Below are 128,145 nucleotides of genomic sequence, written 5' to 3' on the forward strand. Positions count from 1 at the left end.
GTACAATTGCAGAGTCCTTCAGTGTTATAAGTCCCAGGAATATAAACACACTCAAAAAGAATGCAGAGCTAAAGAGTCAGTCAGTCGGTTTGAGGTGCTCAGAGAAACACCAATCAGATCAGTGCCCATTGAAAACAATAGAAAACCAAGTGGCTCTGTGAAATTGGACTGGTTTCTGTGCCGACACAACAAACTCAATGATGGGATGTCATAATTCGGTAGCAAAGCTGATCAGTGACAATTATCCGTGGGTGGTATTTGTCAAGTGTAGTTACCACTCCATTCATCTTTGCGCTTCGTATGCCTGCAAGAAGCTTAGCAAAACTCTGGAAGACTTATGTTGCCACGTTTATAGTCATTTCTCTATGAGCACTAAGCGAGTTGCAGTACTTAAAGAATTTCAAGATTTCTCGGCTACACCAGATCACAAAATTCTAGCCCCTGGACAAACCCGGTGGCTGTCCCTCCATGCATGTGTGCGAAGAATTCTTGAACAGTGGAGCGCATTGTCCCTCTATTTCACTAGTGCCAATTTTGATGACCCCACCCATGGCAACGAACTTGGCCTTAGTGCTCTGAAAAATCCTTTTATGAAGGTTCTAATGATGTTTGTTGATTACGCTCTAGGCCCTTTGAACGGCTTTAATGTATTATTTCAATCGAAATCACTAATTTTCTATAAGCTGAAGACGGAAATGCTTAAGCTTATTGCAACCTTGGCTATAAACTATATGGATGGAACCTACGTCAGAAACTGTACTGATCTTTTGGCTCTTGACGTAACAGACGAGAGCCATTATGTTGACGTTCAGAAGGTCTATCTCGGGTATACTGCAGAAGAGGAGTTGGCATCCTTGGTCTCGTCTAGTCCAGATATCTCACAGTTGGAGGTGAGGAAGGTCTACATAACAGCAAGAGACTTTTACAAGGAGGCCATTATCCAGATACAGAGACGCTTTGCGTTTGAATGTGACGTTTATGAGTTCACAAGTCTACTTGATCCTGTCAATGCTCTAAACTTGAACCCACCTACCTTAGCAAATTTTCTAAGAAGTCGTGGGTTGCCTTCGTAGAACAAGGCTCTAATTGACTGGGAATGGCGCGAACAGAGCACTGTTTCTTTGGCGGGTTTAGACATATATACGATATCCGTGGAGAAGTATTGGAAGTTTATCTGTAAGCAGACATACCCATGTGGAAAGCCGAGGTTTGAAAACCTAAGAAAGGTTTTAGATTACTGATTTTAGTACTGATTACTAGATTATTGACTATAGTACTAGATTACTAATGAGCTCTTGTTGCGTGCAAAAAGTAACCAGTTATTTTTTCCTATTGAATGTGTCTGGACTTCTAAATTAGCATAATGTGATAGAAAGACTTGTACATAATGCTTTGCTAAGTTATTTATCGCGAGCGTTCCAAGCAAATAAGACTGATGAAATTTGCGAAAAGGCAGTGGTATTATATGACAAGGATACGATTATAAAAGCTAAGGATACACTTTGGCACTATTCAAATACTTCGAGTCGCAACGTTGCTCGCCAAAATATTGCCGATAATGTGTTAGATATGCTGAAACTGATCCAGTTATGTGAGACTAACCGGATCAAATTGCCGAAATTCGTAATTTTTGATCCTACGGAGGTCCCAACTACGCCTGGTGAATTGGATGCTATTGTTCCTCAAAAAGTGACAGAAATCTCCAATAATTTGAAGGACTTTATTGAAAGTGAGAAAAAGCCCGTGCAGCTGAGAAACTTGCTACATCCATGAATCAATTAGTCACTCCCCCGGCTAAGCCTTCCTATGCAGTTCTTCTCAAGAAGCCCCCCTTAGACCTTAAAAAGCCTGACTGCCGTAAAGCTTATCTGGAGCATGTTTGTGGAGAAGCTAGTGGGAATATAATCGAGCTTCGTCCCAGTAGAGACGCCTGGAAAGAAGTCACAAAGGATAAAAGTGGTGCCGAATCTATTATGTCACGCATAACCGGGAATAACCCTGAAGTCGAGCCTAAACTCCAATGCCCCTCCCTTTTTGGTATTATCCGTTATGTTTCTGAAGATCTGCATTAAAATAGCCTATGTGATCTGATTGCCAACTGTTTGAAAGCAACTCAAATCCGAAACAGCCCGTTCGTTTAAGTTTCTTTTTGAGTCTAAAGACGACCTTGAGTCTTTTATTCGCTTTCCACCCATCATAGGGTACGAAAGACTCCTCATTAGTATATTTCAACGCTTGCCACCCCAATGCTTTTCTTGCCAGTCATATGGTCATTTTACGTCTGCGTGGCCAGGTACCCAAAAATGTTCCGGGTGTGGTGAGGCTGGCCACTCCACAACCAAAGATAATCCTTGTACCAAGGCACTTAAGTGTGCTCTTTGCAATTCCTCCGACCACCCATGTTACACTTTTAAATGTCCTGTCGCTCAGTCTCTTCTAAAGAATTCCAATGCCTGAAGAAACCTTAAAAATTGGATCGTGGAACATCAATGGGAAAGTTCTACCGAAACATCACCTACTTTCTGAACTTTGCTTGCGGTTTGACGTGGTGGGTCTTCAGGAACACTTCTTGTCAAGTGATAGTCGTCAACTGTTGGAGTTCACGTCTTCTCATAATCTGTTTTTCCACCATGCTAAGTCCACTTGCGGTAGGCCTTCAGGTGGCTTGGCCCTGATGATACGGAAAGAGCTACTTGGTAATCTAGTTGCTAAGTCTGACAGTTTCCTTGTGGTTGAAGTTTCGAATGTGGTCATAATCGTCGTTTATTTTCTTACTAATTACTGTAATGATATGTCTGAGAGGAAGTTCTCTCTCACATGTACATCTATTGCCAAACTAGTATCAAAATATGAACATGAAGGCCTAAGTTTTCTCCTGTTTGGTGACTTGAACTGTGAACTGTCTGACGCTGAAAACAACAGATCTCAGATCTTGCTCCTTGCTTGTCCAAGTCTCACCTATGTTGGAAATGATCGTGATTTTACGTACATCCATCAATCTGGCTCCGTGTCTCAGTTGGACTATTTCTATTGCTCTTCTATGATTAAACCCACCTCTAATACTACGGTTCTTTTTGATTACTCCACATCCGACCACATGCCTATCTGTAATTCTTTTCAAATAAAGCCCTTGCCGCAAATTTCACCCACAAATTCCCCACCTAAATGGTTGTTCAGCCTCAACTGGGAAGCTGCTAACATTGATTCGCACCAGAGTTCATGTGACTACATACTGTCGAAGATCCGAATTCCTTTCGCACTTCTCTGTTGTCCGAACATGACAGTAGACTCAGAAAAAAAATCCTACTAAATATCTACTGTTCTGAGATAACGCATGCTATCCATACAGCTGAGAAAACTGCAGTTTCAGTCCGCAAAATTCGCCACGGCACGGAAGTGCGTAACTGGCGGAATAATCCTAATCTCCTGGCCGCATGTGATTCAGCGAAATTCTGGCTACAATTATGGGCAGATTGTGGGAAGCCGTGCTCCGGAGTAGTCCACGCTGTTCGTATTTACACGAAACGTAAATTTTCAAAAGCCATCGCACAGCATAAGGATAACGAAATTGCCCGTACCAGCGAGATTGTCGATAATTCGCCTCCTGCTTTATGGCATCTTCGAGCTAAGAACAAATCTTCCAATGGCCCGCCCTGCATGCCAGAAAAAGACTGGTGCGACTGCTTCAGAGACCAATTTTCAGCCCCTAATTCCTACCTAGATAACACCTTTTGCCAGGCCCTCGATAAGGAGCTTCAGTTTACAGTTAAGGATATTGGTGTCCTGGTTACTCCGTCCTTGATGCGTTCCCAAATTGATAAGTTAAAAAAAAAGAAATCTAAGGGCATCGATGGTATATCTGGTACTCATTTAAGCTTTGCCAGCAATCTTCTCCTAGAGCACCTTTCTCTGCTATTTCGAATGATTTTCGCTACTGGCATCGTTCCAGACTGCTTTGGTGTTGGATTGGTTCATCCTATTCTCAAAACAGGTAAACCAGCTGACCAGTGCGCTTCATATTGTCCGATCACAGTTTCAACTGTTTTTTGTAAGCTATTTGAATATCCTTATTTTTGATGAAATTGCACTTCGAAGCACTACTCCGGACGACCAGTTTGGGTTCAAAAAACACTCAGGACGGGAACACGTTCACAGCGTTCTTGCAAATCTTCTTATGTATGCAGATAAAAATGGTGATCTTCTCGTCTTTGGAGGACTTGATGTTAGTAGAGCCTTCTATTCTGGCATCCATGGCCATATCCTGTTTCCTCTTGCATCCTTTCCCCTGTTTACAGTATGTACAACAAGCTCTCGGCTGTCATTCTGATCCCCTCTCCGTCCGGCATTTTTCCTTCTAAAAAAACGCTGAGTGTCAAGAGAGGCGTACGTCAAGGTGGCAAAACTTCTCCATCACTGTTTAATAACGCTATTATCGAAGCACAGCAAGTAATAAAGTCGTCGTGCCTTTTCCGTGGGATTAATCTTTCGCTGCTGAACTTTGCTGATGACATTCTTCATGTTCTCGTTCGATATCTTTATTTCAACAAAATTACGACTCACTTGCAGCGGCATACAAGCAGATTGGACTTGAATTCAACGAATGTAAAACAGAACTTCTTTTCTTCAATGGTTCAAAAAATGAGTTTTCTATTAACCTCTCCGTTAAAATTGGCAAAACTCTGATTAAGCCTTGTAAGTCCCTTACGTATCTTGGCCTTCCTATTTCTTCTACATTGAAGGAAACACGCTCAGCACTGACAAACCACCTCTGTTCCCGTCTACGAGCGTCTTACGGATTACTTGTTGCCATTAAGTATCGTTTCAACCGTCCTCTCCTTGCCCGGCTATGCAATGCTTTTACTACTCCTCATCTGCTTGCTCTGGTTCCCTTCTGGAAAATATTCACAGCTACCGAAAAGAAAGCCATTTGCAGCGCATTTTACAGATATGCTAAGTTTCTCCTGCGTCTCCCTTTGTGGCACAGCAATGGCGACATCTCCAGGAAATATAAGGTCACCAACCCTTCCATGGCCATAGAGAGAAGAATCTCAAAATTCAGTACCAATGTTTTAAGAGCCAACCACCCTGGACTAGTGCTATTTTATAATATGTGTAGTGGAAGTGTATTTAAATTTTTGTGCTTTTCTTTCCTTTTCATTTATATACTCCGTCTTTTCCGTTTTTGAAAGGTAATAAATTAAGAATAATAATAATTACACGTGTACACTGCCATTTTCTAACGCTACAGCAGAACACTTGTTCAGTGCCCTCAAAGATTTGAAAACAGATAAACAAACTTTTTGGCGACAATATCGATTGCGTGTAGTCTTCAGACCTAAATGGGAATGTAGAGACTCATTCTCAGTTCCTCTTCTCTTGTCCTTGACCGTGAAATGACAAAGCTTCTGTCAAATGTTAAGGCTTCTACAACTGCTGAAGAAGCAGCTACGCTTATTTCTGGTTTTGTGGCTCCCTAGGTCGTAGGTAGTGTGCTTGGTTTAGCTGATATTGAGCCTCTTCGTGGCAATTTTCAATGACATATTTTTTTTTTTATAATTGAAACTTTATTTTTTCCTGCACAATATAGTACAAACAATGTTTGTTGCAAATACATGTTAGATCATTCGAAAAATTCTTTTGGCTTTCCCATCCCAAAATACTGCCCTTTTGGTGCAGAAGAAATTGAAAAAGCTGATTTCCACTCTAGGATTTAAGCAGGCCTAAGTGTTTGAAGCTAGGTAGAACCGCCGGACCGAAAAGGCTTTTGAAACACCAGTCAAGAAAATAAAACCTGTATATATTTTCAACCAATCGAAGAAAAAAACGGATTTGCCAGGATTCCTAAACAAAGTTCTTTTTATTTATTGTAAGTTTATCTTTGTAAACCGAATCATACGCGTGGAGACCTTTATGGTATTTGTCCGGGATAAATTTTTAACGGTATTGAATTGTCTAGACGATTTTTCTGGGATGAGGAATAATTTTTCTGTGGAGATGGAGCTGGATTTCCTGGCATTTTTAAAAAACTGTTTGAAATAAAATAAGATTTTTTCCGTAATGAAAGTACGCCCAAGGAGCAACATTAAAATGAACAAAAAATATTATATATTTGAAGGGGATAGCCCCCTTTTTCTTTATGCTTAAGTTCATATTTAGTCCCGACTCTGTAAGAACAACTTCCAAAACAATTGAAAAATGAGAAGCTTAACTACAAAAAAATTTCAGCATGAATAGTTGGGCGTTTAGAAGGGGACAGTCCTCTTACTATGTTATCGTTTCTATTCGTTTTAATTTTTAATTATGTTCATTGCTTTCAGGTGATTTTTTAAAATTAAATTTCTGGTGTAAGTTCATGTTTGCTTGCCGAAGAATATTCATTTATTTCGAGAAATCATTGCACATGTTATTGCTTTGTATGGGATAATTGCCTTTCTACAGGCTACTTTATTTTCGTCGTCTTTCTGAAAATAAATGACATAAAAATCTCGTGTTCGGGCTATGGGAATAAAGCAGCAAAGGTAATATAGAACCTAAGGCAACAAAGTTCCAGAGTGTCATTCAGCCTATTTTTTTTAATTTATTTAAAAATAGTTCTGAGGTTTCGTCTGCAATGCCAACAAAAATCGTTTTTAGCTATGGGGTCCAATCCTGTACTCTAGCTCTAGAACCTACTCTGCTAAAAACTTGATTTAGTACGCGGATCCAAGCCCTACTTGAGCCTGAAAAAGAAGCTGTAACCAATTTTGGCTCCCAAATTTGGTAATAAAATTCCATTTTGAACTTGCCCCCGAAAATTCCCCGAATCTTGAAGACTTGTCCCCGAAAACTCCCCGAATTTTTGAAACTTGTCCCCGAATTTTGAGATTCGAGAGTGGAAGCCCTGTCTTCACTGGCCGTTATACTAGTAGATGTAGTTGTAGAAGAGGAAGTAGTAATATCATGCATATATTGCCTTGTGTTTAGTTTAACATTCCCCGCAATAATAGCCTTTTAAGTTTTGACCATTACCCCACCAGGATTCGAGGATAAAGCTATAAAATATAGTAAAGTTGTAGAGAAAGATATCACTTTTTAATTACTAATATCTTCTCCAATACTATCTGTTATCACGTTTGAACATGAACTATGAAAATGAACAAATTTGGCTTATCTGTACATATAAAAAAGAAGGATGCCTTGATGTGAGACCCAGTATGAATTGGGCCAATCCACTGTATCACTCCCACAATTGAAGTCACAATTCCTATAAATTATGAATCAATAGCCTAGGAATCAATGGCGCAACCCCATGTGATAACTTGTACAGAATTGTAGTCCAAGTCAACTTGTTTTTCTCTTACGATTTTGTTCCTTTGACAACGATAGCTTAGCTTGTAATTTAATATCATACTATAGGCAAATATTAACAAAAAGGATTGGCGTCATTTATCTGAGAAAAAGGGGCATAGGCAAAAACCCTACCCTCGTAAGAGGGGAGGGTTTTAACAGTATAAAAACCTAAACGTCAGCTTTACAGTCTCCAGTAGCTTGCTATCTTTGACCAATGTCTGTGCTAATACCTCTACAGGTTGGCTCATTATCTGTGGCATCTATCATGTCATGTCATCCATCAGAACAACAACGGTGTAGATTGTATGGGTCGTAGAATGAGGTTTGAGGTTTCGAAAGATTGAAGTCTACAGGATCAATAGAAAATATTTGTGCTAACCTAGTTGTGCAATTTTTGCCCTAGCCAGAGTGAAATCATATTCACCAGTCCTACAGCACTATGGAAAAGCTGAAAGAGATGCGAGTCATATAGGATTTGGGACAGCTTTAATTTGAGGTTTGCAGCACGATCTGCAAGCAATACTCTCTTACTCTCTGCACAAGCCTTACTCTCTGCAATTTGCATTTAGGAGTTGCAAATAATCAGCTTCTGGTATATGCGACGATGCCATAAGACAAAAAGATTGGCTGAAATAGCCTTTCAACCTCCAGCGATGAAATAAATCGACGTTTGAATTGAAATATGACTTGTTCCGTGGCATATCTTAAGATTGTTCGTGATCAAAAATAAAAGGGTCCACGAGAATGATTGTAGTAGAGGAACATCAGGTACAAATCGGAGCGAACCATGAATCAGTTTTTTCTGAGTCCCATCATCTAAGAATACTAGAATGAAGAATGAGCGTTGACACTATGAGTGATTGGAGGAATTTACTATTGATTCCCATGGAGTAAGAATAAAAAACGAGGTAATTGGGTACAGATTTGGCTGAAATATGAGCTGACTGGTAATGGGATGTAGTATCTCCTCGAGACCAAAGATAGGAAAGGCAGAGACTCAGTTAAGGAATCTCAACCGGTCCACCTGTCTAACGTTGAGGAAACCAGCTATCAATAATAGCTCCCCTAATGGGTACTTCACCCTCCCCGAAAAGACACCTAACTTCCCTTAGGGCTGATAGGGCCAATTCTAGATTCCTTCCCAAGTCTTTCCACTTCAACCCAGAATCAAATACCTTCCAATCTTTCCACTACCCATTGTAATTCACCCAATTCTAACCTTTGATAATTCCTGGTTATTTCATATGAGTATTGAATCTATTTGTCCCCTCCCCATGCTTTTTTCTTCATAATCAGGACATGCGTTTAGTATTCAAATTATCTGTCACCCATCTTAATTTTATTTCGAAGTCGCATTCTTCTAGACACAAGATCCACCGTGCCAGTTGTTGTTTATTTTTCCCATCATTTACTTATTTTCTTTTCCACCTTAAGTACTCCATTTCATATTATTTCCAATTGATTGTTCCTGTCTGGCAACAATATGAGGGCTTAATCCCCTTCCATGAATTCGCGCACGCTGGCTGATTTATTATACTGTATTTTGTCCCCTCCCCATATTCTTCCTGGGCCTGCTGGGCAAGCTCTCGGTCAGCAACAGGAATATAAGAAGTTGTAAGAAGAAAATGCTGTCTGTTAGTCAGTCTGTCATCCCCAAATTTAGTACAACACTCTCTTGACATTCTCTTAAAGATTCTCTGAATGTCCTTTGTATTTTTGACCATTAAACATGGCCACTTCTCTCAATAACAAATACTACATGTAAGCAATAGGCAAATTGCACATGTTCTAGTCCAGACCTCGAGGGTTTTGGGGAGGAGGATGGATTAATATCCCCAGAGACATAGTTAATGGACATTTCAGCCTTGCTGTACAAAATGGCTATCTCAAAGTTCTGATTCGATGTGTTTGAGGAACTGATGGACGTGGGGTTGTCCTAAAATCTTTTTTACTCTTAAAAGAAGCGCTAAAATCTTTGATTTCCTATCAAATGAGCTCCTTCTGAGATTTTTATTATAAGTACTTCTATGCGAAGTGCCTTGGTGAAAAAAAATAATACATTGTGCCTACATCACTCTTTACTAAGGCATAGCTATTACGCTGTCTATCATTAATCAGCAATTGATCATAAAGACAAGAGGTAGCATGATATTACGTACCAGCGAGATACTGAGTATTTGTGGTTAACATCTGCCTTTATAGTCTCATAACTGAGAACATGTTTCCAGGTCTTCAATATCAATATGATGGAATTTGTTAAGAGATAGAGGCATGGTTCTAAACAACTTTTTCTGGGTAACAGTAATGAGAGTTATTAGAATGATGGACAAGTGAGTATCAGAGGAGAAAACAGTCCAAAATTCAAAAATAGTTTGAGTAGAGTACATTACTATATGATTATAATATATTGATATAGTACATTACTATACAACCTATAATCAAAAGACTATTGTTGGCATGTTCTCTAATGCATCTAATCCTGTATACTACCTAGTACAAAGTGTATACAGTTTTATTTGGTCATATTTTAATTATTATTATTATTACCACAATATAGAAAATTTTGATTAATTATAAATCTCTTTGCTATTATTTATGATTAACAACAACAGGAAAATATTCATTAAGGGACATTAGTTGCAGTAAGTTAGGTTTCTATTAGTTTTTCTCTTTATTTTTGAACTTTTCTATTAAGTTTTTTCATTTTTTTATTTTTTTTATTCGAAATAATTCAAATAAATAGACAGAGAAAGAGATAATTGCATGGTATACAGTCGGGAAATTAGCAAATAGATTAATTTCAATTAGTACCTAACACTTTCGTATAGCAACAAATCTTAAAAACCTAGCTCTATAAGAAATCTGGTTTTAAAAAAATACTTAGTTGAAACACAATCCTACAAAAAGACGAACTTATAGACGACAAAAGATGAAAAGATAAAAAGATAAAAGAGAAAAATTAAAACTAAGTGAAAACAAATTTGAAAATGAGCTATAATTGAAATAATATGACATATATAAACAAAATTTGAAAAAACAAAATGAACAAGAATACGCCTTCTAAGATCATTTTAGTCAACAAAACTTAAGGAATGGTAAAATTTACCAGTAAAAACTCATCTTCATTTAAAATTTTCTAAAAAAAAAGTCATAAAAGTAAATTTTTTCGAAAAAAAATTAAAAATAAAGTTACAGAAAATTGGAAAAATATGAAATTAAAAGAACAAAGACTAAAAAAGCAACATCTGGAAAAAATAAAAATCATTATGATTAAAATAGCAAAAATGTTAATAAAATTAACAAAATAAATACATGCAAAAGTTAAAATACGATCTCTCCGACAAATAAAAAGAGTCGTAAAATTAGTCTGATCAGTTAGCTTGTTAAAAGAATGCAAATAATTAATGAGAATTTAATAAGCAAAATGTGATGAGAGTTATACATGTCTTTCTTTATCTTTCTTTAAGCCTTGGTGACTAAGTGGTAGTATTTTCATTCTTTTGTCTACCACATGCGCTTCTTTGGCAACACTGCATGCTGCAATTTCCCCTGTTTCCGTATTATATAGTTTAAACTTTATTGACGTGACTGTATTTATTTGGAAGTTTCTTCTAGGTACTTAAGCTTCCTAATATGTCAAAAGTTCTTTCCTACCACAAGATATGGTACAAGAATAGGCAATAAATCTTACTTTATAGTTTTCCCTTGAACAATTTCACCTTTCTTTGTAATTTATACTCTAAGCTGACGGGCAAGGGTGTTCTCTTCATAATAATATAATAATGTAACTATGTCAGTATGGTTAATTTTTGCTTTTGACTTAAGTTTTCTATACACAAGTTAGATTGCTATAAGAGATTAGCAATTTCCACCAAACTTTCATTTAAATTTTGGGTATCTTATGTGAATGCAAACGCTTAAATACTATTATTATTATTTACCATAGCTGAAGTCGAGGTTTTTAGCTCTTCAATCATATTTATCTGGGGAATATCTGATATTCCACCTCGAATTAGGGGGCTCCATTTACATTTTACATATTACATGGTTTTTTCAAATCGCTTTAAATTTTACTTGATTAATTATCAGAATTTGTGTTCAGTTTAGCCTTTATTTATCTATTTACAGTCATTTGTGTTATTTTAAGCTTGAACTATTACTTGACTTCGTTTCTACTTGTCTTTGGTTGTCAATACATTTGATCTATACTAAGTGTTTGTACGTGCGGATCTTAGTATTTCTTTGAAACTTCTTTTACTGAAATTTTAAAAATTTATTTAAATGAAAAATGTTAGATGGTAGTGTATCTATAGACAATCAGTGACAAGTGGAATCGATAGCCAACATGTTTGAGCATTGGTCTCAGATGAGAAGAAGAGAACATATATGAAGTTTGATACTGTGATTTTTGAAGTCTATTTTTTTTTTCTTTAGTTTTGATTAGCATCGATGCTGCAATGGCCATTTATCTTATTAAACTTATTTTTGAATTCTGCTTTGAAATTGATGCTTGTTTATCTTGTTTTTATGTCATTTTTATATTAATAAGCACAATCACTGGAAATCATTTTGGTAAAGTTAGGTTCATGATTTTAGAGTGTGTTATTAACATTGGCGAACTGAATAAGGGTCCAATTCATGTCACCCTTCTCTTGAAGGTCACGTCTGTTTGGTCCTATGAAAAAAAACAATTTTCTTCGATATTTTTTAGTTTGTCTCAATTCTACTGTTATAGATATACATAAAAATTAGTGTTTATTTTCTTAAATATTGTAAGAGTTGCTATCCCTTAGCCTGAGTTTGGTTGAAAGACTGTCGACACCCCCCCCCCTTAGAATGTTACCCTTGCACATAATACCGATGCTTGGTAAAGGCTGAACCACAGTCCCATACTAACCGAGACTTGAAAAACGCGTTTTTATAAAGTTGTCTAGTAAAAATTCAGAAATAGTAACTATTATAGAAATTTAAGAAATTAACAGGAAAACGAATTTTTTAAATCAACAAAATGCATTAACCCTCTTAAAAATGACGTCAAATCAAAACAAAATAGCCATTGTCGACGTCTGTTGATTGCAGGTTTACAGGTCTCTATCTTGAAAAAACAAGAAGAATTACTTTCTGGCATGGGTAGCAGTGATATATATCCCATTTTTCTTTGCCAGAGCTAGCTGTTTGCTGAAAGATCCTTGAAAAATGGTTAAAGGGTGATTTGAAAGCTATTACATTTATATGTATGTGCATTTCATATGTTTGTTGATTATTTCTCTGAAATGAACACTATTTATAATAATTTGATTTTGTGAGTTTCTTCCGGTGTTGTCAGTGTTTCAGCCAGAGCATGGTGGTCCCCAAGTTTGGGGACTAAAACCACTAATAGGTTGCGGCCTTCTAACCTGATCTACCAATGAGCAGTTACAAACTAAAGATGCTAACATGTAACAATAGTCCAAAATCAAGTTCTTTTAGTTATTTTTTTAAAGGTGGGCTATCGTTATTAGTACTGTAACACTTTTTACTGCCATTGAAAACTGCTCATTGGGGCAATAAATAAATTTCTGCATTAATTGTGGTATAAAAGTTTGTCTTCTCTGACAACTCATGTATTTTTCATACCTTGTACACTTAATAATTCCTGCTAATTTATGTTAGAAATCTTGTCTAAAGCAGGGATTTAGATTGTAAGAAGCCATCCTAGAATACTATTGAGGACAGAGACCATTTAAGTTAGTATGATAAAACATTATCATAGTAAGTGGAAGACAAACTTACTGTTTTTCCTCCCAAATTTATAGATTTGTCCAGATTACTTTGTGCGTAATTAAAGTTCCTATCGAGCTCATCCTTTGAGAATGGTCCTGGAAATTGGAAAGGTCCTGCACCTCCAGTAATATTCACTATCCCTTGTAGCTGATATCCCATACCTCCATTAAAAAAGGACGATTCTTGACCGATTACTTTAATCCTGTTTTCTAATGCTAAAGATAAAATGTGGGGTTCTAAATAACCATTACGATAATCAGTACCAGAATAGCCAATGACATACAATATTGCACCAGCAGGAGCACCGTATTCGGCTATTGCTCGAATTGCTCTGTCAATAGGATATGAAAATGTTGAAGTAATGTCATTTCTTTGAGTCACAGTACTTAAAGCTCTCTCAACTTCATTACAATCTTCCAAGTAATGAATCGGAAGACATACATCAAATTTAATAGCTCCGGCACTAGAATATGTAGCAAAACCAAAATGTCTTCCAACAAAGGATTGTGAGGCACTAAGCAGATGACTTTTCATAATTTCAACATCTGTGTTTAGTGATCTTTGTCCAACATCAAAAATTGTGAATATTACAGGTAATGAAAGCCTTTTAACAATTTTAAATGTTGTTGGCCTAGCAACAGTGCCAGTGTCTAGAAAGTCTTCATTATTCTTCATCATAGTCTCCCAGATTGATTGATAATTACAGAGCTGGTTTTGCTTTGAGGGAACAGATTTTCGGTGATAAGCTAAATCGTCAAATTGTAGGGCCTAAAAGAAAAATAAAATGGTAAAAGTATTTGTGTATTCTATAATACTTTATACTCAAGTGCTATATACCACTGGTTTTTCATATTACCACTGACGGAGTAGACGAGGATTTACCACAGCTACCTCCTAGGACTTGTCACCGCAGGTAACCTAGCCCTATTTTGTGAAGGCTGAACTTTAATTCAAAATTATTTTTGAAACCAAAATCTTACTAGGTAATAATCACTCGCAGAGAAATTTCAGCTCTTTTTGTAATTCCTTATTCCTTTTTATTCCATTTAGTTTTAATTCTTTAGTTTATTGCATCAATAAGCCTAAACTTTTTGAAATTGTCTACTTTATAATGTTGTTACCAGACGCTATACATTTAGTGACGCTTGTATTTGCTTATTTTATTATTCACTTATTTGGGTATTTAATTAAATCCTGTTTATCCATTCATTTAATTCTATTTAATAGATACCTTCCTATGTTACATTACCGAAGAATAATTTGTCTAAATAGAAGTTCGAATAGTGTCAATACTTTGTTGATTTAGCTGTTGACTTACTTTCACTAAGGAAGCACAACAGCTCCCTAACGAAGAGGGTAGACCGGAGATTTGCTCTTAAGAAGACCAGAAATTTTCAATTATTTACTATTTTTGAAAAATATAATACATCGTGTTACAATGTACTACTCACTTAAACCTAAGTCCTTCCCCCTCAAAATAATTTTTATTGTATTCATAACGTAAATAATTTCTGAAACCACAATGGCTAAGCATGACAGCATAAAAAAAATATAACGAAGAAAAAAGAAAATAAAACCACCCATTGAGGTCTACTGCTCAGTATGGACATCCCCAAGGCCAATCAGAACCTCTTGAGTCGGTGGATAGGGAAACACCCTACAAATATGTAGAGTATTTCCGTAGAAGGCGTGGACTAAGGTTGGTCCTAGTCGCTGGTGGTCCATAATTTAAACTGGGGTACCCTCACCCGGAGACTATAAATACAGGCAGAGGAGAAATTAAGCTCCTCAAATAAACACTTGGTAGGGCCCACCAACGTATAGACACATCCTGCTAGTTACATACCTTTTTCAATCAATGGGCTAAATAGCAGGGTGATGCATTACACCATCGTCAAAATATCCTATATTAGAGGACAGATGCTGTTGGGTATAAGATCCAGATATATGGACAACAGCCTCTCCAAAGGGCTCCTTTGACCCCTTCAGGGTTCCAAGACTAGCTCAGTAGGGACCTCCCAGGCCAATCAGCACCTCTAGAGTCGGTGGATAAGGGAACACCCTACAAATATGTAGAGTATTTCCGTAAGAGGCGTGGACCAAGGTTGGTTCAAGTCGCTGGTGGTCCATAATTTAAACTGGTGCACCCTCACCCGGAGACTATAAATACAGGCAGAGGAGAAATTAAGCTCCTCAAATAAACACTTGACAGGGCTGCTAGTTACATACCTTCTTCAATCAATGGGCTAAATAGCATTGTGACGCATTACACCATCGTCAAAGTATCCCATATAAGAGGACAGGTGCTGTTGGGTATAAGATCCAGATATATGGACAACAGCCTCTCCAAAGGGCTCATTTAACCCCTTCAGGGTTCCAAGACTGCTCAGTACGGACCTCCCCAGGGCAATCATCACCTCTCGAGTCGGTGGATAAGGGAACACACTACAAATATGTAGAGTATTTCCGTAGGAGGCGTGGACCAAGGCTGGTCCTAGTCGCTGATGGTCCATAGTTTAAACTGGGGTACCCTCACCCAGAGACTATAAATACAGGCAGAGGAGAAATTAAGCTCCTCAAATAAACACTTGGCAGGGCCCACCAACGTATAGACACATCCTGCTAGTTACATATCTTCTTCAATCAATGGGCTAAATTGCAGGGTGATGCATTACACCATCGTCAAAGTATCCTATATTAGAGGACAGGTGCTGTTGGGTATAAGATCCAGATATATGGACAACAGCCTCTCCAAAGGGCTTATTTGACCCCTTCAGGGTTCCAAGACTAGGTACCTTGTGGTTAACTTTATTCCCACTTCAGAAGCGGCATCCCTCAAGGACATTATAGCCTAGAAAACGCCATAGCTTTTGCCCGCAATTCAGATTAATGGATAATTGTTCTGGGTGTGGTCTGTTTGGGTGGACATTTCATGAACGAAAAACCTTTTCCAAGCTATTTTATCTGCTATGGGTTGCCTCCCCGTAGCATCATAATATTTGTAGGTATAAATATATAATAAACAATAGGTAATAATCTTAAGATTGTCTTTGCAAAGTTTTGACTCTTGTTGATATGAGAGCATCGCTCAGTGGAGAAAACCAGGTTGTGATTAAGATGGACCAAGGATTGCACAAAGCCTCTGTTCAACTGGATGCTTACCAGGGACTTCCTGCTCGCCGGCTCTAAGCTGGCTTAAATGTTTCAGGTTAGACATTCTAATAAATAGAGAGGGATTGGTCAATCCAGACTTGTCTCAGTTAAAATAGGAACGGACCACAATTAATGACAAGGGCTGAGTTAGAACAGAGAAGGTTTTGAAAATTTGATAAACTGGGATCGAATTACAGGAGAATATAGAAAGAAAAATGAAAATTTTTGTCAAACCTTGGATCAGAAAGAAGACATATTTTCAGAAGAAGAATTAGTGTATTCTTGGTGTATTCCTTGAAAAAATAAAACGGGTAAGGAAATTATTAATGCTTTGATGGATTTATTTAAAAAAAAAGTCCATTACAAACAGATAAAGGTAAAGAATTTACTATGAAAAACGCTGAAGTATTTATTAAGAGTCATGAATCTCATTTTCCATCTGGAAGAGAATTGAAAGCTCAAATTGTTGAAAGGTTTAATAAAACAAACAAAAAGAAATTATGAAAACATTTTATTCGTAACAACACATGACGTTGGATAAATGTACTACCCTCTTTCGTTGACAATTATAACAATTCTTATCATCAATCCTTCAAAATATCCAAGTTCCATCCATAGAGAACTTTAATGTTGGTGATTTGGGTAGAATTAATAAAAGTAAGGGTGTTTTTAATAAGAGTTACCTAACAAATTATATAAAGAAAGTGTTTCAAATATCTGCATTGAAACATACAATACCTATAACGTATGAAGTGTCGGATAAAGCTGATGAATTCCTTATTGGTTGTTTTCACGAAAAAAAAATTCTCGAAAGCTATTAAATAGAAACTTTCATGTTATAAATGGATTCTATAAGGTTCAATAAATTATTAGCGAGCATAGTAAAAAGTAGAGAAATACTAAGAAATATGGTTCAAGCCTGTGCCTTAGAGCAAGCTGGATTTCGTAACTATGCTGAATAGTCTGGTGCTCCAATTGTTGAAGCTGAAGATAAAAAAACAAATAAGATTACCTATGTATTACATAAACATAACACTAACTTAAGAAAATGATTTCATCGACTGGATCAATCTTTAAGAAACGCAGCAAGTTTTCAAGCAAGAAATAAAGCTCACACAAGTCAAGCTATTCTGCTCCAAAATAAGCCAAATTTCATTGCTAATGTCGATTCTGTGGCAGATGAAGAACATTTGAGAAAAATCAATAAGGGCTATGATCCTAAGGAATTCTATTTTGAAATGTTTAGTTTTTATATAGACGATTATCAATATTTGAAAGCCACAATAGATGGATCAGGAACACTTAATCAAAGATGCAGAGGAAATATGAAAGGTGTGAGATCTAGCGAATAAAAAAAAGTCACAATTTGGAAAAATCTACCTATGAAGAGTAAAAGCTAGTAAAGATGTTTTGATGTTATACAATCTAAGCAAGGAACTGCGATTCACATCAATGCAACAGATATGATTTGAAAATTATATAGTATGCTAAGTAGCAGAACTGCTGGATATATATATCTGATGAAAAGAGAAATGAAGCTATTGACCTGCTCGATTCATTATTCAAAATAAAATTATTAATAAAAATGACTATAATACTAATCAGAACAACTATATCAGAATTTCAATTGTATGAAAAAATATACTTTTTAACGAATAGTTTTGACTATTATCAGTGGCAACAAAAGTGAAATCGGACAGTTTCATATAGGTAGTCCCATCAGGTTGGATCAAAACACTGATTAGCAAATATCTGTAACTCAATGTACACTATGGTACTCATGATATAATATTAGTTATAAATTTAAAAATAATACGTTTGAATACAAGGAAATAAATAAGGATGAATGGGTTACGTCTGCTATACCCAGTGGGATGTATGGTGAAGAATGTCTTATTTATATCTTAACTTGCTATTTGAATTCATCCCTAGATCAATGCCCAATCAGTATATCATCCAATCTAGCAACAATAAAAGTTTTAATTATTTTGAAAGAGAAATACAAATTTCAGTTTAATAGTGATTTATGTTTAATTTTTGATTTGAAAATGAAGCTGAGCTAAGTAGTAAATATAATGAAGGTAATAAAGTTCTTAGCATTACAAGAAATGTTGATAAAATATATATTCACTACTCATTAATGGATAGTTTTGCTCCAAAAACATAATCTGGAACGCTTCTCTTTGATATCCCTATAGAAAGGTAATATCTTCCAATCAATACAAAACGAATATATCAACTCGCTATAAATGATTATAACTGATCAATTAGGTAAATTAATTGATCTGAATGGAGAGAATATTGAATATTTTTTTGATTTGGAAAAAGTTTAATAAAGTTATTTAATAAATTTATCTATAATAAATGTTGACTGATCAGAAATTATTACTGTGTAGAATATTTTATATTATTAGGATTATTAGATCCTTTTGAATAATTGCCAATTCTCAATTATTCAAGAAGTCCATAAAAAATTTAAAAGATGAAGCTCGTTTCATGTATGACACTATGATTAAACCTTGACTGGAACTATTTAAAAATAGAGCGATTGAATATGGAAAAAACTAGATAAATTACCGTCAAAGAGAGATAAAAAGAGAAATAAAAGAACGATGTGAGATCTCTAAGATATATAGTTTCAAACAATTAGAGATATTCCAATAAACATTTTGACGAATAGAGGAAAGGCTTATTGGATATAATAATTTTAGGGAAAGGGCTTTAACTACATCTCTGGTGATGTTCTTGTTGACACCCTCAGTGACAATCGAAGATCCTACTCTACTATTTGAAAATCTTTTAAAGTTTATCTAATAATTTTCTTATATATAAATGGCAGTGAATCAAGTTGTTGCTCCTTATTGAGAAATATTTGAAAAGCCTAATATCGATGATTCTAAAACAAAATATAAATATACAGAAATTATAGAAAACGATGGAATACATCTCAAAAATTAAATTTTAGTTTCATTTTAAAATATATGGAATCTTGGATTCTTCCAAGTGATAATTACCTTTGTGCAAAAGTTAAAATAACACGATTAGATGGAATAAATATACCAAAAAATAATGAAGCTACCTTAACAAATAATAGATTTAATTTGTTCTAAAATACTAAATATAATATCAATGGAAAAACTTATGACGGTGTTGACTATGTTTATTATAATGACCACTGTCAAAAATTTATTAAAATTTTCAGATGACGGTGGTCAAAGCGCAGCTCCTAATAGGTTTCAGTATGAAGATAAAATCCGATCTGTTGATTTCTTTAAAACAAAAATGAGTTTGAAAGCACTTTTACACATGCTGCAGCAGGTGGTAGAACAAATACAATAAAACAAACTAACGCTTTTAATAGCGGTATATTTAAAAGATTGAGCAATACCAATAAAATTTACGTTGTTATTATGTATATACGTTGTTATTATGTTGTTTACGTTGTTATTAATTTACGTTGTTATTAATTACGTTGTTATTATGTTTACGTTGTTATTTACGTCATAATTACGTTTTTATTATGTATATACCAATAAAAGTTACGTTGTTATTATGTATTTACCATTATCACGAACATTTGGATTTTGTTTTAGATATTAATCTAATTTATCCGAATGAACGATTTATCCGATATGATTATAAAATCTGGTTCTCAGAATTTTTAAGTAGATGTAATGCATTTATCATGGATGTTACAAGTATTACAACCCAGTTTACCCATAGCGACTCTATTAGAAGCTGAATTAAGGAAGAAGGTGGAATAATTAAAAGCTTGATTAGGAAGGGGCAGCTTATTAAAGAATTAACATAGAGGATAGTCGTTGAACGCTATAATACAGCCAAAATTGTTGCTGTGTTACAGAAATTTGAAACAGATAAGAGTTATACGCAAAAAAATATGGTATTTGACCCTAAGAGCACTGATAAAATTAAAATGAGAGTAAATGAATATAAATATTCACAAGAAGATTTGAAATGTAATTTCAGTAATGCTAATGAAGATAATTCTAACGCTTATTAACGCTTTTTACAGTTTGGATATGAACAGAAAAATGTTGGTAGTGGAACAATTGTAATTAACAATGATTTTAAAACAGTATATCCTTTTTTTGTTTTATTTTTCAAAGCATGAATCGAATATCTATCGAAGTGGATCAACTGCTGATATAGAAATTAAACTTTTATTAGATCAAGTACCTGCCAATCCATATAACATTTACTGCGTTATATTTTCAGAAAGAAAAGCAACCATGGAGGTCATTGATAGTAAATTATATGTTAAATATGTAAATCATTTTCCTTTTTCGAAATTTCTTTAATAAAATTAGCAGCTAATAAATGGATAAACTTTTAAGCAAAAAAAAAGTAGAAAATAAATATAATTGAACTATTAGGAAATAAGATTTAGACACTGAAATAGATTACACAATTAAAGGAATGAAATGTGTTAAAACCAAATATGGAGATAAACTCGTTATCATTATTAATTTTAAAGGTGAAATGGTGGATCTATTTGTAAATAAGTATTTCGGTTCTAAAGCAGTTGACATTGAATAAAAAATTAAGAAATTAAATAAAGGGAAGATTTTATATACGCTATTGAAAGAAAAGATAAATTATTTAGATATGAATATCGAACTAGCCACTAAATATTAAATTATTAAGTTTTATCGGTAGTATTGGAAAAATTGAATATAAATAAACTCTTATCTCACAAATTAATCAAATTCTTATTTCACAAGACCTGTTTTGACCTTATAACTCATGATAGGAAATCGTTAAAAATTTCGAAAATCTTCATTTAAAATGTGTGAACTCAATTAAAAATTGGGTAAATTGATAGGGTGATTTAGGTGGGGTCTTGAATCCGTGTTCACATTATCAAAAGTAGAGAAATGAGACTAAATTGGATTTCCAAGGACCTATTTTCATTTCAAATGTAGGGATAGAAAATTGTAAAACTCTTGGTACTTTCGTTAAAAAGAGTTCAAATTCGATTGAAATGGGGGTTAGTTTAATTGATTTTATGTGTGGTCCAGAACATACATTTGATATACTACAACTACTTCTACTGAAATGTAGAAATAAAACTGAAAAAGTAAGCAAGAACTATAAACTAAAAGTGAACTATGTACTTCTACTTCTACAGATATCTAATTGGATATGGGATTTGTAATATAATTCTTATTCAAAAAAGAGCTTATTCAAAATAATGCAATGGTTTTCATTCTTTTACGGCCAACGGAGGAGAAGTAGCAGTAGCTAAACTCCTGTTTGCAGTGAGTTCTTTTGCTTTAAGTTTGATTTAATTATATAACTAAATTTTTACTTATACTAAGATTTGATTTTTCATTTATATTAATACGTGTTATCTAAATGCTTGCTATAACTTTTTACTTACTTTCTTTTTGTTTTAGGTTTCATTTATTCTTTAAAAGTAATTTGTGGCTGCTTTGAGTTTGAATTTATTCAAGAATTCATTTCTTATAGTCTCAATTTTTATATGCCTCTTTACTTTTATTTAAGAAACATCTTTTCAGAAATACTTTCAATTAATTACAACAAATAGAACTAAAAATCACCAAAACGACAGTAAAGTCCTTACGGTTTCTTTTGGTTTAGAGTAAAAGCTCCCTCCGCATTCCCTAAAGTTTCACTTTAGTATCCTTGGCACACCCAGGATAAAAATTCCCTTTTTCCTATTGATAATCCTGTATTAACAATGGGCACATTGCATAATTTATAGGATTTTTCCTCTGGCTATGGGGGTATTAAATTCCAGAGGCATGGCTGTAAGATCTGTTGACTAATTTGAATAGTTAGTATTTTGTTATTCTCACCAGTGTCAAGAAGGTTCTTAAAAGAACAAGGACCGCCATTTATTCTCCGAGCACTGCTCAACATGCCTTTAAATTTTCATCTTTATGGCTCCGGCTGTTTCTTAGATATTGCTGTAGTGTCCTTTAGACAAGCCTTCAGCATATAGTGATTTCTGATTTTGTTGGACACCACTCTCAAAATTTTCAAAAAGTTTTTCCTTAATACCCTTAGCCTTTTTCGAGACTAAAAATAAAATATGCCCATTTTCTCAATAAACAACCTTATATATAAGCAATAGGCAAATCATATAACTTACTAAAGATTAGCCCCTGACGCTGTGGGGAGGTATTTCATCTCCGGGGGCATTTTTATCAGATTTTTCAACTTTTTTTAACAGGATCGCTATTCAAAAATTTTGATTATTTATTTTTAGGGAAAGGATAGCTAATACAGGAATTAGAAAGGGACTGGTTGCCCTCCAACTTCTTTTTAACATCCCCCTCAAGAAGCCCTAAAAGTTTAAACTTAGTACTCTGAGCCATGCTTGAGAAATTGCAGATATTCCTTTGTGACAAATTGAATACACATGGTATATTTTGATTTAATTGAATATGCCCCACAGCAATCCCCAAAATTTAACCTTAGCACCCTTAGCCTTTCTGAACACATCCAGAATCAAGCTACAAAAATAAGCAAACTGCATAATTTGTAATTATTGCCCTAGGTGCTTTTGAGGGCATTGCATGCCTGGAGGTATAGTTACTAGACCTTTGTATTATATTGAACCCAAATCGCTATTCAAAAATTGAATTAGAGATTAGAAAAAGGAGCATTTATAAAGAAGATGGAGAGGGACTGGTTGCCCTTCACTAGTTCATTCTAATTCCCCTCAAGATACTGTGAAAGTTTCAACTTAATACCCTTAGTCCTTCCTTAGATCTTGCTGATTCTTTTTTTTGACAGCCAGCAAGTACGAAATTCTATATTTCATATGAAGTGCCTCTGGTAATAAGAAACGAATAAATAATAATAATACACTGATTGACCCTTTTCACCGCTAGTGTATTGCCTCTGATAAAATATGTGATTAGAAATAAAATTATATTCTATTCTATATTCTACCACCTTGACTACGCCAACTAACACAACTAAAAGTACTTAAAATTAATGTTTTGGGGAATATTAAAGGGAAGTCAAACCGTACCCAAACACATTATATGCAGACGTGTAGTCAAAAGGGCGTATCGGTAATATCTTAGGGACAGCTTAGAGTAATAAGTTAAAGCTTACAGGGCACCTTGTGGGGGATTTCAAACTAGTCAAAAGTTACTATGTGGATGATAATACTACTTTGTCTAATGCCTCTGCTACTACTACTGCTAATGCTACTACTTCTGTTACTACTTTTATTAAAACTACTGCAAAAGATAAGGGTATTAACAGGGAATTCTCAGGTAATTTGGGAGAGATATTAAACTCAATCAGAACAGTAGATGCATGCAGGTTGTCTGAAGGCCGTGTCAACTGTGTCAGGGGAACTGCTTAGGGTGTCAAGTTGAAAATTTCAGGACATGTTGAGAGTGATGTTGAAAAATCTAAACAGTGATCTGTGCTTACTCTTAATTAAATAAAAAAAACTAGTTTTTTTAACTGAAAGTAAGGAGCGACATTAAAACTTAAAACGAACAGAAATTACTCCGTATATGAAATGGGTTGTCCCCTCCGCAGTCCCTCGCTCTTTACGCTAAAGTTTGACTCTTTGCCACAATCCTACTTTTTAAAACAACTAAAAACTTTAGCGTAAAGAGCGCGGGACTGCGGAGGGGACAACCCATTTCATATACGGAGTAATTTCTGTTCGTTTTAAGTTTTAATGTCGCTCCTTACTTTCAGTTAAAAAAACTAGTTTTTTTTATTTAATTTCTGAACGTTTTTGAATTAATGCATGTTTGATTTTGGCTCTCCGCACATAAATTATTGAAATGAAATTAGTATATTAATTTTTTTTTGGCTAAATGGCTTTCTCTTAGTTTTGATCAGACGATTTTGAGAAATAAGGGGTGGGGAAGGAGGCCTAGCTGCCCTCCAATTTTTCGGTTACTTAAAAATGCTACTAGAACTTTTAATATTCAACGAACGTTTTTATTAGTAAAAAATATACGTAACTTAAGAATTAACTTACGTAACAAACTTTTATATTCTTATATTTTTATTATGTGTACGAGGGGGTTTGTACCCCCGTTAATACCTCGCTCTTTACACTAAATCGTAAGTTTTGTTCCAATTCTTTAAGAATGACCCCTGAATCAAATAGGCCGTAGAATAAATAGTTGAAATCACTAAAAATATTTTAGCATAAAGAGCGAGATGTTTGTCTCCTCCTAAATACCTTGCTCTTTATGCTAAAGTATTTTTAGAACCCTTCATATGCGTAATAATCTCTGTTTGTTTTAAATTTCAATGCTATTCCTTACTTTCATTTGAAAAAACGTTTTCATGTTTATTTTTTCATTGTTTTTTTATAGTAATGCTAGAAAATCCTGCGCCCTTTTCATTGAATTTTTTCCCCCATGGCATATTTCTCCGAGGAAAGATCCTCCCACATAGCCCCCTCTCTCAACCCTACCCCCAAAACCAAAAAAATCCCCCTGAAAACGTATGTACACTTCCCAATAACCATTATTATATGTAAACACTGGTTGAAGTTTGTAACTTGCAACCCCTCCCCCAGGGACTGTGGGGGAGTAAGTCATCCCCAAAAACATAGTTATTAAGATTTTCGACTATGCTCAACAAAATGGCTATCTCAAAATTTTGATCCGTTGACTTTGGGAAAAAAAATGAGCGTGGGAGGGGGCCTAGATGCCCTCCAATTTTTTTGGTCACTTAAAAAGGGCACTAGAACTTTTCATTTCCGTTAGAATGAGCCCTCTTGCGACATTCTAGGACCACTTGGTCGATACGATGACCCCTGGGAAAAAAAAAAAAAAAAAAAAAAAAAAACAAATAAACACGCACCCGTGATTTGTCTTCTGGCAAAAAATGCAAAATTCCACATTTTTGTAGATAGAAGCTTAAAACTTCTACAGTAGGGTTCTCCGATACGCTGAATCTGATGGTGTCATTTTCGTTAAGATCCTACGACTTTTAGGGGGTGTTTCCCCCTATTTTCCTAAATAAGGCAAATTTTCTCAGGCTCGTAACTTTTGATGGCTAAGACTAAACTTGATGAAACTTATATATGTAAAATCAGCATTAAAATCCGATTCTTTTGATGTAGCTATTTATATCAAAATTCAATTTTTTAGAGTTTTGGTTACTATTGAGCCGGATCGCTCCTTACTACAGTTCGTTACCACGAACTGTTTGATACTCCTGCTAGCAATTATTTTACTGCTATTACGAGTAGATCTACAGCTACTACGAATACTACTACTACTGAGGCTACGGATATTAAGGTGAGGGAATATTTAAGGATATGTTTAGCTAAATAAAAACACAATAAATGTATGTAGTTTGTCAAAAGGGCGTATCAGCAAAATCTCAGAAATGACTCAGATATTAAGTTGGAACTTTCAGATTATGTTCAGGAGGATGTTGAACTAACCACAAGGCACTGTGTTTACTGCTACTACTATTTCTACTGTTAGTCTTCTACTTCTACTACAGGTTAGGGTTAGTAAGGAGTAACATTGTCGAAACTGTGTTGTGGATATTGAGCTAAATCAAAACACAGTATCCATACACTGGTTGTCGAAAGAAAGTATCAGCAAAATTTTAGGAACAGTTTACAGTTTTAATTTGACTCTTTCACAGCTTAGTGAGTGAGATGTTGAACTAGCTCAAAGGGTTTGAATTTTAAGTTGAAAATTCCACAGTAATTTGCAGTCTAGGAGGGGAACTGCCCCCTTCAGACCAAAATTTAACCCTTCCCCCAAAGACCTTAGTTTACCCCCCCCCCAAGCTGAAATTTAGTTTCTGCAAAAAATCTTGTCAAAGTTAAAATAAGCCTGCATAATTCAAAGATCCAGAGAAACAGGTCAGTTTTTTTAGTACATCTTTGCCTTTATGTTAATATAGGATCTTTTCTCAGTTTTCACCATCACTTTCACTTGATTTGGGAAAATTGGCTCAAACTTTCTCCCCCTTGAATTTTGACGGAATTACGCCAATGGCATGGTGTAGAGAATGTTGAACTAATGAAGCAAGTAACATGTGAGTCTAATATGTGAATTTTATGCTGTGTTTACTTCCTTAAACAAGTGATTGATACCTATTGCTTGGTAATGAACCCACAAGAAATATTCTCTCGAAAATGACTAAGCATAAGTTGGCCGAAAAGCACTACTTATGGTCAAGAATCATATGGTTGAAGTATTTTGTAGTTGCACTTTTCTTTTCTTCCTTCTTCTTTTTAGTAATGCTGAATTACATGTTTTGTTTTCACTTTTTCCGAAACATATGCATTTCTGGATGTCTAAGCACCTTTTCCGATGTAAAAAAATTAATGCGTTGAGGCTTCACAGTTACTGATTTCTGCATCCAACATATTATGAATAGAGAACAGTTTAAAATGAAACAGTTACTTACTCCCGGAAGATAATGGAAAGACATGAGCGAAACAGACGTAGTATTGTCTATATTTGGGAAGAACCGGCAGTCATCAGCATAAATACCAGAGTCATTTGCAACACAGGTTGTACCGTCAATCCTTAAAATAGAGAAAATAATTTTGAAGCAAAAACATTATTGTTGGCTAATGCATGATAAGGCTCTAGGCCAGAAGTTCGACCTTGACATTAAAGTCCACGTATTTAGTATTGACTAATTCATTCAAAAAATTATCATGCACGGTGTTTCAAATAGAAATGACAGTAATTGTCCAATTATATAAGAACGAGGTGGATGAAACGCCTGGAAGTTATTAAGACACAAATTTTTAATGTGCTGAAGTTCTAAGACTGGAACTTGAAAAAGATATAAAGTTGCACATGGCAATCAGAGCTTTGATTTTGCTGGGCAGTATAGAGGGGCAAGTACCACAAAGTATGTGCACTTTGATTTTTTGGTAGTGTCTGATTAATCTTTTAAATAGTTAGTAGCGTTTTTCACAATTTACACAACATAAAGAGTCCACCTGGAAACTTTACAGAATTTTCCAGACTACCAAATGATGAAATAAGACTTTTCTATGAATTACTAAACAATATCTTATTAGAAATTAGGATACTTTTGAATTTTATTTGGGAAATCCTTAGTAGTGCCTACTCTTTGAATTTGAGAAGCACACGCTTTTTGGGTTTTTCCAGCGATTTCCAAAGAATAAAACCATTTAAAATGTTAATGAACTAATAATTGACCCTTGTTTTTACCATTCCAATAAAAATTCGGAAATTTTTATCCCACTAACCAAAAAGTCTTATAAATATTATGAAAGTTACAAATCAATACCCTAGAATCAGGAGTTGTCGACTTGAAACTTTAAGGGGGATGAAGCAAAGGGGAAGTTGAGGTGAATACACAAATTATTTTGAAATTGGACCTTCAAGGAAAAGCAACGAGCAATATTTAAATTTAAAAAGTGCATAAACAGAGTCATCGAGAGGTTTTCGTAGCTAACCATTCAGGAAAGTCTTATTTTTAATTTCTATATTTCCGGTTTGAGGGGCAAGGGGCGAGGGGTAAGATCCTCATCAAAATTTCCAATAGAGGTTCACATAATATATTTTACAAAAAAAGCACGTGATTGAGGTTGATTTTTCCTCCAAATTTTCGATTTCTTATGATTTCACTGTAAAGTCTAAAGGAGCATCAGAATAAAAGCATTTTTTGCTGCTGCGATGTTCTGAATACTGCAATGTTCTATGGTTCTTCTGAAGGGTCTTTGGAAGGCAATTGGGCGAAATTTAATAGGTCTCTAAAATCATTATTGAAAAAAAAAAATAAGAGAAAGGCTGATTACCTATATCGTTTTTTTGGTTTGATGTATAACAATATAGCCTTTTCATCAAGAACATGGAAAATTCTTAAAACAGGATTTTTGACGGACAAAATTGCATTAATCTTTAGTAAATAGATTCCAAATAAAAATTCTATTTCATAATAGTTTAAAAAACTATGAGAGAAAATTCTGAATCAAAAATTCTGAAGTGGACTATTGGAAGGACGAGATCATAATTTTTATTTAATACTTTACTTGCATATTAAAAAATGAATGTAATTAGACTTTTTGAGAGGAGTTGTGGGAAATTACTAGTTCTATCTCTAAATCGATATTACCCCTGATGTTGAATCTTATTAAGATTTTCAATAAATTATTTAATACATACATCACAATAGGAGGAAAGTTTATTCTTTGGGGAACGTTTATTTGTTACTTTTTTTTATGCGTTAGACATAGCAGTTTCTAAAACTGGAACCATACGTCTGCCTCATAAACGGTTTTAAATCTATTTGAAAGTATCATAGATTAAAAAAAATTGTTAGATATATTTTACATTGTTAAAACAGTTTATTGATAGTAAAGTATGAAAGCAATTTTTACCAATATTATTTCTTACCGTGTAGGTCTTGCAGGTGCTCAAATAATAGGCATACCAATGATAATACTCAAAGACAGAATGAATGTCTCTTTTTTCAAAAACTAATTAAAAAGACTTTTCGCACAAGACATTTTCCGACGTTATTTTTCAGCGTATACAAGACAAGTTTTTCAACGAAAATTGAAGAGCTCCATTTAGTCAATAATGAGCAGAAATAAAGTCAAATAGTCTTCCAAGCGTAAAACTACCACAAATCACTCTCAAGAAATAAATTAAATTCAAAACGAATAGAAATTAAAGCAAATAGCCGATTCAAACCAGCTCAAAATTATCAAAAATTAACATAAGTAGGGCTGATAACCCCATGTCTTCTCAAGACCAGAGTACAATTTGCACCTTACTGAAAAAAATGACCGTGGATTGTCAGTTTAATTGACATTAAATAAAAAAAAAGTCTTTTCAATTGAAAGTAACATTCAAAATTAAAACTTAAAGCAAACAGAAATTATTACGTATATGAAGGGGTTGGCCCCCTCGTCAATACCTTGTTCTTTACGCTAAAGTTCGAATTTTGCTCCAATTCTTCAAGAATGACCCTTGAATAGCGAAGGCGGTTTAACTAAAATAAATAGCTCTTTAGAAAGCACTAAAAAAAACTTTAGCGGAAAGAGCGAGGTATTGACAAGGGATAAACCCTCTCATTTACGTAATAGTTTCTGTACGTTGGAAGTTTTAATTTTCTCCTTACTTCCAGTTGAAAAAAATTGTATTTTGTTCTTTAATTTCTGATCGTTTTTTTAATGACGCTGGGAAACCCGGCACCCCCCTCATGGAAAATTCCCTCCCTCTATGAAACACTCCTTGATATAAAGACCCTCCCACGTAACTCCCTTCCCCCACCCCCACCCCTACCAGATGAAAAATCCTGAAAACATCTGTATACCTCCCAATAACCCATACAATATGTAAACAATGGGTAAAGTTCATATATTTTAGCCCTTCCGCCTGGGACTGTGGGGAATTAAGCCACAAGCAAAGACATTGCTATTAGATTTTTTTCGATTATTTTCAACAAATTGACTATCTTAAAATTTTTATCGGTTGAATTTGGGAAAAATGAGCATGGAAGGGGGCCTAATTGCCCCCAAATTTTCGATCAATTAAAGAGAGTAGTAGAAGAACTTTTAATTTCCGTTCAATTGAGCCCTCTTGCAATATTCTAGGATCATTGGGTGGATACAATCGCCCCCGGGAAGAAAAAAAGCAAATAAACATGCATCTATGATCTTTCTTCTGGCAAAAAATACAAAATTTCACATTTTTGAAGACTTGAGCTTGAAACCTCTAAAGTAGGGTTCTTCGATGTGCTGAATCTGATGATGTGATCTTTTTATGACGATCTTTTTATACGCTGAATCTGATGGTGTCATTCTTCGACTTTTAGGAGGATTTTCTCCCTTTTTTTGGAAAATACGGCAAATTTTCTCAGTCTTGTAAATTTTGATAAGTAGGACTAAACTTGATGAAACTTATATTGTTTAAATAGCCTAAAAACCCGATTCTGTCTATGTATCTATTTGTACCAAAATTTAGTTTTTTAGAGTTTTGGTTGCTATTGAGCCGCTTCACTCCTTACTTACAGTTCATTACCATGAACTGTGTAATATACTACATTTCTTGCTCAAGGCTTGATCATTTTTTATTTATGAAAGTAAAAAGGGTGAAAAAATTTCAAACGTATTATGTTTTCAGTAAAGCATAAATTGTGTTCTGGTCTTGAGAAGGCATGGGGGTTATCACCCCTACTCATGTTAATTTTTGCTCATTTTAAGCTTGACTCGGCTATTATTTGCAATGTCTGTTCGTTTTGAGTTTCATTTATTTATTGGTAGTTATTCGGGATAGCTTTACGCTTGGAAGTTTATTTGACTTTTTTTGCTCAATCTTGGCTTAATGGAGCTCTTTACTTTTCTTTGAAAAACTAGTCTTGCGGAAAATGATTTTTGAATTAATTCTAGAAAAAAAAGACATTCATTTCGGCTTCAGGAATAACTCACAACCTTTGCCCTAAGGGCTCGGGAGGGAGGGTGTCATCGTCAAAGATATAATATCCAGACTTTTCAATAAAGTTGAGCAAAATGACTTTCAAAATATTGATCGGATATGTTTGGGGAAATGGTGGGCGTGGGAAAGGGGTTAGTAGCACTCTAATGACTTTCGATTATTAAAAAGAGCACTAGCCATTTCAATTCCCAATCGAACGAGCTCTTTTTGAAGTTTTTACAACAACAAATGACCGTCTCAAAATTCCTATGCATTTCGGGAAAATATGAGGCGTATGGGGAGGGGAGAGAATCCACCCTCTGATCACTCTGAATCTTAAAATGGGCACTAGAATATCTTATTTCCAATCAAATGAGCCCAATCTCGAGTTTTAAAATTACTCTTTCTATACATACCTTTAATGCCCCAAGACCATAACTTACAACCCTTGCCCTGAAAGCTGTGGGGGGGAGTGTCATATTACGATATACTTTACCTTCAATTATGTTTAACAGAATGGCTATTTCAAAATTTTGATTAGATGTGTTTGGGGGAATAGTGGCGTGCGAGGAAGGTTAGAGTGGGCGTGCGAGGAAGGCCCTCCAATCACTTTCTTCTATTAAAAGGTCACTGGCTCTTTCAATTTGTAGTCAAATGAGCTGTTTTTGAATCAGATGCATTTCGGAAAAATACAAGGTTTTGGGACGGGGGTATCCACCCTTAGATCACTACGAATCCTAAAAATATTGCATGATACAAACTTTTGGGATACACCTGCAAGATCAGCACTGGCAGAATAAACAGCAACTTGTTCGGTCTTTTCAGGTGGGAAATAGAAATAGGGAAATCTGGCGTCACCAGGAAAGCCATATTCATCGAAAACACCCCAACGAAAGTGAGCCCATTCGTGAATAAGTGCTTTTTCTATAAAAAAAAAAGAAAGAAAAAATGTATATGAAAAAATATATGTATCTATACATATATTTAATATATATGTAAATATAATATTCGATTAGCAATCACCGTCAACAAAGCCCAAGGGCAATCATTAGAAAAATGCGGTATAGATCTGAATACGGATTGTTTTCCCATGGACAATTATATGTTGCATGTTCAAGAGTCGGTAAACCTGACAATCTATTTATATGCACAAACAACGGGACAGCGAAGAATATTGTATATTCGCAAGTTTTACGTAGTTAAAAATATATATATATATATATATATATATATATATATATATATATATATATATATATATATATATATATATATATATATATATATATATATATATATATATATATATATATATATCTATATATATAAAAATAAGTTGTCTGTCTGTGGATGTGTGGATGGATGTGTCAGGTGACGTCACCTGAAAAAACTGGATCAGGTGACGTCAAAACTGAAAAAACTAAAAAAAGGCAAAAACTACAAAAAAAACTAAAAACTAATAAAAAAAATAAAAAAGCTAAAAAACTAAAAAAACTATAAAGGTAAAAACCAATAAAAAACTAAAAAAAAAACTGAAAAACCTAAAAAAAGGCAAAAACTACAAAAAAAACTAAAAACTAATAAAAAAAGTAAAAAAGCTAAAAAACTAAAAAAACTAAAAAAACTAAAAAAAGGTAAAAAACTAAAAAAAATAAAAAATAAAAAAAAACTAAAAAAAAGGAAAAAACTGAAAAATAAGCTAAAATAAAGGTAAAAACCAATAAAAAACTAAAAAGAAAAAAAGGAAAAAACTAATAAATGACGACACTCAAAGAGAAAGCGACCAGGACAAAAGGAATGTTCGATTAGCAATCAACAAAGCACCGGGACACAGGAAGTATAAATGACGACCAGGACATAAGTAAAAAAAAAAAAAAACTATCTATATATATAAAAATAAGTTGTCAAACTAAAAAAAGGCAAAAACTACAAAAAAAACTAAAAACTAATAAAAAAGCTAAAAAACTAAAAAAACTAAAAAAAAGGCAAAAACTACAAAAAAAACTAAAAACTAATAAAAAAAAGCTAAAAAACTAAAAAAACTAAAAAAACTAAAAAAAGGTAAAAAACTAAAAAAACTAAAAACTAAAAAAAAACTAAAAAAAAGGAAAAAACTGAAAAATAAGCTAAAATAAAGGTAAAAACCAATAAAAAACTAAAAAAAAAACTGAAAAAACTAAAAAAAGGCAAAAACTACAAAAAAACTAAAAACTAATAAAAAAAGTAAAAAAGCTAAAAAACTAAAAAAACTAAAAAAACTAAAAAAACTAAAAAAAGGTAAAAAACTAAAAAAAATAAAAAATAAAAAAAAAAATAAAAAAAAAGGAAAAAACTGAAAAATAAGCTAACATAAAGGTAAAAACCAATAAAAACTAAAAAGAAAAAAAGGAAAAAACTAAAAAAAAATTTCATCTAAAAAACTAAAAAAAACTAAAAAAGGTAAAAACTAAAAGAACTAAAAAAGAAAAAAATAAATGACGACACTCAAAGAGAAAGCGACCAGGACAAAAGGAATGTTCGATTAGCAATCAACAAAGCACCGGGACATAGGGAGTATAAATGACGACCAGGACATAAGTAAAAAAAAAATTAACAAAACTAAAAAGAAGGTAAAAACTACAAAAAAACTAAAAAGAAAAAAAAACTAAAAACTAATAAAAAAACTAAAAAATCTAAAAATCTAAATAAACTAAAAAAGAAAAAAAAGGAAAAAAATAAAGGAGAAAAACAAAACTAAAAAACGAATGTATATACAGACCGGTACACCGGGATACAAATGACGACCGGGACAGAGGGAATATAAATGACGACCGGGACACAGGGACACAACTACAACGGGGACACCGGGGGAAACAGGGGGATATAAATGACGACCGGGACAAAAAAACTAAAAAGAAAAAAAAACTAAAAACTAATAAAAAAACTAAAAAATCTAAAAATCTAAATAAGCTAAAAAAGAAAAAAAAAGGAAAAAAATAAAGGAGAAAAACAAAACTAAAAAACGAATGTATATACAGACCGGGACACCGGGATACAAATGACGACCGGGACACAGGGAATATAAATGACGACCGGGACACAGGGACACAACTACAACGGGGACACCGGAGGAAACAGGGGGATGTAAATGACGACCGGGACACCGGGACAGGGAATGGTCGATTAGCAATCACCATCAACAAAGCTCAAGGGCAATCATTAGAATCATGAGGTATAGATCTGAATACAGATTGTTTTCCCATGGACCATTATATGTTGCATGTTCAAGAGTCGGTAAACCTGACAATCTATTTATATGCAAAGACAATGGGACAGCAAAGAATGTTGTATATTCGCAAGTTTTACGTAGTTAAAACCATATATATATATATATATATATCTATATTCACAGGTGGGACATAGGGACACAACTACAATGGCGCGTAACTATTATGGCGCGTAACGACTTACGCGCGCGGGGGGGCTTGGGGGGGGCGCGAAGCGCCCCCATCAACTAGGTGTTGGGGTGGCGCGAAGCGCCACCCCAACAGCTAGTATATATATATATATATATATATATAATATATATATATATCTATATATATAAAAATAAGTTGTCTGTGGATCTGTGGATGGATCAGGTGACGTCATGTTTGTTCGCATATGACGTCTGAATTATTTCACACTAATACAAAAGAAAATATGAATAAATATATATAAAATTAAGTTGTTTGTGGGTTATGTCTGTCTGTCTGTCTGTCGAGTGCTGTCGTGTTTGTCCGCATATGACGTCTGAATTATTTCACACTAATACAAAAGAAGAAAAAAACTAAAAAAGGTAAAAACTACAAAAAAAACTAAAAAGAAAAAAAAACTAAAAAAGCTAAAAAACTAAAAAAAAACTAAAAATAGGTAAAAATCTAATAACTAAAAAAAAACTGAAAAAAATAAAAAAGGCAAAAACTACAAAAAAAATAAAAACTAATAAAAAAACTAAAAAAGCTAAAAAACTAAAAAAACTAAAAAAAAACTAAAAAAAGGTAAAAAACTAAAAAAAACTAAAAACTAAAAAAGAAAAAAACTAAAAAAAAGGAAAAAACTGAAAAATAAAAGAGAAAAAGAAAACTAAAAAAATATGAATAAATATATATAAAAATAAGTTGTTTGTGGGTTATGTCTGTCTGTCTGTCTGTCGAGTGACGTCGTGTTTGTCCGCATATGACGTCTGAATTATTTCACACTAATACAAAAGAAGAAAAAAAGCTAAAAAAGGTAAAAACTACAAAAAACACTAAAAAGAAAAAAAACTAAAAAAGCTAAAAAACTAAAAAAAAACTAAAAAAAGGTAAAAAACTAAAAAAAAACTGAAAAAACTAAAAAAAGGCAAAAACTAAAAAAAAACTAAAAACTAATAAAAAAACTAAAAAAGCTAAAAAACTAAAAAAACTAAAAAAACCAAAAAAAGGTAAAAAACAAAAAAAAACTAAAAACTAAAAAAGAAAAAACTAAAAAAAAGGAAAAAACTGAAAAATAAGAGAAAAAGAAAACTAAAAAAATATTAATAAATATAAAAAATATAAATATAAATATAATATAAATTAGCAATCAACAAAGCACCGAGACACAAATGACGACCGGGACACAGGGAGTATAAATGACGACCAGGACATAAGTAAAAAAAAACTAAAAAAACTAAAAAAATGGTAAAAACTACAAAAAAACTAAAAACTAATAAAAAAAACTAAAAAATCTAAAAATCTAAATAAACTAAAAAAGAAAAAAAAGAAAAAAGGAAAAAAATAAAGGAGAAAAACAAAACTAAAAAACGAATATATATCTTCTATATATATAAAAATAAGTTGTCTGTCTGTCTGTGGATGGATCAGGTGACGTCACCTGAAAAAACTGGATCAGGTGACGTCAAAACTGAAAAAACTAAAAAAAGGCAAAAACTACAAAAAAAAACTAAAAACTAATAAAAAAAATAAAAAAGCTAAAAAACTAACAAAACTAAAAAAAGGCAAAAACTACAAAAAAAACTAAAAACTAATAAAAAAGCTAAAAAACTAAAAAAACTAAAAAAAGGCAAAAACTACAAAAAAAACTAAAAACTAATAAAAAAAATAAAAAAGCTAAAAAACTAAAAAAACTAAAAAAACTAAAAAAGGTAAAAAACTGAAAAAACTAAAAACTAAAAAAAACTAAAAAAAAGGAAAAAACTGAAAAATAAGCTAAAATAAAGGTAAAAACTAATAAAAAACTAAAAAAAAAAACTGAAAAAACTAAAAAAAGGCAAAAACTACAAAAAAAACTAAAAACTAATAAAAAAAGTAAAAAAGCTAAAAAACTAAAAACACTAAAAAAACTAAAAAAAGGTAAAAAACTAAAAAAAATAAAAATTAAAAAAAAAATAAAAAAAAGGAAAAAACTGAAAAATAAGCTAAAATAAAGGTAAAAACCAATAAAAAACTAAAAAGAAAAAAAGGAAAAAACTAAAAAAAATTTTCATCTAAAAAACTAAAAAAAACTAAAAAAGGTAAAAACTAAAAGAACTAAAAAAGAAAAAAATAAATGACGACACTCAAAGAGAAAGCGACCAGGACAAAAGGAATGTTCGATTAGCAATCAACAAAGCACCGGGACACAGGGAGTATAAATGAAAAAAGCTAAAAAACTAAAAAAACTAAAAAAAGGCAAAAACTACAAAAAAAACTAAAAACTAATAAAAAAAATAAAAAAGCTAAAAAACCAAAAAAACTAAAAAAACTAAAAAAAGGTAAAAAACTAAAAAAACTAAAAACTAAAAAAAACTAAAAAAAAGGAAAAAACTGAAAAATAAGCTAAAATAAAGGTAAAAACCAATAAAAAACTAAAAAAAAAAACTGAAAAAACTAAAAAAGGGCAAAAACTACAAAAAAAACTAAAAACTAATAAAAAAAAGTAAAAAAGCTAAAAAACTAAAAAAACTAAAAAAAGGTAAAAAACTAAAAAAATAAAAAATAAAAAAAAATAAAAAAAAGGAAAAAACTGAAAAATAAGCTAAAATAAAGGTAAAAACCAATAAAAAACTAAAAAGAAAAAAAGGAAAAAACTAAAAAAAATTTTCATCTAAAAAACTAAAAAAAACTAATAAAGGTAAAAACTAAAAGAACTAAAAAAGAAAAAAATAAATGACGACACTCAAAGAGAAAGCGACCAGGACAAAAGGAATGTTCGATTAGCAATCAACAAAGCACCGGGACACAGGGAGTATAAATGACGACCAGGACATAAGTAAAAAAAAAACTAACAAAACTAAAAAGAAGGTAAAAACTACAAAAAAACTAAAAAGAAAAAAAAACTAAAAACTAATAAAAAAACAAAAAAATCTAAAAATCTAAATAAACTAAAAAAGAAAAAAAAAGGAAAAAATAAAGGAGAAAAACAAAACTAAAAAACGAATGTATATACAGACCGGGACACCGGGATACAAATGACGACCGGGACACAGGGAATATAAATGACGACCGGGACACAGGGACACAACTACAACGGGGACACCGGGGGAAACAGGGGGATATAAATGACGACCGGGACACCGGGACAGGGAATGGTCGATTAGCAATCACCATCAACAAAGCTCAAGGGCAATCATTAGAATCATGAGTTATATATATATATATATATATATATATATATATATATATATATATATATATATATATATATATATATATATATATATATATATATATATATTCTTCTATATATATAAAAATAAGTTGTCTGTCTGTGTAACGATGACTCTGTTCAAACATTTTCAGATCAATTGCTAACAATTGGAAACGGAAAGCTCCCAGTAGTGGGAAAGCCAAGAATGTTGTATATTCGCAATTTTTACGTAGTTTGAAACACATATATAAATCTATCTATATTCACAGGTGGGACACAGGGACACAACTACAATGGTGCGTAACGACTTACGCGCGCGGGGGGGCTTGGGGGGCGCGAAGCGCCCCACCAACTAGTTGTTGGGGTGGCGCTTCGCGCCACCCCAACAGCTAGTATATATATATATATATATATATATATATATATATATATATATATATATATATATATATATATATATATATATATATATATGATGGCCCCCAACACGTAAAGACATTAAAATTAACTATAAATATGCGTGTCCGATTGCAAAACGATGATTTTTTTCAGATAAATTGCTGGCAATTGGAAACGGAAAGCTCCCAGTAGACTCAATTTCAGGAGGTATACAACTGCCTGCTGAATTCTGTAATTTAGTGACGTCCAAAAATGAATTGGTTGAAAAGGTATTTCCAAATATTCTAACCAATTATAAAAATTATAAATGGCTCAGTGAACAAGCAATATTGGCAGCCAAGAATAAAGACGTCCACGAAATCAACAAAATTATTTTGACCAAGATTCGAGCCCAGGAAGTAATTTACAAGTCAGTCGACACAGTTCTGGAACCAAATGAAGCGGTTAATTATCCATCTGAATTTTTAAATTCCCTTGATCTCCCAGGGTTTTCACCACACGTGCTACAACTAAAAATAGGCGTACCAATAATACTGTTACGGAATATTAACCCACCAAAGCTCTGCAATGGCACGCAACTTGCCGTAAAAAAAAAACAATGGAAAGAATAATAGAGGCAACAATCTTGACAGGGTCTTTTGAGGGCGAGGCTGTTATTATTCCTCGCATTCCCGTGATTCCAACGGATCTGCCTTTTCAATTTAAAAGACTGCAATTCCCAATTCGATTAGCATTTGCAATCACCATCAACAAAGCTCAGGGACAATCATAAAACTCAGTTTTACTGCTGATGATGAACACTGTATATGTGTCCGAAATACCTAGTTAAAAAATTTCATATCTGTTCACTGTCTATTAAAAGGTTTCATCCCTATTTTGAACTGTTATACTTTCGTCAGAATACTCTATTTTATAATTTAAAGGGATTTTGAATAAGGAAAACTTAAAATGTGATCAATTTAATAGCGTTCCAGGTATAAGTGAGCAAGCCCCTGAAGTCATTGGGAATTAATTTCATGATTCTTCTTTTGATATAAATGTCTTTGAAAGGTCTAAAATGAGATTGTCGGCTTGAGAAAATCTTATCACGATTCCCTCGTCCTTCACTGCTTAAAAATTAGTATATCTTTCTCCTAGCTTTGAACTAAGTTCTTTATAGTTAGAATTATATCAGAATATTAGAATATCAGCATATTATCAGCACAGGATCAATATGCCAAAATAAATTTCTTTTCATGTATATATGAGTATTTAAACTTCCGTTTTCGAAGTTTTTAGCTTAAAGCTGATGCCTGTTGCTTTTACCAACGCTTACCAATTCTTTTTAAGAATTTGTGTTGTTTTGACCAGTGAGTATATTAAATCCAATATACCAAAAAATTAGGAAAGGCAGACTTAATATTTTGTTATCTGATCTTCTGTGCCTCAGTAAAAATATTGTGGTGGTAGTATGTTAATAAATTGCTAGTTCTCAACTCAGTGTTCGTATGTTTACTTTGGAATTTATACTATTTAATTTCAAATTATTTGTTTTCACACCTACGATTTCTTAGCACCTTGAGGATTTGGTCAGCTTTTCAGCCCTTTACTCAGTCCTTTTTATTGTCTACTTTTTAGATTATTTCTCAGAAAACACGTGTTTTAGATAAGGAAAGTTTTTTCGCCTCTGAATCCACATGTGAAAAAATTGAAAAGTCAAGTTTACGTCCTGGACATTTTGACATCTGGAAAAGATTATAATGTGTATGTGTGACATTTGTTTTAAATAATTGTTAAAAACAATTCAGATTTAGTAACTGTACTATTTGCTTTATTTTCAATCAAGCAATCAAAATTAAAGTTAAACAACATAAAATATAAGTTTAAAACGTATATAGTAATTTAAAAGATAAGCAACTAAAATCAAAATTAATTTTTTTTATCTATTACGCCATTTAACAAAATCAAAAGACATTTATGTATGTATTTAAAATATTTATGTTTAATAAACATTTAAAACAGGGATTATACCTTTACTTCCAAATTGTTGCACAAACTGATCATCTCCTTCGATAAATTCTTTTGTCACTGATATGTAATCACCTTGAATTCCACAGAGTCCTGAGTGTGAAGTCCATGGAGCATGACCTAGTGGACTGTCATCAGCATTTACAATACGAATATGAGCATTTTCAAAAGTGGTTCTAAAAAAAGATACAGAAAGTTATTTTATTTAAGTCAGTTAAAGAAGAAAAACTACAAAACAAATTAAATACAAAGCTCCCACAGGCTAAGCTTGTTTGGCCAAAAAGTCAGCAGCAGTAGTACATGTAAAATATTGTTTTCCAGCATTAACATACTGATTACTAAAAAGATGTTCTGTTCGTACTGTGCCGCCATTTCATTAAAGATTATCATGCTACTGCAGAATATTGACACTATCTTTGGCAAAACATATTTGGCAAAACACATGTTTGGCTATGAGCTAGATTCCAGCTGCATTTGAGGTGGGTAACAGATCTACTGCTTCTTGTTTGCTGGGCTTTTTGAAAAAAAAAATAGGAGAGTTAGTTTTTTATGGTTTTGGAAATAGTTAAAACATGATTTTTGCCTCAGCAATAAAATTTTTCCCTTAAAAATCTTTAAAGCATACTTATAGAGACCCATCTTAATTACAGTGAACTCAGTAGATCTCGGGTTATACCTGGCTGTAAATACTGCTAAAATATCAGGTTTTCACTCATTTCAGAGCAAAAATTTGCTGTTGTTCATGCTTCAACCGAAATTTACCCTTATTTTTTCAGCTATTAACGTTCATGTTTTCTGTCCAAATCTTGCAGAGAAAAATTTGCTCTGCAACTTAAAAAAAAAAAATACTGAAAGACATTTTCAACTCCCAAAAAATTTTTAGATCCTTTTTTTCTACTCCTAATTAAGCGTTACATTAGGATCTCTTCGATCCTAAATGAAATTTTAATTTTAATCTTATGATCACAAAAGTAAAATTAACGATCATCAGAGCTTTGTGATCCTTTCAAAGGTTCTTAACAATATACAGATAGCACTTTTGGTTTTTTCCAAAATGCACCTCAACACACGCAGAAGGTTTCAACTTAATACCGTAATTCACTCTCGAGGCATAGGTATTGAATCTTCTTGACAACCTGTATACACCACATTGTGTCTTGATTTAGTTCAACATTGTTTCAACATTCCTGAAAATTTTCGTTCTAGTACCATTAGCCTTAATAGTAGTAGTAGTATCCTTAGCTTCAGTAGTAGTAGTAGTAGTAGTAGTAGTAGTAGTAGTAGCAGTAGTAGTAGTAGTAGGATGCAAATATTGCGTTTTGGTTAGTTCAACATCCCAAAAACAAATCCTGTAGGATTCAACATAACGCACCAGGTTATTCCTAAGCTATTGCTGATGTCTATAGCCGATTGCTGATGTAGGCACGTCTATAGCCGAGTCGGTTGGTGCGCTGGATTAGGGATCCTTTGCCTGAAAGGACGCGGGTTCGAATCCCAGTGTATCCAATTGTTCAGTTTGGGACGGCGGTCAGTGGCGTGACTCTGTAAGCTTAGCCAGAGTCGACCCAGCTCTAAATGAGTACCTGGAGAAATCTGTGGAAGGTAAACAGGAAGGGTGCGCGAAAACACAGGACGCCTGAAACCCCCAACCCCCCATTCCACTTCCTGGCTGAAGGGCCAAGAAACGAAGATCAGCACCGCCGGTAGGGACTGTAAAGTCTAATACCGTATCCTTTACCTTTACCTTTTTTTTATTGCTGATGTACCCTTTTGACAACTTGCACGCAGACGGCGTAATGCCATTCAGTTCAACTTCCTACCCCCTCAAAAACAGTATACGTGCAGCTTTTCAAAAGGGCATATAATCAATATCATAGGAGCACAGCACTATCATAGAAACTTTTAAAGAAGCTATTTCACATGGAAATGAAAAGTTTTAGTGCCTATATAAGAGTCGAATGAAATTGAAGGGCAAGCAGGCCCCCTCCCAAGTTCATTTATTCTCCAAGCTAATCGAACTAATATTTTGAGAAAGACATATGCTGAATGATCAGGATAGGTGGAAGGTCCAGTAGCTATGTCTCTGAGGATTTTGGGATTTACCCTTTGTTTATATAAAGTATCCGTTATTGGGAAAGAAGGCATATTTGATCTTTGCTGTTCAAAAATATCAAATTCATTCAAATGGAGCTTTCAGAGATTGTTGAAGGGAGTGTTGAATTAAACCAAAACATGGTATGGGCAAACAAGTTGTCAAAAGGGGGACACTCAAGAATGACCGAGGGTATCAAGCTGGATCTTTAGGTGAATTTTGAGGGGGGTGATGAATTAATCAAGGGCATGTTGAGGGGGGTGTAGAACTAACCAAAAGCCACCGTGTTTATGTTGCCACTATTGCTGCTATTTTTACTTATTCAACTACTGCTTCTACTGAGGTTAAGGATACTAAGGTGATACTTTCAGGGAACATCCAGGGGATGTTGAAATAATTCAGAAAGTGCATTAAGGCTGCCAAAAAGATTTATGAGCGATTCCTCAGGAATAGCGTAGAACATTAAGTTTTAACTTTCAGGACGTGTTAAGAAGGAAGTTGAACAAACGAAAAGGCGCTCTCTGCATACTGCTACTACTGCTACTGCTTCTGCTGCTACTGTGGTACTATTACTACTATCGCTACGACTACTTCTGTCACCAAAGCTTATGGTATTTATGTGGAACTTCAAGGAACTGTTGAGGGGGACTTTGGGTCAAATTAAAACGAAGTGTAAGTGCATCCAGGTTGTTAAAATAGCATAGATACTACATTATGAGAATGTTAATAAGTTTCAATTTTTGAGAAAAATTTGAAAAGGTATAAAATCAAAATAAACATACTATGCATTTTATGACCAAACACGGGTGAAAACTTTCCCCAACCTACAAATAGCAAGCCGGACTAAAAGTTCTTATATAAAAGCCAAAATGACGTAAAACATATATTTTTCACGATAGCCCGTACACATATTAATGTATCTTTAGAAAATTCAACCCAGTAAATCTTAATCAATGATAGCTTGTCCCAGCCAAAATCAACCCATCCCCTCCCCCTAGAAAATGAGACCCCTTTGAAAAATCTAACCTAACAGTGATTTTCCTCAAAAAACCGTCAAGGAACACCTGCTGCTGGATATATTGCCTCCAATACCTGCTAAGCATTCAAGGGAGACAATTCACCCATTACAAAAGAGAAATTCTACCCTCAAAAACTCACCCTCAACTTGCTCTAGATTAAAACTTGTTCCTTGAATATTTGCCTTAATGGCTTTTACTAATAAAAGACTTTTACTGTTTTAAAAAGTAGAATTGAGAGAAAGAGTCAAACTTTAGCATAAAGAGCGGGGCGTTGAGGAGGGAACAGCCCCTTTCATATACGGGCTAGTTTCTGCTCGTCTTAAGTTTTAATGGTGCTCCTCACTTTAAGTTAAAAAAAACTTATTTTTTTATTTAATCGATAATGGAGTCAATCTTAAATATAGAAGAAAATAAGTGAGTTGGACTGACGCCCCTCAATCATTCTGAAGACCAGAACATAATTTACACTTTACTGCTAATAAAACACATTTTGAATGTTTTCACTTTTTAACCTGAATAATTCGAATTTATTAAGACTTTAAGGAATAAATATCAGTATATGAATATTTAACTGTCAATCCATATTGACTTGTTGTTTTGTTCAATAATCTTGGTTATGATGTTCTTTTCATTATCTTTTTTTTTCGATGCTATGGGGAAAAGGAAGATTCAGCTTGAAATAAGGATGGTTTTCAGTAAAGTAGAAATTATGTTCTAGTCTTCAGAAAGCATGGGAGTGTCAGCCCACTAATGTTAGTTTCTGCTCGTTCTGAGGTGGAATCAATTATTTGTTATAATTTGTATTGGTTTTGGGTTTCACATATTTCTGTCAATTTTTTGTTTAATATAGCTTCTAAAAATCTATTTATTGAAAACTTAATTTTGTGGAATTCTCTTAGTTAATTCTGGTAATATCTTACGCGCTGAATCTAGTAGTTTCCGTTCCAAGGCTCCAGTTTGATGGTACTGAAATTATAATTTCGTCGAAATACACTGCATTTCGGGTTGCCTCATTGAGTTTCTCAGAAGTTGTCAAAAAAAGTCCCTGCAAGAAAGAAAAATAATTTCACAAAGCTATAAAAAAATTTTAAAAGCCTAATAATCTGATCTTTGCAGCTCATTTTAACTTTTAGAATTTGTCACTGATCTCCTAAACTTTATGTTAAACAGACTATTTCATTCAAAAATTGTTACACCCTCTTTTGCTGTTACCCTTAACATTTTTTTTCTTTTTTAACTGGTCAATTTACACTACAATTTATTTTGCTGCTGCCCCATTTGTGTAGAATCTACGTATCTCGTTTTGTGAATTTACTTCAAAATTAAAAAGTTAATTACACAAATATCACTAAAACTGATAGCTCTGTTGAAGTTTGTTTTTTATACTTTACACAATGCATAAAACAATCCTGAATGCGTTCTTTGTTCAAGCTTAGCCTGGGTCATACCTAGCCCTAGCCATACATTCTACATCATCATTAGCTTTTCAATGTTATTCACGTAACTTCATGACTTGTATATGACCAATCATGGTGCATATACATGAAACCATCATGACGTTAATGACAGATATGGGATGATATGGCAAAATGGCCGGATCATGGCCGGATTATACATGAAACCATCATGGCGTTAATGACAGATATGGGATGATATGGCAGAATGGCCGGATCATGGCCGGATCATACGTGAAACCATCATGGCGTTAATGACAGATATGAGATGATATGGCAAAATGGCTGGATCATGGCAAGGCATCATGGCGGATATGGCATTGATGAATCAACCAGTTCGTAGAATTATTTGGTGATTGATTTTGACGGGATATTCCAAAACTTTACAAAAAAGAGACTTAAGAAAAAACACTTAACGCGCTTTTCCTGTGAAATTGTGAGCCTCAGACCTATGAATTTAATGACTTCTGATATTTTAAATTTCTATTTAAAGCTATTGGGACACAACAGAAAACTAATCATTGAACGAAAATAGGAAAAAAGTGTTTTTTTAGGACAGCACACATAAAACATGTTTTTCAATTGGACAATTTGATTTATATTTTTTTAGAAATATACCAACGAAAAACTGAGTTCCATTTGCTCGTCGTTCATATCATTGAAATTTATCAACATTAAACTAAGATAAACACGACAATAAATTAATCCAAATGCTCATAGGTACAAAATAACAAATTATGTGCAGAAAATCAAAGCTGAACTGTGCTTAAAACATCTTCATTGAATTACCTGCCAAAAACTAAAACAGGGATTAAAGACTTGAATTCAATCTTGACTGTACGGAGAAGGATTCCAACAACAGGGTGATCAGACTGTTGGTAAGCTACTTCACTTGCTTGCATATTTCGGATTAGGGGGGGAGGCAGAGATTTGAACGATACGACAATCATTTTTCTAGGTAAAATAGACCAAAATTTTAAATTCTGCTGAAAATAGATGATCTATACTGCTCCATTAATTGGTTAACTTTAGACCCTAAACTTAACCAATTTTATACTTTACATTTTTATTAAGAATGTTATTAGGGTATATACTTAACAATAACAATTCAGATTTCTCATAAATTATACCCTAAGGAACTTCAATCGATGGTTTCTATTCGTTTTTCCTTGCACTACTTCGCTCCTAAGGGGTTAATGTAAGATTCACAAGGTTCACTCTTAAGGGGTTAATGTTGTTGGGTTGTTGTTTTTTTCTATGGAGAATATATATTCACAAACAGTTCCGACATGAATATTTATTCTTGAAGTTTGATCAGAAATTTCGTGGTAACGAACTGTAGTAACAAGCGACCCGGCTCAATAGTAACCAAAACTCTGAAAAATGGAATTTTTATACCAATAGCTACATTAAAAGAATCGCATTTTAATCGCATAAAATAGAAGCAAACATCCCCTAAAAGTAATTAAAAAAAGTAATAAATAATTAATTTAAATAATTAATTTAATTTAATTAAAAAAAATTAAATTAAAATTTAAGTATAACTAAATAATAATACGTGAATATAGTTCGTTACTTCGTATGTGAAAGGGGTTGCTTCCTCATCAACGCCCCGCTCTTTACGTTAAAGTTTGACTCTTTCTTTCAACTCTTCTTTTAAAACAGTAAGAAAATTTAGCGTAAAGAGCGGGGCATTGATGAGGAAGCAACCCCTTTCACATACGAAGTAACGAACTATTAAATAACTAGTAACTAGTAAACTAGTAACGAATTAAATTAAATTAAATAATTTAAATTAATTATTGATTATTACATGATTACATTATTTTTTATAGATTATACTATAAATAATGAAATGTCACGGCTCGGGTGACTCTTTCTCTCAACTCTTCTTTTTAAAACAGGAAAAACTTTAGCGTAAAGAGCGGGGCGTTGATGAGGAAGCAGCCCCTTTCATATACGAAGTAATTTCTGTTCGTTTTAAGTTTTAATGTCGCTCCTTACTTTCAGTTAAAAAAAAACTTGTTTCTTTTATTTAATAATAAAAAGAAACTCAAAAATGAAAATAATTAAGAAACCAAGAAACGAGTGTGGTTTTTGGATCTTTTGAAGTGAACTACAACAAGACATAAGAAACGCTGAAACAAACCATAAAAAAGTAAAAACTATATAAAAAAAAGTTTGGGCTAGAATTTGTCCCCAGAAATTAGTACAGCCTTTCTAATAACCTGATTGGTGTTACTACAGAAATGCTGAACCTAAATCACAGTGGATGGGATATTAGCTGATCCTCTTTGTATTAAACTATCGTAAATTCAGTTTATACAAATTACCTCAGCTTTTTTATTTTACCATCGTCCTTATATGTGTATTTTCCAGATTCAATTGCTTCACTAAACGATTGTGGTAAAACATTCGCCGCGGAAAATTAAAGCTACCTTGTCAAGAAAAATGGAATACTCAAATACACAAAAGTGTGAAGAGCCAATTTAGAATCAAACCCACTATTCTTACTTTTAGACTTTAGAAATGCATTTATTGAAAGCTAGTATTCGTGTAGTTATTTTCTAATTTTGTACAAGCTCTGTTAATGCATAACTTCCCACAGAAATGAGGACAAGGCCGTATTCAGGGAGGTTCAGGGTTTAATCCCCACCCACGAAAGTTAAAAAATACTTATTGACAATTTTTTTCAAAGTTTCTTTGTAACCTCCCTTCCCCCTCTCAACGAAAATCCTCGATAAGCCCTTGACTAAGGATATATACCTTTTTTATTTAAGGATATGTCAATAGATCATAGATCCAAATGATATAACCCTAGAAATAAAGTCTCTGATTTCAAATATTTTCCGTGTCATAATTTATTCGTTTTAGATTTTAACCAAAATTTTAGCATTTCACATAAGTCTTCCCAACACGATATCCACTCAGCCAAAGGTTACATGTCGGAATGTCTTTTTAAAATTAGAATTTGAAACTTTTCGGGGGTACAAAAAAATTATTTCAGCATTTTGCCCTAGTCGACGGATTGGAAAACCTGTCATCCAAGGTTTCCATATAATTTGAATTAAATTTATAATATTCAAATAATTAGTTTACAACAAATTTAACAAATTCAAAACAAATTTATCTTTACTACAAACAAAAGTTTGGATGCTGCTCCATTCCCTAACTGTACAAGTCTAAAGACTACTGCGTCATTGCTGCTTCACTGAGAACCAATTATATTACAAATGTTTTCTTTTTCTTGTCGGCATTGACAATTAAAATAAAATTACAGTGAAATAAAATCTTGACCTGATGATCTTTCAACAATTAATAGCACTATTAAACATTCAATTATGTTCATTATAAACATTAATTATATTCATATATTAAACATTCAGTCTTATTTTATTTTTACTTTCCAAGACTGTTCAAGACACAGTTTTCAGTAAAGTGTCAATGACGCAGTAGGTTTTAGATTTACAGTGAGAGAATGAGGCAAAACCCAAACTTTTGTTTGTGGGGATTTTCTTCGTTTCAAGCTTGATTTGCTTAGTCACTTTAAGTTTCACTCGTTTTCAGATTTATTTATCAATTTATATTACTACGCATTACGTGTATGTTTGCTATGACTGTTTATTTCTATTTCAATAGCAATTATTTGTACTTTATTTGTACTTCGATAGCAAAGCATTGTGTTCGTTTTAAGCTTGAGTTGCTTATTCAATTTAAGCATTATTCGTTTTAAGATTTATTTATTCAGTTATATCAATACCTGTTCTATGTTGTTGCTTATTTTTGCTATGATTGTTTATTTAATTTCTGTTCAGTTTGGGTTTCATTTATTCTTTAATAGTAATTTCTGGTCATTAATTTGGAGTTTGAGCTATTGTAAATTTCTATTTTTTTGCGATCTTGAGTTTAATGTGACCTTTACTTTTCTTTTAAAACTTCATATTCAGAAAGTTTGTATTAATTAATTACGGAAAATAAAGCCTATGTACTTTTAATGTATTTATTGGCAAACAAACCTTTTCCATAAAAGAACTTTCTTAAAAGAAAAGTAAAGACCTTAAAAAAAGGTTAGAAAAATAAAGAAAAATAGTTTTTTGAATTTAAAACGACCCTAAGTCATTGTTTAAGGACTGCTGAGCATTTTATAAGTCGCAAATCATCTGTAAGAATAGTGGAAAATTGACACTCTAATAAAGAGGAGAGCTGCTGAGTCCCAAATTATTTCTAGCCTTTTCTATGACAGATGTTTCAAATGAATGGAAGAATATTTAAATGGCTTTATATTTTGCTTCTAACCTCCATTCATTAGGCAAAATATACAGACACAAAAAAGTAGTAGGAAGAAGTGTATCATTAATACTTTTGGGACAGGGAAGAACAATTCTCTTTTACTAGGGATATTGTAGCTAAATGTTCATAATAATGCTCTTTTTGAATAGCAAATGCACTAATTGTGCTCTTTTTGAAGAACTGTTCTGAAAAGGCAAAACTTGGACTTAAACATTTCTATTGCAGGAAGTAGTAGCTCTTTTCATATTTAAGGTATGACTGTATGGTATGAGACTGATAAAACTTAGTAAGAAAACAATTTTTTTCCCATGGAAATAAGTTAGTAACAAGAATTACTAAAGAAAGGCTCGCTAATTAAGTACAAGGGGATTTACCCCCCCCCCACTCAATTGACTTTAACTGCCAGTACTAGATTATTTTTTTTAATTGGTACTGTAAATCTTTATGTTTAGAAAAGAAAAAAAATACCTTTAACCGTTCGATGAAATTTTCTTCGTCAGGAACTACGATATTATCTGCAATGCCAATAATAACATCCTTATAGCCACCATTTACGACTGATATTTTGTTCTGTTTACACAAAGCAAAATTAAATAAGATCCCGAAAAATATTAGAATCTTAGGTATTGATGACATATTTCAAGAAATAAAAAAAGTACTAGGATATTATTGTTCTTTCTTCTTTTTTTGTCCTTAAACTGAATTAATAAAATGGAAATGAGAGCTACATATTTGACATAAAAATTTTGATAAGTTGAGATAAGAAATAAGTTTTTTTTGTAAATCCTCTTCTACAAATCTCTTTCTGAAAAAAGAAAGTATGTGTAAGTACTTTTGTTATTTCGAATTTGCCATTAACATTTTCTCAGATTTAACCTTCATAGATTTGGCCTTAATAATACTGGTAGCCTATCATAGTAGTTGTGGTGGTAGTAAAAGCAGTTGCGGTGTTAGGGCTGTATTAGTAGTAGTAGTAACAGTAGTAGAAGCAGTATTAATAGCAGTATTAGCATGTAAATCATGCATTTTGATCATTTGAACATCGCTTTTATGATGCCCTGGAAGTTTCACCATATTAAGGTAAGCTGCTCCAAAAATATTGCTAATTTGCACTTTTGACTACCTTTTGATGCCCTTTTCATCTGAATTAAATAAAAAAAACAAGTTTTTTTAACTGAAAGTAAAGAGAAGCATTAAAACTTAAAACGAACAGAAATTACCCCGTATATGAAAGGGGCTGTTCCCTCTTCAACGCCCTGCTCTTTACGGTAAAGTTTTTAGCCTACAAATATCCTACATAAAATAGCCTACATTGATTTGATTGCTTGTGTCATCACGCTCAAAATAAAAGTGGCTAAAATCATCCCCTCCTTTACTTGTTCTTAACTAGGTTGCCCCTTGGAGGCTGCCCCTAATGAAAAATGAACCGGGGCTAATGCTAACCGAAAATATAAGGCTGCATTTTCAAAAAAAAAAAACACTCAAGTCGAGAAGGATCGCCCCTTGAAGCTAGAAAGGATAACTATTATTTTGGTTATTCTTAAGTGTAATATTTCTTTGAGAAAAAAATCGAGTCACGAAAGATCGCCACTTGACGCTGCTTCAGAAATGATACCTATTATTTTAATTATTCTTGTTAGTAATGTTTCTTTCAGAAAACAAGTTTGTGGGATTTTCAGTTACGAGTCTGCTTTTTTTTCTGTTGGGATTAAAAATGAACCGGGGCTAATGCTAACCGAAAATATAAAGCTGTATTTTCAAAAAAAAACTCAAGTCGGGAAGGATCGCCCCTTGAAGCTAGAAAGGATAACTATTATTTTAATTATTCTTATTAGTAATATTTCTTTGAGAAAACAAATTTGTGGGATTTTCAGTAACGAGTCTGCTTTTTTTCTGTTGGGTTTGAATTTGAGTTGAATACAACTTTTATTTTCGATACATTATAATTTCTTCCTTTTTTTTTTTGCTCTACTTAAAACATAGCTTCGGTTTTCCCTTTTGTTAAACAAAATTTCGTTACTTATCCGTTAATTAAATAAAAAAAAAACTCTTTCAACTGAAGTAAGGAGTGACATTAAAACTTAAAACGAACAGATTTTTCCGTATATGAAAGGGGTTGTCAACGCCTCCTTAACGCCTCACTCTTTACACTAAAGTTGGACTCTTTCTCACAACTCTACTTTTCAAAACAATAAAAAACTTTGGTGTAAAGAGCAAGGCGTTGAGGAGTGGACAACCCCTTTCATATACGGAATAATTTCTTGTCGTTTTAAGTTTTAATGCTGCTCCTCACTCGCGATTAAAAAAACTTGTTTTTTTATTTAATTTCTGATTGTTTTTTAATTAATGCATGTTTTGATTTTGCCTCGCCGCATATAAATAATAAAAACGAAATTTGCATGTTTTTTTTTATTTTTTTGCTGAATGGCTCAATCATAGTTTTGATTGGACGATTTTGATAAGAAATGGGGTGAGGGAGGGGGGTTAGCTGCCCTCCAAGTTTTAGTTACTTAAAATTGTCACTAGATTTGCTTTACTAACGTTTTGTTAGTAATAAACATACTTACATTACGAATTAACTTAAGTAACGAACTTCTATATTTGTGTATTTGTATTATATATATGAGGGTTTCACCCCCTCTTCAATACCTCGGTCTTTACACTAAAGCTTGAATTTTGTCCCAATTCCTTAAGAATGACCACTAAATCACAAGGGCCGTAGAATAAATAGTTGAAATTACTAAAAATGCTTTAGCGTAAAAAAAAAGGTATTGCGGAGAAGATGAACCCCCCTTATATACATAATATTTTATTTTCATTTTAAGTTTTAATGTTATTCATTACTTCCAGTTGAAAAAAATAATTTATTTTTTCATTATTTTTCTTTTCATTAATGCTAGAAAATCCTGCGCGCCCTTCATGGAAATTCTCTTCCCTTATGATAAATTCCTCAATAGAAATATCCTCCCACATAATCCTTCCCCCGTAATCTGGAAAGATCTGTCCCCCCTAAAATAGTTATTTAGTTTTCGACTGCGCTGAACAAAATGGCTATCTCAAAATTTGATCCGGTGACTTTGGGAAAAAAGTAGCGTGGGACAGGGCCAAGGTGCCCTCTGAATTTTTGGTCACTTAAAAAGAGTACTAAAGATTTTAATGTCTGTCAGATTGAGCCCTCTCTCGACATTCTAGGATCACTGGGTCGATACGATCATCCCTTGGAAAAAAAAACAAACAAATAAACACGCATCCGTGATATGTCTTCTAGCAATTAAATAAAAAAAAAAAAAAATTTTTAACAGAAAGTAAGGAGCGACATTAAAACTTAAAACGAACAGAAATTACTTCGTATATGAAAGGGGCTGCTTCCTCATCGACGCCCCGCTCTTTACGCTAAAGTTTGACTCTTTCTCTTAACTCTACTTTTTAAAACAATAAAAACTTTAGCGTAAAGAGCGGGGCATTGATGAGGAAGCAGTCCCTTTCATATACGGAGTAATTTCTGTTCGTTTTAAGTTTTAATGTCACTCCTTACTTTCCGTCGAAAAAAAATTGTTTTTTTTTCTTATTTAATTTCTGAACATTTTTGAAGCAATGCATGTTTTGATTCTGGCTCTCCGCAAATGAATAATTAAAACGAAGTTTGCATATTTATTTGTTTGACTAATTGGCTTTCTCATATTTTTGATCGAATGATTTTGAGAAAAAAGAAGTGGGGGAGGAGGCCTAGTTGCCCTCCGATTTTTCGGTTACTCAAAAAAGTAACTAGAACTTTTAATTTTATACGAATGTTTTTATTAGAAAAGATATACGTAACTTACAAATTGGCTTACATAACGAACGTCTGTATTCTCATGTTTTTATTACAGATATGAGGGGGTTCATCCCCTGGTTAGTACCTCGCTCTTTACAATAAAGCTTAAATTTTGTCCCAATTTCTTAAGAATGACCCCTGAATCACAAAAGCCATAGAATAAATAGTTGAAATTACTAAAAATGCTTTAGCCTAAAGAGCGGGGTATTAGGAGGAGGTGGGCCCATCATATGCGTAATAATTTCTGTTCGTTTTAAGTTTTAATGCTTCTCCTTACTTTCAGTTGAAAAACTTTTTCATATTTATTTTTTCATTGTTTTTTTAAATAATGCTAGAAAATCCTGCGCTCCCTTTATGAAACTTTTCTTACCCCATTCCACCAAGGAAAGTTCCCCAGCATATCCCCCTTTTCTCAACCCACCACCAACCTAAAAACACCCCAGAACTTGTCTGTACACTTCCAAATAACCATTACTACATGTAAGCACTGGTCAAAGTTTGTAACTTGTGGCCCCTCCCACGGGGACTGTGGGGGATTAAGACGTCCTCAGTGGCTATCTCAGAATTTTGATCCGGTAACTTTGGGAAAATAATTAGCGTGGGAGGGGGCTTAGGTACCCTCAAATTTTTGGTCACTTAAAAAGGGCACTAGAACTTTTTATTTCCGTTAGAATGAGTCCTCCTGCAAGATTCTAGGACCACTAGGTCGATACGATCACCCCTAGGAAAAAAGAACAAAAACAAACAAACAAACAAATAAACACACATCCGTGATCTGCCTTCTGGCAAAAAAAAATACAAAATTCCAATTTTGTAGATAGGAGCTTGAAACTTCTACAATAGGGTTCTCTGATACGCTGAATCTAATGGTGTGATTGTGGTGTAATGGCGTAATCGTTCAGATTCTATGACTTTTAGTGGGTGTTCCCCCATATTTTCTCAAATAAGGCAAATTTTCTCAGGCTCGTAACTTTTGATGGGTAAGATTAAGCTTGATGAAACTTGTATAGTTAAAATCAGCATTAAAATGCCATTTTTTTATGTAGCTATTGGTATCGCTCCTTACTACAGTTCGTTACCGCCAACTATTTGAAAAATACAAAATTCCACGATTTTGTAAATAGGAGCTTGAAGCTTCTACATTAGGGTTCTCTAATACGCTAAATCTAATGGTGTGATTGTGGTGTAATGGTGTGATCGTTAAGATTCTATGACTTTTAGTGGGTGTTCCCCCTATTTTCTCAAATAAGGCAAATTTTCTCAGGCTTGTAACTTTTAATGGGTAAGACAAAACTTGATGAAACTTATATAATTAAAATCAGCATTAAAATTCGCTCTTATTATGGAGCTATTGGTGTAAAAATTCCATTTTTTGGAGTTTCGGTTACTAATGAGCCGGGTCGCTCCTTACTACAGTTCGTTACCACGAACTGATAACAACACCACTCAAGAATTACGCTGTGTAAAACTTGAGAACAAACCGGTTTCATCTGTCTCTATTACGGGTGACAGAATACATTAAACTTATATAATTTGGGCTATGTATTTGCACATTGGAGGTGTGTGGGTGGGTGTAAAGCATTTGGACAGCGTAAATTTAGAAAACGATTCTTACTTCATACTATGCAGAATAATTGTAGCTAACAAATCTTCCATATAGAGCCGCTATACTTTACCCTCCACCCCTTAATATGCAAATATAAGGCTCAAATTTGTTAACATCCCAAAAGACGTAGTTGTTGGACTTTTCAACTATGCTCAAAAAAATGGCTGTCTAAAAATTTTGATTTGATGTCTAATGTTAAATAGCAATGTTAGAATTTCGATCGGATGTATTTGGAGAAAAGAGGGTGTAGGGAAAATATTTGCCCTCTGAGCTTTTGTTTTCATAAATACCTTATATATGAGTAATTGGCAACTATCAAAACGTATAGCCCTTTCCATGAGGGTCTGTAAGGGGGTTGAAATCGCCGAAGACATAAATACTAGACTTTTCAACTATCCTGAACAAAATTCGTGTCTCAAATTTTGATTTGATGTGTTTTGGGAAATGATGGGTGAGGACTAGTTGCCCTTCAGTCACTTCTAACTCTTGAAAAAGCAGTAGCTCTTTCAATTTCCAATCAAATGAACATTCTCCCAAGTTTTTAGGACCACTTCTTTCATATGTAACTTATATGCCCCCGCGCTTAGCTTAAACTCCATGCCCCCAGGCTCTGGGGGTTTTGTTAATATTATTAATTCTAATAAATGTTTCCATCTTACCTTCATTCCAAATTACTAAATAATCCCTTATATTAAAACTCAAATTCATTCCAATTCATCCCAAGACCACCACGGTTAATTCCCGTGAACTTTCAGAGAATATTGGGGGGGGGGGGTGGTACTCAACTAGATTTAAACATGTTATGTACATATGGGTTGTCGAAACAGCTTTAGCCTACTCAGGAATGACTGAGTGTATTAGTTTGAAATTTTCAGAAAATGGTAAGGGGGACGATCATTAGACCAAAAACGAATATTTGTATGATACTGCTACAAGCAAAACTACTAAAATTCCTACGAATACAATTACTGCATCTATAGCGATTATTACCAAGGCTGATGGTATTGAAGTGAAAAATTGACGAAATATTGAGGGGAAAATTGAACTAAAACAAAATGTACTATTTGCATACAGATTGTAAAAAGGGCGTATGAGCTTTCTGTTTGGAACAGCTTACCGCATCGATCTGAAACTTCCAAGGCGTACTGAGGGGACGTTAAACTGGCCAAAAGGCAACATATGCACACTACTACTGATGCTACTTCTCCTACTACTATGATGCTAATGCTACCAAAACTAAGGGTATGAAGGTGAGAATTGAGAAAAAATAGAGGGAAAATGTGAATTAAATGAAAATACACTATGTGTATGAAGATTGTCAAACAGATTTATCTCCCGTATAGACTAGGGTATTTGAACTTCCCAAGAATGATTAAATTGGCCAAAACAGTACGTCACTACCAGTACTGCTACTACTCCTACCACTACTGCTAATAGTACTACTACTACTACTAATACTACTACCACTGCTATTACTACTACTACTACTACTACTACCACTGCTACTATTATTGTTACTGCTACAACTACTACTATTCCTATCACTCCTACCACTATAACTACCGCTTCTATAACGATTGTTACTAACGCTTAGAATGCTGAAGTGAATATTGGAGGAAATGTTGAGTAGAAACTTGTAATAAATCAAATTATAATATGTCCAAACAGATTATCAAAAGTGCGCATCAGCAACATCTTTGAAATTTCAAAAATGACTGGTTTATAAATTAAAAGTACCAGTGCCCTTTTTAAGAGTCAAAAGTGATAAGAAGGCGACCAACCTTCTCCTACGCCCATCAATTACCCAGACACATCCAATCAAAATTTTTAGACGGCCATTTTTTTCGGCATAGTATAAAACTCCAGCAACTAAGTCTTTTGGGATGTTACCCCCCCCCACAGCCCCAATGATCCCTTACAATCCTCCCTTACCTTTGCCTCTTAGCTTATAAACCCTTATCATCCTGGTTATGATGCAGAATGCATTCTGCAGTTTGCAACTTGCATTCACATAGTGTGTTTTGACTTATTTCAAGACTCCCCTAAACATTCTTTTAAGCTTCTCCTTATTACCCATAGCCTTTTTAAGGACCGGGGAGGCTCATTCCATTCCCAGAGGTAAAGCTTTTTTACCCTTGAACTCTGCTGAACAAAATGGCAATCATAAGATTTTGATCAAATGTGTTTGGGAGTGAGCATCAAAATTGGGTCTGGGGGGAGCTGGATGCCCCCCCCCCCAATAGCTGTTGAATCTTTTAGAGCTCTATAGTTTTTAATATTCAGTCAAATGGGCTACCCCCTCCCAATAATTTCTACTATAGCTCCTCCCATACGAAGTGACTTAGTTAAAAGAAAAACGTGAAAATATTAAATTATCAAACAGTTCATGGTAACGAGCGACCCGGTAAGGAGCGACCCGGCTCAATAGTAACCGAAACTCTAAAAAACGGAATTTCGATACCAATAGCTACATCAAAAGTATCGCATTTTACTGCTGATTTTAAATATACAAGTTTCATCGAGTTTAATCTTACCCATCAAAAGTTACGAGCCTGAGAAAATTTGTCTTATTTTTGAAAATAGGAGGAAACACCCCCTTTAAGAATATTAACGAAAATCACACGATCAGATTCAGCATATCAGAGAGCCTTACTGTATGTGTTTCAAGGTCCTATCTACAAAAATGTGGAGTTTTGCATTTTTTGCCAGAAGACGGATCACGGATGCATGTTTATTTGTTTGTTTGTTTTTTGTTGTTTTTCCACCAGGGGTGATCGTATCGACCCAGTGGCCCTAAAATGTTGCGAGAAGACTCATCCTAACAGAAATTAAAAGTTCTAGTGCCCTTTTTAAGTGACCAAAAATGGAGGGCACCTAGGCCTCCTCCCATGCTCTTTTTTTCCAAAAGTCCCCAGATCAAAATTCTGAGATAGCCATTTTATTCAACATAGTCGAAGAACTTCATAACTATGTCTTTGGGAACGACTTACTACCCCACAGTCCCCGTGGGAAGGGCTGCAAGTGACAAACTTTGACCAGTGTTTACATAGTAATGGACAAGTGTACAGACTTGTAATTGGGAACTGTACGGACGTTTTCAGGGGGATTTTTTTGGTTGGGGGAGGGATTTAGAGGAAGGGGTTACGTGGAGGATCTTTCTATGGAGGAATTCCTCATGGGGGAAAAGAATTTCCATGAAGGGGGCGCAGAATTTTCAAGCATTATTTAAAAAAAACAATGAAAAATAAATATGAAAAAGTTTTTTCAACTGAGAGTAAGGAGCAGCATTAAAATTTCAAACGAACAGAAATTATTACACATATGAGGGGTTCACCTCCTCCTAATACCTAGCTCTTTACACTAAAGTATTTTTAGTAATTTCAACTATTTATTCTACGGCCTTTGTGATTCAGGGGTCATTCTTAAAGAATTTTGAAAAAATTTTAGCTTTACTTTAAAGAGCGAGGTATTGACGAGGGGATGAACCCCCTCATTTACGTAATAAAAACATACAAATATAGAGGCTCATTACGTAAGTTAATTCGTAAAATTTGTATATTTTTTATTAATAAAAACATTCGTAAAAAATTAAAAGTTTTAGTTGTTTTTTAAGTAGCCAAAATATTGGAGGGTAACTAGGCCTCCTCCCCCGATTGCATTTTTCTAAAAATCGTCAGATCAAGACTATGAGAAAGCCATTTAACCCCAAACAAAACTAACATGTAAATTTTGTTTTAATTATTCATGTGCGGAGAGCCAAAATCAAAACATGCATTAATTCAAAAACGTTCAGAAATTAAATAAAAAAGTCAAGTTTTTTTTAACTTAAAGTAAGGAGTGACATTAAATCCTAAAACGAACAAAAATTACTCCATATATGAAAGTGGGTACTCCCTCCTCAACACCTTGCTCTTTAAGCTAAAGTTTTTTACTGTTTTCAGAAGTAGAGGTGAATGAAAGAGTCAAATTTTAACGTAAAGAGCGAGACATGGAGGAGGTAACAGTCCCTTTCATATACGGAGTAATTTCTGTTTGTTTTTGGATATAATGTCGCTCCTATTTAAGTGCTTTTACTGATTACCAAATATGAGTTCTAAGTAGACATTACCTTAGGGCCGTAACGTATGGGGGTAAGGAGGACATCTCCCCCCCCCCCAATGTTTTGGTCACTCGGTAAAAAAAAGTCGGTAAAATCATGAGACGAAGTGTCATGATTTTCTCGACGCCGCAAAAGTTCTTTGTTCGGTTAAATAAAGACGACGAAAATAATGACATGTCATCTACATAAATTACAAACTTGGTAGGTAAATGTAGTTTACCGACCCATAGTTTACCATTTTCTTAAATAAAAGGATTAAAATATTGACATAGTAAGTACGGAAATCTGAATTTCGGTAGATAAATGCTTTGGTTTTACCAACTCGTCAGTGATTTTATGTATTGTATTAGAAATGGAAATTGTGCTAATTATTGACAAAAAACAGTCAGTAAAAATTACAGGCCTGTCGTTGAGATCCCTTGCCCCCCCCCCAAGCATTTTGGCTAGTAACGACCCTGCTTCACCAATTATACTTTTATACGTTTATTGTAACTGACATCGTCATACAGTTTAACTTACCTTATCATTTATGGTCATGACCTCATTCATCATCTTGTATATAAAGATGTAGTTTTTTTAACATTATATTTGAGTACTTAAGAAAACACTTGGATAAAAAAAAAAAAAAAAAATCAATGACCCATTAAACAGCTCTACCTGATTATCCAATGCCCGCCAGCAGTGAAGAAGGAAAAGGGGGGAAAGAGGGCAGATCAGTGGTATACGGGTTGTTCAAGCCAGGGGATTGTAAGTTTACTTAGCAGAAATTTTACCAACGGCAAATCTAATGGTGAATTTTCGGCTTTGATTTAAAACCATGAATGTGGGGATTAACATTATTTAAATCCCCAATATTGCCCATAAATTCTGGCTCATTTTCAAGCCAGTAAGTTTACAACAAGTTAAATTTTTGGTTAAAATCTATTTCTGTTAGCCTGGACTTGGTCATTGATAGATAAGGCTATTCAAATAGGTTTTGATTTTGAAGATTTTATTTATTGGATTGGCAAGGGTCCATCTTTAGTCCATCCCTATACCAATTTCTTGTATTAAAGTAGTGATTTTGCTTTTAGTCTGTTTTCAGAGTTTTTTAATACATACTTTGCTGGATTAGACCTTTTGGAGGCTAAAAATGAGCTATTTTCTCCAACCGTGTAAGATTATTTTTCCCGAAACCATGCAGGGTAGGAAAAGAGTTTGCAAGAAATACCGTCATTAATATATCGATAGGAGGGTCTGTTTACCCTCCAAAGAGATAGCTAGAGATACTAGTGGTGACACGGTTTGTGGCACTCTTGGCCGATAGTTTGACCCTTTTAATTGTTCGATCACGTTACCATATTCTAACAAAACCACCAGTGGCACTGGTGTGGCGTTAGAGAGAACGAACAGAGGTGCCAATGTTGTTCCCAGATATAATACTGTACCAGCGATGGTCGTAAATATAATAGTGGTGCCAGTTAAGGAAAGTTGTCAGGTGATAGCTAAACGAATCCGCATTTTCTAAAGATATGATTGAATATAGCCTACACAGTAGCATACTGTTATTAAAGTATAAAAATTGCACGGAAAGAAAATATGGCAGAATTAGCTCAAATTTTGCAAATTATTATCTGAATGGCGTAGCTTAGTTAGAATGAAATATAATTTTATGAATCAATATATCACGCAACTAATTAGCTTACGAAAATAATCGGCAAATTTAGACATAACAAGTTTTCCTGAGAATAACTGAAGTTTGACATTCAAGAAAGTACATTCATGTCAATTGAAATAATAGTCGTTTGCTGAATTTTAAAATAATATCGGACAGAGAGAAGATTAACACAAGATCTAGCAGATAACAAAACTTAATAGAATGGACATCAATTTGAAAAGAGCTACCGCGGTGAAATAGAACAAACGGTTTTGAGATACATATTTATATGGAACTCTAGCTAGAAATATCCGAGGTAATTCACCAGTAAAAGAAACCCAAGGTTTACCAGGAGAAGAAATGCCCAGTTCTAAAACAATTCCTGCATTTGTATCTTTCATAAAAACGGCAAGATCTCCAAATAAAGCACATGAGAACCGTGCGGAAACAGAAAACCTGTATAAAAAGAGCTATTTTCAAAATCTAGAGGCTCAAACAGAGAAAAAGAGATGGAAATGGATATAATACAATTGGGAAGGGGTACACCAGGTAATATGAGAGAGTGTGAAGTAGACATGAAAGCTATAATACATGAAGAACAAGACCAACTCACCCCACAGATGCCATGCAAAATGAAGGGTAGTTGCCTCTCAGAGATAATACAGATACGGAACAAAGAAATAGAGAACGAACAGACTCAGAAAATGAATAAAGAGGATATAATGACAAAAATAATCAAAGTAGACCAAGTAGCAGTAGTCTGTCCCGGAAAAGATGTTCAAAAATCGCATAGAACGTCAACTTGGGCCACAGCCAGTAATAAGGAAAAAAATACACGTTGGCAGAGTCGCACAAAATATACCGAAAATTGAACGGAAAATTAGTCGAAATGGTAATTAATTCATGAATTGTCCAAACATATGTACAGACTGACCTAATTAATAGAATGGAGATGGACCATAAAAGTAAGATTATAACATATGTTATATGTTATTATGGAGATAAGCATCCATGCCCGTCTGCTTGGATGAGAATAGAAATTGCAATGTAGGACGGTACAGTCCAAAGAAAACGATAGAAGTAGGCTTAGTACCTACTCTCGTAGTAGATGTTATAATAGGGGGAGACTTTGGGTATATCAGGAATCTCCTATCCTTAAAAATGACTTCTTTAACAGTGGGAGATGCGGAACACTGGTCGCAAAATATTGAAAATAAAATGCGTGAAATAGATTTCTCGTCAAAATTACAGAAAATAATAAACTTTAAAATACATTTACCGAACATGAAACACCGACAAGAACATATCGAGGTGAAATGCTCATTGTATCAGAGAAAAACGAGAAGAAATTTATTGTACGTGCCTTTCAACGTTAAGTCCGAGGAATTTTGGTGAAATATGAAAAACCAAATGTGAAAATTCAATTCCTATTTAGTGATAGTTTATGTAATGCTACGGCAAGAGAAAAGAAAACTATAAAAGATAAAAGAAATTACAATAAAGCGTTGCAGTTAAAAATAGTTTAAGCTGGAGTCCAAGTCAGATTTAATGATGACTTATTTTGCTTAATTAAAAAAATTTAGAAAAGTAGATATGAAAAGATAAATACTAAAAAGAGAACAAGAGCTAAGAGCTCATATGGCACTTGTGACGAGGCGAGAAGAGCTAAGAGCCAAGAGATCATATGGTATGAGCTCTAACAAAATTCTATGAATCAATAGATTGATTTAAAAAGGAAAATAAGAAGCTTAATGCCGGTCAAGATTTAAAATAAGAGCTCTGAGTCACAAAGTCCTTCTAAATATCAAAATTCATTAAGATCCGATCACCCACTCGTAAGTTATAAATACCTAATTTTTTCTAAATTTTCCTCTCCCTTTTGCTCCTCAGATGGTCGAATCTGGGAAAACGACTTTATCAAGTCAAATTGTGCAGCTCCCTGACACGCCTACCAATTTTCATCGCCCCAGCACCTCCAGAAGCACCGAACTCGCCAAATCACTGAACCCCTCCCCCCAACTCCCCCAAAGAGAGCGAATCCAGTACGATTCTGTCAATCACGTATCAAGGACATTTGTTTATTCTATCCACCAAGCCTCATCCCGATTCCTGCACTCCAAGTGTTTTTCCAAGATTTCCCCCTCAAAATCCCCACAATGTCAAAAGATCTGGTCGGGATTTGAAATAAGAGCTCTGAGACATGAATTCCTTCTAAAAATCAAATTTCATTACGATCCGATCATCTATTCGTAAGATATAAATACTCCAATTTTCATGTTTTCCAAGAATTCCGGTTCCCCCGAATTTGAAATTAGAACTTTAAAGCACAAGATCCTTCTAAATATCAAATTTCATTAAGATCTGGTCACCGTGTCGTAAGTTACAAATACCTCAATTTTCAAAATTACTCCCCCCCCCCCAATTCAACCAAAGAGAGAAGATCCACTCCAGTTATGTCAGTCACGCATCTTAGACATGTTTCTATTCTTCCCATCCAGTTTCACCCTGATCTCACCGCTTTAAGTATTTTCTAAGATTTCCGGCCCCCCCCCAACTGCCCCCCCAATTACGCTTGATCCGGTTGAGATTTAAAATAAGATATCGGAGTTACGAGGTCCTTCTAAATATGAAGTTTCATGAAGATCCGATCACTCCTTCGTAAGTTAAAAATACGTCATTTTTCTCATTTTTCAGAATTAACCCCCCCCACCCCCGCAATTGAGAGGATCCGTTCCAATTATGTAAATCACGTATGCAAGACTTCTGCTGATTTTTCCAACCAAGTTTCATCCCAATCCCTCCAATCTAAGCGTTTCTCATCATTTTAGGTTTCCCCACCCCAAACTTCCCCCAATGTCACCAGATCCTGTCAGCTTTTAAAATAAGAGCTTTGAAACACGATATCCTTCTATAATCAAATTTCATGGAGATCCAATCACCCGTTCGTAAGTTAAAAATACCTCATTTTTTCTAATTTTTCAGAATTAACCCCCCCCCCCCCCAGCTACCCCAAAGAGACCGGATCCGTTCTGGTTATTTCAATCATGTATCTAGGACTCGTGTTTTTTTTCAACCAAGTTTCATCCCGATCCCTCCACTCTAAGTGTTTTCCAATTTTTAGGTTTCTCCCTCCCAACTCCCCCCCCCCCCAATTTCACCAGATCTGGTCGGGTTTAAAATAAGAGCTCTGAGCCGTGATATCCTTCTAAATATAAAATTTCATTGAGATCCGATCACCCGTTCGTAAGTTAAAAAAACCTCATTTTTTTCAGAAATACCCCCCCCCCCCCAACTACCCAAAAGAGAGCGGATCCGTTCCGTTTATGTCAATCATCTATCTAGGACTTGTGTTTATTTTTCCCACCATGTTTCATCCCGATCCCTCCACTCTAAGTGTTTTAGGTTTTAGGTTTCCCCCTCCCAACTCCCCGCCCCCATCACCAGATCCGGTCGGGATTTAAAATAAGAGCTCTAAAAGTCCGGTCCCTGATATGCTTGCCAAATTTCATCGTCCTAGCTTACCTGGAAGTGCCTAAAGTAGCAAAACCGGGACCGACAGACAGACAGACCGACAGAATTGGCGACTGCTATATGTCACTTGGTTAACACCAAGTGCCATAAAAAATCGGCAGATTCAGTCTGCAGTAGCTGAAAACTAACTTTTGGGAGAATTACAAAATAGTGAAAACAAAAAAAGAGCTTAGGGAGACAGAAGAGGTCTTGGACCCATCAAAAATAAAACAAGACCATGACAGAACAATGAAATACTGAATTTCGGGTTGCATTGGAAAAATATGGTGAGAATGCTGAGATTAGTCCTATCAACTCTTAGGGATAGTTGGCCTCATTTGGAGGGCGAGGATCCCCTTTGGAGAGCCATGAAATATGAACGGTTCGCTCAACGACCAACTGGTTGGTTGAAACCGCTCAATGACCAACTGATTATCCCAAGGGATGGGACCCAGATTTAACTGATTAATGATTCGCTTGAAATTTTAGTTGTTTTCCCTGTACGTTTTATCGTTTTTATAGGTCTTTGTATTTTCGGCCAAGGATTATTTTAAATTATGCGGATTCACGCATTAATTGATGTGTGGTGTTGCTTTCACCGTTAGAAATTAAGAGGCCAGTTCAGACAATTTTTTTATGGCTGATATCATCAAATGTGCCAGAACCTAATTATACGCTTTACAAAGGTATAATTCGTGAGAGCAAGAAACATTTCATTGAATCATGCTTAGCCTGATTTGGTTTCCCTATTTTATGAATTGGGGGAGGGAATTCACTCTGGATTGGCCAGAAGATTGCTCGACTAGATTGGCACGACTATTTAATGCAAATCATGTGGACTTCAATTTTTCAAACATCATTCGGATGCCCATACAATCTTGACCATCTTTTTTCTGCAGTTGAGACGTATGAATGCAAACAGATCCGGGGCCAAGGTGTGGAAGTAGCAGGCCAGACGCTAGTGGAAGAAAGAAGGCAAATGAACATTGCAAAGTTGAAGTTTAGTGTTTATGTTGTAAGGGTAGCCCAGCTTGGTAGGTGAGTGGCCACTTATCTTACGTGGGAGAGGTGTTTGGGCCATCTGCCCCTTTTATTTCTTTTTTTTCTGGCTAGCGACCTGTTCTCCTTTCTTAATTACATTTGCTTATAATATAATTTTCAATTAAGATTAAAAGTCTCGTTGCCAAACAAGTTCCCAATACGTTAACTTTCAGGATAAAATCTATTTCTTTCTGCGTAGACTTGGCCATTGATAATTAATGGTATTCAAAAAGTGTTTGATTTTGTAGCTTTCACTTATAAGATTAGCCAGGGTCCATCTTTACACCAATTTCTTTTATTAGAGTAGTGCTTTTGTTTCTAGTCTGTTTCAATGGTTGTTGATACGTGTTTCGTTGGAGTTAACCTTTGGGAGATTAGAAGTGAGTATTTGTGCAACCATGGAAGATTGTTTTCCCCAAGCCCAGGCAAAGAGTTGGCGAGAAGTACCGTCATTAATATATCGACAGCTGGGTCCCTTTACGGTCCAAGGAGATAGCTAGAGATATTAGTGTAAATATTAGGTTGTGGTACCCTTGGCCCATAGTTTCGCCTTTTTAATCATTCGATCACGTTACCATATTACTACGAAACCACCAGCAGCACAGGCCACTGGTGGCCTGTCAACCACAGGCCACAGATCAACCACTGTTTGATCTGTTAGAGAGATCAAACAGTGGTGCCATTGTTGGTCACAGATATAATAGTGGTACCAGCGGTGCTCCTATATATAACGCTAAGTGTTTCGAGCGATTTGTTGACGACTTCTCACATATTGTGACCTCTTTGTTCTGTAACACTTTCTGTTTTTGTCACACATTCTGTTATACAATAGGGTTGTTTGTTAACAAGGGTTGTTAAATAGGGTTGTTAATCAAAAATTAGTAAACTGCAGCGTTTGCTAGTTTTTGAAATAATATTGGTGGATTATAGTCGTTAATAAATCGCTTTGTATCTTGGCTTATTAAAGTCATAAATTCTGTTCCGTTTTTTTGTTACTTGTACCACAATGTCAATCGATGTGTTTGATGATCAACCCCAAATTTATAAGTTATAGGGCTCGTGGGCCTGTTTGGATGCTCACAAGTCATTATGCTGTGTATATATATATATATATATTTATATATATATATATATATATATATATATATATATATATATATATATATTCAACTACTTCTACGATTCGTATTTTTGAAACAGATCAATTCATTGAGCGGCTAATTCTTACTGCTCTTCTGAAATTAATTCTTCTAAAAATGTAAAGATGCAAGAATCGGATCCAAAGCAGTCATTTCTCCTCCTGTCATATCATTCATAAAATGCAAATTTTAGTTGAATTTTTTTTTTAAAGTTTAATGTGCTCCTGAAAAAACCATTCTGCATCCGTCAGTATCGTAAATAAGGTCGGCATTCATTCTTATACTATCATTACTTATGCTACTACTACTAACAACTCCCGGTAGCAAGAAGCCGCTTTATGACAACACAGCTGCGCAAGCTCCCGCCCCATCTCGGTCTATTCAGAATATCGATCGGAAAACTAAAAATAGGTCTGACAGGGGAGCCGAGAGCCCTCCAAATACTTTTTGATCTTAATCTCAATCATCTCTTCCAAGACCAATCCCGAGAAGTTCTAATTTCAAATTTCCTACCTCTCCAGTAATATTTCCTCCTCCCAAGTCAAACTCTTCCTTGGAGGGTTTTTACACCATCCCAAGAAGTTCTAATTTCCTGTAAGTCTTCCTTTATTACATCTTCACATCCCATTTGGGGAGAGCCTGCTTTTCGTTTGTCCCTAAATGGCTGACGAGCAAGGACGATATTGGGCAATCTGTCATCCACAGTGCGTGTCCTAATCTCACGCCTAATTTCTTAATGTCATTTCAGCCTTGGAAAGCAGGACTGAGCTATTTTTTTGTACATCCCTCTGTCTGAAATACCAGCAGAGAAATGGTTATCCTAAAAAATCTGTAGACAATTTCTCTTAAAAACATAGAAAAAAAATCTCCCTCTCCACTCTCTCGGAGCACATACACTTCAGAACTATATTTGATCACTATCATCAATGCAGCTTCTGATACCCTAGTCTTGCTTCACAGACTTATTGTCCGCTCTCGTGAACTTTTTCAACCGTGAAAAATACATTCTGGACTTAGAGTATCCCACATTTTAACCTTTCTCGGCAACCACCGTTTTTACTAGTAATAAATAAAAAAAAAAACTAATTTTTTTAGCTGAAAGTAAGGAGCGACATTAAAACTTAAAACGAACGGAAATTACTCCGTATATGAAATGGGCTGTCCCCTCCGCAATCCCCCGCTCTTTACGCTAAAGCTTTTAATTGTTTTAAAAAATAGAATTGTGGCAAAGAGTCAAACTTTAGCGTAAAGAGCGAGGGATTGCGGAGGGGACAGCCCATTTCATATACGGAGTAATTTCTGTTCGTTTTAAGTTTTAATGTCGCTCCTTACTTTCAGCTAAAAAAATTAGTTTTTTTTTATTTAATTTCTGAACGTTTTTGAATTAATGCATGTTTGGTTTTGGCTCTCCGCAAATAAATTATTAAAATGAAATTTGTATATTAATTCTTTTTTTGGCTAAATGGCTTTCTCTTAGTTTCGATCAGACGATTTTGAGAAATAAGGGGTGGAGAAGGAGATCTAGTTGCCTTCCAATTTTTCGGTTACTTAAAAATGCAACTAGAACTTTTAATTTTTAACGAATGTTTTTATTAGTAAAAAATATACGTAACTTAAGAATTAACTTACGTAACAAATTTTCATAATCTTATATTTTTATTATGTATACGAGGGGGTTTGTACCCTCGTTAATACCTCGCTCTTTACACTAAATCGTAAGTTTTGTCCCAATTCTTTAAGAATGACCCCTGAATCAGAAAGGCTGTAGAATAAATAGTTGAAATTACTAAAAATACTTTAGCATAAAGAGCGAGGTATTTATCTCCTCCTAAATACCTCGCTCTTTATGCTAAAGTATTTTTAGAACCCCTCATATGCGTAATAATCTCTGTTCGTTTTAAGTTTCAATGCTACTCCCTCCTTTCATTTGAAAAAACATTTTCATGTTTATTTTTCATTGTTTTCCTATAGTAATGCTAGAAATCCTGCGCCCTTTTCATTGAATTTTTCTTCCCCCATGACAGTTTTCTCCAAGGAAAGATCCTCCGACAAAGCCCCCTCCCCTCAGCCCCACCCCCAAACAAAATAAAATCCCCCTGAAAACGTCTGTCCACTTCCCAATAACCATTACTATATGTAAACACTGGTCAAAGTTTGTAACTTGCAGCCCCTCCTCCAGGGATTTTGGGGGAGTAAGTCATCCCCAAAAACATAGTTATTATGGTTTTCGACTATGCTGAACAAAATAGCTATCTCAAAATTTTGATTCGTTGACTTTGGGAAAAAAATGAGCGTGGGAGGGGGCCTAGATGCCCTCCAATTTTTTGGTTACTTAAAAAGGGCACTAGAACTTTTCATTTCCGTTAGAATGAGCCCTCTTGTGACATTCTAGGACCACTTGGTCGATACGATGACCCCTGGGAAGAAAAAAAAAATAAACACGCACCCGTGATTTGTCTTCTGGCAAAAAATACAAAATTCCACATTTTTGTAGATAGGAGCTTGAAACTTCTACAGTAGGATTCTCTGAATCTGATGGTGTCATTTTCGTTAAGATTCTGCGACTTTTAGGGGGTGTTTCCCCCTATTTTCTTAAATAAGGCAAATTTTCTCAGGCTCGTAACTTTTGATGGGTAAGACTAAACTTGATGAAACTTATATATTTAAAATCAGCATTAAAATGCAATTCTTTTGATGTAGCTATTGATATCAAAATTAAATTTTTTAGAGTTTTGGTTACTATTGAGCCGGGTCGCTCCTTACTACAGTTCGTTACCACGAACTGTTTGATAGTAACTGGGTAAGTGAATTTGTCCAATTGACTAACCTTTTGGTTACCCACTCTTCCAATTCGTATGAAATGATTTTGGAGCTAGTTCTACCAACCTGTCAATATCTAAGAAAATTAGGTGTGGGCTCTGTTGGGACAATACGGTTCCGTATTTTACAAGTTGGAATGGCGAAAGAAAAATTTAATCATACTCAATACCGATTTCCTTTATATTAAAATAAGCTACCAAAATTTAGTAGGGAACTTAAACACTCCAGCTTCATCTCAATATAGTTTTTTTTTTAAAGTGGAATGCTCAAAAACATATTTATCTAGTTAAAAGACGAAATAGAAATGAACTAGAAAGAATAAAAATAAACTAAGCAGAAAGTACTTTACTGAACGATTAGAAGGAGGCCGCAAATGTTACTATATTGTGACATCTAGCGATTAAATTCACAATGCTGCAAATCTAATTAAAAAAATAACTACATACAAATTTTTGATTCTATTTTTGACGTGAAATTATAACGATAATAACAAAATAAACTTTTTTCCACAAATCTACCAATATTGGTGGCTTATTGCCCCACCTTAGATAAATGTCTAGCCCCTATCCAAGATTAGAAGCAAATTGTGAAAACATTTCATAAACCTTTTTAAAAAAGGTTTATGTACAAATAAAAATTAAAAAAAGAAAAAGAAGATACGAAACAATCCGGTAATTGTAACAGCTGTAAAAGAGAGAAATGTGCAAATACTTCCAGATATCTTGTCTGTAGATCTTGCAAAAACGTAGCCTCATCTAAACTGCTCAAAGGGCATGTTTTTCACCCAATTCTCAGTTATCGCTAAACTTTGGATCTTGATAAGACTAAAATAACCATGTCATATGTTCATAAATAGTTTACTGACAGTAAGTAAACATAGTTATGTTGTTTTTCTTTATTTCATTTTTTTTTCAGGTGTAACGCAATAAGGTTACCCTAGTAAATAGTCACGTATCTTCCATGCATTATTCCTTTCTGCCTCTTTTCTCGACCACTTCTTATGGAGGTGTTTGCTGTAGAAATTTTTGACATACACTTACTTAGTAAATTTTCGAGAGTGATAATATTTTTTTGTTTCATGACCATTTTCATTGCACTGTTTTATGATGTTACCATAAAAGCTACTTTAACTTATAAAATTTAATGTTTAACACCATGGTTTTTCATTGTACTTAAACATATTGTATTTGAGCTTCCATTTCAAGGAGGCACACTCGTGCCTCTATAAAGAGGCGACACACGACAATGTTAAGCGATCTTCGGTTCCAGTGGTCGCAGACGGATGGGGAGGGATGCATTTCGTAGCCCGAGCTCCAACTAAGAAACCTGCAAAATTTCATCCCCCTCCAACTTTTTCTTCATGGGGAAAATCTGGCCGAAAGTTTCGACCTGTCAACCCAAGCCCCCCTTTAACGTTGTCTGATCGGGCTGAAATTCACAAGTTAAGGTCCCCTAGGGCCCAGGAGCTTATCCGCGAAATTTCAGCTTGATCCGATAACTCCTTCCCTGTTTTCCAGAAACCACGCATAGCCACTTAAAATTCATTTACTTTTTTTTCCTAGACGCCTACAGGTCACATCCGACATCGGATCTGGGTGTACGAAGACTCATTCGATGCAGAATTCTCCGAGTAAGTGCCCATGAAAGTTTCGTAGGAAAATCTTAACCCACCGAAAGTTTCGACCCTCCAACCCCCCCCCCACCCCTTTTAACGTTGTCCGATCGGGCTGAAATTCACAAGTTAAGGTCCCCTACGGCCCAGGAGCTTATCCGCGAAATTTCAGCTCGATCCGATAACTCCTTCCCTGTTTTCCAGAAACCACCCATTAGCTATTTAATTAACGGATTTCTCTCCATAAGAGCCCATGTTAATTTGAAATTTTTAAAAGCTATTGAGAAGTTATATTTACACACATGCAAGTTATTAGCTCAGTTGGTAGAGCGTGAGACTTTTAATCCTCGGGTCAAGGGTTCAAGTCCCTTACGGGAGGTTTTTTTTCACAACATCAAAAAAATTTTGATAACACCTGGACAGCTTATCATTTGAAAGATAACAGAATATTAGCTTCTTATGAGCAAAAGAAACATTTCGGTCATTCTATCTATTTTTTTTCTATTTTATACAATGATTTAAAAGCGGGGGGGGGGGGTTCCTCTCCTAATTCCTGTACGAGGAGTACAGGAATTATTAAATTACATCCACCATGGATTGTAGAAAAACGTACAGAATTAATATGAAAAAAAATTAAACCTGTACAAAAGAGTCTTTAAAAGCGGGGGGTTTGCCTCAGGGTCCAGCTTTGGAAACCAGGGCCACTACTATGTATACCGCAGAACACTGGAAGGTGCATGGTGCAAATGTAACGACTCTGAAGTAAGAGTTGCCAAAAACGCGTCAGAAATAGACTTTTCAGGTATGACATTCATGATACTTCAGAAACTGTGAATCAGTCATTAACAGTACTTTAATTCTCGTTTCAGATTCCAGTTGCCATCAAATGTCACAAAACGTAAACAATCTGTTTCTCTAGAAACAACTGTCCACATCTGTTTTTTTTAAAAACACCAAAACCGTCAGTGATCTGCCGCGGTTAGGCAGTGAGACTACCTTTTCTTCCCCGTAATCTGTTGTCTGTCATCGGTCAGAGCTTGCAAGCTTAAGAATCATAGTCAACCATGACACAGCACAGCAGTACCAAAAAATACACGAAAAAATACAGCAGTACCAAAAAATACCAAAAATACACAACTTTAAAATGCACTTGCAATATAAGTTTTTGATTGAATTTATGCAAGAAAATCTGATGATATTAAAAACAATATAGCCGAGGAGAGAATGCAAAATCCATATAAAAATCAACCCGTGTGTAGCAGTTTAATTTTGAAATAGAATATAACAATTCGAAATTTTAGCAGATCTCGACAACGATGAAATAATCGATGAAAGTGCCGAAGTTTCATCTGTTCCTAGTGTGACTATTGTGCAAAGTTCTGAACAAGTCGTTGTGAAACCTTTTATACAAAAACGACCTCAGCCATTCACTCGTCTTCAACGCCCAAGTTTGCCAAGAAGAATCAATGACTCGCCTCTTCGTCAAAGACAGCATCAACCCACTCCAGATCCACTCCTAAGTGAAAGTGATTCTGACTATTATGATGAAAGTGATGATGAAGTTGTTGACAATTTTAAAGAAAATAAGTTAGAAAAAGTCAAGATTGTGAATGGACGTGTAAGATGCTTCGATGTGGGCAATTTCCCCCATTCTGGTAGCTGTAAGAAATTTATAAATTGTGCACGAGTTGACTGGAGCTGTAAGATACATGTCCAAAAGAACTGACTTTTGACCCTGTTGGGGACTTTGCAACTGGGGCAATCCTCAGCGATGTCCGAAATAAGTGTGATATAAATGTGCTTTAAGTACATATTTTATAGCCTTTAAGTGCTCATTGCCAATTTTTAGGTGAATTTTCAAATGTTTTGAAGAAGTTTAAGTTTTTCTCGATTTAATGAAACGTGGAAATTTACTTATTTTATATAAATAGTTGCTAAATAAGATAAATAATATATAATTTACTATAATTACCTAAAGATGTTTCCTATATGAGAAGGCATTTTTAGAATAAATTCTTTATTATAGGCTTTTGGACGTAGCGATCAAAATAAAAGTGTATAATTTTGTTAACACCTGGACTGCTTATCATTTGAGAGATAACAGAATATTAGCTTCTTATGAGCAAAAGAAACATTTCGGTCATTCTATCTATTTTTTTTTCTATTTTATACAATGATTTAAAAGCGGGGGGGGGGTTGGGGGGCGGCAGCCACCCAACTTCCTCTCCTAATTCCTCCACGAGGAGTACAGGAATTATTAAATTACATCCACCATGGATTGTAGAAAAACGTACAGAAATAATATGAAAAAAACTTCGTTTACTTAAAGAGTTAAAGAGGCTGCGTCCCAAAGTCGAACCTTAAAACGTACAGGAATTAGAAAAGGTAGTTGGGGGGCTGCCGCCCCCCAAACCCCCCGCTTTTAAAGACTCTTTTGTACAGGTTTTTTGTTTTTTTGCTAACCCCCCGCTCTTGGCTTCGGAAAGGCCCTCATTTAATTAAAAAATAATTGAAATGAATGAATAATGGAATAACTTCGAAAAATGTTAAACACAAGAGGACAGGAGAACCATTGCGCCGAGACTAGTAATTAGTAACAATGAAGTCCCCCCACAAAAAAAACCTGTCCAAAAGAGTCTTTAAAAGCGGGGGGTTTGGGGGGCGGCAGCCCCCCAACTGCCTTTTCTAATTCCTGTACGTTTTAAGGTTCGACTTTGGGACGCAGCCTCTTTAACTCTTTAAGAAAACGAAGTTTTTTTCATATTATATAGCTATAAACTTAACGACATTTCTCATCTAACAATAGGAATGCCGCTTGAGCTCCACATGAAGAATGTTTCAATCCAATATATTCTCCGAGTCAATCCCACGGAAAATAATAATAGCAGTTGAAAAAAAATCTGTGTTTACACACTGAACTAATTTTCACCACTGAAGCACGTGAATCGTAAAATTTATTAGGCCACGTATCGTTGACCTTCAAAATCTGTTACTGTTGGATTATAAAGCTCCCTCAGAACCAAAACAAATCAAGCGAGATTGGGTCGTCATCACATGTAAATATTGTGTCATCTAACCTAACCCAGAATACCTACAGCCAATATTCAGCTGCCTCTTGGATTTTTTCTAAGCCAGAGACACATGAGTCTCTATCTCTATGATTTTTTTTTTATATTTTGAATATAATTCACAGATTATTTTAAATTCTTCTAAACAGTAGTGATAAGTAAAAATACTTAGTCAAACAAGCCAAACGAGCAAAAAGGGTCGAAAAAACATAAGAATCCCAGGGCAAGTTCCAAGATTTTTTTAATTCATAAAGGTTTCACATAGCAACACTGGCATCTGGAGAAAGGCAGGGGCGTTGTAAGATTTATTCGTTCATACAAAAAAAATAATGATAAAAAAGTCTTCTAGGTTATGGCTCTGCACAGGTCAACCAGTAGGATGGGGGGGGGGACAAATTTATAAAGACCTAAACCAAGGTTTATGAATTATGTATTTTGGAAGAATGGACGTTTTCCACCAAACAGAAGATGTGAAAGTTGAAAAATAAAAGTAGAAGATAATGAAGAGATTAAAGGATGGAAGGGCGGCATTATGGCACCGTATTCAGGTGTCCATTATATACGGATTATGTAACGATTATTTACTTATTACTTAATGTTGTATTACGTACGGAGGGTTAGGATTGACCTGTGCGTAAGAGAAGCAGTACAATATAACACTATTTCAGGGGAATTATTAGTCCGTTGAAATCACGATAAGAGAAGATCTCTAAACAGAATTAGGAAACTGTTCGCTTTAGAAAACAATTATCGAAACTGATTTGTCTCATACTTAATTTCTTAGATTCTTTGACTAATTTTCTGCTTAAATTCAAGGGGAAAACGATTCTTTCCTCATATGGGAAATCATTTGAACAAAATTCAAAACCTGGTAAAATCCTGAACAAAACAATCATTTCTTTTTCATGCATATTTTAAAAGTGGTTGATACGTTTTACTGAAGGTTTTTTAATTTATTCAAAGTCAAATCAGCTACTCAAAAGCAAAAGTATGTATTTATTATGTATACATTTTTCGTTACAATGTTAAGCCAATAAACATAGAAATATAGAACAGAAGTATACAAATATAGAATGTAGCAACTGAATAAAAATTAATAGAATATAGATTGGCAATTCCTTATTAGAAGCTGATGCTATCTTCAGATGCAAGGAAAAAACAAATAATTCCCCATATGGGAACGGGACATTCAAGCAGGAAGTACAGTCACAACACAGCATCGAAAATGTCAAACAAATTTGTGGAACAAAAAACCATCCAAAAATAAATAACAGCCAGGAATGCATGGATGTAATAGTTAAGAGGAGGGGGGAGGAGGGTCCACCCATAGAATGTGCTTAACAGTGGATAAAGCTTGAAGTGTTGATATAGTATAGACTAGGTATAGTATCGAAAGCAAAAATTTAAGTTTGCCATCTATTCTAACGTTTTGGCAATATTTTGGTGCAAATTCGGTTGTGTTTTTTTTCGTCTGAAAAAAAGCAAAGGATACTGCAATGGGAAAGAACCTTTATGAGAAAGGATATAATACTCAGTAGATAGGCTTTCAAAACGGCAACTTAATTCTTAAGCAATGATCCCCTCCCCCATAGATTTTGAAATCTTTTTTTTTTTATTTTCACAGAAGAAAAAATCTTTATTGGTATTTACTGAAGAAAATAGGAAAAAATGTTTCTTTTTGTTTGAAAATTCTTCCTTCTCCTCTAAAAAAAGGTTCTGAAATGTCACAACGGGTCCTAAAAGATTAAGTGAAGAAAGCAATTAAAAAGTTTAAAGTTACAGCATATTCTATTATATTATTCTATTTCTAAAAAAGCAAAAAAGAATTTTATTCAACTGAGTACTTCCTGCAACAGTTTTAGTTTAAAAGTTGCTCCGTTTAAGATATGAGTTATAGTCTAGGTGCATTTAAAAATCTGATTTTAAAAATAAGTACTAAATTTTGGTGAAAAAGATTTTTGCATACCAGCGAAACGTCAAACTTCTAAGCACGATGAATTTTTCAATATATAATATAATTTTTCTAAGTACAATTTTTTTCAATAGTTTTGCTGTTTTTTTCTTTTTTTTTGTAAAAAAAAAGTACAGAATTTGAAAAGTGGACCTCCACATCAATAATATAAAAGTGATGTAATTAATAAAACAACGTAATTTTACAATGATGATATTAATGAAATGATGGAACGACTTGATCAATAAAAGTAACAAATGAGCCTTCCTGTTTACAGTGTTTTTGTGAAAAAAAAGTTAAATATAGTCGAAAACCAATTTTATTACCGATATAAAAAGAATCACTCGGAATCCCGCCTGACACAAGTGATTCATGGGTCACTAAGAGATACCGCAGCAAAAACCCTAATGTTGCGATCAGCATATACATTAAAGTTTAAAATTAGCCGAATAATATGCTTTTTATCTTATTATTGTGCCAGTCTTAGGCTAAAAATTCCATTTTTAGTTCTACTATTTTTTCAAATTTTCTTATTACTGCACCTGTAATGTTGTGAATTTATTCTGTTATACTTTATTTGTAATTTACCACCTTTTTTCTTTTCGTTTTATATTATACTCTGTTTGTCATCAATATCTAAAACACACCATAAAAACATACAGTTAAAATCAATATTTACTTAAATTTGATTTTTCTTGAACTATATGTACCCTGCCAACCAATTTTTTCTTATAGTGTATGGTATTGGGTACCACTGGACTGACAGTATTTTAAATAAGTAAGCTATACGAAAAATGTTACTCTGATGAGAGAAAGGCTGAGATGGCTAGGACACATTCAGTGGATGAAGTATGACAGATTCCCAAAGATCGTCTTTGTCAGATATCGCAAGGAGAGATGTCAAGGATGAGAGGATGTCACAAAGAGAGATTATAACATTCGGAGGAGGTCGTAAGGAAAGATTTAAGAAAAACTAGAAGTTCTCCTTTTTGACTGACAGTATTTTAAATAAGTAAGCTGTAAGAAAAATATGATTATACCCTGCTTTCTAAGGCTGTGATAAGAGAAAGGCTGAGATGGTAAGGACACGTTCTGTAGATGAAGTATGACAGATTCCAAAAGATCGTCTTTGTCAGATATCGCAAGGAGAGATGTCAAGGATGAGAGGATGTCACAAAGAGAGATTATAACATTCGGAGGAGGTCGTAAGGAAAGATTTAAGAAAAACTAGAAGTTCTCCTTTTTGACTGACAGTATTTTAAATAAGTAAGCTGTAAGAAAAATATGATTATATCCTGCTTTCTAAGGCTGTGATGAGAGAAAGGCTGAGATGGCAAGGACACGTTCTGTGGATGAAGTATGACAGATTCCAAAAGATCGTCTTTGTCAGATATCGCAAGGAGAGATGTCAAGGATGAGAGGATGTCACAAAGAGAGATTATAACATTCGGAGGAGGTCGTAAGGAAAGATTTAAGAAAAACTAGAAGTTCTCTTTTTTGACTGACAGTATTTTAAATAAGTAAGCTGTAAGAAAAATATGATTATATCCTGCTTTCTAAGGCTGTGATGAGAGAAATACTGAGATGGCAAGGACACGTTCTGTGGATGAAGGATGACAGATTCCCAAAGATCGTCTTTGTCCGATGTCGTAAGGAGAGATGTCAAGGATGAGAGGATGTCACAAAGAGAGATTATAACATTCGGAGGAGGTCGTAAGGAAAGATTTAAGAAAAACTAGAAGTTCTCCTTTTTGACTGACAGTATTCTAATTTATACGACTATTTCTAATTTAATCTGGTCCGGTCCCTGATATGCTTGCCAAATTTCATCGTCCTAGCTTACCTGGAAGTGCCTAAAGTAGCAAAACCGGGACCGACAGACCGAAAGACAGACAGACAGACAGACCGACAGAATTGGCGATTGCTATATGTCACTTGGTTAATACCAAGTGCCATAAAACTAGAAGTTCTCCTTTTTGACTGACAGTATTTTAAATAAGTAAGCTGTACTAAAAATATGATTCTATCCTGCTTTCTAAGGCTATGATGAGAGAAAGGCTGAGATGGCTAGGACACATTCTGTGGATGAAAGATGACAGATTCCCAAAGATCGTCTTTTTCAGATGTCGCAAAGAGAGATGTCAAGGATGAGAGGAAGTCACAAAGAGAGAAAATAACATTCGGAGGAGGTCGTAAGGAAAGATTTAAGAAAAAACTAGAAGTTCTCCTTTTTGACTGACAGTATTTTAAATAAGTAAGCTGTACGAAAAATATGATTCTATCCTGCTTTCTAAGGCTATGATGAGAGAAAGGCTGAGATGGCTAGGATACGTTCTGCGGATGAAGGATTCCCAAAGATCGTCTTTTTCAGATGTCGCAAAGAGAGATGTCAAGGATGAGAGGAAGTCACAAAGAGAGAAAATAACATTCGGAGGAGGTCGTAAGGAAAGATTTAAGAAAAAACTAGAAGTTCTCCTTTTTGACTGACAGTATTTTAAATAAGTAAGCTGTACGAAAAATATGATTCTATCCTGCTTTCTAAGGCTATGATGAGAGAAAGGCTGAGATGGCTAGGATACGTTCTGCGGATGAAGGATTCCCAAAGATCGTCTTTTTCAGATGTCGCAAGGAGAGATGTCAAGAATGAGAGGATGTCACAAAGAGAGATTATAACATTCGGAGGAGGTCGTAAGGAAAGAATTAAGAAAAACTAGAAGTTCTCCTTTTTGACTGACAATATTTTAATAAATAAGTAAGCGGTACGAAAAATATGATTCTATCCTGCTTTCTAAGGCTATGATGAGAGAAAGGCTGAGATGGCTAGGACACATTCTGTGGATGAAGGATGACAGATTCCCAAAGATCGTCTTTTTCAGATGTCATTTCGCAAGGAGAGATGTCAAGGATGAGAGGATGTCACAAAGAGAGATTATAACATTCGGAGGAGGTCGTAAGGAAAGATTTAAGATAAACTAGAAGTTCTTCTTTTTGACTGACAGTATTTTAAGGAAGTAAGCTGTACGAAAAATATGATTCTATCCTGCTTTCTAAGGCTATGATCAGAGAAAGGCTGAGATGGCTAGGACACGTTCTGTGAATGAAGGATGACAGATTCCCAAAGATCGTCTTTTTCAGATGTCACAAGGAGAGATGTCAAGGATGAGAGGATGTCACAAGGAGAGATTTCAAGGATGAGAGGATGTCACAAGGAGAGGTTATAACATTCGGAAGAGGTCGTAAGAAAGATTTAAGAAAAACTAGAAGTTCTTGAGAGGGTGTAAAGAGGGAAGCTTTGAGTAGATAGGGATGGAGGAATAGCTTACGTAGCTGTGTTGGCCTCAGCCGGCTTGGTGCTGAAGTGGGTTATCAGTAGTAGTAATAATAGTATTCTCTATACTAAGTCCATGCTGCTGGCGTCTCCTGAAGCCTCAACTAGTTCAAAAACATCTCGAAAGAAGAGTCTTACTCCACCTTTTGCTTCTAATGCTAATGTTTAATTTGAATTTAGTTTCGTTCATTCTTATTAGCAAATGCCCCCCCCCCCTCAAGCAGATGTTTAAAAAGGAGCAATATAAGAAAAACTCCAATTAGCCATTCATCAAATACCATATCCAACTTTCTTCATGAGAAAATATATTAGATGTTTTATATAATAAGAATTCGGTGTTATTGGGGAAGGGCAAGATTCAAGTTGCCCTCGAATCCCCATTCTGAGGTTGTAATGAAAGATTCAATAAAAAACTTGAACGCTTTGGGAGGGTTCAAAGCGGGTAGCTTTGAATAGATGGAGACGGAGGAGGAGCGTACGTAACTGTGTTGAACTCAGGTCGGTTGGTGCTGAAGTGAGTTGTCAAAAATAGTAATAATAGTGTTCTCTATATTAAGTTTATGCTAATGGAGTCTCCCTGATGCCCATACTAGTCCGAAAGCATCTAGGACGAAGAGGAGCATTCCGTCTTTTGCTTCTGATGCTAATGTTTATTTCGACATATTTTTTTTTAAATTCTTTTTACCCCCCAAAGGCCATGTTCAAACAGGGACAGCATAACAAAAACTCCAACACGTCTGTATCAGCTACCCTATTCAACTTTATCCGTAAGAAAAAACATTAGATATTTGACATAATAAGAATTTGGTGACATTGAGCCAAGGTAAGACATTTCAATATTTCAAAGGTAATTTTGGGAGAACTGCCCCCAAAAACATACAAAACGCTCGCAGAAGGGGCACTTTTGTTCCTTATTTTTTGCATGATAAAATAGAAAAAAAGAGGTAATTCACGAAAATGTAGGTGAGGTTATGAGCCCTGAAAGTAGGTATATCACTTATTTTTTTATAGCGAAGATAAAAAACAGGCTGTTTATCAAAATCTAGGTGAGGGCGGGTGCAAAATGTTCCGTAAAAACTTCTAAAATATACAGCTAACGAGGAAAATATCATAAACCACATGATCAGTTAATTTAATTTCTAGCTTACGGGGGAAAGCATCAGGGGTGGTTTCAGGAGAGGGGGCAGTTACCCTAGGCACCAAAATTTTAGGGGGAGCAAAATTTCCAATAAAGTATCTAACGGTTACAACCATTTTATAATTTTGGGAATTTTTATTCAAATGAAGTAGAAGGCGCAGTTGGCAGTAAGTATTAGCAAATTGAATCCAAAATGTTCATTTTTGCGATATCTTCGTCACCATTCCTAGAAAATAAAAACAAAGTAAATCAAATTCAATTGATGTTAGTGTTTTTGTGATATTTTGTATCCGAATTATGTTAATAAATGAAAATTTTGTTAAATTTGGCCTGAAATTTTTTTTGGAAACAGGGGGGGGGGTCAACATTTTGCCTAGGGTGCAAGATGGACCAGAACCACCACTTGAGACTTGACCCTTAAGGGAACCTTTTGAAAATGTGTCTGGTAACACTCAATCATCCAAAGTCTAACTCATTCCCTGCAAAAGAGCCAGTTTAGATCAATTGCAGTTGACAGTTACAAGACTACAAAAACGGCAGGAGAGAAAAGGGGGTCCAATAATTTTTCCTGGGAAGGGGTTCAAAACACAGAAAATCTTATTATTAGGATACTTCTTTCGGAGGAAAGAGGGGTCTTCAGTTAATAATATGAAAAATAGGTAGGTACAGTCAAGTCATACTTCTCGGGTAGACCAGGTAATTTCTATAACGAGGAAGGGGTTAAAAACTTAAAGAAGGCACTCTTGGGTCACTATTAAAAAAAAAAATTACTAGGAAGGTCTTCAGATAATTCCCTTTCCGCTTGTGTGCAGGTAGATGTGCTTTTCAAGGTGAATCAAACAAGACACCAAACGGCCACATCTGGAAGGTTCTCATAGTTCGTAAGTAGATGCAATAAGTTCAATACTACTACTACTACTACTACTACTACTACTAATAACTCACTGCAGCACCAAGCCGCCTGAGGCCAACACAGCTACGCACGCTCCTCCTCCAACCTAATCTATTTAAAGCCTCCCTCTTTACACCCTCCCAGGAAGTTCCCATTTCCTTTAAATCCTTATTTATGACATCCTCCCAACCCAGACAAGGACGACCTGCTTTCCGTGTAGCCCCAGACGGTTGGCCAAAAAGGACAATCTTCGGTAATCTGTCATCCTTCATCCGTAGAACGTGGCCTAGCCATCTCAACCTTTCTTTCATTATCGCCCCAGAAAGCGGGATTGAACCACACTTTTCGTACAACCTACTGTTTGAAATACGGTCAGTCAGCCGGGTACCCAGAACAATCCGTAGGCAATTTCTCTGGAAAACATCTAGTAAATTTTCATCTGCTTTTCGGAGTGTCCATGCTTCAGAGCCATATTTGACCACTGTCATCACTGTAGCTTCCAATATTCTAATCTTGGTTTGTAGGCTTATCTTTCTATTCTTCCAAACTTTTTTTAACTGTGAAAAAACACCCTGAGCTTTAGCTATTCTACTTTTAACATCTTCACTGCTCCCACCATCTTTACTAATAATACTACCAAGGTAACTGAAGCTCCCAACCTGATCAATCTTTTCGTTCAATAGTAATAGTAATATATAAGTTCAATAGTAATATATAATATCACAAATACAAAACCGTTTAAAGTTCACCTGTTTCGCTATAACTTTGGACCTCATAAAATTGGATGTATGGAAAAACTTTGTCACAAAGACGTTCGAAAAAATATAAGGGAAAACATATACAAAAAGACATGAAAAACAACTATAAATATATTACCCAGAAATTCAACTAGTTTCCTCAAAATACAACACAACACTTTTAACTAACTTGTTCCATTTCTTGATAAACAAAATCTTGCACGTAAAACAATATATATGCATTTTTCGAAGATTCATCCCCAATTACATGGTCTAGGCTCACTTCTGTCACGTTTGTGTCATCATAACAACGCCATCTATCTTCTGAGGGGCTTGATATGTAGGCAATATAATGACCTAGAAATAAGGTAGTCATGAAATCAACCCAATGAAAATCTAATGAGATGTAGTTAAGTGGGGCTCAGATTTTTTTTATTAAAGGGCTATCCGCAATGATATTTTACTAACACCGAGATTTAACTAACACTAATTTGAGCCAATTAGAATTTTCCAGCTAATCAAAAGACTCTGTGGAAACTGATTGACGTAGGCACTAGCAAAGTCTCGGTATTAGTAAATCTCACTTTGGATGGACTTTAAAAAGGCCTCATTCCACACTTTTTACGTTTTATTAAGATTCATTTATTCAAAAATTCATATTCATCAAAATCTTCAACTTGCCCAAATGGAGAGACAAGCTTGACTACTTTGCAAGACATATAAACAAAATTTAGCAATCCTCATTGATACAGAACAAACAAAAAATGAACCACTATTTCATCAACAAAATAATAAAAAAAAAGAGCAATATCTTTAATGAGGGTATTTCAAGTGGAGTAAGTTGAGTGAGATCAAAATATAATATAAAATAAAAAAATTTTACCAACCGTTCTTGCAAGCAGATTCCATTATATAACTTTCTAATTGTCTCTTGAAAGATCCTATTGGTAACTCAACAAATTTATTTAATGAATATTTGTTGGGTATTGATGGGATCTACCGGAGGTTGAAAGGGGATCTTTCATTTTTCACCAGAGGCAGTTTATATGGGTTAACTCATCTAGTTATCAGTGAATTTTGATGTTTGGACAGTAAATTCTGGTCAAAAAAGAAATTATGTACATGTTGAATCTTAAAAAACCAACTAGATAATAGCATATGAGATTTCTGTGTAAGAGTCATTATGTCTAGAAACAGGTAAGAAGTACGTGTTTCAGAGTGGATATCTGTACTCCTTGGGTGTTGTAAAAACTTATCTAGAATTCGAATAACTTTGTTTTGTAGGATTTGTAGTGGTTTAATATGTGATTTAAAAGTCAGCAAAAATATAGCTGAGCAATATTGGACGTGTGCATCAATTAGGCAAAAATGTAGGATCCTTAGAACCTTATATGAGAATAAAAATTTTAGTCGGTGGAGCAAACCTATATTTCTTGATAATTTTAGTCTCAACAACGAAATGTGTTTTAAAATTCATGGTAGGGTAAAAAACGATACCTAAATATTTTGCTGTGTATACTCTTTTGATTTCATGAATAGTATCAATGGTAATTTTATTCAGAGAAATATTTTTCAACTTTTGATTTGATCTTCCATAAATAATAAATTCTGTTTTAACAAAATTAGGGACAAGTTTGTTAATTTGGAACCAATTTGTGATGGATTTTGCAACTTCAATCAGTTTTTCTTTCAGTGCATCTAATATTGGTGCTTTTAAACTTGCTGCAGTATCATCCGGAAACACAATTGTTAATGCATTTTCAGGAGTAGATTTAGGGACATCATTTATATATATAATAAAAATAATACAGGTCCTAAAATTGAACCTTGCGGTACACCGATATTACTATTCGATGTCTTAGACGAATATTCACCATCAATATTTACCACAAACCTTCGATTGTGTAAATAGAAGTTGATTAACTTTAAAGGTACTCCTCTTATCAAGTTTTTTTAAATAGAATTTCGTGATTTAAAGTGTATAAAGCTTTCTTAATATCAAAAAACCATGTAACTGCTAAACAATCATCATTTAAAGCATCATTAATAAAAATATGTGTTGCGACGACGGCATCTTCTGTCGATCTATCTTTTAAAAAACCAAACTGGACCTTCGAAAAAAAAACTGGACCCAGAAAGGATGTAAGTCTATGCTTCATTATTTTTTCAAAAACTTTAGCCAGTGGGGAAAGGAATGCTATAGGACGGTAATTATTGGGGTCTTGAGCCTCACCTTTTTTAAATATAGGGATTATTTTAGCCTTTTTCAGAAGATCAGGGAAGACACCATTTTTTATGCTAGTATTTATAACATGTGCAAGAGGTTCATATATTACTCTTGATATTTTCTTCAAAAGATTTGTCGATATATCATCTACTGAGGCTGAATTTCCTCTCTTTAAATCACTAATAGCTTTTTGGTATTCATCAAATGATACTGGTAGCATATACAATGATTTATCTTAGTTTTGGGGCAAAAATCGTGTATAATCTGATGACTCATCCAAAAGATCTCTATCCAATTCTTCACCAATTTTATTGAAATGCTTAGCAAATAATTCCGCGATATCCTTTTTTTCAGTTGATTCATTAACGTCATTTCCATTATTAAGAAAAGTCGGTGTTGCTCTTGGTTTATTTTTATTTAATTTATCACGCAAGATTTCCCACATTTTCTGCTGGGACGCAGCTGAAGATATTTCCTTCTCATAAGTCAGAGTATTTTTGTACAATTTGAATTTCTGGATGTTTTCATCAGACGGATAGTTGCATTTGATTTTGTATAGTCTATTTTTTTTTTCATTAATATATTTTAACAGTCTCCGGGATATCCATGGTTTTTGTGGCATTGACTTGGGTGTTTTCCTTTTAACTTTCGGACATATATCATTATAAACATCATTAAATGATTTATAAAACATTTCCAATGCCTTGTTTGCATCCTCAGTACTGACTACTTCCTTCCAATCTATATCTCCTAGCTTAATAATTAAACGCGCAATTGATTCACCATTTAGTATACGACCTGTTCTTTCATTAAGTTTATTTTTTTAGATCTGACCAAATTAAATTCAGAAATTATCACACCGTGATCTTGAATATCGTTTAATATGACAATAGTTTAAAAACAAATAGTATTAGAAAAAATATTATCAATTAATGTTGCTCCATTATCATCTATTCGAGTTGGAATCAGACATGATTCTAAAAATTCTCTTATCTTCGAATCATTTTGCTTTGCTTGAATTTTCATTAGGTCTAGGTTGAAATCACCAAAAATAAACATTTGCTTATTGATTTGTGATATTTTATTTAACAGAATTTCAAATTGCATCAAAAATTGGTCTATGCTTCCGGAAGGTGGGCGATATAAAGATATCATAACTGTTGATTTTTCCCATTAACTTCACATTCCAGAATACACATTTCAAAAATCATTTCTACATTCCAAATCATTAGGTCTTGTCTTATTTTCGATTTTAACTCTTTTCTTCTGATAAATCCTAATCCACCATGCTGATGGTGTTTTCTACTCTCATGAACAAAATCATAATCAAGAAACATTACATCATTAATATTCCTAGCATTTAAGAAAGTTTCGTTTACCGCTAAAGCTTCAATTTCATTTTTATCAATTATATCATTTATGAACTCAATGCTACTAAGTAAATCTCTGCAGTTAAAACTAGAAAAACGTACATTACTGCATGTGGGGATAGAATCATCCATAAATGAAAATTTGTTTTTCGGGTTATCTTCCAAAATTACTGCTTCATCATCCTTCACATCCCTCATGCATTTCAGTATATCAAAAGGATTTTCCTCTAACAGTTTAGTTCTGCTTACAAGATCAGGTAAATTATGTAAACTCAATATCATCAATCAACAAAAAAGCCTCACTCCAGTTAATCAACAATTTAACAAAAGACCACTCAAAAAAGAAAACTAAGCTAAGCAGATATAACAACCGCACACGTCGGAGAATTCCATTGCATTTTGGTGGAAGTATGTTCATTCTTTCATTCGTATTCATTCTTATTTTCGTTCATTCTTTCTCATTCAACAGAGATTTTGGCAACAATGTGCGTACACCAACACATATTTGCGCATTTATGTGGTGACTATTATGAAAAAATCCTAACAAGTCACTAATAATGACAAAAAAAAAAAAAAAAAAAAAAAAAAAAAAAAAAAAAAAAAAAAAAATCGACTGGTGGGACGTTATACCACTTCTTTTTCTGTTTCACTCCGTCTTGGTCTATGTAGCATAATGTGGGTGGTACCATGGGTGGGATCCATGCAACAAAACATTTATCTTTCATTTCTTTCTTTCTTTTTTTTTGATTTAGCGTAGCGCGAATCTCCCTGCAGGTTTTACTAACATCATCACTGAAGAAAACTCCATTGTAATTAAATTTTGACGCTTTATCTAGGTCTTTTTTCCAGGACTGGTCACGTAATTGTTTATTCGCTTGAAGTGCCGAGAATTTGTCATCCGAGTTCATGAGTCGTATTTTCACAAATTTGTCATGTACTTCTTTAACTTCAAAATTAACTTTTAGTTGTAAGAAGTTTTCCAGCAAATCTTCCATTTTCGTCGAGGCCTCCGGCACTGAGGCAGCCTTTAATTTCCAAGAAATAATGTTGTCTTTCTTTTCCAAATTCTCCAATATGAGGACCTTATCAATGAGAGGTCCTAATCCATGGGTTTCTTTCTTTTGTATATCTTTTAATTCTGCCTGAATCTTTGTTATTGTATCCGAGTGGGTCGCAGTTATGATTTCAATATCATTCACTTTGGAGGTTAGACCACTAATGTCTGAACGGATTTCGGATAATTCCGATCTCAAACCTTGTATCTCTTCCCGCGTTGCTTCAACTGTTTCTAAAATCTGATGGACCGAACTGGTCAGCGCATCAATCGAATCACATATCGTCCCTTGGGCTGTTGAATCTTCCACAGATAATCGTGTGGATTCCATATCATAAAAGAATAAATAAAAAAGAAATAAAATAAGGAATAAAAAAGGAATAGAACTACTTTTCTTGTTTATTTAAGAAATGATTCCTTCCATATCAACAGTTGCTTGCTAATGGTTCCTTACTACAATAGCAAGTTCTTATTATCCCTTAACTCGGCTAGCGAGGGAAAGAATCCTCCCTTAACAAAACCAGTAAAGAACGAATCCTGTTGTCAGCGCTTTCAACCCAACTATTTTTTAGAGCCATTGTTGAAAGACACATGTGTTATGTCATCTTTAATGTGAAGATACAGTTTTTATGTCAAAAATTCATATTTCATTTTTACAATGTTATTTTATGTTAATTACAGAAGAAACTAGATATTGCAAAATCCTTTCAAATTAAACCTTGGAATAGCTCTCTATCATGTTCAGGTTCCCTGCAATCTGTTAATAAAAAGAAGAACAAAAAAAGAATAAAAAAACACATTTGTGCTACCTATGCAAATAAATGATTTTCCTTGTTGTTCAAGGTAGTGGGTAGTAACTTTCCTTTTCGGAGCTTTCGATAATGGCGGTTGCAGTGGTGCAATTTTCATTTCGATCCGAAACCATTTTTAAGGGTTTCGAACTACCTTTCAAAATTCCCATAAATTTGTTTTCCCAGTAAACTTTTACTATCAAGATTAATCAAACTAATAGTTAATATTCCTAAATCAGCTAAAGATGAACATTTTTTGTCGCTTGACAGTTGTTTTTTGTTTTTTTGTTTTTTTCAAAAATCATATTTAAATTTATGGTCGTGATTTGTTTTTCATTACGTTACACCTACTGTAACAGCTATGAAAATGACAAGTTTTCCTATTTCTCAAAAATCAACTAAAGTTAACATGGAGGGAAATCTTATCTGAAGCTGCCTTCTCAGTACCTATTTGATTATATGAAAAGTGCTTTCACACTACACCGTATACGAAATGTCATGTATCCGTTTACTTTCTTGACGACATTGAGGGTGCTTTCAAACGAAACCGTATACACTAGAACCGTGTATATCAGTACCATATGCTCTAGCACTGTTTACTTATTCGATGATATCAATAGTTTCTTTCACATTACACCATAAATACTAGTACCGTGCATATCAGCATACACTAGCACCGTTTACTTATTCGACGATACTAAGTCCTTTCACACAACACCGTACACACTAGCACTGTGTAAATCAGCACCATACACTCCAGTACCGATTATTTTTGGCGACATCAATCCTTCTTTCAATACACCATACATAATAGCACCGTGTATATCAGCACCAAATACTCTAGCACCGATTACTTGTTTGACAATATCAAACAACACTCTAGCACCACGATCAGCCCTCTGGCACCGGTTACTTGGTCGACAACATCATTTGTTCCTTCAAATTACACCGTAAACACTAGTAATGTCCATATAAGCACAATATATACTAGGACCGTTTATTTATTCAACAATATTAAAGGTCCTTTCACACTACACAGTATACACTAGCACTGTGTATATCAGCACCATACACTCTAGAACCCATACTTGTTCGACGATATCAATGGTTCTTTCACACTACATCGTCTACGCTAGCACAATTTATATCATCACCATATACACTAGTACCGTTTGCTTATTCAAGTATATTAAAGGTCAACACACACTACACTGTATACACTAGCAACATGTGTATCAGGAACATATATTATAGTACTATTTACTTGTTCGACAATATCAATGGTTCTTTCACACTACATAGCATACACTAGCAGCGTGCATATCAGAACCGCATACACTAGCACCGTTTACTTATTCAACGATATTAAAAGTCCTTTCACACTACACTATACACACTAACACTACCTATATCAACACTATATACTCCAATAGCCATACTTGCTCGACCAAACCGTCATCATCATAGACATTAGTGCCGTTTTCTTTTTCGACAAGATTAAAGGTCCCTTCACACTACACCGTATACACTAGCACTGTGTATATCGGCAACATACACTCTAGCACACTTCAATGGTTCTTTCACACTACACCGTATACACTAGCACAATGTATATCAGCACCATATACACTAGTACCGTTTACTTATTCGACGGTATTAAAACTTCTTCCACACTACACTGTATACACTAGCACTGTCTATATCAGCAGCATATACTCTAACACCCATATGTGTTCGAAGATATCAGTGGTACTTTCACACTAAACCGTATACACTACTACTGTATGTATCACCACTATAGACACTAGCACTGTGCATATCAGCACCATACACTCTAGCACCCATACTTGTTTGATGATATCAATGGTTCTTTTGCACTATACAGTATAACCTATCACCATGTATATCAGCACCATATACACTAGTACCGTTTATTATTCGACGATATTAAGGTCGTTTCACACTACACTGTATACACTAGCCCCGTGTATATCAGCTACATACATTCTAGCATAGTTTACTTGTTTGACGATATCAATGGTTCTTTTACACTACATCGCATACACTAACAACGCGCATATAAGCACCACATATACTAGCACCGTCTATTTTTCGACAATATTAGAAGTCCGACAATATCAGGAGTTTTTTCACACTAGTCAGGATATACTAGTACTGTATGCATTATCACTATAGAGACTAGCACCGTTTACGCATTCGATAATACTAAAGGGCCTTTCACACTACACCGTATACACTAGCAATGTGTATAGCAGCACCATACACTCTAGCACCCATACTTGCTCGATGATATCAATGGTTCTTTCACACTGCACCGTAAATACTGGCACCATGTATATCAGCACAATATACACTAGCACCGTTTACTTATTCGACGATATTAAAGGGCGTTTCACACTACATTGTATCCACTAGCACTGTGTACATCAGCAACATATATTCTAACACCGTTTACTTGTTCGACGATATCAATGGTTCTTTCATACTACATCACATACACTATTAACGCGCATATCAGCACCGCATGCCCTAGCACCGTTTAATTTTACATATTTTCATCTAACTTCCCTACACAGACACAATTAACATCTCAGGAATAATTCATTCAAGACCTATTTTTTAGAAGTTAATTCAGACGATTGGGAAAAGAAACGTTAAAAATATTATTAAATAAATACATAAACACATAACATAAACAAAAACATAAACACAATAAGGTACAAAAAAATGCAACAGAAGTAATATTGAAAAGAATAATCAGACCAGGTATAAAATTACAAGCAAGTATTTTGATCTAACTTTTATACATAGACACAATTACCATATTAGGAATAATAGAACATGTCAGGAATACCTCAGGAATAGTTCAGCCTATTAAATCAAGCAATTGAACGAGACCCTTTTAATCCTTGCTTTTATAGATTAAGAAAAAGCGCCTGATTCAGCCGGTAAAAGAGCTTTAATGAAGGTCCTACCCCTTTGTGGTAAATGAGATAAATACAGTTAAGTGATTATTGTTACGTGCGAGAAAAACATTGCTGCAATTAAAATATGTTGATGATTTAAGCATCCTTGATGATAGTGTGAGTACAATGAAAGAACATTTCAAGCGAACATTTCACTCTGAACAAGCGAGTTCAGAGTGCTAGGATAGCTTTGAGAATTATTGTCAAGAAGAATAAGTTTATGTTAGTCGGGGGTAATGTCTATATTAGTCGTGGGTAATCTCTAATGTCTATATTAATCAGAGGTAATGTCTATATTAGTCGGAAGCAATGTCTATATTAGTCGGGCGTAATGTCATTATTAGTCGACTAATATAGCAATAAGAGACGAAGAAAAGGTGACGTTGAGTACCAAAAAGATCGTCAAAGTAGACAGCTTCACTTACCTTGGTAATATTATTAGTAACGATGGTCGATGTAGTGAATATGTTAAAAAAGAATAGCAAAGGTCTAGGGTATTTTTTCATAGTTGAAAAAAGGTTTCGAAGAATAGGTAGATTAGAATATTAGAAGCAGCAGTGGTGACAGTCGTCAATTATGGGTTTAATAGATGGGCGCTCCTAAAGACTGAGGATTTGTTAGATGTTTTCCAGAACAATGGTCTAAGGATCCTTCCGGGTACCCGTTTGACTGACCGTATTTCAAACAGTAAGCCGTAAGAAAAATGTGGATCAATCGCGCTTTCTAGGGTTATAATGAGAGAAAGCTTGAGATGCCTAGGACATGTTCTACGAATGAAAGATGACAGATCGCCAAAAACCATCCCTTTTGGCCGATCATTTAGGGCCAAACAAAAAAAAAGGTCATTCATGAATGGGGTCGGAGATCATAAGGAAGGAGTTATTAGAAATGCAAACTTCGTGAGATGGCGTAAAGAGGAAAGCTTTAAATAGATTAGGATTGGAGGATGACATAACTGTTTTGGGCTCAGGCAGGTTAGTGCTGCAGTGAGCTGTTGGTATTAGTAGTTAAGTTACTTTTCTGCAAACAATTTGAATGAACATGCTTTCTTATCAGGAAATGAAGGAAAAAATTGCGTCCTTTTATGGATAAAATTAATCCTATAAGATATTACTGAGATGTACCAATCTAATTTACCCGTCAAATAGCCCTTCTTAATCTCATATCACCAAAACCTTTGCCCGGTTGACGCTTCAAAAACAGGTGGAACAGACAATTCAAGAAAACAACAACAAAAAGAACTATTTAAAGCTTAACGTATGTTTGAGATATCTTAATATCCATCAAATAACCCTTTTTACTACAATGGCGGTTCTGACCTCTTTTGCGCCCGGGGTAAAATCTTGATTATCCATACACACACACATACACACACACACGCCCTTCTCCCATAGAATTTTGAGGTCGAATTTTAACAAAACTTTCATTATTTAAACAAAACTATTTCATTTTATTAATAAATTGATAATTTTTTTTTATTTATTATTTATAATATTTAATTATCGTTAATCGTTTTAATTCAATTATTTTCATTATTATTATTCATTTTTTAATTTTTTTTTTTTAAATCAACTTTATTATATATGCGCCCTCTAATTAATTTAATAGAAATAAAACTTCAAAAACTACAGAATGATTGTAACGGTTAAATTATTTATTTGGAATTTTGCAGCCCTAAAATTTCTGCACCCGGCGAAAGCGTCCCTTTTCCCTCCCTCCCTCCCCTCCCCGGAAAAAAAAATATTTCTCACTGTCATATCGGCAAGAACCTCTGTCCAGTTGACGCGAGCCAAAAAAGAACAAAAGATTATATAAAAAAAATGAAACGCTTAAAATGTCGCTGAGTTTTTGCAGGCCTTCATTTGCATAAAAATGACCCTTTTTACTCCCACACCAGAAAAAAACTTCTGACCGGTTGACCCTAGCAAAAATAAGATGAGAAAAACAATTCTAGCTCTTAGAAAACAATGAACGAGAAATCAAAATCAGCTAAAGTTTCAATACTAAGCGTGTGAATCCCAGAAAATCTCAAAATGTGTATTTTACGTCAATTGAAGGAAAGAACTGAGGTTGTTAGGTTCAAAAATGTGGTTTAGTTTTCCAAATTTCCTTAACTAATTAAACTGAATTAATTAATTACCTTAATAAAATTAATTAACAAATTTAATTTAGTAAAAATTTATTTGATTATTTATTCATGAAAAAGCGTTCAACCTTTTCACATGTAACATTTTCGGAGACACTGCTACGCCTCCTTGACAAGTAGTAGACCTGGACATTGTTCCAGTATTTTTCACTATAAAAGAAAGTTTACTTGACTGTTTATCAGGCGCTTGGTTCATGCTGTTTTCTTTCTGGACTTGAGGTACCAAATTTGCAAAAAAGAGCTGAAGTTGAACCTCCCAAAGTAAAACCTCTAAGTTGAACCACAGTTTAACCTCCCAAGTGTCTTTAAGCTTACCCATCTCTACAGCCTAATTCTATTTCAACAATTTTATTATTAGACTTCATGTTTTTTTATTTCAAATTTTCTGCGCGTTTGAAAATATTACAGATAAAACACTCCTGTTTTCACATGACCGCCTCAACAGGCCTCAACGTTATTTTTGTATGACTGTGACACCTACCTGAATGGGCAGAGGTGCCAATATGCTGAATTACCCCAAATAATTTGTACTGGCAACCATTGGCGGCACAAGAAGCAACTTTTTCAGAATCCGCATCCTTCATACTCGAGAGTCCAAAAGATGACAGCAACTCAGGATTTGAAGAACTACAAAAAAAAACATTCTTACAAGACTATGCTCGACACATTTTGTATGCATATTTAGTATGTATACTTGACATATTTTTATATTTTGTATAGCAAGCATATACCAATGAGAAAGGGGCAACCTTCAGACTCAGTATTATTCGGATATCTCACGGTGTCCTCTATAATTCCTATATAGTTTGCCCCAGCTATAAACACAAACTTATCTTGAGGAATATTTTTTTTTGGTATTTTCATTGAGAAAAATAAAAAAAGAACAAAATTCCTTTCCCTCCTGTATTTTGAAAAATAATTTCTTTGTATCTTCTTTCTAAAACAATACAAACAAAAATTCCCCCCCCCCGATAGACGAGGGACGGAGTGTAGATAGCATCCCTGGCTCTGAAAAGAAAATTGGTGGTTTCTCCAGTCGGTCTGGCTAATTTTCTTTTCTTCCAGGATGTGAGGTGCCAAAATAGCTGAGAACAGTTAACAGTTAAACCTCCCAAGTTGAACCACAGTTGAAACTCCCGAATGTCTTTAAATTATCCGTCTCTACAGCCTTAGTTCTATTTTAACAATTTCATTGTTAAACTTTAAGTTTTTTGCTTTCAAATTTTCCGCATGTTTGATTTGTATTGGTAATGGTAATTTGTATTGGGGATTTGTACTGGTAACCATTGGTTGTACAAACTTTTCCAGAATCCGTATCTCTCACATTCGATAGTGCAAAAGCTGACGGCAACCCTGGATCTGAAGAACTACAAAAAAGAGCAGTCTTGCAACACTGTACTTGACATATTTTGCTACTACGTAACAAAAAAATTAGAGCAAGTATACACAGCTGAGAAAGGGGCAACCTTCAGGTTTAGTACCGTTCGAACAACAAAAGAATAATGATACAAAAAATAAAACAAAAAAATAAAAATAACATCGCCTGTTTAACCTATCAACTGAGTTCTATAGAGACAAGGTCGTTAAATTTCCTACGTTCAATCGGATTAAACAAAACATGGTTTTCAAGAATGAATTATGAATACTTTAACAATGAGGTCCTTGTGATTACCCTACTAAGACAAAACAGACCCTATGATGACCATTGCTGTTGAAGAATTAAGTTACAGAACCGAGGGAAGTTTTCAAAGCAGTATGCAGACAGGAAAGACTAGGATCTTAGCACTTAAATTTTAATCTGTTTTACCGAAATTCCAGGAATCGTCGCTATGACACTTAAAAACCGGAAAAAACTTATTAACTACAATAATATAATAAAATAAAACATTGGGATATTTAACATTAATAAAACAAAAACACATTTTCATCAAACAGTTCGTGGTAACGAACTGTAGTAAGGAGCGACCCGGCTCAATAGTAACCGAAACTCTAAAAAATGGAATTTCGATACCAATAATTACAACAAAAGAATAGCATTTTAATGCTGATTTTAAATATATAGATTTCATCAAGATCAGTTATACCTATCAAAAGTTATAAGCCTGATAAAATTTGTCTCGTTTCAGAAAATAGGGGAAACACCCCCTAAAAGTTATACAATCTTAACGAAAATCGCATCATCAGATCCAGTGTATACGAGAACCTTATTGTAGAAGTTTCAAGTTATTCACCGGATCAAAATTCTGAGATAGCCATTTTATTCACCATAGTCAAAAAACTTAATAACTATGTCTTTAGGGACGACTTACTCCCCTGCAGTCCCCGTGGGAGGGGCTGCAAGTTACAAACTTTGACCTGTGTTTACATATAGCAATGATTATTGGGAAGTGTACATACGTTTTCAGGGGATTTTTTTGTTTAGGGGGGAGAACTGGGGCGGGGGCGTTACGTGGGAAGATATTTCCATGGAGAAACTTCTCGTGGGGGAAGAGAATTTCAATGCATTAATTTCATTAGAAGAAATTATTCTAGCATTATTTGAAAAAACAAGGAAAAAAAATATGAAAAGTTTTTTCTACTGAAAGTAAGTAGCAGCATTAAAACTTAAAACGAACAAAAATTATTACGCATATGAGGGGTTTACCTCCTCGTAATTCCTCACTCTTTACGCTAAAGTATTTTTAATGATTTCAACTATTTATTCTACGGCCTTTGTGATTTAGAGGTTATTCTTAAGGAATTGGGACATGATTTCAGCTTTAGTGTAAAGAGCAAGATATTAACGACGGTTGACTCCCTCATAAACGCAATAAAAACATACAAATATAGAAGTTCGTTACGTAAGTTAATTCGTAAGTTACGTATATTTTTTACCAATGAAAACGTTTGTAAAAATTAACAGTTCTAGTTGCTTTTTTAAGTAATCCAAAAATTGGAGGGCAACTAGGCCTCCTCCCTCGCTCCTTTTTCTCAAAATATTCCGATTAATTACAATTCATTAATATCCAAATTTCGTTTTAATTATTTATGTGCAGAGAGCCAAGATCAAAACATACATTAATTATCAAACGTCCAGAGATTAAATAAAAAAACAAGTTTTTTTTTAAATGAAAGTAAGGAGCAACATTAAAACTCAGAACAAACAGAAATTACTCCATGTATGAAAGGAGCTTTTCCTCCTCAACAACCTGCTCTTTACGCTAAAGTTTGACTCTTTCTCTTAACTCTATTTTTATAACAGTAAGAAAATTCCCGCCCCCCTCTCCTCCTGGTCAAGCCCTAAAAGTTACCTGTAAATTTAACTATGGTTTTACTGAAATTACAACAGCAAAACATTATATAGCAAAAAACAGGAAAAGAGAACTCTCTGTTAGATACGAGGAATTTACCTGGCTGGCTACATTTGAAGAGATAAAAAGGTGATTTTCTCACCTTGAGGCATCTAGCCTCCATTTTTTTTTCACTTAGGCGGAACTCTTGTCGGCGGAATATTTGGGGGTTATTTTCAACATGGAGTAGCATAACCAATCATTTGCGGAAAATATGCTTCAATATTTTTTAGTTTGAATTTTAGCAATGCAGTATTAGCCTCAAGTTTGCAATCTAATCAACGATCTCAGAATTATTTGATCCCATATTTGGTAGAAATTAAAAACAGGCCAAAGCCACTCTTCCCGTTAGCCTAGGTGTCTGTCCATGCTGTAATCCTCAGAAAACAGAAAAGAAAGAATATAGGCCGCTATTTATTCAGGGCTCTGTGCTTAGAAGAACTAAAAATTATAGAGCCTACAAATGAAGCAAAACTGGGCCTATCATAGTTGCTTTTAAATCTACCTAAGAGAGGATTAGACTTTCTAAATTCAAAAGCTTCCAGAGAAAAAAAAAGTCTGGTTACCTGGAGACATGTAACTTCTTATCGTTTGGCCAATGTGGCGGAAATTTTGTCGACGAGGCCATCCATGCGCTGATATCTAGCAAAGGGGCTATGGTAATTGGATTTGATAATTTGTTTAGATAGCCATCACAATAAACATATCGCTTAAGCTGTATCATAAGAACCCTATAATAAATTTAAAAAAATATTACAGTAAACGTATCTCTTTAGCTGAATCATATAATCATATTCAGAAAAAAATTGCATTAAACATATTACTTTGCCTGAACTGCAAAAACAACCCATTTTAAGGCAATAATAAAACGATATACACTTCACTTTAGCTGAATCCCAGCGCTTAATTAAAGAAACATAAAATTATTTAGGGTATAGTGGGTAAGCTAGTAAAAGATGGGTGAAATACAGTGAGCTCTTACCGCATTTATTTCAAAAGTTATTACGAAACGTTAGCTTTTTATATCCTTAGATGTTAAGGATATGAATAAATCCTCGAATATGGCGTAAACTAAGAAATGGTTGTAAATCATTAATTGTTTTTCTTTTATCATCAGTATGTGAACAATTTGTAAGAAAATTCAAATAGACACCTTGTGACAGCGCAGTGAGTAATGCCGTGCCTCTGGATTAAAGGCTTCCTGGTTCTATCCCGCATGTCACTAGAAAATATTTGTACATTATTTCATCGGATTATATTTTTATTTAACAATTTAACTAAGAACCAATTGTTTCTAACTATTAACCATGAATTTGTAATCCTTACTTTAATAAAGTCTTAAAAAATAAAGTCTTTTAATTAAAGTCTTACTTTAATTGATCCTTCTATATAAGAAAGATAAGATAAGATAATATTTATTTGCAAAAGGCTATCACAAGCTCTAAAGAGCCGAATTCGCTTTATATGTCACTAAAAGCTAAGAAAAAAAAAATATCAAAATAGTACATTAAGTCAAACACTTAAAATTAAAAGGGATTAAAAAAGCAAAATCATCAAAGATAAAGGGCAACTTAACAATTAAATTACAAAAACATTGCAGTAAATAAAAAAAGAATAAAAACGGCAATAGAGGAAAAGGGGAATTTGGCAATTAATCACGAATTATTATTAAGGTGTCCCAGAATAAAGGGTATAAAACTTTTGCGAAACCTTTCTGTAACAGCATGGATCGGAGAGTAAGTTGGGATTGCTAAGGAGGCTGACCGGGGGAGTCGGAGTCTAATGGGATTGTGAAAATCAGGGAGTAAGTCCTCAGTACGGGGATTGGAAATGACTGATTTAGCGAAAAGCAGGCAATTTTTTCCCTCCTTTCTTTTAAGGTGGTAATGCGCGCAGCTTTAAGGAGGAAGGAGTATGGAATTTTGCCTTCTTTGTAAATTATCCTGAGCGAACGCTTTTGGACCGACTCGATTTTGTCACTAAGTTCATTTGAAAGTTGCGAATGCCAGACCGGACATGCATATTCCAATAACGGCCTGATAAAGGATAAGTAAACACGGAGGGAATGTATCTTAGGACAATTAAATTTGTTTAGTAGCTTAAAAATGGATAGTGAAACATTTGCTTGTTTAACAATGTTGGATACATGTGTTTCCCACTTAAGATATAACTTGTAGGGCAATTTTTCTCATGTAAATCGATAAAATACAAGTTTTTGATCTTATACCACACTTTAACCTTTTCTATATCTTAACCGATGCTAGTATAAACCTCTGGAATAGTCTCGCGTACAACATTAAGGGGACAGTTTCTTAAGCTAAATCCAAGCCTTAAAATTGTACTTAAAAAACGACGCATGATAAAAGCCGATTGCTTGTGAGCAGGGTTGCAATCCGTAGCACAAAATTGATATTTTAGCACTACTTTATTTTGTGTCGCACTGTGGCATCTCAAGGGTTGCTAAAATAGGACGAAAGTGCTACTTTCGCACTATTACAATCAATTTGTTGACTATAGAACCGAAAATAATTATATGGATATTTCTGTCGCGAATATCTTAAATTCGTAAAGCGGGAGCGTTTGCATAAATGGACCAGCTTTTTCCAGCTTTAGGTATACCAATTGAGTTTTAATAAGCCTTTCCTTTTGCAATAAGTCTTTCCACTGAGCCAACCTTGAATATATTTAGTCCAGACAAGTTGAGCCCCCCCCCCCCCCAATGAAAAATTCAGCATTAGAAACACTCCTGAAGAAATTTCTACGTCGAAAGCTAGAATAAAATATGTCCGTGGCCAATTCATAAACTATGCCTGACTATTTAGGGCTTTGACAAAATTTGAAAGGTAAAGTTTCCGTGAGCTACTCATAAAGTATATTTTTCTTATCTTTTGAAAAAAAAAAACAAGGTTGAAAGCTGTCATAAAATATTTACATGGCCTATCCAAAAAAAAGGCTGTTTTTAAGCTTCTGACAAAATTTCAAGTTCTATCACTGATATCGAATTTGTCGGTAGCTTATTCATAAAGCATACCTATTTTTAGCTAAAAAACGCCACTTCTGGTCAGTTCTCAAGCCAAGATATAAAATAAATATATAATGACACCTTATGGCACCATTAGGTCACTGAAAGGAAAATCTACAACAAATATTGACATGAAATATTCATAAAAAGCTATGTTTAGCTTTTGACAAAATTTCCAGGTCAAAAACTTGTATAGAATTTGTCGGTGTCGGTATTCATAAATTGTGTCTGATTTATATAACAGCCTATGGCACAATTAGGTAAAAATCTGTAACATATAATAAAATGAAATATTTAAACAGCCAGAACCTTGATAAAGCAGTGAAAAACATAGAAATAAATTCTTCACAATATTGACAAAATTCCAGACTCCTGTCTGTTCATTTTTTTTTTATTTTCTTTTATTTGAACACAAAATTCTCAGCAAAGACCATAAACAGTGTTGAAGATAAGCTTCGACTGAACAATTGGTCCGGGGAAAACGCTAAGTGAGGCCAAGAAGCAAAATAATACATGTTTTTTCTAACTTTTACAGTATACGTTTTTGTTTCAATTTAAATTTTTTACAAAAACTATTTTACTCATTTTCAGCAGAAGATAAAAATCCTTTTGTTTCTATTACCGGTTGATAGACTCACATTATAATCGACAAGTTTTTTTATATATTTTCTAAGTGGGAATACCAAATTTACATTAAAAAAAATTAAAGACTTAAAAGAAGTTAAAATTAAAGAAGCAAAATAATACTAGAAGTGAGTAACAAACAGGTAGAAGATGTACCATAGAAGAAGTAAATAGTAGGAATAAGAGACATGAGAGGGGCAGGAATAGTAAAGATAGATACGCAGATAGATCCATAGATTTATTCCCACGAAAGTCCTTTCGGGCCATGGTGACACACAACAAACAACCAAAAAAATACAACATAAAACATAAACTGGCGAAAACTAGAACTGACTATTCATGAGAATCTACAATGCTTCATAGCTACCTGGAAGAACCTTCCAATAATATTACTACTTTTCAAAACACCCCAAATCCAATCTATCCCTGACCTCTCTACCTAGAATTTCCACCCGTAATTCCCTCAATTCCTTATCCCCTAAAAAAATGATACATAGACTCGCCCATCTCTTCATACTTAGGGCAACTATAAGGACTATCCCTTAATCTAGCCTTCCCTAAATATTTCCTTCGTTTTCCATGAGGCATAAAATTATCCATGAGACATATCCATTTTAAATCTTCCAGACTTAATCCCGTTTTTAGATTAAATTATAGGCCTATAAATATACCTATAGTAAAAGTTACGCAAACAGACAAAAAAAATACTTGAACGTAAAAATCTACGTATGTAAAATCAACGTAAATAAATGGACATACGTAAATTTTCCTACATCTGGTAGAGTGCTAACGAAATCTGTACTTTTTCCAAAGATATAATTTCAAATATCTAAGATTCACCAAACCAATTTCAGCAACAAAAAGTTATACCAAGACCGGTCCAGTCTCCGGCAATCAGCTGATTAAAAAAAAACAAGCTAATAACGGTAAAATCCGTGGAGTAGAGTTGGGAAATGAAAAATCTTAAAGAAAGAAAATTGGTAAAAGAAAAAGTAAGATTTTTTGTTCTTTCTTTTGGTTTACCACGGCCCTTGTTGGCTTTGATGCAAACCAATTGCTAGTATTAACATTCTTATTATGAAAGAAAATATATATAAGTTTATCTGAAGTAGCCTTATTTAGCTAAAAACGAGCCATTTTTATGCTTGAAAATAAGGGTAACGGATAAACCAGAAATCAGATCGGAAAAAGACATCTACCATTGGATTCTCCATTCAATGTCATTTCCCAATCTAACAATTGATTCTGTTTCAACTGTGTCTCAGCCCCTCGCTCCTTCTAATAGGATCAGATTTAGCCCAGGCTAAATAGGAAAAGTTTGCTGATCTTGTGAGTTTGTTTTTACGTTTTTTGTTTATTTTGTCTCATTTTTGTCTTTTTCTGTTCCATACATAATTATCTAATAGACCACAAGAACCCCCATATCAGGCTACCTAGGGTCATAAAGACAATAAATATTGTTCAACTTTGTTTGAATCGCTCTATTTTTTTTTTTTTTTTTTTTTTTTTTTTTTTTTTTTTTTTTTTTTTTTTTTTTTTTTTTTTTTTTTTTTTTTTTTTTTTTTTTTTTTTTATAGCTTTTCTGATCAAGTGTAGTCCTAAAGCGTGGATGCTCCAAAAAGACAGGCAAGGATTTGCTGAAAGAAATTGTATACGGATTATTTTGGGAACCGGAATGACTGACGAGAAATGAAAAATGTGGTTCAATCACGCCTTTTAGGGCTACAATGAGAGAAAGACTCCGATGAGTAGGAGACATTCTATGGATGAAGGATGACAATGCCAGCCGTCTTTGCCCAAATGTAGAACATTCTCATCTTGGAATCGGATGGGAAAATGTCATAAGAAAGGATTTAAAGGAAATAGAAATAGAGGGTGTATAGAAGGAGGTTTTGAATATATTGGGACTGCGACTGCGGAGGAGCCGTATCTGACTGACTGTATCTCAAACAGCAAGCAATAAGAAAAACGTGGTTCAATCCCACTTTCTAGGGATACAATGAGAGAAAGGTTCAGACGGCTAAGACACGTTCAATGGATGAAGAATGACAGACTGCCAAAGATAGTCCTTATAGGCCAGCCGTTTAAGCCAAGACGTATGACATTTCGTTTCGGAATGGAGTGGAAGGATGCAATAAGAAAAGATTTAAGGGAAATAGAAACTTCTTATGAGGGTGTAAAGATGGAGGCTTTGAACAGATTGGGACTAGGGCCGAGGAGGAGCGTGTTAGCTATTTTGGACTCCGGCGGCTTGGTGATACAGTCAGTTGTTAGTAGTAGTAGTATTTAGCATAAATACTAGGTTCTCACCTTCTCCTGTTTTTCACAAGAAATGAGCGTTAACAAAAAATGTCAAGGGCAAACAAAAGGATTTAAAGTCATACATGGATCTTGGCTTAGGTCATGGCAGCGAGGCTTTTCTAGCGTGTGTTTAGCACATGACTGTTCTAAAGCTAAAAAAAAAGAAACAGCCAACCTTGGAAGTGAGAGGAACTTCGACTTGGCTACAAACTTCGTAGTTTTCCCACAGTTGTCACACCCATTCTCCCTCTCCTCCTTCATAGCTACGCCCAAGGCTTCTTCTAATGTAAAATTATCGACAAAAGTTTCTAATTTTTCTGCAGAGTCGTTCTGAATAGATGCTATATCTTCCTCTTCTTTCGTCACAGGAAGCCAAAGAGAATCCGAAATCTGCTTCTTCACATCTCCTTTTTTACCACATCTAAAAATGAAAAAAAAAACATACATCTAAAATATACGAACTGATAAAATGATACTGATACAATAATATAATAATGAAAATGATAAAATGATAACTAAATTGGTAAAATGATAAAATATTGGTGGAACAAAATGATAATGAAAATAGTAAACCAAGAACCTAAAAATGATAACTAAAATTACATCCAACAAAACAGAAAATATTTACAGACATTTGATTTAGTATTTCATGTAGTTTAAACCTCAGAAACAGGTATACACAAGGAAGCAAAACTACTTCGCAACAAAACCCTGGACGAAAATATTCCTGGAGCTGACACACTTGTATTTAGACACTCGTCCACCTCTTCGGTGTAAAATACGCACGCACAGGTTGCCTAGTGACGATATCCTTGTGAAGCACCCCATACGAGACACCCGTTAAGCAAAGAGTTTCATAAGATACTTGAAAAATGGGAGTTCGACTAACATTAAAAACTATTGATTTTTCCGGACTTAACTCTACTTGGTACTAAACACGTGTAGTACCAACAGAAGGAATATCGTCATTTTTTTTTTTTGGCGTAGGTGGCGCCACCAAGGACTTTACTGGTGGTATAAAAAAAGGAAGCATAAAAAAAAGTGAAGAGAAAAGCCTAAAAATGCCACCAATAAAGGAAAGCTTTCTTGGTGGCATAAAAGAAAAAAAAAACAGCATAAAAGAAGAAGTGCAAGAAGCTCACCAAGATACAAAGAAGCACAGGCAACTTGCTCCTATTGACTATTTTTATTATTTTAATATTCTATTGACTATTTTTATTATTATAAAATTGACTATTTTATATTTTTATATTTATATTTTATATTATTTTATTTATTATTTTTATTATTTTATTACTATTTTTTATTTTTATTTTACTATTGACTATTTTTATTATTGACATTTTTATTATTTTTATTTATTTTTATTATTTACTATATTGACTATTTTTATTATGGCTTCTTTATCAGGTACTCATTAGTTACTTCATTTTAATAATTTTATTACTTGTACAATATTAATTTTATTTAATGAAGTTTTATTGTCACCTACTCATTGGTTAACTCCATTTCAATTAATTCATTTTATTTAGTAGTCCATTGACTTTATTTTGTTATTTTATTATTATTTTTTTCAATTTAAATAATCAGACTGTGTCAGCTAACCATTGGTTATTTTCGTTCTAATCATATCATTGATCTATTAATTTTATTAATTATTATACATATCGAAATCTTTTTTAAATCTAGAAGGTATTCTGAGCCCAAGTTTGTAATTCCTTCGTAACTATTCTTGCGTAAAAACCAGTCCACTGAAGAAATAAGGATCTTTCTTTGCTTAGTCGGCATTTGAGGAACCAATGAGTAATGATATCCATCAGTCTTAGCCAAAGCTCTTTACTAGACTTCGAGTGGATATAATATTAAATAACGAAACATGATTGTGTTGCGAGAGCAACACTTTGGTTTTGTTGTGGTTTTTTTTCTAGAACCCATATTTCAGCTTATTCCTAGAAAGTGGTAAGAGTCTAACCTCTGTGGTTTTTATGGAAAGTGTGGACCCTAGGCCGGATTGATAAATATGGTTCCATTTTGGAAAGCTTCGTAGAACTCTTGCCTGGGGCCGAAAATCTATTGTTTCTACCCATTTCTGTTCGTGATTTCAGCTGAGTTTATCATTTGGTTTCTCGCACTTGGGATTGTGGTAGATATATGGTACCAGATATGCCTCTTAAACTTTGAAAGTTCTCTCATTGCTAGAGAAATTAGAGTTTATCCTTCGCTCCCTTCTAATTGATGACGTTAGAAAAAAAGTCAACTTTTGAACTAAGACAAATGGATTATTTTTTTTTCGACGGCAGTCGATAGCTCTTGATGTGCTGATCAAAGCACATGTAATCCATTTTTTGGTAGAAAAATTCCTTCATGAGTACCAGCTTGAAAGTTTAAAGGGGTTGACAACTTCAGTAGTAAGGTACAAACCAAAAATAGGCTGATACCAATTGTGATACATATAGGGAAGTTTTAAGCAATAGTCGGCTGTTAGCTCATAAGTATTTTCGGCAATGAGGGGTTTGCAACTTTTGCTAGTAGATGTACCTATTATTTGTTTACGGTGCATTTGATGGTAAGACCAATTTGGTTCCACTTGTAAGACATGTAGGGGACTTGTAAGTAATAATCGGCTGTTAGGCTACAATCATCTTCAGCGATATGGGGTTCCCAAATTTTGCTAGTTGCAATGAAGGGTTTGCAACTTTTGCGAGTTGGTGTACCTAGTATTTATTTAAAGATTCTTACAAATTAAAAACTTCAGCGTTAAATCGAAAAGAGGAAATAAAACCAAAGTGTTGCTCTTGCGACACTTTACTAGGCAAAGTCGAACAAAGGTTACTGCAACACCTCACGTTGCCCATGCAACGTAGATCTAGTTTAGTTTCACTTGGACAGAACGTAAATCATAGGCAATGTTGACATTCTATTTTTTTTTTCTTTACATTAGGTAGAACTAGACAAAAAGAAGAAGAATTTCTCCTTCTTCTGCCCACAAAAAAAAAAACAGGAAGAAGCTGAAGAAATTTTGATAAGCTTATATTAGCAATAGCAATACTTTAAAAAATGATGAAAAAAATTCTTAAGGATATTCATCTCGATTTATCAGCAGTCAACCCAACTAATCGTGCACCAAATCATCTTCTGGACCAAACTGTGGATTTTTTTGTGGATGGTGAAGTCCTTCCTTCACAAGAGAGCAGACAGTCTGGTATTTCAATCTCCTTTTATTAGTATTAAAGCTTATTCCAGAGGCAATGCATAAAGCACCCCCAAAAAAGTCCCCTGGACTCTACCCAAATGTTCCGCATCTTGCCTGGTCAAGCTCACTATCTCACAGCTCACATGATGAGTCAAACTCAATGGATAACACAATGGTGGAGGTGGTGACATTTATCACCATCAATGATGAAAATGAATGACTTTAACGAGGTCCTTTCTAAGAGCTTCAAAAAAAGGAAAAAAGTCTCCCCAATCAAAAATAATTCCCCTCCCCTTGCTCCAACTCCGCCTTCACAGAGTCTTAGAATATACTTGACAATTTCTCCTGATATCCCCTTTGAGATAAATAAGATAACTCTAATAAGGGTTGCAATCTTCAAATTGTTAAAATCAATGTTTCTTTAAATATTACCCGTGATGGATCTTTGCTAATAGATCTCCAAGATTCTAAATCAGCAGCGATAGTACTTAACTTAAAACCCTTCTTAACATTCAAATAAAGTCTGCTTTATGGTCCCCAAACCAATACCGATCTAAAATAGTTGGGTATAACATCGCTCCAGAAATACCTATTCACGAGCTAAAGGACGGTCTCATTGACAGAGCTGGTAGCCGAATCCCAGTTGCAGATGTCACCCAACTGGGCAAACCAGATGCTAATGGCCAAAAATCAAGCAAGTCTTTCTTATTCATCCTCAGAGAAAAAACAATATCCTAGGCCAGATATTCCTCTTTGGACAAATGAAACCACATAAGCCCTACAAGCCAAAACCAATCCAGTGCCAAAAATGTCTAATACCAGGACACATAACAAACAAAGGTGGTGAAATCTTACAAGCATACAGTAAACTGTAGAAGCTCCCATCCCAAAGGAATGGCAAATATCAAAAATGCTCAGCCTACATGTATAAACTGTAAAGGCCCCCATGATTTTTCCAATTAAAAGTACGCCCTGCATGTAAAAATGAGCACTAAGACTCCAAATAGCAACAGAGAAAGCTATACCTTACCCATTTGCAATTCTGGAAACAAATGCAGCACAATCACGCCAAACTAAACCCTTTATGAAGCCACTCAATATTTTCACTCACAGAACACCCAACTCCAACCTACCCAAAGCAATAAGCACTCCCCACAAAATTCCTTCCTCAAAACACCCCAGCTCATGATGCTATTGGAGAGAATCACCAAGGCTGAGCCAACTAGCCTATACATTTAATGATAAGAGGTTTATCTGGCAAAACCTCCCAAGTAGAAATAAATCAGAAGCATTACCAGGAATTAATCCCCTGATTAATGACAAACCGGATGAAAACCTAAAAAGCTGAAATCAAGTATATGCCTCTTTATACTAAACTCTGACGCAATTCAGTCCATGAACCTACAACAGCCAGAGAAAGCAAAAATCATAAATGAATTGGCAAATATCTTCCTATCCAATCACATACTTATTCAAGCAAAACGAATCTTGTTTTATTCCAGACAAAGCTAAACATTGCCACAAAGTCATAGGAAAACTAAAGCAACAAAGCAGCATATCTCAATACTTCAGTGGAATGTAAGATCACCTTCAGAAAATATGTTAAATGAACTAATCTCTTTTATGAATAATAATTCCATTGATATTGCTTGCCTTCAGGAAACCCATTTGACAAAACCAACAAATAAAGTTTCCAGGATATACTATCCTAAAAATGGATAGGTCAACAGAGAGAAAAGGAAGTGGTGTAGCTTTAATAATAAATAATATTATCAAATTCTGTGGTATATATTTTCCCAAATTTTTGGGTAATGTTGACAATCTAATTAAAAGGAATATTTCGATCCTATGTCCTAGGGCTGTCCTCAGTCTTGGTTGAACTCCACTGAAGTAAGGATGCTGGGACTGTTTAATAAAAAATTATTTTAGTTATATTGATTGTATCTTGTTGTAAGTTTTCCTTCTCATATATTTATGTCTTGCTGAGGACGGCCCTATTGCATAAAAATAAATTCCCTATTGTTCTTCTTGTTTTTAGTGTCTTGACAACACCCAGGACAACAACCACTAAACACACTCCTAAAGCATGGTGGACAAGTGAGTGCCATACCCATTACGATAATGATAATGAAAAGGCAAAATCATTTGCAACTCCTTTCTCAAATAAGCTAACATCAATTATCAACAACATCACCACCCTAATCTCGATAAAATCATTTTGATAAAAAAAAATTTTATTTTGATAAAAACTTCAACTTGCACATAAAGAGCAGGATTTGACAGGGGTCGTATTTACGAAAATTCTATTTTTACTTGGAAATGCAAATAGATTTAAACAAGCCATTATTCTTGGAGGATAGTCACTCTCTTAAAACGAGTTTCTTTTTAGTTGTAATATACTTGAAAGGAATTTTTAAGAATCAAAGGACGGCTGTTTAATAGAAAAACGTCACTTGTCCTTGCGAAAATAATCTTGTAAGTTCCAAATATAAGGTACCGCCCATTTTTGGAATCACGGAACTTGACGATAGTCACTTGTCGTCAATAAATTTATTTTTGATTTGTATTTATTTTTGATATTTTTGATTTTTTTTGATTAGAGCTTCTTCGTCAAATGGCAGATGATGTTGAAAAGATGGTCGAAAGTAGAACCTTGGCAGTTCGGGTAAGACAAGGGATCTATGGCTCCAATTATTGGACATCAATTATTAGACATCTATTCTTTGATGTCTGTTCAAAGTTGATACTTGAGGAAAGACCTTGTCACATGTATCACATTTAAACGGTTTCTGACCTGTGTGCACTCTTCGGTGAAGTTTTAAAACATGCGCTAGAGAAAAGGTTTTGTCACATAAATTACATTTAAATGGTTTTACACCTGTATGCACTCTTTGGTGCGTCTTTAAATTATGCGCTAGCGAAAAGCTTTTGTCACATACATCGCATTTAAACAGTTTCTCACATGTATACATTCTTTGATGCCTGTTCAAATGTTCTGCTTGACAAAAGGTCTGGTCACATACATCACATTTAAATCATTTAATACCTGTATGCACTTGCTACTGTTCTTGCTACTGTGTCGACCCTAAAGATATTTTTGAAGACCCCGCCCCCCTCCAAAAAACTGATAACTTTCCTAGAACCAAGGCCTGTGTCCGTCTGTTCTCCTATTCTTCCTATTCTCCTAGACCAGCCTCGCCCAGGATCGGAGTATGTAATCCGTTCATTCTTAATTAATGAATTGAATAAAGCAATACAGAATATTAGGGCTAAGGCCACTAGTAACTAAGAAAACATATACCCTAAACGGGTAAGGAATCTCACCCCTTCTTATAAACAGGAACTTCTTGATTGATATAATCCTGCATGGACTACATCCATATTCTTCAATGTTTGGAAATGTTCATCCCTCCTATTAATACTAAAGAAAAATAAACCCAAATATGACCCTGAGTCTTACAGGCCTGTAATGATTACTCCTGTGCCAGGAAAAGTAATGGAGAAAACGATCTACCATTAACTGCTAAGGTTTGTTGAAAAGAATTATATGATACTTCATACTCAAACTGGATTCAGGATACACCACTCCTCAACAGATGCTTTTATATTGTTAGGAAATGCAATAAATTAATCTCAATCTAAAAATAATGTGCTAGTTGATGCATTCCCAGACTTTGAAGGGGCATATGACAATGTGAACCACCAAATCCTTTTAGCTAAACTTACAAGTCTTGGATTACCCCCAAAGCTCGTATCTTTTATAAAATCTTTCATATAAAATCGAAGTTTCATTGTTTGTGTAGGTTCAGCCTCATCACCCAAAACTTCAATAACCAAAAGGTCTTCCATAGGGTGCAGCCCTGAGCTGAAAATTCTTCTTCCTATTTCTCTGGGACATGAGCCTCCCACACACCAATTTACCAAATCCTGATGACCTGGCATTATAGGCAACTGGCAACACCTTTGAGATTGCACATTTAAAGTTGCAAAAGCCACTTCCAATTTGAAAATTTTTCGCAAAAATCTGATTTTCCCATTGCACCCACCAAGTTGAAAATCATCTAATTCCACCATAAGCGAAAAAATACCATAAAAAAGACTAACTCGAAATCGAATAATTATTCCAGTAGACCATAAAATTAATTGCCTAGGTCACATATTTGACCAAAGGCTTAATTTCCATCTTTACATCACAAACACACAAAAATGCTATAAAAAAAATAAAAATAAGAAAAAGACTAGTATCCACACCCTTGAGCTGTAATGAGAACACTAATACAATTTTATAAATCACATATAAGACCCCATACTGATTATGGCCTCATTGTTGATGGTGCTTGTGCAAAGACATTGATGCAGACTTGAAACAACACAATGATATAATCCGTCTCATATTTGGTCTTAGGAAACCAACAAGTACTAAGTTTCTGCTTACTGAAAGTGGATTGTCAACAATAAATGAAAGATAAAGATGTCTTTTGATAAAATATCTAACAAAAACTGAAGCCAATAGCTCACATACCCTGCATAACTGGTTAAGAAATCCATCAATGTATAGAAACATTGCAAATGAATATGCCAATACCCAGAAGAAATTCTAGTTCCAGCAAAGTCTATTGCACCTACATTCCTTCAAACACCCCCCTAGAATGGAGTTGGTCAATCACCATAATAAACACTAATTGCTCAAAGTGGACTGAAGAATTTAACCCCATTGCCTTCATCAGAAAAAAAAATACTGAATTTAATACAATTACATATAAAAAACATTTCCAAATATTTGTTGATGGGTCCAAAATGAATGAGATGTGGCATTCGGAGCCATAATCCCACCCCTTTAAATGACGATGGGTGAGAGAATACATGATAATGTGTCTATAATGTCTGTAGAGTTAAATATCATAATCATGGCATTAGAGCACCTCATGAATAGTCAATCTTTGATTGCTAATTTGCCAACTATTATAGTTCATTCTGACTCTTTGTCAAGCCTAGAGCTGCTATCTTCAGCTTCTCAGTATAAGATGGGTATAGACACTTTTCATTGTCTTAAGCATCACAGATAATCCTGCTTCAAGAGGTGGTTGGGGGGAAACCGACCGGCACTTCCTCTGTTTCCCCCTCCCAAATTTCTCTACTTGGAGCGCCTATTTGGTACCTATTTGGAGCAGGGTCAAATATATATGCGCTTACAGAGTAAGACCACTCCCCTTGTTCCAGATCAAGTAATCAGTGACACCAGGACTTGAACTCCTACCCTTGCGGACACAATATTGCAAGTCGAGCAGGCTAACTGCTCAGCTAAAACGACTCGAAACACATCCAAATACGGTCACCTTATTTACCAACACCACCGTAAAAACAATATTAGCCCCAAGAAGTAGTCACATTCCTGCCCCAAATATAGTTGCGCCCCGAAAGCGATTATTTACTTATATCAATTGTATCCTTCATTTAGAATCTTAGTACGAGGTAGTCACTTTACTGCCCAGAATACAATCATACCCAAAGAAAGATTATTTAATCATTTGCGATTTAGCCCTTATTTATAATCATTTACAATTTCAGCCCTGGCACGAATAAGTCACTCTTGTCCTCAGAAAACTGTCATGCCAAGAAAGCGATTATTTACTCGTTTACAATCTTAGCCCTAGCACTAAGTATTTCTGTTCTTCCCAGAATACAATCGCACTGGGAAAAAAGACATTATCCAAATTTACAATTTTAGCCTTCGTTTACAATTTTAGCCCTAGTATGAAGCAGTCACTCTCTTGCCTAGAATGCAGTCGTACCCGAAAATCCAATCATAAGTTTTTGCTACTAGTATGTGTATAAACTCTTACCCAGCACATAAGAACTCTTCAACCAGTTTAAACTCAAAATTTGACCGAATTGGATTGTTCGACCAACAAGATCCCTCATCATCTGAATCGCTTTCTGTAGATTCGGGAGTCATAAGTACAGATACAGGTTCAGCTGTAAGAGAAAAAGTATATAATAAAAAAGAAGGACTAATACAAACATTATAAGTACGCACGAGCTGCATCTCAGATGATATTACAGATACGAATTGAAATACTTGACTTAAGATTCCTGCCAAATTAGGGGTGCCGTAGAGGGTTGTGACTCTGCTCCTCCATGCATGCCGTTCTGATGGTAAGAGTGAGACCTCGTTGACAGCAACGTTATCCATCTCCATAAGTTTACTGAGGTTATCCTTCCACCTCGTCCGGGATCTGCCCCTTAGGCAGGCCCGCCATGAAATTTGGGTCAAAATCATAGACTATTCGAGCTGGGATTGGCATATGAGGCAAGCACAAGCAATACATTTGACGCAAATCTTGTATTCACCACTTTCAAAGTTAGCGAGCTACCTCACTTAAGCCATTTAGAAAACAAAATATTAATGAAAAAACATAAAGCTTTGGAATCACCATGATCGAAAACTAGATCAAAACCACGAATGCCATTTTACCTGAGAAAAAAAAAATTGAAACGTGTTCTATAGATAAGCCTTATGTTACGGAGACTTTTGAAAAACTTATAAGAAAAAAAAATCTATTTTTTCAAGGCAGGTCGTATTACTGAGGCTAATAGTATAAAGAAGTTCCACAACAAAAAATGAGAAAAGCAGCTTCTGATTATTGTAAAAGTAAAGACAAATATCTATATTCTAACGAGCTCAAGTAATGGCACAGAAAAATTATAGAAATGTGAGGAAAAGTCCTTCTGAAGTTACATTTTATCTCCCTGAACCCCCTATTAAAACTACAAGCAATTTGAACTTGTACCTTGCTTCCATAGTTCAAAGTCTCCACCCTTTCACTAGCCCAAGTTCAACTATTGCTCCCAATGCCTCATTCCCCCTAATTTCTCCATCTGATGTTATAAATAAAATCCTAAGCTTAAAAAATCAAGTACTTGTCCTTGGAACATCCAGTTAACCTAATTAAAGCCTTTTCAGACAAAATTACTGAGCCTTTATCAACTATTTTCAACCATATCACAAAATTTTGCGAATTTTCAAGCTGCTAGAAACATGGTGTTATAACAACTGTCCGAAAAAAAGCACCATTCTGACTTTCATCAACATACACCGTATTATACTTTCAGTTTATTCCAAACTTGATGAAGGTTTCCTCTATGACTGGCTTAAAGTTAAAATTTGTCCACGTATTGAAGTTCGACAGTTTGGTAATTTAAGGAAAACTTTCACCACCCTGCCTTGTGCACTTAATACACACAATCGTAAGTAACCTTGAGAAACCAAATGTTTGGCTAAACCTTGTCTTAATTGATCTCCAAAAAGCTTTTGACCTGGTTTACTACACAACCGTTCACAACTGGTTAACTTTGAACTTGATTCTCTCTAAGTAAATATTGTTATATCGTTTCTTTCAAATAGATCTCAAGTTGTAAAATACAAAAATATTTTCTCTAAGCCCCTTCCTATATATTTTGGAACTCCTCAATGAACACTATTGGGACAACTTTTATTTCTAGGTATGATTAACGATATTGGTAAGGAATTCCCCCAAAGGTGAAAATACATGGATGACTTGTCGTCCTTGAACCATGTCAGGAATATTAAAGGTGACCCCCTCGAAACCACAACCCATGTTTCAGAGGGAGCAAGAATCTAAAAATGAAAGTAAATTCCACTAAATCAGATATGATGACGATAAATTTCTTGAAATCCGCTTACATTTTCCTTGACTCTATCCCACCCAAAACGCTTGTGAAACATGTTAAACTCCTTGGTATCACAATTTAAAATAATCTCAAGTGGGACATGTATGTTTCAATTACTGTTAAACGAGCAAATGTTTCATTATCTACGTTAAAATTGTTAAACAAATTTATTTGCCCTAAGATGCAATCCCTCGATTTTTTTTATCATTTATTAGGCCGCTATTTGAATATGCATGTCCGGTCTGGCATTCACAACTTTCAAGTGAACTTAACGACAAAATTAAGTCGGTCCAAAAGCGTTCGCTCAGGATCATCTACAAAGAGAGCAAAAGTTCATACTCCTTCCTCCTTAAATCCGCACGCATTACCACGTTAAAAGAAAGAAGAGACCAAATTTGTTTGCATTCTGCTAAATCCGCAATATCTAATCCTCGTACTGAAGACATCTTTACCGATTTTCATTACCCCATTAGGTCTCGACTCACCCGCTTAGCTTTCTTGGCAATTCCAACGTATTCTCCGATCCATACCGTTAATGAGAGGTTCCAAAACAGTTTTATCCCCTTTATTCTGGAGCGCCCTAATAATTCCTGAACTATGTCCTACGCCAAATTTAACTCCTCCGACCCTTATTTTAGTTGTTGGCGCAAGCGTAAGTTTTTTTTAATCTTTGGTCACTTTTATTTTGCCCATTTGTGATATTTATTTATGCTCTATTTTATGATTGACCTTGTAGTCGGCACAATCCTTTTTTTAACTGTAATATATTTCATTTTGACAGTTAATTTGGCTCTATTTTAAGCGGTTTTTGTGTTGTTTTTTTTTACAGTATTTGACTTAGAATACGAATCCGGCAATACTTATCTTCAAGCCATTGATTTTCTTTGTATCTCCCACCCTTCTTATGTTTCTGTTTCGCTATTAATCGCACAAAGTCCATTTTAGTTCTTATACTTGGATTTTTTTTTTCTTTTTCTTTTCCGTTAAATTCGGTTTCATTAGAGCTTGTGATAGCCTCATTAAAATAAACATTATCTTATATCTTACCTATATAAACATATGTAGAAAAACAAGGAAAAGTACTTTTTTGGATGGGTAGCAGCTACATCTCTTTTTTTCACCAGGACTAACGCAAACCCCAGAGAGATGACTAATGGCTCATTTAAAAGCTTTAGATCATATCTATGATTACATTTTGGAAATTTGGCATAATAAAGCGATCGTAAGGAGCAAATTATGTCTCATAAGGAATTAGAAGTTCACATGATCTTCCATATTAGGAGCTATATTACAGACTTAGGTGACATCTTACAAAAAAAAATGTTTGGAAAAATCTATTGTTGAAAAATACAAAAGTTTTGTTTGGTAAAAAATACTCAAAAAGGAAAATTCCATATTCAGTCGGTCATGTGATTATGGAAAGTTTAATATTTTGACTCTTTCGGTCGGAATTGTTCAATTTCTACTTTTCGACCAATATTCAAATTTTTAATTCCAAAATATAATATTGACAGCTAACTTAGAAAATAGCTAGAATTCTCCTAAAAATACAAGGGAACAAACTAAAAATAAAATCGACGAAGTACAAAATAAAACAAATGAAAAAACAACTTACTGAAAAAATTTCATCGGTGAAAGAAAATCCAAACTAAAATTATAAAATGAATTTTGAACACGTCTCAGCATCTTCACCTCACAAACGTCCAGTCAATACTGACAAAAAGAAACAGATACTTCTTTTTTTACACCAAAACACAAATAACTGAAGAAATATACATGAATAAAAAGTAAATAAAGAAAAAGGCTTACCTAACCCTTTGTTGTAGGCATCATAATGTGTCTTCAAATAATCAAAAAGTCGGATGATGAGCTCATTTGCGTCTTGCATACGATAACCAGCAAATTCTTCATCCAAAACGCCTAATGCCAGATGCAATTTCCTATTTAACAGCGCAACATATTAGAGTAACGTTAGAAGCAAAATAAAATGTCATTATGTATATAAATATATATATATATATATATATATATATATATATATATATATATATATATATATATATATATATATATATATAGTGCAGCTTGGCCACTGGCCCATGGCACTCGGCACGAGGAAGGCTTCTATATATGGATTCTCATTGTCACTTGTCTTCGAACATCTGACAATTTGCTGTCTTTTCAAATATATTTGATTTTTAAAGCAAGTCCGATTTCTAAGAACGATATCTACTATGCTTCAAACTTTTAGTTTTCTTTTTTTAAAGTTTTTTTAATTGTTGTGATCCCTTGTTAAAATAAATGCAAATATTTTCGTAAATTCAGCCGCCGGGCCCCAGCGACTGGAGGCTCTAAACGAATTTTCTCAAACTTCTGACCCATCTAAATCGTTTTTTTAGGTCACATCATACCAGGATGTCAATGTTCTTTTCAGAAAGGGAGCCGTTTTCGGAAAAAATACATACATACATACACAATTATTGCTCGTTTAGACATATATATATATATATATATATATATATATATATATATATATATATATATATATATATATATATATATATATATATATATATATATATATATATATATATATATATATATATATATACATATATATATATATATATATATATATATATATATATATATATATATATATATATATATATATATATATACATATATATATATATATATATATATATATATATATATATATATATATATATATATATATATATATGTATATATATATATATATATATATATATATATATATATATATATATATATATATATATATATATATATATATATATATTCAGAGCTACTTGTACTTGGAAGAGAACCCGAATCTCGCAGTGCTCCCTCTTCCAAGCTTTCTTCCTTTCCTTCATCATCCATTAGCAGTCTTTTCCTTTCAGAAGACTGCTTTTCTGCTTCCTCCCTGTATTTGAAAAAAACCAGATGCGAGCGAGGGTGAACAAGCAACGAAAAACGGCCAACCCAATTCGAACAATAAGGATGACAACTCCAATTTCCAATTTCAAAAATTATACGAGGTATTTCGTATTTGGACCATATTTGTCATCCGCAGCAGACCAGCAGACCAGTGATTTCTTCAGGCAATATAAGCATTGATTTACATTCAAATTCGCCGCCTCAAAGTAGCCGTTTTGCAATTCTACATAAAAATTTTGTTCTTCATTTATAATAAGCCTTTAGGCAATTATAAACGGAGAACCGAATTTTAGAGAAGTACGAGACAAAAATGTGCTTGATACTTTAGTACCGATATGTAGGCTACATGGAAAATGTGTTTAAGTATGCACTTGAAGTACTCTTCAAAAAATGTCTTTAAGTATGTATTCAAGTACTTGGAACTGCACTTAAGTACATGTATTTAAGTACCCACCCAACACTGGTCGCTAGGCAACAGGGTCGCATCCAGTATTTTTTTCAGGGAGGAGGGATCACAAAATAACTTTTCAGGGTGATTAAAAACGATTTTTCGGGGGGGGGGGGGTCTGGTCAAAAACATCAAAATATGTTTATATCCATTTTTGTAACTTTTTTACATATCAGACAGAGATTTTGGGGGGGAGGGGGTCAAACACCCAAACAACCCCAACCCTGGAAACAGCCTTGCTAGGTAGAACATTTTCTGCGTTCAATGTTCTGTGGCTAATAATACAAAATTACCTGGTTTTACAGTGTAAAGAATGTATTATTACCAAGAAACGCCTGGCGAAAAGTTTTTGTCTTCTACTGACAGTTAGTTTTCTCAACTTATAAGAAATTTCCAATATGCGCAACAAAATATTATGTATTACGTCCAACTAATATGAAAAACACTAAGCGAAACTTTTAGTATTCTATAAATTCCTAAGTTTACACCAAACATACGAAACTGCATAACGCAGTTTTTACATACGAAACTTGCATAACGAAAAGTCTATTATCACGAGCAAAGTAAAAGGCGGCGGGCGAAATAATTTTGTGTCCTATGGGCTGTTTTATTTCACGCCCAGCTTACACAACGAATGGTATAAAGTCATTACTCAGCTTATATAACAATAAAACTCAAATAATATATTAGTAAAAGTACTAATAATATAATATATTATTATTTAATATATTAAATAATATTATATATTAAATAATTAAATAATTATATTATATATTAATATATTAAATAATTTTATATAATATATTATGTTAATTAATATAAATTTCTTCTCAGTCAAATTTACAACAACTATGTTTCTCACAATGCGCGATGATGGTATTTCATGAACTTTTATTGGATGATTTTTCAAAAATTGTTCCATAAATTACAGAAAAGAAGCAGAGAAACAGAGAAAAGAATCAGAATTTTAGAAAAAAAAGTAGAGGAACCGAAAAAGCTAATGAGACACCATTGGTTAAAGTAGTTCCTACCAAATTTTTTTGAGTAAAAGAAGAGCAATACCACATAACTCTTTCAAATCAAACTATCTCTTCTGAGGATGTAGACAACTTTAGAAGACAGGTCGGAAAGAAATAGAACAATCATGCACAGTTGTATCTCTAGGATGCCTAACGGTTGTTGTAGTTTAGTTGTTTCAGAGGCATACATAGTTGGTTTTATATTAAAGCCACCATACTTGTTGCCCATATCTGTTCTTGGCCCGGGTTACCCATACTTGTTGTCCATGCTTGTTCTGGTTTCTGGTTGACCATGCTCATTCTGTGCCTTAGCTGCCCATTTTGTTGTCCACGTTTAGTCTGGGTCCGGGTTACCCATGCTTATTCTGAACTCACAAGGATCGATAAACAAAAAATGAATTACAGGTGGAAAGGTAATGATCCCATTAGGAGAGAAACTTGTTGAAAAAAAAAACTGAGAAGATTATTATGAGTATACTTCTCTTCTATTATTACTATAATAATAATAGTAATAATAATAATAATAATAATAATAATAATAATAATAATAATAATAATAATAATAAATAATAATAATAATAAATAATAATTTATTCCAGATCAAGCCCGTGGACCATAGGAAATTTACATAAGAAAAACAAACAACAAATTAACTAAAATAAATTAATAATATTTAAAGAAAACGCTCACGATGTGCCGCTGCAATCCTGACAAACCTTGCTATCCTTTTAATACTCAAGAAATTTGTCTCTTTCATTCTACCTACCATCCATATCTAATTCAATTTTTCTTTACCATACATCTCTTGCCTCCATTCATTCAATTCGACACATTCACACACAAAATTATCAAACTTTCATCCTGCAATTCACACATATTCGTTTAATACTGTCCTTTCTTCAATTGATTAATTTCAGTAAACAGAGCCTCCCTCTTGTCGAATGAACTTTTTCGAAGATAGTAGGCAGAGTTGACTAACAGCATAGACATTTCGGAAACTTTTCAAATTATGAAAGGGCAGATTTCTTTTTTATAAAACTTTTTTATATGTTTTTGAAATTTATGAATGGTATCTATACGTTCCTAGTAGATTTTGCAGTGAATTTCTACGGTCATTTCATTCGTGATTTAATATGACTTAAATTGTACCTGTACTGCACAATATCTTCAATGTCTCTCCATGCGATGCTAAACTTAGTGTAGGGTGAGGTTTAGGTGACACACCCCCTTAATGGCAAAAATCACATAAATCTGATGGTCACGTGTTCATGTTCACACCATCAAATTTGCACACAGTAAAAACATGGGAGTTTTTGTATCGCTTTTTCTCTTTTTTCATTTTTTATTTAAAATTTTGCCCTTTTGGCAAAGTTTTGAAAGGACTTTTTTCCCAGCACTTGCTAGAAATGAATTTATTTATTTAATAAGTTTGTCAATTGACGTAACGTCATAATATTGCCATTACATACGTCACTGTTGTACGTCGTTGTCGTTGTTGTAACAATACAACCATGTTACATAAAACGTACAAAAACATACAATACGTACCAAAACGTACGTATTGCATTGAATACGTATTGAATAGAATCTGAATTGGTAAGTTTGAGCAGAGAGTAAAGCGTTTTCAATTTTGTGCAAGGTTGTTATAGTATGTTAACAAACAAGGTTGTTATAAGTTGTCAAACAGTTCGTGGTAACGAACTGTAGTTACCACGTTAGTTACCAACAAAAGAGTTTGACTCTTTGCCACAATTCTACTTTTTAAAACAATTAAAAGCTTTAGCGTAAAGAGCGAGGGATTGCGGAGGGGACAACCCATTTCATATACGGAGTAATTTCTGTGTGTTTTAAGTTTTAATGTCGCTCCTTACTTTTGGCTAAAAAAAATAGTTTTTTTTATTTAATTATAGTATTATGCGTATGTTATACCATAGAGTATAACTATATACTATTTACTATATATAGTATATAAAAGTATATACTATAACTATGTTATAGTTATAGTATAGTACAAGGTTGTTATAGTATAGTTCTGGGCATCCTTAGTGTAATTTAAGGTAGGGTATATAAAATAATATATCTCAAATATTATAACATAATTAAGACCTTTATTATATAAGAAAATGAAATATTACCTAAGAGATTCTTTAGTCGTTTCCATATATCCAGATTCCCTTGCTTGCACCAGCTCAAAGAAGCTGTCTATTAGTTTATTACGTGGTCGAGTATCACATGATTTGCTCAGATCAGAAATCAATGGACTTAAAGATAGTAAACACTGCATTGTTGCGTTGATGTAACAAGTGTTGCCAAGGTTATCAAACCTAAAAAAAGAGCAAAATGGGCACAAAATAATAGCTAAAGATCCTTTCCCCTAAAAAAAAAGCAGAAAATGTGAAATTAAGTAGTTTGCAAACATCTTACGTTACCCAAAAGTAAAGACTTCATTAATAGAGTTTGTTTAAAAGAGTTAAAAGAAGAAGAAGAAGGATTAAAGAAGAAAAAATATCTACAAAAACTCAATTATTGCTTTAGGTCCTTCACTAAGGTGTGTTGTATATATATTAAACATCTTTTATCTTGTGAATTTGCTTCACTAAAATATTCAAATATCATTTGATTAAACTTCCTACCACTTGATTCTTTCTGGTAGCCATAAATCTGACCAGATTCCTTGAGCTACCATTAATTCTGACAAAACCAATAGATAATTCATTCTTTCAAGATGCATCATATGGATCTACATATTCCACCAATTAATAACCCTCTTGCTCCAAATTGATCTCGTTTTCTATATAAATCACGTCTTATTTTAATCATACGACTTACATTAACTCTAGAAGCTCCTAAAACTTCTAGAACCTATTAGCATATTCCACAGAATCTAAAATAGGACTTTAAGAGGAAGTTGCAGTTAATAAATGCAGTCGGGAAATCTAACCAAAAATTTTTGTGTTGTGTGAAGGAAATTTGTGTTGTGTGAAGCAAGACACGTGCAGAAACACGTATGTTTTCTAAAACTACATTCATAATCCTTCCTTTGACACTATTTTGACTAGCATAGTTCTGACATTTTCGTAGGAAATATGCAGGAATTCGGATATTGAATCCAAGAAGATAATCTTGATATTCTGTGTTTTTCTGAGACGAGGTTGAATGGACAAGACATCATAACCTTGAATCTCAGACTACAGACTGATGAAAACTTCCCAGACAAACTAACTGAAGAAGAGCTTTATTGAAGAAGAAGAAGAAGAAGAAGAAGAGCTTAAAGAAGAGCACTTGAACGCTACACTTCAACTAGGAACAGCCTCATGATAGACTTCATCCTGCAGGAATGTTTTCTAAAGGTACATTCAGAATCTTTCCTTTGACACTTCATTTTTACTAGCAAAATTCTGACATTTTCGAAGGTAATATGCAGGAATTTGGAACCCTCAGACTACAGACTGAAGAAAACCTCCTGGACAGACTAGCTGAAGAGGATCTTTGTTGAAGAATAAGAGAAGCTTAAAGAAGAGCACGTGAACGCTACACTTGAACTTGGATCAGCCTCATGATAGACTACATCCTTAAAAATTCATATATTGATTCCTTAAAAAGGGAAATCAACACATTTAATTAAAATCATCTAAGTGAGAGATTCTGTGGTGTCAAACGTAGTTTTCTACAAGCACACCTACCACTCACTTTGACAAGGTACCTCTGCCTGCTCCTCCCTTTGCAGAGCCATTGCTGAAAACACGCAGAAGCACAGTAAGTTGGATTGCTTACGAAAGGAGACAGTCTATACTGAGCATATTTCATATTTATAATCTTGATACCCTGTGTTTTTCTAAGACGAGGTTGAATGGACAAGACATCATTACCCTCGAAGCACCGTCTGGAAAAAGTCATATTTTACTACTCGGATCATCTGAAGGCTCAGGTTTAGCAGGAGTAGGTCTTCTGTTGTCCCCTTAGACCTTCACTGAATCCCTCAAATATAAAGCAGTATCTAGTAGAACTGTTCGGGCGATATTTAAAGGCCAAAATAACAAAATGACCACATCCACTCATATCCTTATAAGAAGATTTTTCTCAACGTCCCACCATTAGCCAGGGTAACAAGACAAAGCTGTAGGCAAACAGCTTGGTCTGATTATCTGAAAAAAAAACTAGAAGTATTATAAACATGGCTTTGCTCCACACACCACATATACCTTGAATTCATATCCACGAGGCCATTATTTTTTCAAAGTAACTTTTTGATTCTGACAATCAAAGGCTCAACAAACCCTTGGCATTGTCATGAGCAAACTAGGGAAAGGAAGATACCCATGATGTCAGACATCCATATCATATCAGACACCCATGATATGTCTGGTACAACCAAATGTGTAACAAATGCGTACCATGTCAAGAAACTTACGAATATCATTTTGGAGCCGTTTGAAGAGAAAATCTTTAAGACCCCAGTTTTATTTCTCCCAAATCTTTTAGTCTTTTCTTTTTAACTTACCTCTGCCCCATTTCCAATTTTTCTATTTTCTGCATTACTGTTTTCATATATCATATATTTAAATATTTCTATTTTCTATTTTGTTCTATTTTCTGCATAAAAAAGAAATTCTATTTTCTGCATTCTTTATTTTTTTGGCAAAATTTGAGTAGCGTCAAACGCATTATTGTTTCTTCTTTTTGTCTAATTTGTGGGTATTTCCGCTTATTTTTAGGGTACTTCTTCACAAAGGCACAAATCCAAACATTTTCTTACCCGATTTCTCTAGGATCAAGTTTGGTCCTTTTTGCGTATCCATCTTCATCATGGTTTCTAAGAGACAGTGGATCGGTATCGAGGTCAACTCTGACTGGAGAACCAAATTTGAAGGTAACTGGGCTGTTCTGAGTTTTATCAGACAATATTTTTGACTTGCTCATATCAAGTGAAGGATACGCTTTTTTAACTGAACTAAGCTTTGATTTGTATGTTCTTACAGGTGGTAATTTCGGGGAATTGTTGCTAAACCAATCATCATATTGTGGGCTAGGACTTCGTGCTTCAACCCGCAATTTTTTAGCCTGGGAATTAGGTGAATTTTCCTTATCTGATGGCGATGAAAACAATGAGCGTGGGGTGAGTTTTCCTTTATTTCGACAAGGTGAAGTACCTTGACTTGACCTGGCATATCCATTTGAAAACGCTTGAAACACATTCCTGAAAAATTAAAATATAGATAAAATAAATAGAAAGATAATTTTTTGATATATATTTCAGTAAGCCAGACAAAAAAAAATAGCTCGGCTGCAAAAAAAACTTTAACTTATTTTGAAGCATCTCGATATTAACTATGTATCCTGCTTTCTATGGCTATAATGAGAGATAGATATAAATGCCTATGGCATGTTCTGTGGATGAAGGATGACAGATTGCCAGACTGTCAGTTTCGGCCAATCGTCCAGGCCTAAATGGAAAGTAGATCGCCCTCGGTTAAGGTGGAAGGATGTAAAGACGGAAGCTTTGAATAGATTGGGGTGGAGGAGGAGCGTGCATATCTAAGTTGGCCTCAGGCGGCTTGGAGCTATAGTGAGTTATTAGTAGTATACATGAACCAATATTGATTCAAGGTTTGAGCTTCAACGGAACTCTTTTCTATGTTTTGAAGAATGTTTTGTACAAACAAACAAAATACCATATCGCGAAATATAAATATTGTGTTTTTACAGATTCAACCCTTGGGGATGGGTAAATAAAAAAAGTATACTTTTTTAATAGCACAAATTTCACGAAGTTTCTCGAAGGTTTTGTAGGCTGATCTTGTAGTCCCTCATCTTTCTTTTCTGCCATAGGCATTCTATTGGAAAATTAAATAACAAAAATGATTTGCAATTATGTCTGAAATTTCAACAGTAACAACTATTGATTGACTGATCATTCCATTTTTACTGTTCTACCAATGAAATATGAGTCATCTCTGATTTTTATGTTTTTTTAGTTTGTTTTTGCTTAGTGTTCAGTTTTAGGCAAACACCTCTTTCTCAAATTTCATGATTTTGCGAAATAATAGTAGTTTTAGAACTTTTCAAAGTTGACTGTTGTATCGCATGACTGTTAGGACCAATCTACAGAAGCCTACAAAAACACATTTTTTAAAGTCCTTATCAAAGAATCTTTGAGCCCTTAAACTGTAGAATGGAGGAGTTTGCTGAAAACATGAAATACAATCAGTAAAATAAATTACTCAGCATTTTTAAGCCCTTGAGCTAGTGTATGAAGGAAAATTGCATTTCAGATAATACATTATCTTTGTAAACAATGGGCTATCTGCACTACAGGAACAATAAATACTTTTTTTTTCTTTCTTTTTTTCTCTCAAACTTAAGTTTATTGTGAAAGAGTTATAAGGGTTTGGCCTCTGCTGTTACCCTAGAAAATGTGTACCTTAGACTAGGTGATGAATATAACGTTACATTGGAAAGCTGCATTTGATGATTCCCTAAGGCCAAAAAACAGGTCTTTTGCTTGACCTTGACTCAGAGTATACAGTGTAGGAAATGAAGTGGAGTTTTATAGTTGATTTCAGAGAGGATTATTTAAAGATTTTTGGGAAAGTATGGACCTTAGTCTAGATCAATGAATATAGCATTAATTGAATGAATTAGCGTTAATATTATAATATTATTAATATATTTAATATAAATTATTAATATAAATATATAAAATTAATATAAATATTAATATATATTAAATATATTAACATAAATATAATTAATATAATTATCAATATAAATTAAATATTAATATAATATTTATTAATATAAATATATATTATATAAATATAATTATTAATATAATATATAAATATAAATTATTATTATTTATATAAACTAAATTGAAATTAGCATTAATTAAATGAATATAGCATTAAATTGGAAAACTGCATTTGATTGCATTTGGCAAAAACTCAAGTTTTTTCCTCAACCTCAAGTCAAGCCATACAGCATAGGAACTGAAGCGAAGTATTACAAACAATTTTGCAGAGATAATAGTTTTATATATAATTTCTGCCAAGTTTCGTTTTCTTCAAACCACGATTCTGCTTTGAAGTGGGAAGTTCAATCTGACAAGGAAGTAGGGACCAGTTTCAAACTCAAGTTAGACTACAATCTATAAGTACTTAAGATCTATAATTATTATCTTACTCCATTACCAAAATATTTTCTTTCAAAAACAAATAAAATCTTAAATTCAATCACAGCACCCAGGCTGCAGCAGCTAAGGCAAACCAAAATGTTGGTATTATCAAATGCATAATTTTGAGTCAGTCTCCTACAATTATAAGTAAACTTTACAAGAGCCTTGTGAGAAAAAGATTAGGATTTAGAATGTATAACAAAACAACGCTTAATATAACGGGCCAGTTAAGGTTTGTATCTGTCCAGAGACAGACAACAAAATGCGTCAAATGGTTCAAAGATAATGAGTATGTATGCCAATTGTAGACCCTCAAGCTACTAACTTTAACATTTCATCAATGATGAGGTGAAACGGTAATAACCTATAAGCAGTGGTGTTAAATCACAAATATTTATGGGGAAGGGGACAAAATGTATTTCTCAAAATCTAGGGGGTGCAAATTTGTCCTGTTTTATTCAATAAAAATACCAAAAAGAGAATTTACCATTGAAATACCACAAAAAGATACTTTCAGAATCTAGGGTGGGGGAAAATCTGGGACGGGGACACATGCCCCCCCAATGGAAGCCACTGCCTACAAGCTGCTCAAGTCTGATGACAAAACCTGTCCCAGTCTGCAGAGTCATCGAGTACCAGAGGTCATTAAGCAAAGCTGCTCCACAAGAATGCCAAACAAGAAAAATAAATTATTTTTTCCACAATTGTATCATAGGCCTGTGGAACAGTGTAAGCAAGATAACTGTGACTTCACCAGCTGTTGACAGCTTCAAAGCCAATGACAAGGATTGAGTGACAAACCATAGCTCACACTATGGGATACAGCACACGTTCTTTGCCCCTATTATCACTAAATGGCATATCATCACTAAATGGCATATCATCACTAAATGGCATATCATCACTAAATGGCATATCATCACTAAATGGCATATCATCACTAACTTGCATCTCAACTGTCAAAAATCTTTGTGGGCAAACTCCTTATATTCAGCTTTAGAAGAGTCAGTCACCTCACAGGGAGTCATGACGGGAGCAAACAATTTTGTAGAGGGTATATTGACCACCTGTCTAAGGTTATCACTTGGTTCAATACCCCCAAGCACAAAAAAAAACTGGAACATCAAATGTTTATTAACTTCCCATTGTAAATCCTAACCGTCTTAGGATGAGATACTTGTACTTGTGGTGGGAGTCAGGCGTTTCCGCCTCGCCCACCAACCAGGGAACTTGTAACCTGTTTGGACCAGGTTTCACGACCTGTTGTCAATTGCTCTGCAAACAGGGGCCACTGGGCCGACCATCTAAGTCCAAATTTTTTAAAGCTACCAATGGGATCCAGGTCAGACTTGATCAGGGTCCACTAGTTCTTCTTTCGCAATCCCTGATGTCTCTTCCAAGAGTCATAGGGCTCAACTAGAAGGATTCGATGGGGCCGGTATTCTGGTGGTCTCTGCAGGACATGGCCCAGCCATTCTAAGCGGCACTTTTTGACAGTGGTAGCAAAATCTCTTCTAATCTTACAGAGTTGGCGAATATCAGAGTCAGAAATACAATATTGCCGGCAAATTCTAAGTATTTGGCGTAAGCATCCATGTTGAAAGGCAGCTAATGCTCTCTTGTGTTGAAGCTTCAAGGACCAAGTTTTGCATCCATAGAGTAGGATGGTTTGGACCATGGCCGTACAAATTCGACTTTTAGTCGGAATGGAGATTTCTCGGCGGTTTCAAAGGGTCAGATGAGACAGTAAATATTAATAAACAAACATTAAATAATGATAATCAGGATGGATTTTGTGCTTATGAATACACCCTTGAATATTTTTGTTCTGTATTATTCATTTGTATTCTGTTAATAACCACATTGTAGCTTTTATTGGAAAGGTACACCATCTAGTTGGATGAACGAAAGAAAAGTAAAGGGGGAATATATATCAAATTGTACTATCTTGAATGGCAAAGAAGAATTTTTCTATGGGGTCAACAAATCCCGAAGTTTGTGATTTAGCAGCCTTGTGATCCCATATTTAAATCCTTAAGACAGTAAAGAGGGCTTACAGATCAGCCACTTTCCATTAGGACCAAAAGTTGTTGTTCTACATGAATCAAACATTTGGAAACCTAATCTACAGCCAAAATTAAGGGTAAGAAGCTGATTCGAAGCAGCTTTCTAAGGTCCATCTTTTTAAGGTTTTAGATTCTATGAAGGCAAGTCTGATTCTATGAAGGCAACTTGAAAAAAAAAATTACTGAAATATTGAAAATGTCAACTCAAGGTAACCATGGAGACATGTTGATTTGCAAATATTTTACTGGATCAGATAATAGTCTTTTTAACACAGATTCTGTGACTCATCAAACGAGAAGACATCAAAAAACTGTTTAAAGACACAGTTAATACTGGGAAATACACAAACTGTTTAGCTAAATAAGTAATTAATGACTGGAGTGGACTAGCCTAGGTGAAGACAAGGTAACTGCTCCAATTACAACATCACCCTCATCAGAATTGGATACACATTAGAACGACAGACCATGGAAATAAGATTGAATTTACTGTACACTCAACAAACAAGTAACTCATTCATGTGGCATGTCATGTAAGTTTCAGTGAAATGATGTTTTATAAATACATAAAATATTTGTTAGTTTCAACAGAAATTCTGCATAACTTTCATCAACTCAATTAAAGTACAATTTAAAATGTAATTAAAATATCCATAATTTTAACTATTTCCTAAATAATCTACCATTTTGCTGAATAGCAGATTTACTATGCATCTTTTTTCTTTACTGTACAATTAAACCTGAGACTTTCTGTAATTTTTTTTTTAAAGCATACATTCCAAAAATGAATGGAAAAAAATTTTGAAACCAATTAAACCAAGTCCTATTTAAAATGAGTTTCATAGAAACATTAAATGGAATTGGTTGTTCTATTGCTTTTGTTTAGAAAAGGAATGGCACTGTAAATTTACCTCAACTTTTTTAACATTATCAAGCCAGACATGAAGGGAAGATACAGAGGTAGAAAATTAAAAGTACCTGTAAGAGCTAAAGGGTCTGAACCCACTCTTCCCGAAATTTCTGTCTGACTTGTAAAAACATAACAAATTGCATATAAACAAATTTTTGCTATGTTAAGAAACAATTTTGCACCCCCTCCCCTCAATCCCCCTACGAAAAAATATCCCTGAATAAAATTTCGCTTTTTTGATTGATCTGATCTGGTTTATGTAATAGAGATTTTTTTTATGGATCAGGTTTTTGTAATAAAGATTCTTCTGTTTTGCCTGCCCTCTCTGATAAGATTTATGCACCTCACAATACAATGGCCTCTAATGAGGTGAATAATTGCACCTTGGATATCTCAAATTACCATTAACTGGACTTGCAAGCAACAGGACAATGATGTTAGTTATGATTTCAACCCAATAAAAAATGAAACAAAACATAGAAATAGCTCATTGTCATTTGACATGAAGGAACGTGTTTTAAACATCAGCCTACTATTAATCTAATGCTTTTACTATACTCTTACCACTTATACTGGGGCTTTCAAGTTTAGTTTCCATGATTTATCACACCAATTAGTGTCTTTACCTTTCTTGAGTGTGCTGGCAGATGCAGAAGTAGCACTGCTGTCAATGGGAGTTCCACAGTGACACAACCTTGTTTGAAAAGAATGCAGTTGTGCTTCTTTCCAAAGTGACTTCAACCCATAATTAGCAGCTATGGCTGCAAAACTCTTATATTTTGGTCTCAGTATTTTTCCCCTTTATTGACTGACTATTGAGTCTGACTAAACCTTGGTAGAATTTGCTAATAACTTTATTCAGTCTTCTGTTTTGTTTCAATTAATGAGTGCATGTTGCTTGATGACAGAGATGACAATCTCAAAAAGCACACCTGCCTGATACATGTTCTTTCCTTGAAATAGACTTGGAATGCTAACCCTTATTGATTTTTTTCCCTCAAGAAAAAGGCAATGGCAACTTGCTGACTGAGGTCATCCATTGTTATGAATACTTGAATCCAGCAAAATCAATAAGTTTTATCTTACTTCAACCTATAAAGTTCGAAGCATTTCATCTCTATTACAACAATTATACCTCTATTTACTTTTGTATAATGCATTAAAATAACTCGGAAGTAATAGAACAATTACAGACATAATTCAACAGATGCAAGAATCTCAACTACCTATCTCAACTGAATAAGCAACAGCTTCCAACACTTGTGTAAAGATGATATCAGCAAGAGAGCTGATATGATAATGGCTTATAAGCTTTTGAACCCAGACTTTTTGAAAATGAGCAAAGCTTTTGAAAACAAACAAACATATATTTTTGATGTTGTTAAAGTGAGAAGAGATGTGCCCCAAGGCACAGTCCTGGGCTAAACTCTATTCAGTATATTCATTAAAAATGGAATCCCAAACATTAGAATGAAATAAGCCTTTATGCAGACAATTCAAGAGTAATTAGTTCTGTAAAAACACCAGATAAGATAGAATAATAGCAAAATTTAAAGTCACATAAGCAGAATTGAACTTTTCTGCTTATTGGACAAAGATTTGGAAGCTGGAGTTTAATTTCAAGAAATGCAAAGCAATCCGCTTTGGTACAAGTAACCCAAGACAAAAAAGGAGTTAAAAGATGGAACAAGGTAGCCCTGTTGAATGAGACCTGGGTGTACTAGTTGATTAAGAATTGATATTTAACCTCCAGACTCGGGCTGCTGCTACAAAGGCTAGTTAAACTCTTGATATAATCAAGAGTTTGACAAAAATATTTAATACAAAATATAAAATAATTACATAATACTTAAACACAAAATAGTTAGAACAACATACAAAAATCTCAATAGTCAT

The 128,145-nt window shown here is 34.3% G+C and overlaps 2 protein-coding genes across 2 annotated transcripts in view; both read right to left on the reverse strand.

The window, feature by feature from the left end:
* Positions 1–49,241, reverse strand: part of LOC136040850 (calcium-activated chloride channel regulator 2-like) — a 132,242-nt gene extending 83,001 nt beyond the window's left edge. The window contains exons 1-6 of the mRNA XM_065725222.1: positions 49,010–49,241; positions 43,718–43,842; positions 39,690–39,862; positions 31,412–31,574; positions 26,656–26,776; positions 13,102–13,860 (exon numbers count right to left, since the gene is read on the reverse strand). Of these exons, the coding sequence (XP_065581294.1) occupies positions 13,102–13,860; positions 26,656–26,776; positions 31,412–31,574; positions 39,690–39,862; positions 43,718–43,842; positions 49,010–49,177 (1,509 nt within the window). The 5' untranslated portion in view covers positions 49,178–49,241. The remainder of the gene's footprint in view (positions 1–13,101; positions 13,861–26,655; positions 26,777–31,411; positions 31,575–39,689; positions 39,863–43,717; positions 43,843–49,009) is intronic.
* A 31,805-nt stretch (positions 49,242–81,046) lies between these two features.
* Positions 81,047–121,296, reverse strand: LOC136041035 (ubiquitin carboxyl-terminal hydrolase 37-like; the record flags this gene model as incomplete). The annotated part of the gene is given in 8 exon segments (XM_065725565.1): positions 81,047–81,289; positions 91,989–92,134; positions 95,403–95,567; positions 100,959–101,204; positions 109,820–109,952; positions 113,478–113,608; positions 118,235–118,423; positions 120,856–121,296. Coding segments are annotated over 8 exon segments (1,627 nt in total), but the record flags the coding sequence as incomplete, so codon positions are not given.
* Between the last annotated feature and the right edge of the window lie 6,849 nt (positions 121,297–128,145).

The sequence above is a fragment of the Artemia franciscana genome, chromosome 21 (assembly GCF_032884065.1).
Source record: "Artemia franciscana chromosome 21, ASM3288406v1, whole genome shotgun sequence".
Classification (NCBI taxonomy): Eukaryota; Metazoa; Arthropoda; class Branchiopoda; order Anostraca; family Artemiidae; genus Artemia; species Artemia franciscana.